Source organism: Esox lucius, chromosome 16 (assembly GCF_011004845.1).
Source record: "Esox lucius isolate fEsoLuc1 chromosome 16, fEsoLuc1.pri, whole genome shotgun sequence".
Classification (NCBI taxonomy): Eukaryota; Metazoa; Chordata; class Actinopteri; order Esociformes; family Esocidae; genus Esox; species Esox lucius.
This window is the reverse complement of record NC_047584.1, coordinates 24,667,978-24,812,156: the sequence shown is the minus strand read 5'-3', so window position 1 is coordinate 24,812,156 and position 144,179 is coordinate 24,667,978. Positions and strand designations below refer to the sequence as shown.

Genomic DNA, 144,179 nt, shown 5'->3' with positions numbered 1-144,179 from the left:
GGTTTTTCTGCTTGTAACAGGCAAACAGAAGTTTGCTTCAGAGCTGTCTCTGGCCACTGCTGAAAAACTCTATGTGTGCATTTGTGTGTGTGTGCGGGTGTAAAGTGAAGGGGCAGGAATTGTGTTTTTGAGTTATGCTCCAGCTTGATGGGAGAGGTACATCAGTAAAGCCTGCTTAAGGAACCTCTAAACCCTGTAAGCCTGGTTCAGCTCTTCACAGTGGAAACACACACCAGCTATTGCACACGTGCTGCCTCTCTCTCTCTCTCACACACACACACACACACACACACACACACACATACACATAGACACACAAAAACACTCTTACACACAAACACAACACACACGCAGTCTGGTGTAGTCCCATTGGTATTAACACCATCAGCCCAGTGCCTTTGGGGTGTTGATTAAGGACAGTGGGTGGTGTCTCACAGTGCATGTGTTTGTGTGTTCCTGTGTGTGTTCCTGTGTGTGAGCTTTGTGTGTGCTTAATCGTAGAGAAATGGGCGGTTGGGAATGTGTGTGTATGGGGTTAGATGAAGGGCTCGGCTGGTGTGTTTCAGAGGGTTAGGGAGTCCACTGACAAACACAAAGCAGATAGGATTGTTCCAGCTTGTGTGTTTGTGTGTTTGTATGTGTGTGTGTGTGTGTGTGTGTGTGTGTGTGTGTGTGTATGTGTGTTTGTGTGGGAGAGAGAGTGTGTAAGAGAGAGAGAGCGAGTGAGAGAGAGGGAGTGAGCATGCAAGTGGACTTTTGGTGTCTTTATTGTAAGACTCCAGTTCCCACTGTAGGCAGCCAGATCACTGCTCCACACTCTGCCTGCAGACAAACTGGAACAATCCTGTTCACACACACACACATCCAAACATACACACACACAAACACACACACACACACACCATCATCCCCCACAAAGAGCCAGTCAGGCAGCCAGGGGCATCAGACTAGCGGGTTAAATCGTATCACTTTGAACCCTCCTAAACAGGATTTACAGTTATTTTGATCAAGTCCTCTTTTCATTTCTATCTGTTCAACCTCCAGAATTCTGCTATTTTCTCTGTGAAAACAAAGCTCCGCTGCCAGAGATAAGATAGGAGATGATTGTTCTGTACGCGCCAGCTTCGGCATCACTGGGAACTCTAGGTGTCAAGACAGATGGCGTCCCAATAGAGAAAGGCATCTGCACTGCTTATTTAAAAGTAAAATGTGTTTATTTTAAGGTGAAAGTCCCCTTTATATGAAGAAGCAATTAACAACTTCTTTGTTGCTGTAGCAAATATAGGCAGTTGTCACTCCAGCATGAGAGCGTCTGGTACAGAGTGAACTTCCAGTCAGGAATTTAATAAAGGTCTCTGAGCGTCATCGGGGGGGACCACTCCACCCTGACATCCGCAGTCACACCAAGTGTTTTTACAGGGTTAGGTGACATTAAGAGTAGTACCGCATAACAAACAGCTTCATTACGAGGTGTTTACCCAGTCAGGGAGATCACTAGCATGCGTAATGATGGAAAAGTAGAATACGTACTCCCTGATATTCAACAACGACAAGGCGCGGGCCTTCGAAAGTGGCGTTGCTGTAGTAACTTCTGACTTCAGCGGCTGTTCCTGAGGGAGGAGGCTGTTCGCCCTGGGCTCTGTGGCTACACAACGGGGGGGAGAGGGAGGGAGAGGTTAGACCAACAAACACATCTCTGGGGGGAGCAGATCGAGAGGGAGACATGGACAGTGACAGAGGTGTTGATGATTAGCAGATTGTGTTTTCGGTCCGGGTCTCCGCCGTTGAGTGGAGGACCTGTTCTGCATACGAGGTAGTATTGTTGCCGTAATGGCCCGTTAGATTGGGGTTAAGCACCTCAATGGGGCTGAATGGAACTGGCCCTGGGCTACACAGCTACACAGCAGCCGCCAACGTCATTAGCATTAGCATAATGGCTGGACACGGAAGGGCCGTGAGAGGCATCTCATTGACCCTCCGACCAGCGTTTACTTCAGTCTCTATGCAGCTAATCTTCTGTTTTCAGATGCGGGGGACTTATTCTGAACTCTACAAGCCTGTGTTAAAGCAATATGGCCTCGGTGCTCCACAATAGCAGTGGCTGGGAGAAAACAGCGGTGCACTCAAAGACACAAAAGCGAGTAAACACACAGGCACACACATGGACACAGACACACACACACACACACATGGACACAGACACACACACACACACACACGGACACACAAATGCACGTCATTGGCTCACAATCACCTTGCACCAGTAACCGTGTTGGTTTAAGCCTAAACACCAGACCAGAGCAATAACTCAGTGGATTGGAGTGGAAGCAGCGGGACACACACAGCCCTACTGTTCATGGGCAGAACGGAGCGGCCGGACAGAACAGCAATCTGTGATCACCTGTTGCCCTCGACAACACAGAAAGAAAAGGGGAAGTAAAGTGTGAAAAGGAGAGAACAGTGGTGAACTGAACCGCAAGTCTACAGCGCTGTATTACTGCAACAGGTCTGATGTCTGAACACCACACACTGTATAAATCCCTTGGTAGCCACAGATGAAGGGAGAGATTGAAAGAGAGAAACACACAGAGAGAGAGAGAGAGGGAGACAGCCACACAGACTGAGAGGGTGGTAGAGAGTAGAAGTTCTCGGACTAAGTGCAATGGTTAGCCCAGTACAGCTTTCTTTCTATTCTTCTCTCTCCTCCTCTCTCCCTGACTCTAGAGACGGGTCCTATTTTAAATTTAATTGAAGACAAGAAAAACAGAGCGCTGAATGACGCTCCAATAGGCCCCTGGAGAGTGTGATATCAATTTGTGTGGGACAATAAAAAAATAAAAACTATGAATCTGTGAAGGTGGTATGGAGGGAGAATGTCACACCCGCTCACACAGAAACAGAGATGAGTGGAGGGAGATACATCATTCACTCCAAGAGGTTTCCGGAAGATACCCTCTGATTAATCTTTCAATCTACTATAAACTTTGACCTTGTTACCGTGGCGGCGCATGATCCTCTCCCCGCTGTCACCTCCTCCAGAGATGCCTGTCTCATTCAGCCTATCGCTAATGGCTTTGAAATCTATAGATATTTTCATGCAATTTCATGCAAGGATCAGGCGAAAAGGGTGTATTTTTCATAGTAAAATGTTTTTAGTAAAAAAGTTTTTCCTGCTCGAAAAGGGTGTATTTTTCATAGTAAAATTTTTTTAGTAAAAAAGTTTTTCCTGCTCAAATTGTCTTAACGGACCAACTCCTCACCCTGGTTGTAGGGTATAGCATAGTCACCGCAGCTAGAAAAACATCATACTAAAAGTGTTATACTAATCCTTCATTTTTGATAGACTAACATAAATTGATGAAGCACTGTTAGCAACTCAGTTTGTCTTGAAGCTAATATGTAATGAGTGTAGCATACACTTAGCGTACACATGAGTAAATTAACCCTTTGTTTGCACATGCTCATGAATTGTTGCATTATTCAGTAGTCTAATGTGGTTTGGTTCCATTATTCAAACGTATAATATGGTTAAGGTGAAAGGTCACTGGCAGACGCCATGGGTTTATATACTTTGTCAAATCATTGGCTATTGAGTCGTGGCTACTGTGATATTTACAATGCTTTACAGAGCTTTACAGAGCTGTGAGGAAAGAATGTCGACCGAACCTTATTGCTGCTAATGCGATGTCCATTGACCTGTGTGGTCTTGTTATGTAAATGTTGTGCAAATTAACATTTTGCGCCAAAATCTCTAGTACAACCTTTGGAAAAAAGGTGTGTGCAAAATGTTACCTTTAGAAAACTCCTATGATGTTAATGAAAACATACTGTAAACAATAGGTAAACGTATAGACAGCCATGCATCAATTATGAAGTGAGTGTCACTTGTGAATGTGAAAAAGGTAGACAGATGATGCATACATGTTCCTAAGAGTCATGCGATTAATTTAACAGCCTAATAGTTACATTTGTAGGAGTGAAATGGAAAGCACTATTTGTGCCAACAGGCAAATATGCCAACAGGCAAATATGCCAGCGTTTACATGTGTATCTCTGGTTCTATGAAGGATGGGTCAACTTGTGGGACTTATGAGGGCTATGCAATTGACTGGAAGGTATTCCACCACGGGCCGACACTCGTCCCTGCTCCTCGGTTTGAGGAGCTGCTCTAGTACATATGAAGACGGGGTAGTTGTACTGCAAAGAAACAAGTAAGATGCTCACTTCTTATCAGAGTTATAACAAAGGATATGGTTTCCCTGTGCAAAGCATGTTTCACAAGAGTCCCAGAAATAGGAAGAGTCATATCCGGAGGCGGACTTAACATAAGTTAGAACAGGCAACTGCCTGAGGCCTCACGATATCAGGGGCCTAGTGAACTTTGCATAATTAATCATTATCTTTTTTTTTGTTCTCCACTCGAAGCCTGAGGTGCCTCAGTTTGAGGGCCCTCCCCGTCGACCATAATATCTGTCATGGGTTGCTCAGTGCCACGCTCTTATTTTGTGTGGATTCAGCGCAGGTCATATCTCCAGGCAGTGAAGAGGCCCTTTCATAGCAGGCAAAACTCCCTCACATCAAACATTTTCCAACAAATGTAACTGCTATTTATGTTACTGTATTGCATTCACTGAAACTATTGTTAAATGTATTATGTGCAATACATATATTTGATTCACCTATCAAATCTAATTGACCAGTTTACATTTATTGTTTATTGTAGGGCAAAGATTATCCAAAGTGCTTACTTGTATTATTGCAATACACCACAAACCCCCCAAATGTCTTATTGCGCTTATTAACTTGTAACCAGTGTAATTAGAGCAGTGATGGGATGTTATGTCTTACCCATTGTATACAGCCTCATATACCACAGCTTTCAACTAACCAGCAGTGAGGATTTACACAACCCGGTTCATAAAGTTTCATATTGCACAGCCTTCAGACAGCTAGTGTTCGAACTACCCTGAGGATCAATAGTCAGGTCACAGTACTATTTAGGAGTATTATAAATATCCTCCCGGTCAGAGAACCAGTACTCACCCCTTTATGGTAAAACAGGGATGTGTTTTATATAGTGGATGTAAAAAAGAATGAGACAAAGATAAATCATGTCAGAAGATTTTCCACTTTTAATGTGACCTATAATGTGAACAATTCAATTGAAAAACTTATCTTCGGGGGGAAAAAATCTAAAATAAAAACCTTACAATAATCTGTTTGCATAAGTGTGCACACCCTCTTATAACTGGGTATGTGGCTGTGTTATTTAAGAATTAACCAATCACATTCGAACTCATGTTAAATAGAATTCATTACACACCTGCCATCATTTAAAGCAGGGGTGTCCAAACCATTCCACGGAGGGCCGTGTGTCTGCAGGTTTTTGGTTTTTCCTATAAATTTGTTCCCAGTTCACACTTAAACAACCAGGTGAGGGTAGAAACTAACCAATTAGTAACCTCATTAGTCAATCAAGTACAAGGAGAGAGCGAAAACCTGCAGACACATGGCCCTCCGTGGAATAGTTTGGACACCCCTGATTTAAAGTGACTCTGATTAATCACAAATAAAGTTCAGCTGTTCAAATAAAGTTCAGCTGACATTCTCTTAGTTGCATCTCAGAGCAAAAGCCATGGTCCGCAGACAGCTTCCAAAGCATCAGAGGATCTCATTGTTGATATCAGTCAGGAGAAGGGTACCAAGTAATTTCCAAAGCATTAGATATACCATGGAACACAGTAAATTTCCCGTATTCTTCATATGAATTGGGTAGGGTGGCAAGACGGAAGCCTTTTCCCACAAAGAAAAACATCTAAGCCTGTCTGAAGTTTGCAAAAACAAACATCAAGCCCCCAAAAGCACGTGGGAAAATGTGCTATGGTCTCATGAAACCAAGGTTGAACTTTTTGGCCATAATTCCAAAAGGTATGTTTGGTGCAAAAACAACACTGCACATCACCCAAAGAACACCATTCCCACAGTAAAGCATGGTGGTGGCAGCATCATGCTTTGGGGCTGTTTTTCTTCAGCTGGAACCGGGGCCTTAGTCAGGGTGGAGGGAATTATGAACAATTCCAAATACCAGGCAATTTTGGCTCAAAACCTTCAGGCGTCCGTTAGAAAGCTGAAGATGAGGAGGAAGTTCACCTTTCAGCACGACAATGACCCAAAGCACACATCCAAATACACAAAAGCATGGCTTCAACAGCAGAAGGTTAACGTTTTGGAATGGCCCAGCAAGAGCCCGAACCTGAATCCAATTTCTGTGGGGTGATCTGAAGAGGGCTGTGCACAGGAGATGTCCTCTCAATCTGACATATTTGGAGCACTTTTGCAAAGAAGAGTGGGCAAATATTGCCATGTCAAGATGTGCCATGCTAATAGATTTCTACCCAAAAAGACTGAGTTGTGTAATAAAATCAAAAGGTGCTTCAACAAAGTATTAGTTATAGGGTGTGCACACTTATGCAAAAAGGTTGTTGTGAGTTTTTTCCCCCTCAAAGATTTTAGTTTGTTTTTCAATTGAATTGTTCACGTTATAGGTCACATTAAAGGGGAAAAAAGTTCTAACATTATTTATCTTTGTCTCGTTCTTTTACATCACAAGAACCTGCCATTTTAACAGGGGTGTGTAGACTTTTATATCCACTGTACACTGTAAATGTATTGCTACATTTTCTTTTCACGTGTGTTGGGGGTTGTGTGTGGGCTCAGACTGGAATCTGCTTCAGGCCTCCAAATCCCTATGCCCACCCCTGGTGATTTGCTTAAAACTACCGAAATACCCGTACTGCTACGACTATTAATTTCCTTCACATACATGGAGTATCTGAGAAGAAATGTGAACTCATCAGTCATTCGCAAATTCTGATAGATCTGTGGTAGTGGGTCAGTTTAGAGCACTTGAAAATCAGCAAATGGCTCAAGTGTTTTCCAGTAAAAAAAGAAGTTTTCCATGTGTTTATCTGGCTCCAGCCATACATGCCATTATCCCCTCTCGAATTTTCATCCATTTGAACTTGATGCCTTGCTGGTGGTTGAATTCGAGGCCATGTGGTCGGTTGGAGGGAGGAGATTGGTCTAACAGCGTGAAGGACTGTGTGCCATTTATCTCCTCCTGGCTGGAACCTGCTGCTATGAGCCTGTGACATGCAGGTCTGCGGCCTGTGCATGGCCCCTGAGAGGGCTTTGAACAGAGACACGGCCGGGCCCTCCTCCGACCACAGGCTCCAGCACACCGAGCCATTCAGCTGTCCTCTGCCAGCTCACACATCCACTGGAATGACTACAGCTCCATTTAAGCCAACCCGGGTACCCTGCCTTAGAGCTCCAATGAACTGACTAGAGGCCAACTGAATCCCAGTCTACTAGCATAGAGAACCATTGAACTCTCCCTCACCCTCTAATCAGGCCTCTCCTCCATTCAGCGGCCACATAAAGCCTGTCTTGACCACCATTTTGTAGGTCACCCACTGGAGCTTGGTGTGTGTTTGTTACGGAAGAACCAAAGGAACCTCCTCCTATTGAGACGACGAGCGGGGTAGAGAAATGCAGAGTGTGGGGCCATCCGGTATATTAAGCTGTCACTGTGCATCTAAAGCCGGGACTATTCCTGTCTGTCTTCCTCACAACAGCTTTAGTGTGACATTGAGGTGGTATTCATCTGCCAAAAAAACACACACTCTCATACACACTAGCAAAATGAGATGCAAATCCTACAATTCAGTTCAAAATGGAGAGGTATTTGTGTGTGTGTGTGTGAGTGTGTGTGTGTGCGTGCGGCTTCTAATTCCTGCAGGTTCGAATCAATTCACAGCAGCATTGCCGTTGTGTTCAGACCAAAAGTAACACAGTTGTTTGTATGAGGCTATTGTGAGCCAGTGACAGGTGTGTTTGTGTGTCTGTTTGTGTGTGCGTGTGTGGTTTTGCGTTTGTGTCTGTGCGCGTGTGTTCGTGTCTCTCTGTGTGTGAGTGTGTGCTGCTGTAACTCTGTTGTTAGGGTCAGGGAATTGTCAGGATGTGGCAGGGAGGGAACTCTAAATGGCGAAAGGCAAAGCTTTGAAACGTAATGTGGAAAGAATGAAAGGAGGAGGACTGAAGAGGAGTGGAGGAAAGGGAGGTTTTCAGACAAATGGAGTAAAGAGTGGGAGAAGGTTAGGGAGTAGAGAGGAGTGAATAGGGGGTGAAGGTTTGGGACTAGAGTGGAGTGAATAAGGGGAAAGGTTTGGGACTAGAGTGGAGTGAATAAGGGGAAAGGTTTGGGACTAGAGTGGAGTGAATAAGGGGAAAGGTTTGGGACTAGAGTGGAGTGAATAAGGGGAAAGGTTTGGGACTAGAGTGGAGTGAATAAGGGGAAAGGTTTGGGACTAGAGTGGAGTGAATAAGGGGAAAGGTTTGGGACTAGAGTGGAGTGAATAAGGGGAAAGGTTTGGGACTAGAGTGGAGTGAATAAGGGGAAAGGTTTGGGACTAGAGTGGAGTGAATAAGGGGAAAGGTTTGGGACTAGAGTGGAGTGAATAAGGGGGAAGGTTTTGGGACTAGAGTGGAGTGAATAAGGGGAAAGGTTTGGGACTAGAGTGGAGTGAATAAGGGGAAAGGTTTGGGACTAGAGTGGAGTGAATAAGGGGAAAGGTTTGGGACTAGAGTGGAGTGAATAAGGGGAAAGGTTTGGGACTAGAGTGGAGTGAATAAGGGGAAAGGTTTGGGACTAGAGTGGAGTGAATAAGGGGAAAGGTTTGGGACTAGAGTGGAGTGAATAAGGGGAAAGGTTTGGGACTAGAGTGGAGTGAATAAGGGGGAAGGTTTTGGGACTAGAGTGGAGTGAATAAGGGGAAAGGTTTGGGACTAGAGTGGAGTGAATAAGGGGAAAGGTTTGGGACTAGAGTGGAGTGAATAAGGGGAAAGGTTTGGGACTAGAGTGGAGTGAATAAGGGGAAAGGTTTGGGACTAGAGTGGAGTGAATAAGGGGAAAGGTTTGGGACTAGAGTGGAGTGAATAAGGGGAAAGGTTTGGGACTAGAGTGGAGTGAATAAGGGGAAAGGTTTGGGACTAGAGTGGAGTGAATTAGGGGAAAGGTTTGGGACTAGAGTGGAGTGAATAAGGGGAAAGGTTTGGGACTAGAGTGGAGTGAATAAGGGGAAAGGTTTGGGACTAGAGTGGAGTGAATAAGGGGAAAGGTTTGGGACTAGAGTGGAGTGAATAAGGGGAAAGGTTAGGGACTAGAGTGGAGTGAATAGGGGCAGAATGCTAGGGACTAGAGAAGGGGAGAAGAGCTAGTTTCTGTATCTCATGTCACTTTAATTGGATTTGGACCTTTGCTAATGGGTGTGCAGGCTGTTGGGCGCCAGGGGCTTCGGCCGTGGCTGTAGGAACACACACAGAGATATACAGCCACGTGCCTACCCCAATACCAAGACCAACCCGATATCATATGAAGGCTCCATGAAGGATGGGTGTCCGGGGTGAAATTCCAGGCTCTGGGAGTCTGTCCCAGCCCCCCGAAGGGAAAATAACATGGGTGAAACCCTTAGCCGCTGGATCTGTTAACCAGTCCCAGTGTGTCATACACGGCCCAGGAGACATACACTGGCTACGACCTGGCCCCAGCACGCGTGTGAGTCTGTGGAAATGCTGGTCCGTTTTCTACGTTTCAACATGCTAAAACATAGAGAAGAGAGAAAATCCCCACGAGGCTGGTAAACATGGAAAATATCCTTGTGGTGACATTTTGCTGGATCACACCAAGAAAAGCCTAATATTTGGCTTAGATTTACGCAAAAGTTTATGGGTTAGGGTGAATGATGAGATTTCACCCTAACCCTACGAGGATCGAATTTCCTAAAATGTGTTTCTGTGCACATGCATGTGTGTGTGCCTTCATAGGTCCACCCAGAGGCCCAGTCTTTGGGGTCGGGACCTAGTCAGGGGTTCTTCATAGGTCCACCCAGAGGCCCAGTCTTTGGGGTCGGGACCTAGTCAGGGGTTCTTCATAGGTCCACCCAGAGTCCCAGTCTTTGGGGTCGGGACCTAGTCAGGGGTTCTTCATAGGTCCACCCAGAGTCCCAGTCTTTGGGGTCGGGACCTAGTCAGGGGTTCTTCATAGGTCCACCCAGAGGCCCAGTCTTTGGGGTCGGGACCTAGTCAGGGGTTCTTCATAGGTCCACCCAGAGGCCCAGTCTTTGGGGTCGGGACCTAGTCAAGGGTTCTTCATAGATCCACCCAGAGGCCCAGTCTTTGGGGTCGGGACCTAGTCAGTGGTTCTTCATAGGTCCACCCAGAGGCCCAGTCTTTGGGGTCGGGACCTAGTCAGGTCATAGGTCCACCCCTTTATCTGTCACAGTGGACCTGCTGTGGACCAGGCTGTATGCTCAGTCCTTCACTGCCCAAAGACACGCCCATCTCTCCTGAGTACAAAATGGACGCCTTATTCTGAGTTGTTAAAATACTGAAATATGAACCCATTAACAAGTGGGTCTGTTCTGTTATTATTTCTCCCAGAATTAATCTTATGGAAATTGGAGTCTAAGAATAAGATATGTTTTATTTCCCAGGACATAGGCCTGTAAAATGGGTTACACATGTAGTTGCTGAGTGGTGCTGCCCTCTCTGTAAAACACTCATTCTGCACTCTTTCTGCGTGTGTGTGCGTGTATGTGTGTGAGCAGGCGGTTGTGTGCCTGTTTCACTCTCACTCTCTCTTGACAATTAGCCCCAACTCAGTTCTCATGAGGACCCGTCCAGCTCAGCGCATGAATTCTGTCTTAAGCTAAACAAACAGTATCAAGTTGCTCCTTTCTATTTGTCATTGCGTCTGGTAATCATTTCAATGAGAGGACAGGGGAAATGGTGGCCTGAATGACTGCTACACATGGTATTAGCACATGAACATGGTATAATTACACTGTGCTTATAGTACTGGTTAAGTAAACCTATAGTCAGTCTCGTGTTGCCGTGAGGTTCTGTCCTGTGCAGCACAGAACTAGATGTAGTGCTGTTTTAGCTGCTTTGGATGACCTAGTCCACCTTCTCTTCAACAATCTCACAATCGAGGGATTTCAATGTCATAAAGGAAAACATTTGGACTACTTTGTTTTTACACCACTTCGTAGGCTACCAAAGTTTGTTTGTGTGTGTGTGTGTGTGTGTGTGTGTGCAAACTCATCCAGATTCACTCTAATTATCTGTGCTGTCGGAATTCAATTAAAACAAGCACATTTGTTAAAACGAGCTGACAAGTATGTTCTCTCATAACGTTGGACAGTCACCTCATTGCACTTTTTTTATTTGACACGGTACAATACAATACCGGGCAATATTTGAGTGTTTTCAGAAACACAGTGATTCTAATCCGCATCTGAGAAACAATCGCCTCTAATGCTCAATAGTTCTGCATTCAGAGTAATAGTTTTTCAGATTGCGGAAGACGGATGGCCACAATGAATCAGAGAGGAAGGCTAATGTAGAGGAAGTGAGGGCGAAACAGAAGCAAACAGCTCTGAGCTGCAAATACCAAACACATTATAGTCTGGAAGACTTCCAGGGAAATCTTTCAATTACAGAGAGTGAGTCCGACTTTGCTGTGTGTGCAGGATGGACCCCTCCCAGCCCACGCACTATACCAAACAATTAAACTAATCCATAGATTTAATTAATATAACACATGGGAATGTAAAGCATGTAGACAATGATGTGGAGAACAGACAAGCCGCCCACAGATGGAAATGTGCCGCACAATCACTCCTAAAAGCCTGTAGATAAATTACGTCAGAAAAGACGCGCGCACACGCACAAGTAAATACAAATGTGTAAACTATCCACACACACACACGCGCACACGCACACGCACACACAACGGCCGCTCACATTAGTTTGAAACATGTTGCCTCTTAGAGATGTCTTAGTTAAAGCTGTCAAATGAAAGCGTTACGGCTCTGGCTACGTTTCGTGCGGGCAGAATGGATGGATGTGGACACTCTGGGAACTCATGTATTCTAATGATTAAATGACTTGTCACATAAAGTCACTGCTTCTCTCCTTCATCTTCAGGCCAAAAAGAGCTGCTTGCGCTGGTCGACAAATCACACACACACACACACACACACACACACACAGAAAACACACACACAAGTGTTCATGCACACGCACTCTCTCATTCGCATGAACATGATGTTGGATCCTATCAAGTTACATGAAGAGTCTTAAAGGGGAGTGTAAGCACAAGATTAACCATGAACCCTATTTAGAAATAATCCAAATCCTTTCGCAGTGCCAAGGTGACCACCGTAGTGTAGAAGTGCGTGGCTGGGAAGCCCTCGGGATAATGTCGGTTGGCCAGTATCACCCAGGGAGCAGAGCGGCATCGCCAGCTGGGATTTCCTGATCTCATCACGCTCCGTCGACTTCCCCGGGCATTTCGGGGCGCCTGCGACGCTAACAGAGATCGTCAGGTATGTCAGAGTGCGTTCAAACACGCCAATCCACATTGCACCCAGGTTGGAAGAGGAGTTTGGAAAGAGTGCTGTGGAAAAACATCTGAATTGCTTTTGTGGCGGATGTCTCTGAGGAAGGCTTGCTGGGGTCTTTACATTTCTTGAAACCATTGGGGGTTGTTGCAGTTTGACAGGGTTGTAGCTACAACTGGGGATAGGAGCCATTTTAATTGTATTTTGATACATTTGAATAATATACATTTTATAAATAAAAATTTGATTCTAAAGTGAAATCCAACAATGATCCTATTTGGAGTTTAACCTGGGCCTACCTCAGCTTGTCTCTGTGTCTTTCAGTGGGTGTACTGTAGGACAAAATAAAGAGCAGCTGGTGTCAGTCCCCCTGCTTCGCTCTGGACATGTGGACCCTATTCAGCTTGCTGTTCTACCCGTGGAGGTTCAGACTGAAATAAAGACTGACTGTGGCTGTTCTCACATCCAGGCCCCTGCCCCCGGCTACAGGAAGTGAGGTAGAGGTGGGCAGGAGGGCTTCTGTGGATTACCTCATTTAGATTCTTTCAGATCCGTTTCCCTCACTAAGTGTACATCCCAGTGCACCCACACCAACATCTGAGCCATGGACACAGAGAACAGAGCGTGGAAAAGGTTCTAACACTGTTGTTACGACCCGCTGTGGTTGTTGTGTGTTCAACAATATCTAAACACATTTTGAAGGTCCTAATTAATTAATATGTATATCTGGTTCTCTTCAGCACATTGACCCACTCTGGAAACAGTCCAGACGTGCTGGAAAACTTTTGGAGTGTTTAAGCAGGTGAGGGTAATTTCTCTGCTATTTCCCTCCGGTCTGACCCGATGACCTCTGCGTTGGAATACACAGGCCAGGCAGTTAGTGATTTAGTTTGACTTTCTCCCTGCAGCAGTGGATGTGTTACTGTAGTAGGAGTCAAGTGATGGTCTACTAGTATTGGGTTTCTCTGGGCGTGATGTGTGAGTGTCAGTGAGTTAAAGGAATAACATGTATTACTATAACTGCTAAAACTGAGAAGATCTGCAGAGATTAACAATACCCCCGGTCATTGGTAATTTATGTGAGGAGCACCTCTTCTCACCTTCGCAGACATTAAAGACCAATCTGGCCCGTGTCAGCCTGAGGGGAGCTATTTCACCGTAACACTGTTCCTCTCTCACACACAAAGGCCTTCTGTCAGAGAAAAATTGATATAATTTAGTTGAGTTTGATTAAATCATAATGTGTTTGGTAATGAACCCCCCCCCCCCCACCCACCCCACCCCTGCTCCTCGCCGATTTCCATTACTCAAAAAGCGTTATCAACCCTAAATATAGCCTAATCATAAATTCAATTTCTGCCTGCTTCGTACTGCAGGAAGGTCTTTTGTGCCTGTGTCAGGTATATATTTAACTGCTTTGAGAGTCTGCTTCCTCCAGACTGTGTGTGTTCCTGTATAACCCTTTATCTCAATGACTTATAGCAACTATCTGAACGCCCTGGCTGCAGATAAAGGATGGTTTTGGAAATGGCAATAGCAAACGGATGAAAATAGTGTGAATCATGGGCTAATTTCATTTGCTTATCGCATTTGAAAACCATCTGATATAACACGCTCATTCACAGAAGCGGCCTGCTGTAAATCTATCTTAGAGAGATTTCTTTTTATGTTCCTCTTAAAATGTCCTCCCGTGTTAATTGCCAGTGTTTCAGAGCACAATATATTCTTTAATGCATTTCAAATCCCTATTATTCTAGCTGATTGCTCATTTTAGATGTTAGATCTTATTATCTTCTCTAGTCGTTTGTTAGCTCAGTGAAACGCAAAATCAGAGTAAATTTGCCAATAGGACAGCGCATAATGAACTTGACCTTTGAGGTCATGATGTAAGACCAATCAGAGCCAATGAGCTAATCTATCTGACAGAAAAGTCAAAGGTCAGGGATTAACCACTGATAAGAGACAGTCCTAATGAATAACAATGGCCAGATTAGCTGTGTGTGCGTGTGTTTGTGTGTGCGTGTGCGGGTCTGTGTTTTCATCTGATAGCGTGTTGATGGAAATTTGAGATGTCTGTTTTACATCCTATAATGAGAAAAGATGCTTGCTTCCATTTTAGTGACACTGTAGCCTACATAAGGACAATATATAAGGTGTTATTCATGGTAACTGGTTGCCTATGCGACTGCAAAGAGAGCAAATACTCTAACTGGGTCTGGGAGACAGGTTTTAGGACATAATTTGAATGGCTTGATTAAACAGTGATTATATTCAAGCACTACATTTTCCATGTAGTATATGGAAAATGCGCTGATGTTCCTCTGCCATATTGTCTTGGTTGAGTCTGTTGCTGTGTGCTCCTCTCTGGTCTCTCTGAGCAGTCCCAGGGGACGCCATCTTCCCGACCACATGGGCCCTCCGAGGGAGTCCCAGGTAAACAATCGATAGAGTAGATAACGTGTGTGAGCGTGTGTGCGTTTGTGTGCGATTGTTAGGGGACCAAAGATGTCTATGACAAGGCGACACCTGCTCAGTTGCCCGGGTTACAGCAGCTGTGCCGGGGGTTTGTAGACTGGGTCACGCTGGTCCCTCCCTCTCTATGTCTGTGGAGGTGTGAGACCCAGTGGGGGACTATGAGCGCTCTCACATCCTCGGCTCAGGACTGAAACTCCCAGAGGAGGCCTGCAGGCCGCTTACGCAGGCCTAAAGTGCAGGGTGACATTTGACATATTAACACACATAGTATTCCTGTCTCTCGGCAGCTGACATCCAGATTTTTGTTCAGTAAAGCCCAGCGAGAAAACCTACTGAATTACTCGTCTGTTTCACAGAACCAAGCTCTCATCTCCCCGGGGGCATCCTCTCTCCGGGCCGGTTGGAGGTCACTGTTACCTCTGTTTGATCTTTGGGTCATAGGAAGGCTGTAGGGGGAGATAGGGGTATTTGTGTGTGAGTGTGTGTGAGTGTGTGTGAGTGTGTGTGCTGTTCAGGCAAGAGTTATGACCTGGTCTCTGATGGTATCTCTGTCATCCCAGTGAGGATTCATAAAGCCTCCTGGCCAGAGATGAATCGTGATATTTACCAGGGATTGTGGAAGCAGGTAATTTTACATAGGAGAGTTGGGGAAAACGAACATCAATTTGGATTATTTCCAGAGTTTTGCTTCCGTTAAAAGTAATTCCTTCGTATGTTTACTGTCAGGGGAAATAAAGTATTATAAAAGATGTATTCATGGTGAATCGTCAACAAAATGTGCAATATAATAACAAAAACAAACGTGGAGTTTGCGGTTCTCTGCTCAAGCTTCTCTTAAAAGTTTCTGTGGGTGTGTGAACAAATGCTGGCCACTTTTACGCGTTACAAATTCATGCTCACAAAAAACACACACACACACACACAGAAACACACATACCAAGAAAGTTGATAGGAAGTTCCCTCTGTAAGATAGTCCAATTAGGAAGAGTGATACAGTGAGAAAGAGGTAAGGAAGGAACACGTTAAATATTCAGAGAGAGGTGGAGAGGACAGGAGGGAGAGTGGGAACCTAAAGTGAAAAGGGGAACCTGACAGTGTGCAAGGTGATGAGGTAGAAGATAAGAAGTGAGAGAGAGGGACTAGTAGATGGCGTGAAAGAGAGTGAACGACTGCGTGGGAGAGAGTGAGAAAGACAGACGGTTTGACGGATGAGGGCAGGGCAAAGCGTGTGGCACTGAGACAGGACGGATGAGGGCAGGGCAAAGCGTGTGGGAGGACTGAGTGATGTTAAAGGATAACAAAGAGACATCTCCCTCTCTCTCTGTTGTCTACCTTGGCTCTTGATCGCAGCTGCTTTGGCTGAGAGCACACTCCCGGCACACACACACAAACACACACACACACACTCCCGGCACACACACACAAACACACACACACACACTCCCGGCACACACACACAAACACACACATACACACTCCCGGCACACACACACACAAACACACCCCCACACACTCCCAGCACACACGCACTAATACACCTACACACACACACACACACACACACATACACCCAGACACAAACACACACACTGTTCCCTGGGTTTCCACAGTGTGCTGCATCACCGGGAGTCTTTTCTGTACCTCAGCGGTCGCTCCCTCTCTCCTTTGTTCTCTTGCTCCTAAAACATTCTTGCCCTCTTTATCCTCTCCAGTCTACACTTGTTCCCATTTGAGTTCACCATCCATCTCACATCCTGGGACTGTCCTCCAGTCTGTCATTAGTGATAATTCCTGTCTGTATACAGGGAGGGAGGTGGCCTAATGGACCATACCAGGAGTATAGCCCACCCTCATATTATTGCTGACTGGATTAGTGCTTCCTGACCTATGTTGATCCAGGGCACTCCTTGGTGGGATTGAGAATGCAGCGTCCTTGTTTATTTCATAGTCAAATGATCCAACACAATTCCTGTAATTATTTATTTTTACTGGAATCAACCCTAAAGAAACTTTTGTTCCTGTAGACTTAAAGGAGGTAATTCTACAGTATTCTTATTGGACTTTTCTCATTGCATTTTTAAAGCCGCCAATTCCATATGATTATTTTTGGGGCATTTGTTACAGGACTTATAAAACTGACTTGCACCTCTGCAAAATGTGTCAGTAATACTACCAATAATATTGAAAGGTGTATGTGGTATTTAAAAAAAAAAGAATACATTTAAGAAGAAAAGAATATTCATAAATGTTCAAATAAATAATTACTTTATTCTCAACATTTCAATGTCAAAACACTTTAACGAAGAGAAAGTCTACTGGAAGAGAGATAAGACAGAGAGAGTGAAATGCAGAGTTACGGGAAAATGAGAGAGAGTATGTGTTTGTCTTTGTATGTATATATGAGAGAAAGAGAGATTTGGCCACGGAGTAAACAAATATTAGCTAGCAGGCTAACTTAGTAATGAGTTACTTTCCCGTAGCGTGGGCAAGTGCGTTCACAAGTATACTGGGAAGTGACTATGTTAAACATCATTTAAGGGCTGAGGGCCTGTTAACGTTGTGTTTCAAACGCAAGCCAAAAAGTGAAACTTTTTCATTTTGGTCATCCTCTGCTTGAGACTTTCTGGATGTGTTTTGACAGAACCAAATTTAAAATATATATATTTTACAGTTGTGACTGAAATACAACAGAATATGTATGTTCAATAACACTACTGGACTTCTGGGTAATACGGCAAATGACATGTTTCTGTTGGCAAACTTCCTATTTTAGAATAAATAGTGTTTATAAAATAAATACACTAACTCACAATGATTAATCAGTTTACAAAACTTTAAGATTCCCATGAATCTGCATCATGAAAAAATGTGTCTCTGTAAAAATTTCGTTTTGAAATTTCTGCTTTGTAAAGGCACAATCACAGAGGCTGTGTATATGACAGAGACTGTGGTGTAGCGAAGCCTAGTCAGACTTTGCAAATCATTCTCTCAGGCCAAGTAGAATTATACAAATGCTTGTGATGCTCGCCTCTTAAATTATACAGACAGTCTTAACCCACAACACGGGTCATTTGAAAACAAACAACTTTTCGAAATGCTCTTTTTGATGATTGTTGGGAGGTGAATCATATGGGTTGAAAGAAGCTCTTCATATGGCTCCATGACATTATTTTGTTGTTGCTCAAAACAACGATTATCGGCAGATAAGTTGAAAACGTGTTGATTAAAATAGGTTTCCATCTGCCCTGCAGAGACAGCAAATAGTGGGGAGAGTGCATCATTCTTGTCCACACATGTTTCCAGTAGGGTAGTGTGAAATAAAAAATACATCCTCATCCAGAACCCGGGTTTCCAAGGCTGTAGCCTCATCAAGAACCCGGCTTTCCAAGGCTGTAGCCTCATCAAGAACCCGGCTTTCCAAGGCTGTAGCCTCATCAAGAACCCGGCTTTCCAAGGCTGTAGCCTCATCAAGAACCCGGCTTTCCAAGGCTGTAGCCTCATCAAGAACCCAGGTTTCCACGGCTGTAGCCTCATCAAGAACCCGGGTTTCCACGGCTGTAGCCTAATCAAGAACCTGGGTTCCCCCAAAACAGGAAAAAAACAACCACTACACGATACGGCTGTAGCCCCATCAAGAATCTGGGTTTCCCCCAAATAGGAAAAGGGGAGTGACAACTATGTTTTTGGAAGTACGGTTTGTGATAGTAATTCAGGTGTAATCATAGAAATTACAATGGATGCCACCAAGTGTTATTCAGATGTAGTGTATGACCACGCTGGGGTTCCCAAGTCATAACTGGACGTTTAGTGCACAGCTCATTGATTGGTTTAAAACATGTAGTAAGATTACCTAGGGTTTTTCAGGATATCTTTATGTTCCTCCAGTCACCCCACTAGTATGAAACAGCTTGGCAGGACTGCTAGAGAGAAGCTAAATATTCTAAACTGGTCAGGTTGAGTTTAAAAAATACATATTTTAGGGCCGTTTGGTATATCTGTCAAACAGCACAAGTCATTCTGTGCAATTTAGATGAATAGTTTTCTATTTCACCCTGGTAATCTGATGTAGGGGCCAATGATAGGCTTCTAACTTCTAAGTGAATGTGGCGTTTCTAAACAGAGGTGAATGCTGGCTCGGGTCAGAGTTGAGACACGGCCTCTAAGTGTGTGTGGCGTGTTTGGTGACCCTGAACAGCAGACACTTACTGCATGTCTCCTCTCATAACACTGCTCTTGTCTGGGTGACGTTCATCTGGCCAGCTCCTACTCTCCTCTCTCCTCAGCTGCTCCTCACTCTCCTCAGCTGTGAACAACTGTGGGTCCACAGCACCACTGTTACACGAGTCACAATACTGAGCCGGCACCTCCTCCTCCCCTGATTAACTGGCCAACACCACTGACCAAAAAACTGCGGAGCGAGCTGACGGTTCTTACCTCCATTGCACACAGAAATAAATGTCACACATCCATCCTCCCCTCCCGGAACGGTGTACCTCTGTGGCGCCAGACAATGTGCTGTGAACTGGTAATATAAATGGCTGCTGGTCTATCACTTCACAGCTAATGATCCCCTAATGTATTAGTAATGGCAGCAGGAGCTAAAATAGGAAAACCTGTGGCCATTCACAGACGTGCTCCTTTCACAGGAGCCCAGACACCATCCTTTCATTGCCATGCTGTATTCAGCAGAGACAGGGCAGTGGTATTTGCGGGCATCTTGGCGACAACACACTGAGGAATCAAATTAGAAGCAGCTGTTTATTGTGTTTCAATTATTTCCACATTGCTCATGAAGCAACCTCCTTTTTGTAGATGGTCTCATCACCACGGATGTCAGCCAAGAGTTTGGTATGAAGGTTTTGCTGATCTTCTATTTTCACCTCCTCCTGTGCAAGCCTTTATCCTTCCCTGGTTTTAGTATTGAACAGGGCTGGTTCTGGTGTTTTGTGCCAGCCTGTATCCATCCCTGGTTTAGTATTGAACAGGGCTGGTTCTGCTGTATCAACCAGTTTTCCTTCCAGCGCCGTGGGTCCAGTTTCAGCCCGTCCTGGGCCTCCGGGCCATCCTCCATTCAGAACACTAACGGGAGTAATTGCAGTATTGGAGCCGCGCTTGTTTGAGTGTTTCCCTCAAAAGTTAATCGGTTGGACGGAGAGGGTGACCTAATTATGTGGTCGATGTTTTCCCAGCCAAGGCCCGTAATTTAACAGCAATTGAACTCCTGGCTGGTGAAAACATGTAGGGCAGGTTGCTAACGAGGCAGGCTAACGACCCTGGGTCAGCTCCCCCTTTCAATCTGCCCCCCTCTTTCTGCTCTCTCCATCTCCTTCTTCCTGTCTTTCTCTGTTTCTGTCTCTCCCTCTCTCCATCTCCTTCTTCCTGTCTTTCTCTGTTTCTGTTTCTGTCTCTGTCTCGCCCTCTCTCAGTCTCTCTGTCTCTGGCTCTTTTTCTGTCTCCCTCTTTGTGTCTCAGACTTTTTCTTGTCTTCAGACACCCCTTTCGCATTTTGTTTGGTGTGGTCCCTCTTTCTGTGCTCTCTGAAATGTTACAGTTTTCAAATCTACAGGGGGGAGTTCATTTCCTAAGCGTGTGGTGTTAAGTCAACACTACAAGTTTTTGAGTAAATCAGTTGTGTGTGTGTGTGTGTGAGATTGCATGTGCTAGTAAATCAGCAACAGATATGTGGTTAATGGTTGTGAACGTCACACTGCTTTGTGACAAGCGCTATCGAACGCTGTACCCAGAACAGCACATCTGCCTACAACATGTATGGTGTGACTCACGGTGGCTTGATCTAATTTTCTAGGCCTCAGTTATTATAGCTTTGGAATGTCAGAGACCCCACCTCACAGCTCTGGGTTGTAGAGGACAACAGCCATGCTTCATTAGATTGTTATTAAGACGCTCAGCTTTTGCTCTTCTTTTTCCTTTAATTTCAAATTCTACGTGGTCATGGTTATGGAATTCTACATGTGGAATTGTTTCAAGATAGACATGCCATCTGCGTATTTAACTCTTTGATATGGAGCTTTAGGACCAAGTACACTGAAAAAAAAGCATTTTAGATTAAGGAATTTTAAAACATAAACAGAACTTTGCTAAACAACTAGTCCAATAAAATGTTTTGGGGACATTTGTTTTACAACAAATGTGTACAACTCCAGAAGACATTGCCACAGACGGCTTTACTGTTTTTAGATGTTATAGGATAGAGAATGGTGAAGGAGTAGCAATCTGTGCTAGATCGAACTTTATAATATCCCAAGGATTGAATGCTTTTGTACCTCAGCTTCTTGAGCTGTTAATTATTGATGTATCTATTGCTGAAAGGGCATGTTTTATGTACGCCCCCTCTGCTGCTTTGACTGGTGCTGTTGATACTATTTCTAAATGCCTGGTAACCTTTCTGAGATGGTTGTTTTAGACAATCTGAATCTTGATTGGCTAATGCCAGCCTATGATAAATTGAAGAGCTTATGTATGGATTTCAATTTGACACAGCTGATTTTAATATCTACCAAGATTAATGTACATTTTTTGTAACACCTCAACGATTAAACTAATTCTGACAAACAACCCCCACGAATATAGATCAACTGGTGTTTTGCAAACAATGTCAGTGATCATTGCCCAATAGTTTGTATTAGAAGTACTAAACAACAAAATGCTGACGCTCGCTTAATTAAGAAGATACATTTTAAGAATTTTTCACAGATCGATTTTTTGCAGGATGTATTTTATTCTGAGCCGATCTCTGTAATTTCATTCTCAGACCCAGATCTGGCACTGGAGCTCCTCTCATAAATTTTTATCCCTTTACTCGAAAGATACGCCCCTTTTAAAAATCACAGAGTGTAAGATCATTAAAATCCTTGGTTCTCAAAAAAGATCTCTGAAATCCTAAGGTAAACCCAGCAGACTAATAATTATCGGCCAGTTTCTAAACTCTCTTGCTTCATTAAAATCCCTGGTATAAGTCCCTGGTAAATAAGCATCTAAAAATATATATATTTTAAATACCCACCAGTCAGGATTCAGACACAGTCTCAACACTGTCTCTGCTACTTCTTTGGTTTTAAAAGATGTTATAGTCTAGATAACAGGAAACAGAGTGCAAAACATTTTATTGATCTCTCAAAACCCTTGGACGCCATTGATCACTCATTGCTCATTTGGAGGTTTACACCAATGGGTCTAGATCAGGCTTCTTGAAGTTGGTTCGAACATTTTCTTATGTATGGCAGATCTCAGTGGGTATTCACAGAAGGGGTTGAATAGATTTTTGTAATATTTTGAAGGGCATCCCAAAAGGAGTGATTCTTGGCCCCATTTTATGTTCCCTGTACATACATTATATTGGTTTTAACCTGCATCTCAATGCAGATGACCCTGCGCAACATACTATTGCTCCCATAGTTGACCAGGCTGTTTATGGGCTATGATCTGTATTCAATGCCTTGTAGAGATCTAGTTTTGATTTGAAGTTGGTGTTAAATTCCGAAAAAGAAAGACATTATATACATTACTAGATTTGAAAAGGTGCCTGTGAATTTGGGTTTGATGACTCTTGACAGTGCTCATACTGAACATATCCCTACATACAAATACCTGGGCAAAAGAATGGATGAAAATCTTTCCTTTAAAAAACGTGTAGATCAGGGCTGTTCAGTCTTGGTCCTGTAGATCTACCATCCGGCAGGTTCTCTCTCCAACCCCAGATGTGACTAACCTGACTTAGCTTTTCATCCAGCTCGTTATTAGTATTGGGTGTGTAAAATTAGGGTTGGAGAGAAAACCTACAGGGTGGTGGATCTCCAGGAACAGGACTGAGCAGCCTGACACAGATGAATTTGCCAAACATTATCTATCAGAATACTCACTGTTTTGCCAGAGCGCCATGGTACAGTGAAAGCAGAGGAAATGCTGGAGAGTCCAACATATATGAAATATCTGGCAGATTTAAAGCAATCAACACTGATTATTACATTTTTGTAATAATTGGCCACTGTAAACACACAGGGAGCTATGAAAAACACAATATGATGACATCATAACATCTTGTCCATGAGAAAACTGACTTGTGGGGCATGTTCAGCCCTGCTGATTAGGGTTATGGGCTGGTTTTTGCGGCTGGGGTGATTGTCAAACATAATACATCTGGCATTTGGACAAAGTGCAATGGCAGAGTTTGAAACATGAAGGTCCAGTTGAACAATCGATCAATACTAGTTCATTGTTCCAACTGCCAGACACCAAGTATTACTTAATGTCATAATTAATAAGTATTTTGTCTTACACAGACACTGGACTGGCCAGAGGAGAGCCACAGAACAAGAGTAGGCAATCAGGAAGGAGGGCCTTGGTCCGGCATGACACCATTTCACCCAGACCGTGAATGGCAACGTGAACGTTCAGCTGCACAGAAGAAGGTGAACGAGGCCAGAGAAAATGTTCAGTATGCTTTCTGCGCACCGGACACAATGCAACCATCTGTAGGCCAGGACGGCCCTCCCTCCTGCAGTGGAAACTCTCCTGTACGCGGAGCGTCTCGCAACCCAGCTGTACGGAGCTGTCATTCTTGATTAAGTCCGAGGGCTCTGTCTCTGCGGTGATCAATGAGAGACACACACACAACACACGCGAGTTGTACCAGATGCTTTAACACAGTGTAAGGTGGTGACCTTTTTAGGCTACCATCTGAGGAAAACCAACAGAGGCAATAGCGTGTGAGTGCGAGCTATCTACCCTGGCTTTCTGCCCAGCTCTACTCTATACACTCCAGCCTGGTCAAATGGAAAGAGAGGAGCGTCAGGACAAGCAAAAGTCACAATTTAGTTTAAAATGTATTTATTCATATAATAATTTACTGTTATTTTGAGTTTTGTCTTAGTGTGTGTGTATGTGCGTTTGTGTGTGCGCGTTTGTCTCTGTGTTTTGTCCTGGACAATCCAGCAGGATATAAAGCACTAACTGAGTATCATTGAAAGTCTTAAGCAGGCATTTCAAATGTCAGGTTTCCGTGTTGTATTGGTTACCTCAGGAGATCTGCCTGTTGGCTGGTGTCTTTTCTATGATTTATGACTGTAGTGAGGAGTAAAAGGATCTCTGATCTGAGGCCCACTGTTTGACCCCTGCTACAACAACTGGGGACTCCTGGCGGTGAGGGACAGAGAGATAGATGGAGAGATTTAGTGAGAGAGAAATGCAGTAAGAGACACTGAGTGAGAGAGATGGAGAGAAAGACGGAGATATAGTATCCTTGGCATGTCAGTAGAGGGGAACATTCCAAGAGAGAATGCTGTCAGAATGGGATGAGGGGAGTGATGGGAGGATGGCTTGGCATTGTGTGTGTGTGTGGTTAGGTCCCTGGCTCCTGGATCTCCGTGTCTGTTGAGTGATCTGCCCCTTGGCGCACTCTGTGGTGTGGATGGGATGATGGGATGAGGGGACGGCCGGCTTCTGCCCTGGCACTCTGTGGTGTGGATGGGATGATGGGATTGGATGGGATAGGGGGACGGCCTCTGCCCTGGCACTCTGTGGTGTGGATGGAGGAGAGGCAACGAGGGGCAGAGATGGGGCAGGGCGCCTGAGGCCCGATGAATTGGGACAGACAGGACAGGTGGGTGTGGTGAGGGGGAGACAGTGGTTTGGCATGGCTGGTTGAGGCAGTCTGATCCCAGGGCAGACGGCAGTCTAGGAAACACACCCAGACGGTCCTCTCATCTTTTCTGACTGGGCCAGACGGCACATGCCATGGTCACTCCTCCTAGCTGTACCGTCTTTCTCCCAGTCATGTGAAAGTTCTCTAGCTGGCAGAAGGTGAGACACGGTTTATAATGTGTAATTGTCTATAGTAGCTGAAGGGGCAAGACAGGTTTTATGATGTGTAGTTGTCTAGCTGGCAGGGGGTGAGACAGGTTTTATGAAGTGTAGTTGTCTAGCTGACAGGAGGTGAGACTGGGTTTATAATGTGTAGTTGTTTACAGTAGCTTTCAGGGGGTGAGACTGGGCTTGTGTAAGGGAGGTGTAATTTGATGTGGGCTGTGTGTGTGGCATTGTGTACTGCAAGCACTGTTTCTGGGTACATGCCTGTAAATGTGTGTATGTGTGTGTATGTTTCTGGGTACATGCCTGTATATGTGTGTATGTGTGTGTATGTTTCTGGGTACATGCCTGTATATGTGTGTATGTCTCTGGGTACATGCCTGTAAATGTGTGTATGTGTGTGTATGTTTCTGGGTACATGCCTGTATATGTGTGTATGTGTGTGTATGTTTCTGGGTACATGCCTGCATATGTGTGTATGTCTCTGGGTACATGCCTGTATATGTGTGTATATGTGTGTATGTTTCTGGGTACATGCCTGTATATGTGTGTATGTGTGTGTATGTTTCTGGGTACATGCCTGCATATGTGTGTATGTGTGTGTATGTCTCTGGGTACATGCCTGTATATGTGTGTATGTGTGTGTATGTTTCTGGGTACATGCCTGCATATGTGTGTATATGTGTGTATGTTTCTGGGTACATGCCTGTACATGTGTGTATGTGTGTGTATGTTTCTGGGTACATGCCTGCATATGTGTGTATATGTGTGTATGTTTCTGGGTACATGCCTGTATATGTGTGTATGTGTGTGTATGTTTCTGGGTACATGCCTGCATATGTGTGTATATGTGTGTATGTTTCTGGGTACATGCCTGTACATGTGTGTATGTGTGTGTATGTTTCTGGGTACATGCCTGCATATGTGTGTATATGTGTGTATGTTTCTGGGTACATGCCTGTATATGTGTGTATGTGTGTGTATGTTTCTGGGTACATGCCTGCATATGTGTGTATATGTGTGTATGTTTCTGGGTACATGCCTGTATATGTGTGTATGTGTGTGTATGTTTCTGGGTACATGCCTGCATATGTGTGTATATGTGTGTATGTTTCTGGGTACATGCCTGTATATGTGTGTATGTGTGTGTATGTTTCTGGGTACATGCCTGTATATGTGTGTATGTTTCTGGGTACATGCCTGTATATGTGTGTATGTTTCTGGGTACATGCCTGTAAATGTGTGTATATGTGTGTATTTCTCTGGGTACATGCCTGTATATGTGTGTATGTCTCTGGGTACATGCCTGTAAATGTGTGTTAGTAATCATGTTTGTTTGTGCCCATTCTGTCTGGACGCTGTATGACTGTTGCTTGTGTGTGTTTTTACTGTGTGTGTATTTGTAATGTTTGTGTGTTTGTACTGTGTGTGTGTTTATAGTGTGTGTGTGTGTGTTTGTACTATGTGTGTGTGTATGTATGGTGTCTGTGTGTTAGTTTGTACTGTGTGTGTTTGCACTGTGTGTGTGTTTGTACTGCGTGTGTGTATGTTTGTACTGTGTATTTATTCTCTATGTGTTTGTACTGTGCGTATATTTGTACTCTGTTTGTGTTTATAGTCTGTGTGTACTGTGTGTGTGTTTTTGTAGTTTGTGTGTGTTTTTGCACCCCAGAATCCCAAGAACTACGTTGAACTGCTTTGTAAAACGGTTTTAGTATCATCAAAAGACCGGAGCTGATAGCACTGTATCCTGGCCATCTATGCTATTGTGATGGTGGGTTAGCCCGCATGGTTGCAAGTTCGATTCCATAGAGAAGCAAACGTTTTTTGTTGTTGTTGGGGAATTTGTCTAGACAGGCGATTGTTGTGTTTTGGCCATTTCCTTTTTTCTTTTTTTTTACTTAGTCCTAACCCAAATCTCAGTACTGTGATGATAAACCATAACCTAACCATAGCCCTAAATGCAAAATTTGTAACTACACGATTTTAGTTGCAATTAAGTCACAATGGAATGTATGGTAACGCGTATTAGCGTTCGAACTACGTGTCCGTATCAACCAACATAAGAGTGAAATGTTAATGACTAACAAGATAGCAATGGAGATATGTTTATACCGAACAGAACTGACGTTTTACAGGTTGGTTGTATAGGAACACAATTCCAAGTGTTAAAGGTAGCTGGGTGTGTGTGTGTGTGGGGGGGATGTCCGTGTGTTTGCATGTGTTTGCAGGTGAGGCCTGTCTTAAGGTCCATATCCCCCCTCTCTCCTTTCCCTCCCTCTCTTTGTCTCCCTTTTCCACTTCTTTTGGTGCTCCCTCCCCCTATACCTCTCTTCCACCTCCCATTGCTTTTTTATACCCAGAAACCAGATAGACAACCCTCTGTGTAGCCTGCTATGATTAGGGTTCATATGCAGAGAACTGTCCTCAGCTAACCGGCGTGCTGCTTAACTGTCTTCCATTTTGCAAATTGTCTCCATCATGACAACTAATTGGATGCAGTTCACATTGCTTACACTGATCTTTGGCAGCCATCTTAATGAGGCTGTCTTTAGAAGACAGCCGACTGTAACTGGCCCAAATGAAGACTGTTCCAGATATATCACAACAGTCAGAACTCAAACCTGACTGATGTCTGATCTGTTATTTGGACAATGACAATGGTTGGGAGGTTCTTGCTTTAGCGTCAGAGGTGGTTCCATTTCCATTTCCAAAGAAAATGTTGGCTCCATGTTGAACTGCCAAGTAGTGGTTGATTTCTTCCATACATAGTTAGCATTTCAGAGAAAACACAAAGGCCTTTAGGGTTTAACCTCAATCATTTGAATTGCATACTGCTTCTGGAACGTATGTGTTTTTTATGAAATTCAGATTTTCAATAATTTGGCGATTATTTAGAGCAACTTAGCTTCTTTGAGGAATCTACAGTATGTGTCCAAATGTTTGACTGGTACAGTATATACAGAAAGTCCCCCCACTGTTAATAACCCTGACCAGGCCAGGGCCCTGTAAGGGGAGGTGGAAGCCCCTGTGTTGATAAATGAGAGAGATAGGACGTTTAACTAATCTCTTTCCTGTTGTCCTTGTCCACACTGGCTTCTCTGAGGAGACGAGTCAAGGTGAAGCTCTTCTTACCACACGCACCACACACTTACACGCACAGACACAAACATCCACACATTCACATACACACACACCACACACAATACACTCTCCATATGTTCCTTCAGTGGTTTACTCTGTGGCTATCTGTGCAATTACAGCGGGATCCCACGAGCCTCAACGAAGGGCCAGTAAGCTAATATGTAAATGAAGATAAATGGAAGTAATCTGCTTCCTGTCCAAGGGAGAGAAAGGAGAGAGAGGTGGGAGAAGGAGAGGAGAGAGAGGGGGAGAAAGAGGGGAGAGAGAGGGGTGGCGAAGGAGGAAGGGAGAAACGGGACAAAGAGAGAGGAGGTGAGAGATCATGTATCTCTCCTGATGAGATCCTGTGTAGGGGCGCTTTCCTCTTAAACACATACATCATACTTTCAATAGAAAAAGATGGACTTGATGAAAGCCAAACGAGGGCATTTGCATTTGTGTTATATATAGAAGTGTCCTCATGTCCTCGGGATGATCACAAAACACATCCTGCATGAAAGGGTTTCAGGGTTATAAGCGGGGCGGTGACCATGCTTTTGGGTCTGAACATTGACGTGAGACAAAATGTTTTTTTTGGATGCGGTAGAAACATCGTCTTATCACGCTGTCGTCATCTAATTGTCATGAGGGGGTCCTCCCTGTCAACAAGAGAGACGGATAATAGCCAACTGTTAATTGGACTCAGCCACGAAGGCAGTGACACGTGATGGAATCTAGTCATTTTACTGTAAAGTCCTGTATCACAGTTACACTAATGGTAAACATATGGACAAGCGCACAACAAGAACACGTTCACTTCTGTTTTGCAGGCTTTAATGAGCAAAATGAGGACTGACTCACCAGTTTTGTGACTGCAACTCATTTGTTAGAGAATAAGATAGGGATGGAGATTTAGTCATCTTTAAAAGCAAAAACTGTTGAGTGGCAATTTAATAAATAAAAAATTGTGGTTACCACGGGTGACTGACCTGACAGACAAGTCAAGGAAAGCATCCCAACACACAGTTAGATTCAGCAAGATAATGAGAAAAAGAGAACTACAGTATTTGAAACACCAGAAAGAATCAACCAACAAACAGAGCAAATCTGAATACAATCTTACCCCAAACAGAGAGTACAAAATGGCATAATAACTGACCACTGTAAATGATGCACAATAAATATAAACTGAATCTATGTACTGATCCTACCTACAGATGGAAACTGAGCTGGACTTCCTAATCTCTTTACAGTTATATGACCACAATAAAAACACATATATTATTTCTTTTTAAATAGTGACAAATTGCCATGTGAGAAAGACAACAAGTCAAACAAACAACATTCTAAACAAAACAGATACAGTATACAGTGGGGAGAACAAGTATTTGATACACTGCCGATTTTGCAGGTTTTCCTACTTACAAAGCATGTAGAGGTCTGTATTTTTATCATAGGTACACTTCAACTGTGAGAGACGGAATCTAAAACAAAAATCCAGAAAATCGCATTGTATGATTTTTAAATAATTAATTAGCATTTTATTGCATGACATAAGTATTTGAACACCTACCAACCAGTAAGAATTCCAGCTCTCACAAACCTGTTAGTTTTTCTTTAAGAAGCCCTCCTGTTCTCCACTCATTACCTGTATTAACTGCACCTGTTTGAACTCGTTACCTGTATAAAAGACACCTGTGCACACACTCAATCCAACAGACTCCAACCTCTCCACAATGGCCAAGACCAGAGAGCTGTGTAAGGACATCCGGGATAAAATCGTAGACCTGCACAAGGCTGTGATGGGCTACAGGACAATAGGCAAGCAGCTTGGTGAGAAGGCAACAACTGTTGGTGCAATTATTTGAAAATGGAAGAAGTTCAAGGTCACGGTCAATCTCCCTCGGTCTGGGGCTCCATGCAAGATCTCACCTCGTGGGGCATCATTGATCATGAGGAAGGTGAGGGATCAGCCCAGAACTACACGGCAGGACCTGGTCAATGACATGAAGAGAGCTGGGACCACAGTCTCAAAGAAAACCATTAGTAACACACTACGCCGTCATGGATTAAAATCCTGCAGCGCACGCAAGGCCCCCCTGCTCAATCAAGCGCATGTCCGGGCCCGTCTGAAGTTTGCCAATGACCATCTGGATGATCCAGAGGAGGAATGGGAGAAGGTCATGTGGTCTGATGAGACAAAAATTTAGCTTTTTGGTCTAAACTCCACATCCTAAAGAAGGATGAGTACAACCCAAAGAACACCATCCCAATCGTGAAGCATGGAGGTGGAAACATCATTCTTTGGGGATGCTTTTCTGCAAAGGGGACAGGACGACTGCACCGTATTGAGGGGAAGATGGATGGGGCCATGTTTCGTGAGATCTTGGCCAACAACCTCCTTCCCTCAGTAAGAGCATTGAAGATGGGTCGTGGCTGGGTCTTCCAGCATGACAACGACCCGAAACACACAGCCAGGGCAACTAAGGAGTGGATCCGTAAGAAGCATCTCAAAGTCCTGGAGTGGCCTAGCCAGTCTCCAGACCTGAACCCAATAGAAAATCTTTGGAGGGAGCTGAAAGTCCGTATTGCCCAGCGACAGCCCCGAAACCTGAAGGATCTGGAGAAGGTCTATATTGAGGAGTGGGCCAAAATCCCTGCTACAGTGTGTGCAAACCTGGTCAAGAACTACAGAAAACACATGATCTCTGTAATTGCAAACAAAGGTTTCTGTACCAAATATTAAGTTCTGCTTTTCTGCTGTATCAAATACTTATGTCATGCAATAAAATGCAAATTAATTTCTTAAAAATCATACAATCATACATGAAAATCTGAATCATGTGATTTTCTGGATTTTTGTTTTAGATTCCGTCACTCACAGTTGAAGAGTATATATGATAAAAATTACAGACTTCTACATGCTTTTTAAGTGGGGAAACCTGCAAAATCGGCAGTGTATCTAATACTTATTCTCCCCACTGTTTATCTCCGGTTCTATGGAACTTGGGAAATGGAGTGCTTCAGAAATTATTCCCCAAAGTGAATAAGTGGCTCTAAGAGAAATATGTAGAAGTAGCGGCTACAATCTCTTTATTTTCCCTTACCATCAATACTTCAAAACCTTCTAATGTAGGCTGCCTTGTAGGCAAGACAAGTGTCATCATTACATTCTGGGATCATAAAGTCGTTTTTTTTACAATTTGTCTTTTTGCACAATACCAATGAATGGACATTTCACTGTAATCTCGGAATACATGACAAATTAAATTGCTAAATAATCCATAGTGTTTCTATCTTAAAACAATTCCATATGATGGCTCATTACAAATCCCAATTTAAAGGGGAAAGAAGGACGAAGACGTATGCTTCATTTGCTCTTAGTTACAACACTGTACATAGCTCATGGTACAACATTTGATGTCATTTCAGTCTGTAAAGATCCCTTAGAATTTCAAATTGTTTTTTTTTTTTCTTTGAATGTTTTCCATGCTAATAAAATCCTTTAAATTTAAATGTAATTGAGAGAAAAAGCCAGGTAAAGACAATCCTGCCTTTCAGGAAAATATTGTTTTTGATTTTTCCAGCATGGAGGCAGAGTTAAGTTGTCATTGGATGTGGGAATTGTTTCTCGTGCTGACAGTTCTGCCCTCATGTGTGATTTTGTCTGATGAACTAGCAGTTTGAGCTGCGTAGTGTCAGAACCCTATAATCACACACCTGGCAGCTCATTAATATTGCTTGATAAGTATATTCTCAACAGTGCTTAAATTATTGTTCTGCAGAAGAATTGCATGTGATGAGAGCAAAGCTTATGTTCAGCAGCTTTAAAAACATTCTGAAGTTTTAGAAGGTTACCATGTGAAAAATGTCAGTGCGAGCAATAAACTTCATTGAAGCAGACCACTTCAAGCTGAATTCAATTTTAGTACTAAACATGTTGACCCACTGAGCTCAACCAAATGGATTTTCTCATGACTCTAACACCCTATTCATGCCTCCAGCATAGTTATTGATTGTATCTCACCACATGAGAATATTGTAATGTCCAATTAAATATCTGCTTCCCGAGTAACAATAACCTGCCATTATTGGTTTAATACAGTTGGTGTCACTTAAACACAACTATCCTCGAGGGTACAGTCATTTAATTCCTTGACCTCATGAAAGGAGCGGCTGTGAAAGAACACACGGTGTGTATTGTATGTGTTGTACGTATGTAAAGACTGGGGTGTAATGAGCATGTGTTGAAATGATCATGTTAATGTAATATAGTTAGAACACATCCTGCTGCAGGACTGGTTAGTGTCACTCTGCATGCTGGCCGCTTTCTGTTGCTCTCCCTCTCCTTCAGGTAACATTACTAGCGGCCATGATTAATGAAGGAGCAACGCATAATTTAGTGTGTCTGTCAGGGAGCAGGAACAGGTATGTGTGTGTGTGTGTGTTTGTGTCTGAACATGAAAATGTGTGTGAATGTGTATGTGTGTGAGTCACACCCTACTGCTTTAAGTCTAGACAACACAGATGTGTCCAATGAGAGTAGTTTTACAGAACGACTGACAATTAGATGCTATTACAGAGGCTGTGTGACACATGCATGCACGCACACATACACCAAGCCCCCCGTCCCCGCCCCCCAAACACACACACCATTAGACTGGGTCGAGGCCTGTACTCCATCAGCTGTATAATTAAGATGCTTTTCCCTGAATATTTCAGTTAAATGTCTCTGTATGCAGAGCGATCGGTAACAGACCAGAGACGGTATTTGATACGAAGATTGCTATTCACTGACTGTGGTAGGAGGAGTAAAGGGAAATGCTTCTTGGAAAGAATATCATACTTGGAATGACTGTAGGCCTGCCCAGTATAAAATTGAAATGCATCCAAAAAATTACAGATTTCCTTACAGCTTTCTTATCTCCCTCCATATGTTCGGTCATTTTGGCAAGCGGTGCTGTGGAGTTGTCCCAGACTGGTGTTTCCATATATGTGTGTGTCAGACTAATCTTATAGCAGATGGAGAGACAGTTGCATCCAAGACAACACTGGCACTAACACCAAAAGGTGAAGACGGAAGAAAGAGAGAGAAACAAAGAGAGAGTGAGAGAGAGAAAGTGAGAGAGGGAGACAAAGAAAGATGCAGCTTGTGCCCCACTCTTTTCAGTACTTACATCGGCGAATTGCTGAGGACACTAGTAAAGTCTGCTGTGCTCAGTCTAACCCTACTGGACTTGGAAAGATGATGTCTATTTTTTTCAGATGGTCTGTTGCTTTTGTTAACTACCAAGAAGGTTCCACAGCAGTGACTAGATCATCTGAAAAGATTATGTCACAATGATTCTCTGCAAGACTTAAGTAATCACTTCCAAAACCAAAAAAACATCAAAACCACATGTAACATAAACATGGCTGTCAATGAGCCAAGAGACTAAGTAAGAAGGGTCTTTTGCACCATAAGAAAATGACATAAATCTCAACATCCAAATTTGGACCTGTATTTTAATATTTCAAACAGCTGCATAACCCCAACGTTTACGGTTGTGTGGTCAGGGGTTGAGTTACCTATCCCAAAGGTAAAAAATGGGAAAAACAATGCAATAAAAAGCAACACCTCAAACATCTACATAGAAAATAGCTGTTAACTTTCTTAACCACCAAGGAAACTGATTCTCAAACCTTCCATAACAAAGCTTTCATCTACAGAGAGACCCGGAGAAGAGCTGTCTCAGGCGGTCAAGGGACTCTGTTCACAAACAGGCAAGACAGCGACGAAATTACACTCAACCAAACCATGATAACAAAAATGACACACTGGAAAAAAGAAGACCCAAAAAACTGAGCAAATGGGAATACTACCTTGCCCTGCACAGACAGCACTTAATCTCATCGTAGTCATTTTGTTGATACCCTTATCAAGAACGAATTACAGCAATTGCACATTTATGACCTGGTCCACCATGGGAATCAACCCCACACCCTCTGACATTGCTAGCGCCATCCTTGCTATCCAACAAGACAGCCATAGGCTTTCTGGTGTTCCTCATGGCTTGGTTTTGGGAAATAATTAATCTGGAAATAAAATGTCACTTTTGGTGTATTTTTATTTACCTATGGTTGTGTGTTTTAAATTCGTTTTTGTTTGTTATGCCCGTCTTGGTCAGGACAGTCCTGAAAAAGAGATTTGTAATCTCAGTGAGTCCTTCCTGGATAAATAAAGGTTAAATATAATAAATAAATAAAAACAGAATTTAACCGTTTGATGATGCAGTACATTTCAACGAAGCATGGTGTCACATGGTGGAATCCATTTTGGTCTCACCAATTGGAGGCAGGTGTAGATCGTTGCCTCCAATTGGGGAGCCTATTTATGGTCAGTGTTTGTCAACACCCGGTGTGGGTCATTGTGGTTTTGTGTTTGTGCTTGCTCCTCAACGTCATCGGTTGCTACTTTGTTTTGGTTTTGTCCACATTAAAATATGGATTACTACACACTCGTCTCTACGCCTGTGTCCTGCCACCACAACCATGACACATGGTGACACCCCAAAATGTCCTACCCTGGAATCCAATGTTTCAGACATAAGGAAGTGGATGACAGAACATGTTATACTTTTTAACAAAAAAAATGTAATGCTCATTTTAGGGCAGGTCTCACAATGAACCTCGATAGTTGTACAGTCACCTCCCAAGGAACAACGGTGTTAACCTCGACCCTGAACTGAAATGCGTTACAAGAGTGTCTTTTTCCATCTTCAGAAGAGTCCAAAAATAAGACACTTCTTGTTGAAAGATTATGCAGAAAGTTAATCCATGATTTTGTTACTAAAACTAACCGAAATAAGATAATTGCATTGCTTTTCTCTCTGGATTGCATGATTAGAGACTAAATATGAACATATTAGAGAGCTGCTAACATTTTAACTAGAATGAATGTATGTTATCACATTACTCCAGAACTAGCCTTTCTACAATGGCCTGTTAAGGTCAGGCCTGATTTCTTAAGCTATTAGTTTTATCCAAAAAAGAATTGCATGGACGTGGTCATAGTTGGTCCTTCCCTACATACCTATACATATGCTAGAGTCACAAGATGCAAGCCAAATGACTGAACCTAATTTCTCTAAACTAACAGCTGCAAGCAGGGCTTTCTCCCATAGAGCTTATGGGTTCCCGTTTTTGTAGAATGATTTGCCAATTCATGTGCAAGAAGCAGACTCAGCAACTTTAAGTGTTTACTGAAGACTGACCTCTTCGGTAGGGTCCATGATTAAGTGTAATCCAGCACAGGGATGTGAAGGTGGCGACAAGGCACTGGGGTTTACAAACCATCACTACTGTCTGGCGGGCCCCCTTCTCCACTGGGGGTATCCTCTCTCCACTGGGGTATCTTCTCTCCACTGGGGTATCTTCTCTTCACTGGGCATATCTTCTCTCCACTGGGGGTGTCCTCTCTCCACTGGGGTATCTTCTCTCCACTGGGCATATCTTCTCTCCACTGGGGGTATCCTCTCTCCACTGGGGTTGTCCTCTCTCCACTGGGTTATCCTCTATCCACTGGGGGTGACCTCTCTCCACTGGGGTATCTTCTCTCCATTGGGCATATCTTCTCTCCACTGGGGTATCTTCTCTCCACTGGGCATATCTTCTCTCCACTGGGCATATCTTCTCTTCACTGAGCATATCTTCTCCCCACTGTGGGTATCCTCTCTACTGGGGTATCCTCCATTTATCCTGATGACTCTTAGGGGGACCTGAGCCCTTGGGTCATGCCTCAGGACTACCTGGCCTGACACGTTTTGAAAATAACCTATGCATGTATACCCTTTCATACCACCAGGGTCAATAAAACATTAGGTTTGGTATGCACAGACAGCTCAGGATGTGTTCATGTCTTGACATTCCACTGTGCGTTTACCATCAGAAGGTTTCTCATGACACTTTCACATGCTATAATAAGCGGCACACATGGAGCTGCGGAGGGGAGCTCAACACCATCAAGACAACCAAATGTTGTTTCGCTCCTTTTAATTGTGCATACTCTGATGTTTGGCTTCCTTGTTCAGCCACTAATCTGCTCTGTGCGTATGAGCATGTGTGTGTGTGTGTGTGTGTGTTTGTGTGTGCGTGTGTGCATGTGTGCATGGGTGTGTGCATGTTTATGCGCTCAGCAGATTGTTCTGTTGAGGTCCCCTTCTTGGCAGTCCGGCTCTCTCTCTTTCCGTCCTTTTCACTTCTCTTTACTATCGCCTGACTCTATCGGTTTCTGCCTCTTCCGGCAATCAGATCAGGAATCTGATGGAATCGAGCAGCCAGGCTGGGTGTGGAGTGTGTGGTATGGGAATGTCCCTGTGGGGAATCTGGGCTCAGGCCCAGTCCTCCTGTCACAGAAATTCCCGTTCTGAAACCAACAGCCGAGACTGAGACTAACTCAGACAGAAGCCTTCTGGCTACTCTTAATACCACTAATACTGTTTAGAGGAAAACCGTCCAACTCTGTGCTCCTTTTACAACCAGAGATGGAACAAAACTGGTCCTAACCCTGCTTAAGGAACAACCTCAGTGTTCTGTTGCTTGAGTACTGTCACATAACGTCTTACATGATACAGTACCTTAAATCACCAACAGCACTATATCCATTATATACAGTATATAGAGTATTTATAAAAAGACTTCTCCTTTTACTGACACACAAATTAAGTTATTTTAAGGTTACAATATTGGTTTTAAGTCTGAAAATATTAGTGAGAAAAATTATAACTATGTTGGTCACATAAGTATTCAACCACAACTCGTAAATATTTGGTAGAGTCACATTATGCAGAAATAACCGCTATTAGCAAGTATTTTATTAAGTATATAAATGCATTCAAACAGTCTGAAGTTCCTTTACAGTACTCTATTTTTAAACTGCTGCTAGTGTAGAGTGTTATGTATATTGTTGCTTTATTTTATTATTATTTTCTGTCAGGCTATATTTTTGCTTATATATTCTTCTTCTTAAATCTCACTAAGTAGTTGCTGGGTGCCATGTCACAAGAATTTCATTGTGCAGAATGATGCTGTGTTGTTTGGTTCATCTGACAAATAAACCTTGAAACGTCTTCTTTTTTTTATCAAGCAGAATGGAATGTCAATGTATGGTTTGTAATCCAGCAAAATGTATTAATTGGTCAGGTGTTTGAATATATATATATGTATATATATATATATATACAGTGGATATAAAAAGTCTGCACACTCCAGTTAAAATGCCAGGTTCTTGTGATGTAAAAGAAGGAGACAAAGGTAAATCATGTCAGACCTTTTTTCACTTTTAATAAGACCTATAATGTGAACAATTCAATTGAAAAACAAACTGAAATCTTTGAGGGGGAAAAATAAAAAACTCACAAGAACCTGGTTGTATAAGTGTGCACACCCTTAAACTAATACTCTGTTGAAGCACCTTTTGATTTTATTGGAGCACTCAGTCATTTTGGGTAGGAGTCTATTAGCATGGCACATCTTGACGTGGCAATATTTGCAAAAGTGTTTCAAATCTGTCAGATTGCGAGGACATCTCCTGTGCACCGCCCTCTTCAGATCACATATGCTCAATTGGATTCAGGTCTGGGCTCTGGCTGGGCCATTACAAAATGTTAATCTTCTTCTGTTGAAGCCATGCTTTTGTGGATTTGGATGTGTGCTTTGGGTCATTGTCATGCTGAAAGGTGAACTTCCTCTTCATCTTTAGCTTTCTAACAGATGCCTGAAAGTTTTTGTGCCAAAATTGCCTGGTATTTGGAACTGTTCATAATTTCCTCCACCCTGACTAAGGCCCCAGTTCCAGCTGAAGAAAAACAGCCCCAAAGCATTATGCTGCCACCACCATGCTTCACTGTGGGTATGGTGCTCTTGGGGTGATGTGCAGTATTGTTTTTGCGCCAAATATATGGCCAAAAACATCAGACCATAACACATTTTCCCACATGCTTTTGGTGGACTTGAAGTTTGTTTTTGCAAACTTCAGCCGGGCTTGTTTTTCTTCCGTCTTGCCACCCTACCCCATAGCCCATTCATATGAAGAATATGGGAGATTGTTGTCACATGTAGCACACAGCCAGTACTTACCAGAAATTCCTTCTGTTCCTTTAATGTTGCTGTAGGCCTCTTGGAAGCCTCCCTGACCAGTTTTCTTCTCGTCTTTTCATCAATTTTGGAGGGACATCCAGTTCTTGGTAATGTCTCTGTTGTGTCATATTTTCTCCACTTGATGATGACTGTCTTCACTGTGTTCCATGATGTATCTTTTGCTTTGGAAATAATTTTGTACCCTTCTCCTGACTGATATCTTTCAACAATGAGATCCCTCTGATGCTTTGGAAGCTCTCTGCAGACCATGGCTTTTGTTCTGAGACGCAACTAAGAAAATGGCTGGAAAATCCTATAGAACATCTGAACTTTATTTGTGATTAATTAGGGTCACTTTAAATGATGGTAGGTGTGTAATGACTTCTATTTAACATGAGTTTGAATGTGATTGGTTAATTTTGAACACAGCCCCATCCCTAGTTATAAGAGGGTGTGCACACTTATGCAACCAGGTTATTGTAAGGTTTTTACTTTTCATTTTTCCCCCTTGAAGATTTCAGTTTGTTTTTCAATTGAATTGTTCATATTATAGGTCACATTAAAAGTGATTTAAGTGTGCCAGGCAAAAATGGGTGGCCAAAAGTAAAGCAGAGAATAGCAGCCTCTACCAGATGTGAAAATTGTCTGTAGAAAAAATAGGAGTAACATTGGCAAAGACACATTCTTCTTGGCATGATGAGTGTGAGGAGCATCGACCAAAGGGCTCAGTACCCAGCCTGCCTAAAAGCCTGCCCATTGATCTAAAGAATGCACAGCTGGTGGCCACAGAGATGCAGAGGGCACTAGAACTGTCGTAAACGTGGCATGTATTTGTTTACATTGGCATTACATGCAGCATATTTGCATGAATATCGTGTAAGTAGCTCACCGGCTTTCAAATCTGATATTAATACGCCACATCTGTTTTGTCCATTAGAAGCTTCAGCGCAGCACATCAGGCAACATCAGCGCTTATATTTGCTTCTCAGAATCAATATTCCCCTATAGCTGCTGCTTTCTTCCATTGGAGGGAGTTGAGGACAACCCGACATTCAGTGAAAAGAAAAACAGTTTTGGTTTATGATGATCAAGGGGAAGGCTAAACATAGGAATGATAGCTCTATCTCCTGCTGTCGCTAGTCCAACTCCAATAGAAATCAGATTGATTATGATTAGCAGGAGTTATACAGAGCTGTATTGACAGAATTGTAGAGGGAGTGAGCCTGTGACATTAATCACATACCATTAACCTCAGATATTTCATCCTCAGTCACACTTAAAATATAAGCCAAAATGTAATTTAATTCAATCCTTTGTAATGTCATATTATTATAATATATAATATAAATTATTTTAAGTAAATACAATTTCTGGAAAAATTCAATATATTGAAAAATAATTTATGGTTATTTTACTGGTTTTCAATTGATGTGTGTAGTCCATATTAAACTGGCCAGTCAATGCACCTAAACCATGTCAATGCACCTAAACCATAGAGAGAAAAAACATTTTGACAAGTACTGTTCACTGAAATTCCTAGATATACATTTCCATCGATTATTAATGTCTTACGCTTGTGTAAGTGAATTAGAGAGGTGTATGTAAAGGCTAATTTATGGTCAGTGGGGACATGTCTTAAACCTGCACTAAATCTTCAGGTCACACACTGTTAATACCCTGCCCAGAGCCAACCATTGAATTTATAGATATCTAGAGAGTTATAAATGAAATACTCACAGAAAGGGAAACTGCTCCAAATTGTTTTGGTACTGAACCATTAATTACTAAGCTAAAATCAATTTAGATAAATTGGTTAGTATGAAAACATTAATTAAATAAATTAGTGGTATATAAATCATGGATTTTCGATGTCAAAAGTATATACAACACAACAGAAATGTGTCAAAGCTAAAACATTAGGTAGTCTTCAGTTGTTGTTGCCCATACACACACACACACACACACACACACACTGCAGCTGTCCTGGGCTGGGATCTCAGGGTATGGGTGTGTGTGCGTGACGTCATGGCAGGCCAGTCCTGTCACTATGGATCAGAGAGTGCCAGAGGCCTCAGCACACAGGACATGCTACACCACGCCACCACAACCAGGCCCTCTAACCCGCTCCTGAAGACCCAAAGGCTTTGATGTTCTAGCTCAAGCAGCACTACCTGATTCAACTGATTGGGCTTAGTGAGTAATCAGATGTGTTGGGCTACATCAAAGACCTGAAGAGTAAAACCCCCAAAATATTGGAGGTATATTGAAAGCTTTAGACATATACTTATACATTTATTTAGCCGTTTCCCTGTTAATTCAAATGTATTCATACACCTTCACACATCAATCTGTTTTCATTTAAATTGTGGGGTCAGTACCAGTGGCGTCGTTGGGCCTGGGCGTCCGGGGCTATAGCCGCGGTTCTTTTATGAATAGCCCCGGATCTCAAATTACCAAAAAAATAAATAATAAAAGAATAGCCCCTGAAATATACATTTTTTATTCCGATCGCGCATTTTGACAATGTAGACATGTAGGCCGTTAGCATGTAAATCGAAATTTTCCTCAAGTACATTTAAAACCCAGTACTTTCAGGGCTAAGCCCTGAATGAATTGTGATCCTAGCAACGCCTCTGTTCAGTACTAAAAAACAGCGCTGTTTTGTTAGGGCTATGGCTTGGAGATGGAATGCTAGAAGACGGCTGCACTCTGATGATTATCTCTAGGAGAAAATTACCTCTTGTGAACTTGAGCGTCTCTTTACAAACAATTATGCTCTTTAGGACCCTGCGGAAAACGGAAGCCTCCCGCTCCAGCCAGTCTCCGTTCATTTCAGCGCGGATACAGACAGGGAGAGAGAGAGAGAGAGAGAGAGAGAGAGAGAGAGAGAGAGAACTGACTCCTCCTCATTCTCCGGTGTCAAAGTTGACATCAGCCCCGGAGCCGAGTTGAACCGGAGCCTCGTGCCTGAACGGGAGAGAGAGCTCACATCATTCAGTGGCGCATGCTTCATGGAGTTATGTACCTCGCGCTGCCTTGCCCTCTGAACTGCCTACCGTCATGGATTGCGAACCGCGCGCGAAAACATTACTACTTTTCATTTTACTGTTTATCTTGTCGTTTATTAGACCAGCACATCTCATCATCCACCCGTCCAATGAAGGTAAGAATGAGTGAGCTCAGTCGGAACTGAAGAGATATTGCGAGAGGGGAAAGCCTTGCGCTGCAGAAGCTCGTCTTGCAGTCTGGACCCCATAAATTTAAGGTGGTTTTGACAGCACTGATGCTGTGGATGGACTGGACAGGACATGTTCGATATATTGATAATGTGCAAAAAACAGTCATGGCTATTTGAGCAGATTTCTAAATACTCGTGTAATTACCCACTGATCTGTGTGGCTCGAAGCTGGATGTAATGCTATTTAGGGATTGATGTACGGAACTCGTGCTGAGCTACCCCCATTAAGAGTTATTGGCCGGCTGCTAAATCGGTGGAAACTGGTATTTGATGGTATCGGATCACGGTAATCTTCTTTAGACAGTTAACACTGGGGTGCCCTTGGGTCTGTGTTGGAATTAACGGTTACTACCCCAGAATTCTTCTCCCACATATAAAGAACAGCACATTTTAAAATACGGTTGCAGAAGTGGGGATTTTGATGTTTGGTATTACTACTCACAATCTGGAGTAGAGGCAGGCGGGCTGTCCGAGTGTTGTCGCGCGCCGTAAGGAACCAGGGGCAGGCGGTGGACATCGGCTCAGCTTTGCCTAAAAAAGTCACACTTTATATGTGTCTTAGAAAATGCATCCTCCCTTGCTAAAATAAAGGTTAAATAAAGGAATAATATCCTATTCATATGAACTAGTGGCCTATTCATTTGAATGGATAGTTTATTAGATCCCTTTATGGGGATGTGCTCGAACCACAGTTGGACTGATATATATCCCATAGTGCGCTGATTGCAGGCACTCATCCACTAGGATATTTCTATTGATTAACGGATTGGCTACTTTTCCTTGAATAGGACTATTTAGGCAGGTTGTTTATCACGCGCGAACATACGCGCGCAGGCACACTCGCACACACACACGCACACACACGGGAGCAATTGAGATGATTGGCCTACAGTACCACAAACAAGGCTCTTTTGTAGTTGCACTTTGATTATATGTAGGTCTACTTGTCCGCTCAATAGCCATACAGAGCCGAATAAAGTTCAGGTCCGTAAAATGAAATAATTTATTGACCTGTTATTATTATCTTGTTTTTGGGAAATAACAGACTTCGGATACGTTAATCTTCTGACCTTTACATCGAAGTAGGCAATTTAAAAAATAACAACTCAATAACGCTTTAATATGATGACAAAGTAACATAATTATTATACTGTGTGCATAGGCCCAGGCTTATAAACAATCGACGTGAGTAGCGTAGGTCTAAGACACTGAAGGCTGGCTACACAACTAAAAACATGTGAGGCACTAGACATTATTTGTTGTAACAACGTGGCGATAGTCAACAATGCACATTGCATTATCCAAATGTGACCACCATTAGCTTAAAGAGCCTATAAACATATCTGAAGATCGGGTATGTAATATGGTAATGGTCTCAAAATTAACAACGAATAGCCTAGTGCTCAAAGGTCAGATTTGGCTAGGCCCATCAGCCGTGTAGCACAAAAGGTCAAAGTTTAGGAGAAATCAAGCAATATCTGTTTTTGTGCATAGTGCATAGTTCAACCGATCTTACATGGTTAACGTATTGTAACTGGAACAAATTATTGCAGTAACGGGTTCATGCATTGGCCTGTGTTCGCCTATATCGCTGTATCTAATCTTTAAAGGCCATTACGCTAGGCTTTCACCGGTTAATAAGACAAACTCCGAGATTGCGAAGTCACCGCTTTTTTATTTTAAAGATGGGATTACATTAAAATGAATGGAGTTGTGGACAACATTGGCATTATTCCAAAACAATGAATCGTTTTTTGTTCAACGTTTTTCTACAAACGTTGAACATTTTAATGGCCGTTTAACTTTCGATTATAAAGGACGTTATTAAGCTATCGACGTCTCCTTTTACTTTCTGTGTTTGCTTCACTTTATTTCACTTTAATTAACTTTTTCGGTGTCTCACACAGCTATATTATGACAAAAAATGCAGTACCCGGCATGCACACTGCAGATATAATTTATGCCAAGTCATTCTGTTTTTATGTTACCCTTTTGTTTGGGAAGTTTTTAATATATGTTCATTGATGTTTTGTTCTGTTATCTGTTATGCAAACTTCCACGCAGAAGATATGTATTCCTTTGTAATATGCCTATTATAGAGGAACATTGTGTTCAGAAAATATTTTAACAATATACACGATGGCAATCACAGTATTTAGTATTTACATGTTTGCGATTTTCTATATGCCTTATAAAGCCAATAACTTATTTTAAGTCTTCTATCGTTCAGCGGTCCTCAACACCGAATTGTCTGCCAGAGAGTGTCAGTATCGAGCCGTTCTCTTCCTGAAGCCTCACGCGCACTCAATTCTTATCTGTTATAAGAGAAGCATCAAAAGAAAGCACTTCTGTCTGAAATAGAAACTCATGCTCCACGGAGGAGAGAAGAGAAGAAATGTCTCTCTGTTTGATACAGTTTTTATGCTTGAGGCACCGTCTCATCATCGCCTGGTTAAGTTAGGATCACCTCCCTTTCTTTCCGCTGGCAACTATATTAAATAGCTTTTCATAAAGAAAACTTTAAGCGTCAGGACAAATTGTCTCAATTTATTTTACATTTTTAAAAAGTAGCGACCACATGGTTTATGCCCTTTTATGAGTGTTGTAAAAACAATAGGTACTTGCCTTGGCTACATATGTTTTGATCGTTATAGGCCTCTTGCTTTGTCCGCAAAAGTAATTTAGGTTTATACTTATTTGTAGGGCCCATATATTTGATAATTCTGATTTCTAAAAAAATATTTGTGCAGGTTTGATATTACAGTTAGGCTATGTTTTTTTCTAAATCGACAGAGGCTGTGTTCTGGTGAATATAACAGAATAGATACGAAAAAGAGGCCTAGACTATAAATGTAGACATTTTACTACTGCAAGTAGGTCTTAGAATTGTTTATTTAGCCCAAATATTATATTTATATATTTATTTATTTGTGCTTTGTGGTTAGTTCAGGAAATGTCAAGCAGTGATTTAGACTACATATATTGTAAGTGTGACAAAATAATATGAAAGTACATTTTAAAAGATTATTTCATGAGGACTATGTACATTTTTATGCTTTCTCTCATGATGTTGAGGTTAATAATGTTAATTATAATGACGATAATTATGGTATTCATCATTATTGATATTTATTATACACGTAATTAATCTGATTACACACATAATTTATTAACATTTATTACACACACACACACATAATAGGCCTATATATATATATATATATATATATATATATATATATATATATATATATATATATATATATATATATATATATATATATATATATATATGGAATTGCTATAGTTAACTGTCATGTCCTATTGTGTGATGACAACGTCGTCATCTTCAACAATTTTAAAATGATTATAGATTTTTTCAGATTGTTGAGATCTCAAGTGTTGCTTATAAAACCTATGAATGTCCTTTTGTTTACTTAGGCTTATGTATATATTTTTTTGTGCATTATATTGTTTCTTTTTAAATCCTGGGCCTACTTTAACATTGGAAAATTTAAGCTATGTTGTTTTTCCACGTAATTATACATCCCCTGAAAACGTTGTTTCATCATGACCTCTGGTCTTCAGAATCCACCTAAAAATAACTTAGTTTTTTAATGATACATATATTGTTAAAGTTTAGCAAATATCCTGCCATTTTAAATTCCATATGACTGATTAATTGTCGAATGTGAGTTGTTAAATCTGCTTCTGTGTTTTTCCCCCATTTCTTCCATTTGGTTGTTTTGATAGAAAATATAAGTAAACGAATAGTAAATATGTAACTTTAAGTAAAAATATTGACCGTTCAGGAAAAATAAAATTCTATATAAATATTCTCAGTTATATTACTGATTGCCCTGGTTCAATACGACATTTATGAAACACACTCTAAATATATGCTGTGGTAAAATCAACGGAATTTGGGTTAATATGCAACCCAGACGGGTTATTGGACTGTAAACAATCTGAGTTATTTTTAAACACTGTTGTGTTTTTTGGACTACTAAAAATTGGGTTAACTTAACCATCTTTATTTTAACCATCAGATGGTTTGACTGAACAGTTTGGTCTTCATAATGTAATCCATAGGTTGTTTGACATAGTTGGGGCGTGGCCTTGAGGTTGATCCCATAGTCACAGATGAAAGTAAATGCCATTCCAGTTCATGCAGTTATTGCACTGCAAATATTGGCCTATTATATCTTTCAATATTGTTGCACATCACCAATTAAAATATGCAATTGATGACATTACTCCTTACTTATCCAAACACTGAGATACAATGTTGAGATGCGTATTACTTTTAGTTTCCAATTTCTCTGTGGCCAAAGTAGCCCAAAATAATGGTGAATCTGAAATCTGAATGCCAGAGCCATACAACGCCACACCTTAGTGTTCGGATTTCACTAGGACATATCTCAATAACCCAGCATCAATAACCCAGCACCAAGAGCCCAGCCGTTTTAACAGAAACCAACCCAACTGAGCCTCCAACCACGCAGTTTAGTCGTCCAAACAACCCAGCATTTTTTAGAGGTTGCGCAGGGCCCGGCCCACAAGCTACTCAGGTCAAGGTTAGTACAAATGGACAAACTCCTTCCCAGTAACATGTCCTTGTATTTAACAACACACACAGTTACTCTATATCTTCTCTACAATCTGGGCCTGCTGCCTAGTGCTACACATTCCTGTTTATAGAAGCAAATTCATTTTTCTGCCATTTAGCAGTGCTTGTGTAAAGCCATAATCCTTGGCAAACTATGGTGAGCCGTGTGTAACAGTGTTCCGATTTGCCCGTCCACCCAGGAGTCAAGCAGTAAGGTTGTGTTAAGGATTGTTCTTTTAAGGGTGGATAATTTGGCCTGAAGTTATTACTATATTGGCTGCTGGGGGGTTGTTTTGGCACCGAGCGGACCCTGTGTATTTTCTCAGCAGAAGCTAAGTTGTCTCTGAGCTGTGAGTGTGCGGCGTGAACGTCCTGGAAGGCCTGGAGGTATGTGTACGAGAGGGTGTGCCCGTGTAAGACGACATGACAGTGGTGAGTCTGGCTGCGCGATGCACAGTACGGTTCAACTCCCCGCCCGGCCCGGGTGCTGGCGGTATTTTTAGCCGGCGGCAGGGAGGCCTTGCCCGGGGAGGCCAAAGCAGTTACCCCGCTGGGAGGAGCAGAGGTTTGTGAGCGATGGTACCTTTCATGGGGCTTGGAAATGTGCTTACACATGCTCCCACTTTAAAAATAGTGCTCTGTCTGTGTGTGTGTGCGTGTCCTATGGATGGGAGACCTGTATTGTACGCTGTAGGTAACAGTGTGAAGAGGTGGAGGTGCTGTATGGTGGGGGGGGGGGGGGTTTCTAGTTTTTCTAATGTCTCACAATGCATGTGTGTATTACAGATTGCAAGAGCATGTGTGTGTGTGTGTGTGTAGCTGCGCTTTCAAGCTCTTGTGTGTATGAGTTGTGAGAGGAAAAGCACCAGCATCACACAGCGACACTCAGTTTAAATAATTCATGTTGGGAGGGGAACACTTCACCCTGAACACACAGACACAACCTGCAGACATGCTGGCTGCAGAGACAGCCTACTGCAGACCATAACACACTCCCCCTGCAGAGACAGCCTACTGCAGACCATAACACACTCACACCCCCTGCAGAGACAGCCTACTGCAGACCATAACACCCTCCCCCTGCAGAGACAGCCTACTGCAGACCATAACACCCTCCCCCTGCAGAGACAGCCTACTGCAGACCATAACACTCCCACTGCAGAGACAGCCTACTGCAGACCATAACACTCCCCCTGCAGAGACAGCCTACTGCAGACCATAACACACTCCCCCTGCAGAGACAGCCTACTGCAGACCATAACACACTCACACCCCCTGCAGAGACAGCCTACTGCAGACCATAACACACTCACACCCCCTGCAGACACACAAGTTATGTTCCAGATAGCCCACATGTATTCCGCCCCAGCCTCGGCAGATTGGATGACTACTGTGTCATTTTGATAGGTTCCTGCAGACACCTTGCACCCACTTGGCCCACTTCTAAACCTGTCTGCTTACCGCTCCGTGTCCAGCCTTATGCAGGATGGAAACCTTCCATTGTAATTCTGTAGGTCAGATGGAACCGTGTTCCACTCTTTGTCTTACATGGATTCACCTGGCTGTCTTCCTGATGTTTGCCTGGCGGGACCGCTGTTATGGAGAGCGTTCCTTGTCCTTAGAAGAGCCATGATTTCGGAGACTCTGTCACAGACGAGAGACACGGAGAAGAGTGCGGGAGGAGGAGGGATAGTACACCATTAGTTTGTGTGTAATGAGTGTGTGTGTGTGTGTACTGTCATGTGCATGCACGCATGTGGGAGTGTGTGATGTTCTAGGGGTGTGTGGTGCCCTGTGGGAGCGGGCAGGAGCATGTTTTGAATGGTGAGGGGGGTACGTGCGGAGCTTCACATTTGTGGAGTGGGCAAGGATCTACGGGTTAGTGAGGGAGTGTGTGGGAGTACGTGGAGGTAGGGGGGAATGGGTACAGTACAAGTGTAGGAGGAGTGTGTGGGAGTACGTGGAGGTAGGGGGGAATGGGTACAGTACAAGTGTAGGAGGAGTGTGTGGGAGTACGTGGAGGTAGGGGGGAATGGGTACAGTACAAGTGTAGGAGGAGTGTGTGGGAGTACGTGGAGGTAGGGGGGAATGGGTACAGTACAAGTGTAGGAGGAGTGTGTGGGAGTACGTGGAGGTAGGGGGGAATGGGTACAGTACAAGTGTAGGAGGAGTGTGTGGGAGTATGTGGAGGTAGGGGGGAATGGGTACAGTACAAGTGTAGGAGGAGTGTGTGGGAGTACGTGGAGGTAGGGGGGAATGGGTACAGTACAAGTGTAGGAGGAGTGTGTGGGAGTACGTGGAGGTAGGGGGGAATGGGTACAGTACAAGTGTAGGAGGAGTGTGTGGGAGTACGTGGAGGTAGGGTGGAAGGGTACAGTACAAGTGTAGGAGGAGTGTGTGGGGCTGTGTAGGAGTGTAAGGGGGTGTGGGGGGGGGGGGGGGGGCTGTGGGGGATTTTGGTGGTGATTTCCGCCCGGTGCAGCTGGAGAGGCAGTTTGAGATAGAGCCATCTAATTTTCTGCTCTCAAATTCCCCCGCTTGGCTCAATTTGAGACGGGGCCTGGCTCGTTGAGAAATGTAAATTGGAACCAATGGAGCTGGATGCTGCACTGCTAGAATCTGACAGGAGCAGATAGCTTTATTACCTCTAATAGGGGTCTGTCTCTGTGAGTGCGTGTGTGTGTGTGTGTGAGCGTAAGTGCGAGTGTGAGTGTGCACGTGAGAGAGACAGCTGCTTGGCTGGAACTCAGGTGAGCCTCAGTTTTGTGGGTTTCTGCCTGGAATGTGCTAATAGTCTTTATTTTCCTCTCCCTCGTGCTCGCTACACTACACTTCATATTCTCTCAGTGGAAAGTGGAAGTTAGTGATGTATATGATTGTCGTTCCCCATTGGGAACCTTTCAGAACCACCCATAGAGACAGTCACAGAGCTCTGCAAGCACTTCACACTCAGGCTGATCTCGACCTCTGCAGAAGATACCAGTACGGAAGAAAGATCTATAGAGATACTGTAATCTAATGTAATGTTCAGTGTTACAGGTACAAAAAGATACCATTATAATGTTCAGTGTTATAGGTACAAAGAGATTTCATTATAATGTTCAGAGTTACAGGTTCAAAGAGATACCATAAGAATTCTCAGAGTTACAGGTTCATGGAGATACAAGGAGATTGTTCAGAGTTACTGGTTCGAAGAGAAACAGTATGATTGTTCAGAGTTACAGGTTCATAGAGACACCATTGTAATGTTCAGAGTTACAGGTTCATAGAGACACCATTGTAATGTTCAGAGTTACAGGTTCATAGAGACACCACTGTAATGTTCAGAGTTACAGGTTCATAGAGACACCATTGTAATGTTCAGAGTTACAGGTTTAGAAGTGGTTTTGATCCTAAGATGTGTAACACTGTGTTCTTTCTTAACCTGATCCATGTGTATGGGGACGATCACACTCAGAGGAGGAACAGTTCACACAGCTGTAGCAGTGATTCAGCGGCCTCCCAGGTCACCCCAGAGCCAGGACATCTCCTGCTTTGATCCCCATCACGGAGGACAGAACAGCAGGCTGTTTCTGTTTGGTTAGCTGTCGGATGTCCAGAAAGGGGAGAAAGCAGTCCGCTTATTTGTATGTGTGTGCTGAGTATTGAGCAGCTGGGTAAATGCTATTCTGATCACGGTCCTTGACCAGAGGTCCTATGGCCAGGTTCGGATGGGAGTGGATGAGGCTCACTAATCACCAGAAGGATGATCTGTAAGAGAGTTAGTGGTGTCTGAGATCAGCGTTCCAATATGACCAATTGCCCATAGTCACCTTCAGACACTCATCCCATAGAGACTTCCAGACACTCATCCCTGCTGTTCTTCTCTCCTCCTTTCTCCAGTGAACCTGTTGGACTCCAAAGCCAGCCAGGGGGAGCTGGGATGGATATCCTATCCGTCACATGGGGTGAGTAGTACGTCCCAGATACATGAGATACAAACAGTTTAGCCAACAACCGCCATTTTATGAAGCATCTGCCAACTATCTGTATGACTGTTACATATTGTCCACGTCCCATGACACGCACATACATCTGTACATTCTATCCTGTTTGTCAGCATTCTGTTCTGTCTGCAGTTTGGAACCTCTGAATGTTCTCAGGACATTTTGAAACACACAGTATGAACACTGGTGACAGGGGACAGATATCCCACCGGATGTATAAATCAGAAGCATCAGGTTGTCATTTCCCCTCCCCATGGGAAGAAAACGAGAAGTGGACTGTCAGTAGAACCCTGATGGAACTGGGCTGACATTCTGCCGATTTCGTCATCGATGAAACATCTGATCTCAATATAATTCTGTTCCCAAAAGTAGAAGATGTTACAAACAGAAAGTTTTTTAGACTTTACCCACTGACAAATTTTCCAAAATACTTGTTGTTTGGAAGGAGGGGCAAACTGAGCCTGAATAAAGCCCTAACTAACCACACATGCTAACACAGCAATCAAAACAATCCAAAACAGCGTGACTATCTCCCTTTCTTTAATCAACCTACATCATCCCCAATCTGCCATGTTCTGTGTGTGTTTTGTTGACGTCCTTGCGTGTGTGTTCTGTGTGTGTTTTGTTGACGTCCTTGCGTGTGTGTTCTGTGTGTGTTTTGTTGAAGTCCTTGTTTGTGTATTCCGTGTGTGTTTTGTTGACGTCCTTGCGTGTGTGTTCTGTGTGTGTTTTGTTGACGTCCTTGTGTGTGTGTTCTGTGTGTGGCTCTGCTGTGTCTATCCGTTATGCTACTGGCCTCGCGGGCTGCAGCAGCCAATCCCTCCTGTGAACTTTATTAAGTGTTAGAGTTACTGGCTGGCTGGAGCTGAAGGTAATCCACTCATTTGTTCCATGGAGCTGCCAGCGCTGGTTTCCCCCAGCAGTATATTAACTACGGCCACTATAAAACTAAGAGGTTACTTCATAAACTGGAACCAAACACACTTACAGAACACTAACGTCTCATGCTTGTTTTGGATGGGCTCTGAGGCCAGCGTTGGGTTATTGACACGACCTTTGATAGTGGGAACTCCTGTAGGTGAAGTTAGATTCAGAACAGATTCAGAAGGCAGCAAATGGGTCCAATTATGTTTGGCACATAACATACACTACTGAATAATTATGTGGGAACCCATGTCTTTCTCAAAACACTGCCTGCTGGGATCTTAAGCGGAGACAGAGCGCAGAAGGACGAGGACAAGAAGGGGTGGAGGGAGTCTGAGGTGCCGATTATCAAATCCTCAAGGTGAATCATGGGTAATTATTTGCGTTGTTGACTGACAGCGACTGACAAGCATTCTATCCTGAGAGCCAGATACTATGAAAGTATTTGCCATAATAATGTGGCGTGGGGCCACACAAACACACACAAACACTCATTCACACACACACACACACACACACACACACACACACACTGACAGTTACAGATGGGCCCCTGGCTTTCCACTGCTGTAAGCAAAATCATACCCAGTGTTATAGCACACAGCTCTCAGAACCGAACCCATCCAACAGCCCAGTCTTCTGCTGACTCCCTGTCCAGTCCCTGGGTCATGGTCACTGTGATGTAGATTAGTAGTTGTGGATGACTGATTGTAGATTAGGATGTGGACGGCCCAAAACCAATGTTCAAATATTTCTCCTTCGATGGAGAAATCCAAAGCAGTTTACCCCGACCGATATACAGATATATTCCACGTTGTCAGAGGAACCAGAGAAGGAGCATGCACATTCAGCATGGAATAATGGGAAACTTTATATGGTGCTGGAAGCCTGAGGTCTGGGTCCATACACACATGAACACACTATGTAGTCTTGGCATGGCTTCATCCAATCCCAGAGAGACACTGCACATAACTGCTCTGCGATACATAGACTAATGGTGGAGCTCTTTTGGCCGTCGTCCACCGCTCCGCCAGCTCCACGTTTTTTAAGACCCAAACTCATTTAGTCACCATAGCACCATATTTCCCCCAAAATACAGGGGGACTGAGTGACGGAGTGTGAGGCCCCCAGCTGCACTTGGTGAGCAGAGAGAAGCTGGCCCATAAACGAGAGATTAGCACATGGTGGGGCCTGTCAAGGGGCCGCTATAGAGAGGGACCGTGGAGGGGGGCGGGGGGGATGGGGGGCTAGAATGTGTGTTATGGTTTCTATCTGGTCAAAGCTGCGATGAAAAGCTTCTGACTGATGTGGTGCAGTTGTCACGGTGACCCAGAGAAAAGCTCCTCTGCACTTGTTGTCCTCTCTCTCTCTGGTTACTACCAAACTGTGGGAAAGGAAGAGACAGACCGAAAGACAGACGGACAGATGGACGGACAAAGGCATAGATAGAGAGAGAGAGAGAGAGAAGAAAGTATACAGGCAGACAGATAGGGTGAAAGAAAGTTTGACCCCTCTCAATGAAGTGTGTCTCAGTGAAGCAGCTTAACCTGACTCCGTACTGGACACTAGTCAGATCAATAGAGCTTCAGGTTTCACCACTTTAACTTTCTGTTGTGGGCCTCTGCCATCCACAACACCTGACAGATTTATTTTACATTCAGCATTTAAGTCATTATAGCAGACAACCTCATCTAAAGTGACTTACAGTAGTAAAAGACAATTTTTTATTATTTTACTGCCCCCCTGTTTAAAACGCTGAAAGCGTGGATTAAATCTCTAAAAATACATATGCTTGCACACAAGGGCTTTGATGTCATTTCTTATAAAAGACAAGGAAATAACAAAATAATGTCAAGCACATAAACATGTCATCTAGATGTATAATTTGACTGTAAGCATCCCTTGGCCCTTTGAAGTGTCTTATGCTGACTACTGATTGGTCTGATGTGGTGGTTAGATCAGTGGCTCAGGTTGCTGTGGTTTTACTGCTCTACCTACAGCAAAGATCACAGAACCCTGCTCCTCCCCTTCACCCCATCCCCCCCCACAGCTGTGACCTGAGGACAGGACCAGAGGTCATAGGTCAGAGGTCTAAATGTTGTTGTATATCAGTTGGGTTGACAGAGTTTCTGGACATATAGAATAGTGGTGTTGCTTGTTTCAGTCACCTAACACTGCATAGAATGGGTGCTACTGCCCTAATGGAACACCTTCTATTTTCTTCTGATGCTTTGTCTCTGTTGCTGTGTCTGTCTGATGCTGTATCCCTCTCTCTGTTGCTGTGTCTCTCTGATGCTGTCTTTCTGTTGCTGTGTCCTCTCTGATGCTGCTGTTTTCTCTACTTTGATGTGTCTCTCTTTCTGTTCCTGTGTCTCTCTAGCACACCCACCCCCCCCTCCCTCCCCATTCAATAATGGAAACCCAGTAGCTGTCATTCTGACCTCAGGCATTTAAATGAAGAGGAAGAGTATGGAAATTGACAAAATTCAGTCTGTGTGTATGTTGTTAGTGCGTGTCTGTGTCTCTGCATTGTGTGAACATGTGTGTGTGTGTGTGTGTGTGGGCAGGGTAAATCACAGGGGTCATGTTAGGACCACAGACCTGCAGACATGTCTTGTCTCAGTAATGTAATTCCACTGTAACGTGATCAGGCAAAGGATTATAACGTTATTACACATCTCCCTCTCTGAAACACCAGCTCTCCACTCTCAATGCCCTGCTGCCAGAGTCAGCTAGCTGCCAGTGTATGTGTGTGTGTGTGTGTGTGTTTGTGTGTGTGTGTGTGTGTGAGTGTGTGCGCGCTCGTTGGCTTGCCTTCATAGCCAGTGCACACACGGGAGTAAGTCCGGGGCTTTGCCAAACACACCAAATGCTGGTTTCACTGTTTCATTTCCCCTCCCCCCTTATCCCACATATCTCCCCCATGCCCCTCATACAACCCTGCATACCCTGCCCCCCCCCCCCCCCCCCCCCCCCCCCCTTCTAGTTGGGACCAGTTCCGTAACGGCATGGTCATCCAGCCCACTGTCACCCTTAGAGATGGAGAGGAGGGGTAGGCCTTTGAGGAACCACGTCTCATGCTGTGTATGCGTGCTAAAGGCAGATGCAGAAATGGAGGAAAAGAGTGAGGGATGGATGAAGTGAGGGATGGATGAAGTGAGGGATGGAGGAAGTTTGGAATGGAGGAAGTGTGGAAGGGAGGGGCGGAGTCATGATGTCATGTATGGCCGGGGATGGTCTGTGTCATAAGCCATTCTCCAGTGTATGGTCTACACATCATATAACTTCCATTTGTTTTGGCAAGCAGTTTAATGCACAGTCATTCTCTGGAATAAGATAAAACACACACACACACACACACACATATATATATATATATATATATATATATATATATATATATATATATATGTATATAGTACGTTCACCTAAACACACACATACACACTGCCAGTCTCAGTTACTCTGCACCTGGATTTCATTTCTAACCTTCCACCGCCTCTCTCGAAGCATGCTGGCGAGCGTTCGTGTGCGTATGTGTGTGTCCGCGTCCCAGAGAGAACTCATACAAAGGCAGCTTTAGTGGAAGTAGCAATCACCCCAATTGGATCTGCTTCAATTAGCATCACATGGCTGTATATTAGGACACATACACTGGGCCTTCTGGTCAAACCTCGGCCCCAAAATCCCTCTGTGATTTCCTTTCGGAGAGGGACTCTTTCTCCCTAGCCTTGGCACCGCAGTTGACTTGCCGGTCCTCTCAGAAGTGAAAGCTAAAGGTCTGCGTAAGGAGAAGGAGAATAAATCCCCTCTAATACAATAAAGAGACTTCCATCTGTAGAAGACGTGAGTGTGAAATGAATACCTGACTTCCCCAGACGCAATCAGGGAGGGGGAGGGTGGGAGGGTGGGAGGGGATGGATGATGATCGAGAGGGAGAAACGGGGGACGGTGAAAGGAAGAGACATTTGCTGTTGGTTGCTGAGTAAATCACTATTATTGCAGTTTAAAAGACAGAGTCTCTATTCATCATTACGCTGATGTCTTACCCAGAGTTGGCCTCCGTATGTAGGAGAGACTCATTCATTCATTTATTCAGCCGCTCACCCTGACTGATGGATAATAACATCGTTTACGGCCATACATTATAAGAAGTGTCACTTTCACCACAATAATGATCATCGTTCAAGCGTTTCCCTATTCATTTCAGCTTTGAAAAAAAAAAAAAAGGTCGACCCGTTTGGACAGTGGGACCAGACTAGGTGATAAATGAGGATCCTTGTGTGTTCACAACAAAGGAGTGGAATGACTTCATTCTCTTTCCTGTCTCCCCCTCCCTCCCTCTCTCCATCCCTTTTCTCAGTGGGAGGAGATCAGCGGTGTGGACGAGCACTACACGCCCATCAGAACCTTCCAGGTGTGTAATGTGATGGAGTACAGTCAGAACAACTGGCTTCGGACAAACTGGATCCCTCGGCGGTCGGCACAGAAGATCTACGTGGAGCTCAAGTTCACGCTGAGGGACTGTAACTCCATCCCCTTGGTCCTGGGGACCTGCAAGGAGACCTTCAACCTCCTGTACCTGGAGACGGACGAGGACCAGGGCAGCCGCTTCCGAGAGCATCAGTTCTCCAAGATCGACACCATCGCCGCGGACGAGAGCTTCACGCAGATGGACCTGGGAGACCGCATCCTGAAGCTGAACACGGAGGTCCGGGAGGTGGGGCCGGTTTCCCAGAAGGGTTTCTACCTGGCGTTCCAGGACGTCGGGGCGTGCGTGGCGCTGGTGTCTGTTAGGGTGTACTTTAAGAAGTGCCCATTTATAGTGAGGAACTTGGCCTCATTCCCTGACACCGTGCCCATGGACTCCCAGTCATTGGTGGAGGTGAAGGGCTCATGCGTCAATCACTCCAAGGAGGAGGAGCCGCCGCGTATGTACTGTAGTACAGAGGGGGAGTGGCTTGTGCCCATAGGGAAGTGCCTGTGTAACGTGGGCTATGAGGAGAGAGGGAGCTCTTGTCAAGGTAAGACACAGAAATAAAAAATTTTTTTTAATGAATTTGGTTCATCCATTTTCTACTATGCCTCCACCCCCGTCTGTCTCTATATCCCTCCCTCCCTTTTTTATTTTCTCTCGCTATAGGAAATCCATAGTTCATACTGAACGTAGGCTCTGACTGTATACTGTTGCATACAGTGTATTTGAAACCATGGCGTCAGCTGTCTTATCTATTACTTACAAACCTCTTATATCATATATCTGTTACTGACAAACCTCTTATTTCAGCAACAGGATGTGTGTATGAGGACTAAACCCCAGTTTGGGACTTCTATTTGTTAATGGTGGGGGACCATCTTGAAGTATTTTTAACAATAAGCTCCTCTTCAGGACAGAGGAATGACCTTAGTTGATTTTAGGTCAGTCAATCTGCTGTTTGTTTCATGGTGTCTGTCTGCTGAGGCCAGACATGGGGGTGTAACAGGTCAGGGTATGTTCTTCTGAGGACTGAAAGGCCTACTTGGCTGGTGTTTTGATGTGGGTGTGGGGCTGGAGAAAAGAATGGGTTATGATAGATGTGTGATTGATGAGAGCATGGTGATGTACAATGAGTAGGATGAGTAACAATTGGGACTGTGTCCAGTGAAATGACACCTAAGTATGCAAAGGAAAGCTACTTCTCTCTGTGTTTAGATGGGAACTTGTTGAGTTTATTCGAAAATACAGCTGCTACATTTCCTTGTGTCCACATAAAACATCAAATACATGACAGAGTGCTGTTATATTAAAGATAACTTCTAGGTAGAAAAAACAGATATTTTTTTATTTGATGATTGAAAATACATAAAAATATACTAAGAGTAATAACGTGAAGAAACCAATAAAGGCAGATATTATTTGGACATTATTCATGTCAGACTTTTAGGAAGAGCTAAAGCTAAACTTGCTTCCTGCCTGAGTGAGCGCTTGAGGCAGAGTATCCCATGGCGACATGGCCGACAACCCAGGGTACAGTGAAGAACCAGTCGCGGCGTGTCTGGTACGCCTGTTTAAATTGCTGTGTGTAGCACTATGTAGAGATATTGATCTACTGTCTCTGCATTCAGCAGTTTGTGGATGAATGACATATTCTAAGTTAATATTACAAATATCTAAGCTAATCTCCTAGGCCAAGTTGTGGCGTCCATGTAACCGAGAGAACCTCTTGCCATAATTGATCCCTCTCTGGAGAGACTCAGGTAAAGGGAGACAAATATTAGTGAGGCCCCTCCTTGTTTTCTCCTTTTCAACCCTGTCCCTTTCTCCCTCTGTCCTTCTCTCTCTCTATTCCTCCGTCCCACTCTTTCTTCCTCTCTCCATCTTCCTCCCACTCCCCCCACTATCTCCCTCCTACTCAATTTCAATTTGAAGACTTTATTGGCATTCAAAGCATTTGTTTGCACTGCCAAAACAGGTGGACAATAAGCAATTTATAATACAATATAACATAACATACTTGAAATTCTAAATTAATTACACACACAAAAGAAAGTTCAAATGCATATTAGTAGATCTGCACTGTGTCATAACAGTGTTGCGGATTAAAGATTAATGACAAGGAAATCATTTGTGTTTGTTTACAGTGTTGTTTGTGTGGCCCTTGTCATGGCAACTGGTAAACAATCACATTGCAGTGATTGCACATGCCATTATTTTGCCAATAGATATACAAACGTTTATTACTATTTAATTTGATTTAAAATGTGTGGGTCTGTATGATCCAAAGCAAATATGTGTAGAGAGGTTGGCAGGAGGTTAGGACGGGCAGCTCTGTTTTCACGGGACACATTTTCTGTCTTCTCTTCAGAGCCAGGTCTGCCTGTGGCTTTCTCTTTGGATAGGAAGTCCCTGTTCACTGAGTCCGTACATAGTCATGGTTTTTCATCCTTTTGGGCCAGTCGTGCTGATCGTGCATTTTGCCATTGTGTACTCTGCTTAGGGGAATCATTCTAATATCCATCTCCCTCTCCATCTCTCCGTCTCCCTCGCTCTTCTCTATCTCTCTGTCTCCCTCGCTCTTCTCTATCTCTCCGTCTCCCTCGCTCTTCTCCATCTCTCTTTCTCTCTTCTCTCTTGCTACATCTCCCTCTCAGTCTCTCTTCTCACTCTGTCTCTCTCTCTGACTCCCTCTCTCTCTTCTCTCTCTGTCTCTCTCTCTCTCTGAATGTTTTTATCTTCTTCCCTCCTGTCACTGTGAGTAGTGTGAATGTTTGGGTGTATTTGACAATCTCTTATTAGTTTCACTGACGGCTAATGGAGTCTAATAAGGGCTTATGTTACGCTGGTCTGTGACAGCTGCACTGTGACACGTACACACACACAGACACACACAGAAACGCACACACGCACCCACAACCTCCGTGAGCAGCAACAGCGAGGGCCCCACTGCGCAGCTCGTCCACCAGGCCCCAGTGTTAACAGACTGGGAGTGTTTGGGGGGCAGTTTGGCAGAGCGGCATTGCTAACACGGGGATGTGTTGAGGTGTCCACACCTAGCTGTGTGTTGCTGTACCTCTGAGTGCCATGTAGAGAAAGGCTTTACTGTTACTTCACTGAATATTTCATGCGGTTTGTTTTTTCTTCGAGAAGTGATGCAAGATCATCCATTTGTCTTTGCCCTGTCTCTGTGTGTGTGTGTCTGCGTGCCAGCGTTTGTTTATATAGGCCTCAAAGTGTGTTTGAAGGCTTAAGTAGAGTGTGAGGGAGTATTGAATGTTACTGTCTTAATGATCGTGTCAAAGCGCCGGTCCGAGATGTGTGTGGAGGCAAGGGATGTTTTCATTGTGAGGCTTTAGTAAAACATAACAGCATCACAAATTCCAACTACGAGGGCTGCCGCTAGGGCTGCGCAAAATGTTGTTTCAGCAACGACATTGCGATGTACGCATCTGCAATAGTCAAATCGCAGAACGTGCGATTTAGTAAGGTAGGCATATATCAGTCTACAGTATATATATATGTTTTCAAATGGAAAACGTGATATAAGGTAATTTACTATGATTTATAGGTTATTGGATACACAGTTTAATTACAGAAGGGATGATGTTGACCAAAAACAGATACCTTGTCCAGAGAGCCTTGCAATAGCTGGCACAACACAAGGCGACACGACCAATTTGTTCGAATATATAAGGCGGCACCACAAATCTTCGTATGACGAGTGCAAAGCATCTCAACGCCCTCCAAAGCAAAAATCTATTTTGGATGCATTTGACAGTATTACACCATACGAGAAAGGTTCCAAACGGCAGAGAGAAATCACAAAATCAATAACATTTCACGTCGCCAAAGACATGGTACCAATTAACACGGTCACCAAAGAGGGTTTAGAAAACATGATCCAGTCACTTGACATGCAGTATGTAATGTCATCACACTATTTTTCTCAAGTTGCCATCCCAGAGCTGTACGAGAAATGCAAGACACAAGTTGTAAAAGAGCTGTCACAAGTGGAATATTATACAGCAACAACGGACTTGTGGTCCAGCCGGCCAACGGAGCCCTACATAAGTCTGACTGTACACTTTATTAATGAGGACTTCCACCTGAAAAGTCGCTGTTTGCAAACTGCATTTTCCCAGAGGATCATGCAAGTGAGAACATCGCAACAGGGATGAGAGAAGCTTTAGTTGATTGGGGCCTAGATGAAATTCGTCTAGTCTGAATAACGATGGCGCCAACATGGTGAAGGCTGCTGCCCTGAACAAGTGGACCAGATTGCAGTGCTTTGGCCAGAGTGCATCTTGCAGTTGGTAAGTTATGCCCAATTGCGCATTCTATTTTACTACTGTCGCTATTGCTATACTGTTACTGTTACATATTATTACCTAGCAACCTGTTCTGAAAGATAATTTTCATAAGTTTCATACATTTTAATTGTCGAGGATGGTGCTGGGGAAGAATGAAGGATACAGACTGTCAGGTTGATGGCCAAAGCTCTTTCTGAAGACATCCTGTATTTTTTCATATCGCAATATATATCGCAGTAAAACAAAACATTGCAATGTCAGTTATTTCCAATATCGTGCAACCCTAGCTGTCGCTGGGGGGGGTGTGTGTGTGTGGATGGGAATATGTGTGTGTGTGACTGTGTGTATGTGACTGTGTGTATGTGTGTGCAGATGTGCATGCATGTGCATTCAAGTGTGTGACCGTGCATTCATGAATGTCGGTTAGCATTAAAAGCAAAGTAGCATTGGCTAAAAAGTCTGAATTTCAGGAAAACCTTAAGAGAGCATAACATATATAATATTTTGGCAGAGAGCCCAATTCTGATCTTATTCTTTCCCCAAATTAATGAGATTCTTTTCACAGTCAATAAGATTGTTAAACACTAGAAAGGCATCTCTGACTTTTGTTATAGTATAGACATTTTGCTTCCATTTTTTCTCCATCATATGCCACTTGACTTGTTCTAAAGAAGTCTAACACAGAAGTGGACTAATGCTGAAATGGGGTAAAAACTAACTTTTGGTGAAAATAGACTTCAATAATCTAGACCGTATCTGCCTGGTTAGCCTGGGAGAGATGGCCAGAGGCCACACTAGGAATTTCATCTTATGTCATGTCTTATCAAGTGACTCTAAGCGACCCTTTTTTGCTTTGCCTTGTTCAGACACTGTAATATTATGGACATTCACCACAGTGGAGTTTTGTGAACAGAGAGAGGGGCCCACTGATAGCCAGACTCTTTCCTCTGGTGCTACAATGGACTGAAGCAGGTGATGAAGTTGATATCTTCCAACAGTGTGAAATTCCTCCAACCTTAATTTGAGCTTAAAACAGCAAACAGGGGGCGCTCAGCAGCCAGCCGGTTGTGTTTCCCAGCTTGTGGGTGTGTGTGTTTGTGTGTGTGTGTGTGTGTATGCCATAGCAGCTGTTCGCTAGTTCCTGTGAGAGAGATGAGGGTTGACATTCCTATTGGATTTACCAAGACACACAATCCCCACACACACTAAACCTTATTACTTATCACACACGCACACACACCACTTGCCAGTCCTGATTACTTATCACATCTTATTAAAGCCAAAGTGCAGTGGGGTATGTTAACAGGCCTCCAGTAAAGCTGAAGAGTAGGTTTAACTCTTCTTGACACAGGCACACACACCCGGACACACACAGACAACCACACACACACACACACACACACTCACATTTGAACAAACACACAGTGTTTGCAATTCTGAGCAATATCTTGGGGATGATCTTTCGGCACATTTGATGTTAGCTCTTGTTTCTGCAGCTGTGAATGCTCTGTATTTGTCACTGTGTGTTTGTGTGTGTGTGAAAGAGCACTCTACATTTCTCCGGAGGTACACATCGATTCCCCCTCCTGGCTGTCACTGGCTTTGACAGTGGTTAAGACCAGTGCAGAGAGACAGACCGGTGAGTCATTAGGCTGATCACAGCCCTAACACCATGACAACACTGGGGCTCTTACCTCTGTGGTCACTACGGAGTCGCAACTCGTCTCTTCTTGAGTGTAGAAATGTCAGCGTGTTTTGGGTCTTATCTGAGGCTTCAGTCGTTTCGGGAGTAGCGCTTTATCTAATGATGTAGTGTTGTGTTATGCTGAGTTGAGTCTTGGATGCGAAGGGGGCTGGGGATAGCCCGGGTGTGAGCAGGGAGGGGGGGGTCTGGGTTTGTTGATAGGTCTGGCAGTGGAAGAAAACAGCAGAACTACTCATTACTGCTTGTGCCCTGTATAAGTGTGAGTCTGTGTGTATGCGTGTGCATTAAGCGGTTTGTGTCTCTTAAAATGCCAGCTCCGGCGAGTTCATGCCAACAACGGCGGACAGAAAATACACACGGAGGTCAGCCTGGACTGTCACCGACACGTGGCCTTTAGTTAGAGGGATATAGGTTCTGGCATGTTTGTGTGGCACTGGAGGTGCAAACACTCAGACACAAAGGGCTGCTGATTGCCTCTGAGCAAAGGAACGTAAACACACCCACGCACACACGCAAACACACACACGCTCCCACATGATATCGCAGTCTCTCGACTTTATTTTACGCATGTGTAGGAGAGATAAATATCAAAATGCGAAGTGAAAGAGATAAACATCAACATGGAGTTAAACCAAACGTCTCCATGTGAATTGAAGGAATGAACTAATTCAGTGAAGATTAGCTTGGCCTCTGAACACCACCTCCCCACCGCCCACACACACACACACGCACACACACACACACACACAAACACAGCCAAAAGGAGGAGGACTGAGATGGACTGGAGCGGCTTCTGAATTAGTTTAAAGTGTTCAGAAATAGTTTGCAGAGGACTCAAAGTAAATGCTTTGTGGTGATCTTTGGTGGGCTGTTCTGGACCAAATGGTCTGGTCAGAATGACGCAGACCAGGCCTTGGTCCTTGCTATGGAATCAAAGCCTAACTGGCCTGTCTGAATGAATGTGTGTGCGTGCGTGTGTGTGAAAGAGCAGCGGGGAAAATGATTATTGAATGGGTGCCGAGTGATATAAAAGCGTGGCATTGAATAGACAATCACGCACACACACACACACACACACAGTCCTATACTGTACTCCCTCTGTCTCCATGGTGCTTATATGAGTGTCACCTTCTACAGTTAGTGCTACAGTTGCTCCACTGCTTCAGCCCAGTTTGTGTGTGTACTGTGGTTCTTGCTAGTGCCTCTAACCTTTTCTGTCACCCAGGCTCAGCGTTGTGTCTTGTCCCCACAACCCTCCCTTGTTGTGTAAGTGTGTGTGTGTGTGTGTGTGTGTGTGACCTCCACTGCTGTATGCTCTGTGTTGGTTGGTATTCGGCCAGCCTTTCAGGGCCAGAGCCGGAAGGGGCATTGTGCCGTCCGAAGGCAGAATTCCTAGGGGCTGTGAGGTTACAGTCTCACAGTAAGACTTTTCACTAAGTCTTTTCTAGTGAGGAGCAGAGTGGACGTTTGTCCTTGGGATTTGTCGGCCTGCACGTGATTTGAGCGCGGCTGGTTACGGTTGGACAGCTTAGCAAGGGACGAATGTCACCGTGACCTACAATAACACAAGCTCACGCACACCTTCCCTTTTCCCTTGGGACTGCCGTCATACCCTGGTTTACCAAAGACCTTTCATCCTGGAATTATATTGTTCCTAAAGCAAGGTCAGCTCCCACATGGAAGCTATCAAGAGAGCCTATGACTCACCGTGTGTGTGCGTGTATGCATGCATGCATTGCAGGTTGTGTATGTGTGTCGCTGGTTTCTCTATCAGCAGGGCTACTCTGGTTGTGGTCCAGGTACATACCTGACCCAGGGCTGTTTTTCTCATCACCCCCAGCTTGACTATTTCCATAGAATAGATGACTCCAGCATGAACCTTATCACACAGAGAATATACCTATATATGGAGGTGTAAAAAGTACAACGTAAAAGTACTCGGCTGTGTCCACCAGTTTTGGGAACGTCCAGAGGAAGAGCTAAATGACCAGGTAAACAGAGTTACTAACTAACCAGTGAGCTTAATTGATAATTTAAACTCTTCCTTTTTATTTAATTGATTACTGGTTAGTTTTTAAATCTCTTTACCTGGTTGCTTGGATCTTAATTAGTTACTTTCCACGGATGTGCTATCTGTCGCGCATTTCCATCACCGTTTGGGCTTTGCCCTGTAAACTGCTAAATACTCCAGCGCTGCCCGGAAACGTGAAAGTTGTAGTTGTATATTTTCCGCAATTTGCGCTACCTACATCCTTCATTCGCGTCAATTTGCTCCCTTCGCTGAGTCAAGCTGCCGGAGCTAGGCAGGTGAAAAGACATGCTCATCTTCACCCCCGCTTGGCAAACAGCTCAATGCGTTGAGGTAGGCCTACCTCTATCCACACAGGATCCATCTCTCTCGCGCGTCCCAATGTGTTCCCGGATCTCCCTTTTTACGAATGAAGCGCTGCCTAAATTACTCCCCCATGTGCCTTATCACATAGATAATATAGATGACACCACCTTGTGTCAGAGAAGCAACTTACAGCTCAAGGTTCCACAAGGACAAGCCTTGGGTCAAAAGCTCTCTCACCGTCAACGTTTGTGTGAGTGTGTCCTTTGGCTAGAGCATGGAGCAATATAAACTCTTATTTCACTATCATCCAGGAATGCTTTTTCCGTCGTGTCTTCGTCATAGATTGCGTATTTACAAACCAAAAAATAGCATCGATAACAAAAAGCGAAAACATTTAATGAGCAAACGTGGAGCGTCGGATTACGCACGTGCGTGTGGTGCGTTCTTTTTTAAGCAGAGTGAAAAGCTGTGGCGAATATCTGGAAGGCATTATTTTTCCCATTGATACTGGCGCAATTCTTTAGCGGAGCCGGAAAGCAGAATTGGTAAAGATCTAACTGTTGCGGTGCCTTCCACATAGCGCTCAAACGCGTGAACCCAGTACTGGCGATGGAGTCGCTCCTCTCCCTCTCTTGAATGCGAGAGAGGGGGTAAAGCTAACCGCTTCAGGGTCCTTGATCTTTATAAGCTCTTGATAATATCGGCTATGAATTCCGGATTAGGATGTAAAAGCCTACCATTCTGCTCACATGACCATTCATGTTGTGGCAGTTGGGTCGTGCTGATAGAACACATATATCTCTGACTCCGTTGAACGAGGTTTTGGGCTTGTAACAAAGACAGCCTTTTCAAGGCAATTTGGGTTAATGCTTAGAATGATGGCACCTGAATACAGATTGTGTGAGCAGAGTGGAGATTGAAAACACCACTTTCACAAACCTTTATTCATGCATCATCTGGATAGGCACAGAAAATGTTCAACAGTCACCCATTGCTACCGTTTCTGCCAATCACTGAGCATTTACCTCAAAATATGTTTCAATCAAGACATGAGCCAACAAAGTATTTTCCCTTGTCATTTCAATTTGCTGACATGTTGGACAAAATCACTGAAAATTAGCATTAGCAAAATGGCATAATTGCCCTAGGAAAATCAAGCGTAAAGAATCACTGCAAAATCCTGCAAGGACAGATTATTTCATCTCAACATCTTCAGCTATTGTCAGTGCCCCATACTGCTAGACTGCCTTGATCCTAACATATCTGCGGCCCCAGGGGAACTCTCCATAACATAAGTAAAGGAGATTGATTGATAGTGATCTATGTTGGATCCATAACTCTCCCCCAGCCATTTGTAGAGTCAGACTGTTGTGTTGAGACACAGGTCAGATAAATTCCTCTTGGTTACTGCAGACTGAATCTGAGTGGGTTCTGTTGTGTGTGCTTGTTCATTTGTTTGTGTGTTTGTGTTTGTGTGTGCACGTGCTTGCGTGCATGGTTTTGTGTGTGTGTATTTTGGCAGATGGCACCAAGCCCAATAATACAGAAAATAAACAACAACAGACACAGAGGAATAGAAAAGGCCTCCAGTGAGATTTGACTTTTGGAGAATCCTCTCAACCCCATTCTACTAAAGCAAACTAATTAAAGTGTTTGCAGCCCACAGCAATAACACAGTCTCCAGACTGCCGTGGCCGGGGGCTCTCGTGGGGATGAGAAGCTGTCTGCAGCACTTAACAGATCCACAGTACACCTTCTAGGGGGCCTGTATAACAGAGTTCAGATCCTCACCAAGGTCTGCTGTTCTGCTGTTCTCCCTCTCTGCCTCTCTGGTCCTTTGCCTATCCAGTCTTCTCTGGTCCTCTGGTCCATAGCGCCTTTGGTCCTCTCTGGTCCTCTGGTCCTTACCCTCTCCGGTCCTCTCTGGTCCTCTCTGGTCTTTGGTCCTTAGCCTCTGGTCCTCTCTGGTCTGTAGCCTCTCCGGTCCTCTCTGGTCCTCTGGTCCTTAGCCTCTCCGGTCCTCTCTGGTCTTCTCTTGTCCTCTTGGTCCTTAGCCTCTCCTGTCCTCTCCGGTCCTGCCAGGTCCTATCTAGTTCTATCCGGTCCTCTCGGGTCCTCTCCGGTCCTATCTGGTCCTCTCCGGTCCTATCTGGTCCTCTCCGGTCCTATCTGATCCTCTCTGGTCCTCTCCGGTCCTATCTGGTCCTCTCTGGTCCTCTCTGGTGCTCTCCGGTCCTGTCTGGTCCTGTCTGGTACAAACCACAAGTCAGGAATGCAGCTACAGCAGCACAAGAGAGGGTAGGTGGAGGAGAATGAGGAAGTGTAGAGGGGAGAAGCAGGGGTTTTCTGGGGTTTAAGATGGGGTGTCGAGATTGACAGAGACATATGAAAGTGGTGTAGCCATGACAGCAGGATATCAGGCTCACCTAGTACATGGGAGACAGGCTCTTTTTAACAGACACAGGGGAGGTGGGAGAGGTAAGGAGAGATGGGAGAGGTATGGGGGAGAATGGAGGTGTGGGGAAGATTAGGGAGAGGGAAGAGAAGACAGGGGGTATGGGGGAGACAGGAGAGGTACAGTATGGGGGAGATACAGGGAGGTAAGGCCTAGCAGAAGGGTGTTAGGGGGAGGTAATGGGATATAAGGGGGAGATATGAGGGAGGTATGCGGTGGAAAAAGGAGATGGAGATGGAGCCGATATGGGGGGGAGTAAGGGGGAGATGCAGGAGTTGTAGAGTGAGATGGGGTAGCCCTTGTTGCTTATTGTCTGAAGTGTGATTTGAACTGTTATTGAGTGATTCGTAGAGGCTCCCGGCATTGTGAATCTGATGCTGCCAGTGGAACTGCTCTGAGGCCTGATTCTATGGCTGCTGCCTATCACCTGTCTATTGCTTTCCCATGTTTCTGGAACGAGTTGTGGATGTCTGTCTGTGGTTATGGAGAAATGTTTAAGTAAGCAACAAGCAGGAAATGTTTCAGAGCCGTGTCAGTTTTAGGTTGACGTCTCAACGTTCATCCATCAGAACATGGAGCAGCAGGCGTGCAGATGGGGAGATTAAAACAGAAATAGCGTTTTACAGTAACAGCCTCTCTCTCTGCTTTTACAGTAAACAGCCTCTCTCCGCTTTTACAGTAAACAGCCTCTCGCCGGTTTTACAGTAAACAGCCTCTCTCCGCTTTTTCAGTAAACAGCCTCTCGCCGGTTTTACAGTAAACAGCCTCTCTCCGTTTTTACAGTAACAGCCTCTCTCTGCTTTTACTGTAACAGCCTCTCTCCACTGACCAACTGAAGCCTCACTTCCACCTCATTGTGTGTTGGTTTTGTGTTTTGTGTGTGTCTTAATGACGTCAGTAGATCATGCACCAAGTTGATGGGCGGTGTGGACAGAGGCAGTGAGGTTGAGCCAGGGGACAGAGAGAGAAATACTGACCTCTGCATGCTTATTGGACACGTCTCTATGACAGCGTGTTGGTCCAATCAGCAGAGGGGAGGAAATGTCACCGTCATGCCGAATCGTGGACCAACGGACGGATCACAGAACAAACCAGAAACGAGACCTTTCCTCCCAACTCCACTAGCCGGAAAACGAGTCCGACCCAAGGATGCAGTTAGTTCCTCAGTCCATGAATCACCCGGGAGAGAGCTGTGTGTGTGTTTGTGTGTGTGTGTGTGTGTGTGTGCGCGCATAGTGTTCATATGCGCGTGTCCTCAGCTGATTAAAGCCAGTCAAGCCTCAGTGATCAGGCATTTAGCCGTCTCTCCAGTCTGAATGCCAAACACAACAGAGCATGCCCAGACCAGCCATGTGTGGAGCGACCTGGGGAAGAGGAGATGGAGGGATCGAGATCTGGGCTAGAGGAGCACCACTCTCCCTCTCTCTTTCTCTCTGTCTTTCTCTCTGTGTGTTACTCAAAGCATGGCTGTTTTCACTTAGAATAAAGAATAAAATAAAACAGAATGTTCTGGATAAGGTCAGCGGTGGACTAGTGATCTCATAAGGATTGATTTAGTGGTTATCTACTTATTGGTAGTGCTTTAAAATGGAGCTGTTCCGTCTCTGTTTCCCCTCCCTCCTCATCTCCCCATCTCCATGGCTACCTCCCACCTAACCTCCTTCCCTACCTCCCACATTACCTACCTCCCTACATACCTCCATACCTGTAGCTCTCCTGTGCATTGAGTATAAAGCTGTGTCATAAGTAGGTCTTTGCAGCAGCTGAGTCTCTGTGACCCCATGACTGACCCTGAAATATATCCTCTCTATATGGTGGTCTCTCTCTGCTGCTATTCAGGCTGTGCAGTGTCTCCTCTCTATATGGTGGTCTCTCTCCACTGCTATCCGTGCTATGAAATGTCTCCTCTCTACAGTGGTCTCTCTCCACTGCTATCTAGGCTGTGAAGTGTCTCCTCTCTATATGGTGGTCTCTCTCTGTTGCTATCCAGGTTGTGCCGTGTCTCCTCTCTATACAGTGGTCTCTCTCCACTGCTATCTAGGCTGTGAAGTGTCTCCTCTCTATACAGTGGTCTCTCTCTTTCTGCCATCCAGGCTGTGAAGTGCCTCCCACTTAAAGAGGGACAAAGTAGCCAACCTTTAAAGGTTGAGATGCTCCACAGATGAGCACTGACCTTTTACCGCAGAAAAATGTGAGATGGGTCAGTACCACACACACACACACACACACACACCACCCACACATACAAGAAAGCTTACATGCAGAAACACACATACACACACCATGTTCTCTGTTACTTCAGATGGCAATGATTGGAAGGGTAGGGGGCAGACAGGGAAAACTAAATGCCAAGGAGGAATGTCCAACACCATTCATTTTTCCAGCACCTAGATGCGTTTGAACCTCCAGCGTAGCTTTTTAATCTTTCTTTTCTCTGCCTGTTTAAGTCCAGGGTGGGAGGCATTTGTCAAGAGGAGAGAAGCGTAGCCCACACAGGTCTAACAGTTTCACTGTTCCCCACTTCACTAGTCTTTTCATATGGACTGGGGGGCCTCTTCATTCCTGCCGTGCCCTGGGTCCCCTGGTGTGTGTCTTGTCGTGCGGTTGTGTGTGTGTGTGTGTGCGTATTACAAAGTGTGTTTGTGTGCTTTCCTTTTGAGTACTTTTTTGTGTGTGTGTGTGTGCATATGTGTACGTGTGTGTGAAAATGCCTCTTTTTTTTTTTACTATTGGACTGCATTCACTGAACATGGTTACAGGTTTTCCTGTAGGGTTTAAGTGGAAAGCCTAAAATTGGAGAGAAAAAAAAGACTTTTGCATATAGAAACGTTGCATTAGAAATCATGCATTTTACAAAACAGAGAGTGTCCACTACCATAAGCTACCGCTCAAGTGATAATCAGTGCCACAGCAATGGCTTGTGCCTATAACACCCACCTGTTGCTCTTGGATTCGGGGCTTGTAGTGCACATTTCAAAGATGATGTTCATGAAAACTAAGTTAAAGGCCTATGGGATGCTAATAGAGGTGAAGACTCTTTACCTGAAGCCAGCCTGTATCTTTGGCTTTTCACGCTACAGTGGTGGAAATCCAGACCGACCGACAGGCAGTACAAGTAGCGATAGGATTCGTTAAACCTGGTTAAAGTTAGGTCTAAAGTTAGGGTTAGCGATGATGAGTGACTGTAACGAAAATATCACTTTTTTCTGTGTTTTAGTCTTGTAGTGAAGCATCAGTTCTGGTCGTTATTGGGACTGTTTGTTGTATGTATTGGCCTCCTTGGTAAAGACCCTAAAAATGTCCCCCTAATGGTTCAGCTGTGCTGTACAGTCGAGGCTACACTCACCTAAAGGATTATTAGGAACACCATACTAATACTGTGTTTAACCCCCTTTCGCCTTAATTCTACATGGCATTGATTCAACAAGGTGCTGAAAGCATTCTCTAGAAATGTTGGCCCATATTGATAGGATAGCGTCTTGCAGTTGGAGATTTGTGGGATGCACATCCAGGGCATGAAGCTCCCGTTCCACCACATCCCAAAGATGCTCTATTGGATTGAGATCTGGTGACTGTGGGGGCCATTTCAGTACAGTGAACTAATTGTCATGTTCAAGAAACCAATTTGAAATGATTCGAGCTTTGTGACATGGTGCATTATCCTGCTGGAAGTAGCCATCAGAGGATGGGTACATGGTGGTCATGAAGGGATGGACATGGTCAGAAACAATGCTCAGGTAGGCCGTGGCATTTAAATGATGCCCAATTGGCACCAAGGGGCCTAAAGTGTGCCAAGAAAACATCCCCCACACCATTACACCACCACCACCAGCCTGCACAGTGGTAACAAGGCATGATGGATCCATGTTCTCATTCTGTTTACGCCAAATTCTGACTCTACCATCTGAATGTCTCAACAGAAATCGAGACTCATCTGACCAGGCAACATTCTTCCAGTCTTCAACTGTCCAATTTTGGTGAGCTTGTGCAAATTGTAGCCTCTTTTTCCTATTTGTAGTGGAGATGAGTGGTACCCGGTGGGGTCTTCTGCTGTTGTAGCCCATCCGCCTCAAGGTTGTGCGTGTTGTGGCTTCACAAATGCTTTGCTGCATACCTCGGTTGTAACAAGTGGTTATTTCAGTCAAAGTTGCTCTTCTATCAGCTTGAATCAGTCGACCCATTCTCCTCTGACCTCCAGCATCAACAAGGCATTTTCGCCCACAGGACTGCCGCATACTGGATGTTTTTCCCTTTTCACACCATTCTTTGTAAACCCTAGAAATGGTTGTGCGTGAAAATCCCAGTAACTGAGCAGATTGTGAAATACTCAGACAGGCCCGTCTGGCACCAACAACCGTGCCACACTCAAAAATGCTTAAATCACCTTTCTTTCCCATTCTGACATTCAGTTTGGAGTTCAGGAGATTGTCTTGACCAAGAGCACACCCCAAAATGCATTGAAGCAACTGCCATGTGATTGGTTGATTAGATAATTGCATTAATGAGAAATTGAACAGGTGTTCCTAATAATCCTTTAGGTGAGTGTATGTGCTACATGAGAATCTCAAGGGAGAAGTACAGGCAACAGCATGATGTGGTTCTTTTACTCCTTCTATTGGCACAAATTAATGTTGATCCTTGTCGCAGCGAAAAACATTTTCAGCCTCCAAAATTTACTTTCCACACCCACTTTCCGCAAAAGTGCATTTTCCCCGTGTAGCTCACTTGATGAGAGGATTGTGCTCATAAGTGGGTTTGATTCCCGTTGAGGGAGAGTAAGGAGATAAACGCACACACCATGGTTGGTGCTCTTGATAAGATTACTGAATTAACACAACAGCATGTCTGAGGGGCGATGCGATGACTGCATTTGTGTTTGAGTTTTAAAACGCTTCAAAACAAACCACTTTTCTGTTACCTGTGCAGGAGTTGTTTATGGTAATGGCTGACTGGAGGGCGAATCTGCCTGCATTCCTGTGTGCAGTGCGTGTGTTTCTTTCTTTGTGTGTGTGTGTGTTTGCTTGCTTTTCTATCCTTGTGGGGACAAAATGTCCCCGTAAGTATAGTAAAACCTGAAAAAACATGCCTCGTGGGGAAATTTCGGAGGGCCCCATGAGGCAAAAGTTCCTGCTCAGGGTTTAGGTTTAGGATCAAACTTACAATTCATTTTAGAGTTAGAATGGGGGGTTGTATAAGGTCCAGGTGTTGTTGGTTAAGTTTAGGGTTAAGGTTAGGCATAAGATCTAGGTAAAGTTTAGGCATAAATGTTACTTTATTGAGGTTAAGGTCAGGGTTAGGATTAGGTTTAGATTAGGGTTAGGTTGAGGTTAGGGTTAGGTTTAGGGTTAAGTTTAAGGCAATCGAGCATGTGTGTGTGTGTGTGTGTGTTCTCATATTGCGTTGTGATGGTGACAGTTTGTTGACAGGGTAATTGGTGTAGGTGGTATTGACAACTCTGCAGTCTTAATGAGAGAACACCAATTAATTCATTGATTTACATTTAAATAGGACCTGAAAGGTTACAGCCTGCTAACTGTCATCTGCATGTATTTAATGACTGACACACACACACACACACACACACACAGATTCCTCTATATAATGATATGAAAAATAAGGTGTTAATTACAGTGTCATAAATTAATCATGGTTGCTTGGCTCTTATGAGTTCTGATGTTTAATTTTGGAATGAATATAATCTCATCTGTCATTTAGAGCTTGCCTCTCCTACCGGCTAAATGCCAGGACTGTTCTGTGTTTCTCCCCAGCTTACGCACAACTTTCTAAGAACCACATGTTTCTTAGTGTAGCAAGAGCATGGTTGTCCTTTGGCTAAATTGTAAACAACTTTCTCACAGCATTCTGTGTACGGTGAAGGAACATCTCTGTACTTTGGAACATTCTCAGCATATTTAGGGTAATGGAAAACACAATTTTTAGTGATTCCAGTGTGTTTCCTGAATGTTTAAATGTGTTTTTGTTTGATTTGATTTAATTTATATTTGGATAATGCTCTCTAACTGGTTTTACACTAGGAATTAGGTTATTTCAGTACTTCAGCATAACGTTTGCTACCGGTTCCCTTATGGTTTATGTCATAGTTAAGCAACTTGTAGGATAGGGGCAGCAGGCTATGCAGGATGTTGCTTAAATAATATGGAAGACGAGGGGTGTTCGGTTTATTCAATCGCTGAACTGATCAGTGGTCTCAGATGATCAGCTCAGCGATTGACCAAATTGAACACATTTGGTTTTCCATGTTGGCTAAAGCTACATACTTCCTACCATGTGTTTCTTCACGACCCGGGTTGCCTACCCATGATCCATTTAAAGTAATGTTCTCAAATCGTTCAGAGAACATTTAGGAACTACAGCTTAAGGTTTTCTACAGGTTTTTCTGTGGTTTTATGGGAAGTCACATTCCACAAGCGTTAAGAAATCAGTAACATTTAAACTTTATTAAGATTCTGAGAATGTTCTAAGGGACGTGTTAATACTAAAACATAAATTTTTTCTCAGCATCAACAAAAGTCCTCAATCTTGTAAAAGTCTTAAAGAGTTCTTGTTTCCTTTCAAACTGGGTCTGCTTGAATTGATTAACATGGACAGCTTTGTATGTGTGAAAAATAGAACATTTCATGATTGCCCCATCCTGGTGGCTCAGTGGAGTAGTTTCATTGATAATGAATTGAAGATCATAGGTTTTCAATCTCATTGATCTCATGTCATAATTAAAAAGAAAATGTTTGCATATTTAATGCCTCAGGAAATTAATTAAAATGGGTCTTATCTATGCTTGATGTTCACAAAATAATCTGGCAGCATCATTAAAGCATTCCGTTGAAGTGTCATTTCTATTCTCAGAGTGTAAATAAACCTCCCAGGAAACGTTTGAGGAACCAGACGTTCTCAGAACCTTCCTGCAACTTACCAAACGCATTAGCTGGCTATCCACGGCCGTGTGTGCTTAAACATGCGTGTATGTGTGTGCACAGTTGCGTGTGTCTGCGCTCTCTGCGTACTTATAGCCCATGCAAGCAGTTTCAGGTTGCATTTTACACATTGGCAGAATTGTTCATCGTTAAGAGCTGATACACGTCCACGGGCCTTTCCAGGTCTTCTCCACGCACTAAAAACAATGGAGCTGTGATGCTTCGGTTCAGGCATGAAACTGGGCTTCAGTGGTGATTATCATTGTCTCTTCCCACTGACACACTGCAATTAATCGTCTGCAGGTGTAGGGCCAATGACACTGGGTAATTATGCAACCCCTCTGTGAGTGTGGTTAAGGTTAGGAATTCGTTAGTAGGGAAGCCAGAGATGCTTCATTGTAAAGGCAGCAAAGTGTTTCGCAGCCAATTGCCGTGGTTAGGGAGATTTGGTGTTTTGCGGTGATGTCATCAAAGACTCGTCTCCTCCTCGGTCAGGCCCCCTGGACCCATACATTTTGTAGGCTATTAAGGGGCCTGTTAATAAAAACACTTAAGAAGAGGAATACAACCTCCCCAACATGACAACAGAACTTGGAGTATGAAGGCCGGAAGGAACATACCACGCTCTTGTTTCCCCTCTTTCTGTGGAGCAGTTGAAGCATGGAGCTGTTCCGACAGCCGGGCCTACATTACATCATGAAAGACGTAGCTAAATCCATGGTCCTCGGCCTGTGCTCACTCCGTAGTCCTGCCATTGGCCTGTCGAAGCTGTCCTAGTTGGGTTCTCCTGGGTTCACCAGGCACAATGTTCTCTGACACGGTTCTCTAGTTCTGTGGTACCCCACCAAATGGAGGGCCCCTCTGTCTCGATGTCCAGCTCTGAGTCCAGAGTTTGTGTGTCATCGCGTGTGTGTGTTTATGTCCAAGTATATAAGTGCGTTTTTTGGTATGTGACTTTCTGTGGAACTATATATGTGAGTGTGATTTCATGCTTGTGTTTAGGGGTGCTTATTCGTGTAGGTGGGTTTGTGTGTGTGTGTTGTGTCGCGTTGCGCACGGAGCATTCAAGTGTGCATGCGTGTGCGTGTGTGTGTGCGTGCCGGGGCCAGAGTGAAACACCATGTGTGGAACCAGTAGGGGACATTCCATTTACCCCATGGTCCCCTCAGCCCATTCATCCCGTGTTCAGCCGGACTGTACGGCTATTGTCCTCCGCTACAGTCTCCCGCCTGCTAGCCCCTAACCCCACAGACCACAGCCCATCAACCCGCCAGCCTCCCGCTAACCCAGCCGTCAGCTGCATGTCACCTCCCAGGGCTGGGGCTGTGGTCTGGGAGGGAGGGAGGGAGAGGATGGGGATCGAGGGGCCAGGGAGGACCAGGACCGACTCTCTCCCGGGGCCTTGCTGCTTGTGAGGCTACAGCCGCAAGCAATCTGAGGGGTAGGGGAACCCTCCGTTGTAGGTCGGGGTGTTGGGGCCGGGGTGTTAAGTCTGTGGTGTTGGGGCCGGGGTGTTAAGTCTGTGGTGTTGGGGCCGGGGTGTTAAGTCTGTGGTGTTGGGGCCGGGGTGTTAAGTCTGTGGTGTTGGGGCTGGGGTGTTAAGTCTGTGGTGTTGAGGCCGGGGTGTTAAGTCTGTGGTGTTGGGGCCGGGGTGTTAAGTCTGTGGTGTTGAGGCCGGGGTGTTAAGTCTGTGGTGTTGAGGCCGGGGTGTTATGTCTTTGGTGGTGGGGCCTGGGTGTTAAGTCTGTGGTGTTGAGGCCGGGGTGTTATGTCTTTGGTGGTGGGGCCTGGGTGTTAAGTCTGTGGTGTTGAGGCCAGGCCGTTAAGTCTGTGGTGGTGGGGCCGGGGTGTTAAGTCTGTGGTGTTGAGGCCGGGGTGTTAAGTTGTGCCGATGTGTTCCTCTGACCAATCACGTGTAATTAGTTATACGTTGAATAGTTTGCTTGCAATGCAGAGGGTCCAGTCTGCCTCCGGATGAAATTGAGTCCAGTTTTACCCGTCTACTGTCTTTATAAACTCCCTCCCCTGGTTCCTTTCTCTCTCTGTGAAAGGGCTGTTCATCACTATTCCAAGACGTAGCTGATTAAATGTGATTAAGGCGAGTCCATCCATCAGACAGCCTTTCACTCTGTCACCTCACTTAGTCATTACAGAGGGCTGCCAGGGGGCCTGCAGGCAGGGTGTGTGTGTGTTGTGTATATAATGTGTGTGTGTGTGTTTGTGTGATGTTCGCTCCCTTCGGCTGTCTTTAAGCCTGAGATGGATGTTTCTTGATCATAGCTGTACTAATGAAGAGGTCCTGTCCCCTGCCTGTAAAGACTACCCCTCTAGGACCTCTGCCTCTCTGTTCTCCCTACCTGTCAGCTTTTGGCCATAGTGATGGTCATAATGAATGACGGAAGACTGAGCCTCATTCTTTATGAGCCCCTGTCTCATTGACATCTGAGGGAGACAGAGGGAGCAAGGGAGTGAGGGAGAGCCAGACAGAGAGTCTAATCGTACCAGAGGTCCCAGTCAAACCCACACAGACTCTCTAAAGAGAAACAAACATACAGCCAGGCCGACACCCATAGACGTCAGCTGGCTGAACGCTCAGCCTTTTGTCTACTCATGAGCTGCTCTTCTTGACTGCAGGAGTGTTTCTTTGAAGAGCATACAGTATGAGCTGATACTCAGAAAGACCAATTCTATTATCCACAGCCAGGAGACAAACACACACACACACACACACACGTCCTAACTCACATGATGTATTGCTTTGCGGAGTGAGTCCACCATTCAGCCACCTCTCTCTCAACCCCCACAGGTACACAGCCAACCTGCTGCATTGAAATCTACAGTACATGACAACACACCGCACGAAAAACACTCTCTCTCTCTGATCTGATATGGCCTCCTCCCGGAAATTCCCGGCGCTCGCCGTGTTTGTGTTTTTGTCATCAGAACATCTCGAGGGGCACAATTTGTAAAGCGCGCAGACATCAGCGTATTCTCAGCGAGCTCCCGGGTGAGCGTCCGTGTTTCATCCGTGTTCCATACACGTGTGAAGATGAGTGTGGAAGCAGCTGTAAATGTGTGTTGGGGGGGGGGTGGGTGAGGAGGGTGAGGCCAGGGTAAGGTGAGAGGCTTCATGCGTTTCAGGGCCGTGCCACAACGTCTGGGCTATCTGCAGTCTCTTCCTGTACTTCACCTGCGCTGCTCAGTCTCCCTGACAGCACACCCGCGCACGCACGCACACCCCACACACACACACACACACGCATGCACATACACAACAACAACCCACGGGGCGGGAGATGGATCCTGCAGAACACATGGAGCGACACCCTGCGGAGAGTGTGTCAAAACCAAGTGATTTAGGAGGTTAGGCAAGGACCACTGCTGGGACACCTGCCTGAGGAATCCATCTCACGCATACACACCTCCTGTTACCACTCTGCTACGGCCTCCGACCCATGACCCCGTAACCTCAAAACCCAGCCCATGCCTGTGTCAAGAGGGGAGGGGACCCCGTTCTGCAGTCCGCCGTGTTGCCGTCGTCGGCGTCGGGCCTGGCTGTAGGTTCTAGTGACCTATACGAACCCGGGATAGCTGACGCTATTGGCTTGGCCAGTACGTGCCTTTGAAGCCACTGAGGCCATCTTATTCATTCTGCTGTTTGTGGGACTTCATGCTTTGGGAGTGGACGAGGGAAATAGGATACCCCCACATTAAACAGCACATTTGTCAGCATTGTCATGATCGGCAGCATGTGCATGCAGCCGGCACCAGTTTAAGGGATGTGGGAAGACCATTTCATACGCATGTCTGTAAATTATTAGCGTAGGCATTCATTTTGAGGGATACCCTGACAACCCGCGGAACCATGGACATTAGCAACACATGCCAGCAAGGGTCCGTTGATCATAAATTCACTTCTCCCGTTTTGTATTGGATAAACATTGTGTGGCTTTGTAGTGCAAATAGGAGAGAGGTTTATATATCGGCATCTTTTTTTATTACTACTGTATTTTCGTTTTTGCAATGAATAGTATGAAATTAACTGAACAGTATCCAAATGATTTGTCATCAAAACTCTTATGTTACTGTGCCGATAAAAACAATTTTTGCCCATGAAAAATTACAATAAAATACCGTGAATGCCCATTCATTACTATTGAGGCTTTTTGTTAATACTGAGAACAGCACCCCCTTTCAGTCACTCAGTGAAACATACGGATCCCATCGGTGGGACCCAGCATCTGCCAGGAAAGGTGTGTGCAATGCCTAGTGGTCTTGAATAGGTGTGTATTTATATGTGTGTGTGTGATACTCCCAAGTCCTGCCCCCGGTGACATTAGTGAAGCACGCGGAGGCCTCGGCTGCACATATAAAACCCTAACGTCATCTAATGTCAGCTTCCATGTGGATTTCTATTAATCACATTCACTATTCGTGAGACTCAGAGAGTTTACCCCCGCTCTGAATAGAGACATTATAGAGTCCATGGTGTTCAGCTGGTTTCATAGAGAGAGGGTAGAGTCCATGGTGTTCAGCTGGTTTCATAGAGAGAGGGTAGAGTCCATGGTGTTCAGCTGGTTTCATAGAGAGAGGGTAGAGTCCATGGTGTTCAGCTGGTTTCATAGAGAGAGGGTAGAGTCCATGGTGTTCAGCTGGTTTCATAGAGAGAGAGTAGAGTCCATGGTGTTCAGCTGGTTTCATAGAGAGAGAGTAGAGTCCATGGTGTTCAGCTGGTTTCATATAGAGAGAGTAGAGTCCATGGTGTTCAGCTGGTTTCATAGAGAGAGAGTAGAGTCCATGGTGTTTAGCTGGTTGCATAGAGACAGGATAGAATCCATGCTGTTTGCAGGTTTAATAGAGACCGGAGTACATACTGGTGTAACTATTTTATAAAGACGGAGTACAGGGCAGTGGAAATGGGCCATCCGCGCTGTGAGTGGGTGTGTGTGTGTGGGTGTGTTGTTCTAACTGACCTATTTTTGCCCACTCTTAAAGAGGCCACATCCCTCTCTTCCACTGGCACTGGTCACCAAGACTATGTAGGGTTTCCTGCACACATATTCCACATTCACGTCCGACCCCATGGTCTGTTGAACGCAGAAAAAAACAAATAACCAATCTCTCTCTGTCTGCCTGTCCTGGGCCACATAAACACAATGGACTACAGTGGACCACAGGCCGGTCTGTCTGCCTGTCCTGGGCCACATAAACACACTGGACTACAGTGGACCACTGGCCGGTCTGTCTGCCTGTCCTGGGGCAGATAAACACACTGGACTACAGTGGACCACTGGCCGGTCTGTCTGCCTGTCCTGGGGCAGATAAACACACTGGACTACAGTGGACCACTGGCCGGTCTGTCTGCTTGTCCTGGGGCAGATAAACACATTGGACTACAGTGGACCACTGGCCGGTCTGTCTGCTTGTCCTGGGGCAGATAAACACACTGGACTACAGTGGACCACTGGCCGGTCTGTCTGCCTGTCCTGGGGCAGATAAACACACTGGACTACGGTGGACCACTGGCCGGTCTGTCTGCTTGTCCTGGGGCAGATAAACACACTGGACTACAGTGGACCACTGGCCGTTCTGTCTGCTTGTCCTGGGGCAGATAAACACACTGGACTACAGTGGACCACTGGCCGGGGTCCTCTCCGTGTTGCTGAGATCTTTATGTTCCGGTGTAGTCGTGGAAACGACCATATGGCCACCAATGGCCTGTGTTCCCACACAGGAACACAAAGACTGGCACTAAATCAACTGGGTCCAGGATCTGTCGCTCCACCCCTCCCCTTCATTTCTCTCTGGCTCTCTCGGGGCCCCCCTCCCTCTGGCTCTCTCGGGGCCCCCCTCCCTCTGGCTCTCTCGGGGCCCCCCTCCCTCTGTCTCTCTCTATCTCTCACTCTGTCCCTGTGAAGGGGTGTAGTTATCGTCACCATATCTCGGACACAGGCATTCAGCTCTGTTCAATAGTAGAGGTGAATGTTGCCGAGGGGGGGTTATGGCTGGTGTGCATTTTGGTGGGATACTACGCCCCCCCCATCTGTCCAATACACAGATTTATCAGCGTTAGACTGCGCTGGGTTTGCCGGTGACCAGGACTAGACAACCACGTGGGCCGAGGCTGGTGGAAAGGAAGAAGAGAGAGGGAAGAGACAAGAGAGAGAAGTAGACAAAAATGTATTTGACCGACGAATAGACAGACTGACCGACAGACTGAAGATCAGGCTCACTGACAGGCAGACCGACACACACACAGACCGACGCACAGACAGACAGACAGACATATCTCATGGGAATCACATTCCAACAGGCTTTAGACTTTATGTTAATAGGGTTAGCTGTCTGCATGCACATCATCCCCCTTCTCTTGTTTAATGTTCCCTTGGTCTCATTTCATTCTGTCTCTCTGGGTGGCTGGAGGCAGCAGGCTGGAGGCTTATTGAAGGATTGAGAGTGCCAATGTCCTGGATTGTCTCAGTGACCCACTGTGTGTGTGTGTGTGTGTGTGTGTTGTGACAAGTGGTTGGTCCATGCCAGTAAGTGTGTGTGTGTGTGTGTGTGTGTATGAAAGCATGTGTGCATGCAAGTGTATGTATTGTTGGTGTGTGTGCATTGATTTGTGTGTGCGTACATGTGTGTGTTTGTGTGTATAAGAGAGAGAGAGGTTGGCATATTTACCCTGTCTCAGTTTTATAGCTTTCCACAAAGAGCCAGCTGTGGCTATTGAGCAGAGCAGAAAGACTGCTGCCCTGTTCTGAGGCAAGCCTTCCGTAATAGGGCTCGACAAGCTTTATTTTGTAAGTTTCACCAATGCAGGAAACAGTTTTACACTCCCTCACATCCTCTCCATTAACCCCTTGAACCAAAATCCTCTTGCCTTCCCCACACCCCGCAATCTCTCCTAACCTGGGGGATGTTTTCATCTCCGGGTCCTGCGACTGAGCACATATTATAATGAGCCTTTGATGAGTTGATCGAAGGCATTTCTCTTTTCTTCGCTCTGGAAATGAGGGGTGAGGGAGGTAGCCCTGGGGGTACGTGTGAGGTGCTGCTCTGATGTATGTTTGTGTGTGCGTGCGCGCGTGCGTACGTGCGTGTGTGTGTGTGTCTGCATGTGTGTGTGTGTGTGTGTGAGAGACGATGCCTGTCTTGATTGTTGAATCTCAGCCTGCCTACAATACTTATCATAATAACTTTTTGTAGTGAGAGATGGAAAGTGAGTTCTTCATCTCAGAGCTTCCACCCAGTTCTCTGTCAGCCACTAACGGAGTACAACACCATGTCGGTCAGAAGAGATGAGCCAAGTGTAGCTTGGATGCTGCGCTAGCTCAAAGAGACAGGGTAAACTGTCAAGAGACGATCTGTGTTAGATGTCCAGTAATTTAACGTAGCAGGCGTAAAAGGAGAGCGTGATGGGAGTCTCCACAGTGGATTTTCAGGGTAACAGGAAACTAGGTTGGAGAGGCTGTATACCAGAACACCAGACTCATCCTGTGTTTTTGCCCTGGTGTAAGGGTTTCAAAAGCAATGTCAAAGAGAACACTTGGCCCTTAAGCCCCTCATCAAGAGGCCACTTGCTGTGTTCGATTGCGATCACTCAAATCTGCAGATATTTTTACCAAAATGAGCATTGAAACGATGTGAGCTCCCAACTGCAATTTACCAATATTTCAAAATTCAACGTCAATTAGCAAAGCATTCTCCTGCAATCATCTTGGTCCATGACTCACTATGAACCATGGGCGGTGCTCTCAGATAGAGACATGCTAAGATAGACAAGGACAAGATTGTAAAAATGAAATTCTCTTATGATGCCCACCCACTTTGCCAGGAATGGGTGAGGCTCACTTGGGTGATGCTACTTCCTCTTGTTGTAAAATATATGTTACCTGGACCAATATGAGTTCTCATGTTCTGTGGGGAAAACAGTGTGTCTTTCTCCAACATAAAATTTACACTGTATACCACAATTTTGTAACCTAGAACATCTGATGATAAGCACTGAGTGCTGTTGAAAGAGCTGTCTTGGTTTCTCACAGAAACTTTAGGGCGTTTTACTTATCTGGTTGTAGTCCTCCACATTTCTGTCAGTAGATCGTAAAAGGCTAAATCAGCATGACACTGAATTAAATGTAAAAGTCTTTGAAATAAAAGTATTGTTATGCGGTCATTGGTCTGTTGACATTTCACGGGGGTTAGCTTGTTTTTGTTCAAAATCTTTGAACTAATATGAAAGCATATAGTAAAATATGAAAACACTAAATGTCATGTCTCAGAATTGATATCTATCTTACCTTTATAGCGTATCATCTCCTCCGGATATGAGAAGAAACATAACGAATCCAACAGGAAAGTGAGCCTGTGGGTTAAGTATCCGGTCAGAGCCGTGTGCTAGCTGACACAATGCTATAGACAACAGTTACATAGTAAGGCTAATATTCAAATTTTCCCCCCAGGTGTAACTCATTTCTTTTGCGGTCTGTCCTAAAATAGGCAAATTATGCTACTTCACACAGCAGGCCTTTGGAATTTGCAATTTTAATGATTTTCAAACACCTTTTCTTTCTCTTTTTTCAGGTCAACCTAATGTGATCTATTTTGGAGTTCTAAAAACTCCAACAACATTTTAACAGATCATGAAGTTTGGGGTTTTCTTTGAGTGGTTGTATCATTAATCAGTTATATTTTACCGTTGGTCATAAGATGCGTGTCTGATTGGACCCACTACTCCACTGTTGTAGCTCGTAATTAGGTGGTTGCACAGGTTAATATAATATACTCAATTAAAATGAACACGCAGGCTAGTGTCAGCATACACATTCATTATTTCACTAAATTAATTGACAGTTGACCGTAAGGCAGTGGACAGGTTTGGTCACTAGTGTCACTGATCTTACAGTATGAATGTTGGTTTCACTTTTATTTACTATTGCAGCTGGTGGTTTTAAGGTGGTTGTGCGTCTCTGAATACGACTACCTGTCCATTCAGAAAGTTGCTTAAAATAAGTCAAGCTTGTCTGGACTTCATCGTTTTAATCAGATAGGTTTCAGTCATCGTCATGGTGATGGTCAGCATATGTGCAAAGAATGATGTCAGGTGCCAGTTTAGTTTCTTCTCTTATTAAATGGGATACACGATGCCACTGAATGAAACTTCCTGTCAATTACTCATCATTCTTCTGAGTCCACTCTGGTCACTTTGATCATATTGCCACTGAGAATGCCACAGAAGTGTGGTCACATTGTGCTAATATTTAGAAAAGTAAAGGACTGAACACATTAGATTACATAAGAAAAAGCCTATGAGTTGGCAATCATTGTTTGTTATCAAACATCGAAAACATTAAAATAATTTGCTAGATGCAGAAATGTGCAACTTCCACCTTCTCAGCGAAAACGACAACATTTATTACGTAATGTAATTGGACACTATTTGAGGGCAAACTCGTTTTTGCTACGTTGTTGCTAGGTTACAGATAGTCGTGATAGTCAGATAGTCTTGGGAATAATTTTCTGTTCAGGGCACAGAGTCTGCATAGGATGAACACTACAAAGGGAGGCTCCCTAAGGTCTTTTTGGAGCCCTCAATTACTGGAAACTAGCATTTCAGATTTACAAGTGTGAAGACAATTGTGTCGTAACTGTTTCAGGTTTCTGTGCATTGTGCACGTATATTGACGCACTTGATTTCCCTGCGACCGACGGCCACAATCCTGTGTGGTATGTCGTAACATGCCGGTGTGTTTATTCAGTCACTATGGAAATCATTAGGCCAACCAAGATAAACCTATCTGGCGTTTTATTTTCTCTTTCATAATGTAAACAAGCCCTTAGAGAGATGGGGAGTTTAGAGAGACAGGTGTGTAGAGAGACAGGCTGTGCAGAGAGACAGGTGTGCAGAGAGACAGGTGTGCAGAGAGACAGGTGTGTAGAGAGACAGGTGTGTAGAGAGACAGGCTGTGCAGAGAGACAGGTGTGTAGAGAGACAGGTGTGCAGAGAGACATGCTGTGTTTGGTGTAGAGAGAGGGGCTGTTGTGAGCTGTATGGAAGCAGTTTGCAGTTTGTGTTGTTAACCACAGGGTAATGGCACTGGAGAGGCCCTCAATCCATCTCTATTCATCCCTTACCGCTTTCAAAGAGCCTCTTCAAATGCACCGCAGCGCAGTTGGAGTGTGTGTGTGTGTGTGTGTGACTCTGGCACTCCACAGACTAATTAAGCGATCTGATCCAGAGCTTATTTGAATAATAAAGACCCTGATGAGAGAGGAGGCGATGGAGAAGGAGGGTAAAGGAAAGTAGAAAAGATGGGTCTGAGAGCAGAGAAGAGGAGAGGAGCGGTGAGGGGGAGGATTGGAGAGAAGGTGGAGAAGAGGAGAGAGTTTGGGTTGTACAGTAGTGTCATTGTAGCAGGCAGGAAACACACGTATGATAGAGTAAACAGTCCCCAGTGTTCAGCAGACATGGCCATGCCAATATAGCCACCACGCTTCAAGGACCACCCCACCAACCCCCTTTCCCTCATTCAGAAGCTTCTGCCACCCCCCTTTCAGGAATACAGATACAATCTGTCTATACCGAGGGTACGGTTGGAGGGAGGCGTGTGTGTGTGTGGGGGGGGGGGGGTGACCTGGTTGAGGTCTATGAAGCAGGAAATAGTTTGTTTGGTCCAACATTTTATTTCTGTTTTGTTTACTAGAAAACCCTATTTGTGTCTTGTGTGTTTGTGTGTGTGTGTGTACCACAGATGAAAGCAAACAATCTCAAGACTAGTTAATAATAGATTAGGAATTGGGTGACCTGGGCCTTTATGGATTCGGCTAATTGCTGTCCCGTATCTCACTGGAGCTCTGTTTGGTCAAATACAGCAGGACGATACAGCTTTCCTCATTCTCTGTCTGACGTGTGGCTGACACTACGGCATGGGGACAGGGGCGAAGACTGTGGTGTCTCTGTGTGTGCATGTTTAGCATCTCCCAGGGACCAGCTACGCCATCCCTGGCAAGTCCTGAGAGCAGCAGAGATAGTGTTATTGATGTAATTAGTGCTAACAGGCCTGCTGAATGGATGCTCTTGTCCACAACTACCTCTCTGTCTCACTCTCTGCCTGCTCTGTCTCTCTCTGCCTGCTCTCTCTCTCTCTCTCTCTCTGTCTGCTCTGTCTCTCTCTGTCTGCTCTGTCTCTCTCTCTGTCTGATCTGTCTCTCTCTCTGTCTGCTCTGTCTCTCTCTCTCTCTGTCTGCTCTGTCTCTCTCTCTCTCTCTGTCTGCTCTCTCTCTCTCTCTCTCTCTCTCTCTCTCTCTCTCTCTCCGTCTGCTCTCTCTCTCTCTCTGCCTGCTCTGTCTCTCTCTGCCTGCTCTGTCTCTCTCTCTCTCTCTGTCTGCTCTGTCTCTCTCTCTATCACTGTCTCTGACTAGCTCTCACCCCACCCTCTCTGTCTTTATCTCTCCCTCCTTCTCCATCTCTTTCATTTCTATGTATATCTCTCCCCCCATTACCCCCTCCACCCACCCCTATATTTTCCTCTCACTCCCTGTTCATCTTTCTTTTTGGTCCCTGTCTCCCATATCCTCTCTCTGATGGATCAGAGTGCTGTTATTAAAAGGAGCCGAGCGGATATGAGACAAGTGTCCCACATAGCTGGGGTGAAGAGGTGTTTGGTGGGAGGCCTTAGAGGCCTGGATACACACGCAGTACATGACAAACACACACACACGCACACACACACTACATGCCTATAATCAATAACACAGGTTAGCTCACACGTGCTGTCATCTGAAGAGGTTTGCTTCTCAATTGAGGTCACACGCATTCAGGCTCATTCTTTTACAACACACACACACACACACACACACAGACACAAATAAGTGTCTCACACCCCCACACACACACACAAATATAAAAACACATACACATAGACTCAGACACATACAAGTCTCTCACACACACACACACGCACCCACACATAAAAATACACACACACACTCCCTTTCTCTCTCATTTCCATCTTGCAACACCTGGATGAGTTGGCCGGGGCTCCTGTGGATGTGAGGGATTTGAAGGTCTGTGATGTATGAGATGAGGAGAGGAAGTATGGGCCCTTAGCCAGCCTCTGCTTTGTCTCCAGAACATAACACATGCTCAACACCAGGCTAAATGAGGAGATATTATACCCGTAGTCGGATCTGATTTTATCATCATCATCATCTCATGTCTGCCACAGTCTTCACAGTGTTTGTAAAAAAATATCTATGCAGAGATCAGAGCTTGCAGTAGTTGGTCTAATTTTAGTGTATGAAATGTGACCAACTACTTAAAGCTCATGGAGTGACGCCACCGATTGACATTTTTCCTGAATGACGTGCACCACTAACTGGCTAGCCATTTCAAACCAGAACTTATACTTTCTAAACGTCCACAAAAACTGGCTGTGATTTCAGCTAACTTTAGCTAGCTTTTAATGCCGAAGAAATGTCTCCAGCACTAGTGAAGCTAGCGGCTCACTGACACTGGCCTTCTACAGTAGCAATGTGACATCAGTTCAAATTTCTGGAGGGCAAATGGAAACGCTGTTCAAGCTAGCCCAACAAGACGTACCCAGCCCGTGTCTCTCAGAGTGACAAAGTGCTAATGGAAATGAGGCCACCAATGACGATGTGATTGTGTTAGCCAACATTGTTCCAAACAATCTTCACTGCCAGGCTGCCACCTGGTGCAGCACAACGTCATGGGCTGGATGCTAAGCTAGCTGAAGTTACTAACATCTTTATTTTATGGTATATTGTGGCTGTTGAAACAACCTAGCTTTAAGCTGCTGCTTACTAGACCAAGTCTTCTGACCAGTGGTTCTCCATTCCAAAGACATTTATATGATATTTACAGAGATGAAAAGATAAAAAAATGTATTGACAGGACAGTAGTGAATCCTGTAGCAAACACACCTTAGTAAACCTACTGTAGTAAACCTCCAGTAGGGAACACACTTTAGTAAACCCGCTTTAGTAAACCTCCTGTAGCAAACACACCTTAGTAAACCCACTTTAGTAAACCTCCTGTAGCAAACACACCTTAGTAAACCTCCTGTAGCAAACACACCTTAGTAAACCTCCTGTAGCAAACACACCTTAGTAAACCCACTTTAGTAAACCTCCTGTAGCAAACACACCTTAGTAAACCTGCTTTAGTAAACCTCCTGTAGCAAACACACCTTAGTAAACCCACTTTAGTAAACCTCCTGTAGCAAACACACCTTAGTAAACCAACTTTAGTAAACCTCCTGTAGCAAACACACCTTAGTAAACCTCCTGTAGCAAACACACCTTAGTAAACCTCCTGTAGCAAACACCCCTTTAATAAACCCGCTTTAGTAAACCTCCTGTAGCAAACACACTTTAGTAAATCTACTTACGTAAACCTACTACTCTAAACCTAGTGTGCCAAGCATAATGTGTGGTTATGCCGTTAGGGAACATTGTCAGATTGTCAATGGAAACTTGTTGACTTCAACTTCCTTTAGCATCCACCAATCAGAGTGGGCCATGCTGTCTCTGGCTGTTGCTGCTGAGGTCCCCTGGGAATTTAAACCACATCACACACACCACACAAGGCCATTGCTGATAGCACAGACAGTGGAACCATTCATAGGTGACAGTGGAGAATAGGACTCTGTCATGAAGAGACCTTGAGAAGCTGGAAGTGATAATCATAACTGCTGCTGACAGGTTTTAATGAGGTTGTCCACCGGTAATGACAGTCAGGGCTCTAGAATGCTGACTGGGTATTTCTCCAGCATTCTGTCTTTGTGTCCTGTGTTTCTGCTCTGTTAGGTTTCCGAGACAGCTACTACCACTGAGCTGACGGGGGACTACTTGGTGCTTCAGGAACACATACGCAATACTGTTACAACTGTTAACACACACGCACGTAAACATACACACAAACACACACAGACAAACCCAAACCTTACCCGTGCAGTACCCCATGGTATAGATGTGGTCTTCTATCAGATTTCCTCCTGGTTTAGATGTGGTCTTCTATCAGATTTCCTCCTGGTTTAGATGTGGTCTTCTATCAGATTTCCTTCGGGTATAGATGTGGTCTTCTATCAGATTTCCCCCTGGTATAGATGTTACCTTCTATCAGATTTCCTCCTGGTTTAGATGTGGTCTTCTATCAGATTTCCCCCTGGTATAGATGTGGTCTTCTATCAGATTTCCTCCTGGTTTAGATGTGGTCTTCTATCAGATTTCCTCCTGGTTTAGATGTGGTCTTCGATCAGATGTCCTCCTGGTATAGATGTGATCTTCTATCAGATTTCCTCCTGGTATAGATGTGATCTTCTATCAGATTTCCTCCTGGTATAGATGTGATCTTCTATCAGATTTCCTCCTGGTTTAGATGTGGTCTTCTATCAGATTTCCTCCTGGTTTAGATGTGGTCTTCGATCAGATGTCCTCCTGGTATAGATGTGATCTTCTATCTGATTTCCTCCTGGTATAGATGTGATCTTCTATCTGATTTCCTCCTGGTATAGATGTGATCTTCTATCAGATTTCCTCCTGGTATACACATATGCGTGTTTGACTGTGCATTCATACTTATGGTCATAAGAAAAAACTAACTTCAAATAATTTATCTAACATTCACAATGATAAAAGGAAGAAAAATAGAGTAATCAGAAATAATGACACCCCCCCTTCAGCTGTCCTCTGTTTGCCTTTTTCACTCATTAGGTGTTTGTTTTCTACTTTATTCTACTTGTAGGGATTCAGTGTATTTTCATTACCATTTATCTATGAGATGTAAATGTTACTGTTCACATCTCACTCTCTCCCTTTCTCCCTCTGCCCCTCCTTCCTTCCTTCCCTCCCTCGCTGCCCTCCTGCTCTCCCTGCCTCTCCTTCTCCTCCTGTAGCATGCCAGGCGGGGTTCTACAAGTCCCTTCTGGATAAGGCCCAGTGTTCCAAGTGTCCACCTCACAGCTTCACCAACCACGAGGGAGCGCTTCACTGTGGCTGCGAGAATAACTACTTCCGCGCTGAAGGAGACCTGCCATCTATGGCCTGCACACGTAAGTCTGTGTGTCAGCGCGCGTGTGTGTGCGAGGGAGAGAAAGAGAGTCAAAAAGCATTTTCTCTTTCACTTGTTTATTCTCTAAACTATTTCAGCTGTTTCCCTGAGGACAGCATCTCATTCTCATCATCTCACCGTCTTTGTCTCTCGTTGAGCTTTATCCTGATGGTCAACGGAACGCAATAACCACGTGTGTTCTGGCTTTGGACCAACCTATTGGTTTCTGGGACCGATCACAAGAAACCCATCAGTTTCTGCTTCCAATAATATGGTTGTTTTGCGACTTTGATTGGTTCAGATCTGTACTCCTTGCAGGAAAGCAAGAAACTAACATCTGTGGGCGTGGAGTGGTGTTTGGTGGATCAAGGGGTTTGAGTAACCGGGCAAGACGGCTGATGCAAAATATTCAAAAATACACCACCCGTCCATCAGTGCCATGGCAGCCCTGCGGCCGTATTTAACCAGCAGCAGTAGCTGTGTCTGCCGTCTCTGGTAGTAGTTTAAGCCAACCAGGGCACACCTTTACTTCCTGTATCCCGTAACTGGCTGAGTCCCAGAGATATCCCAGAGATTTCCCAGAACATTTATAGACTACAGTAATGATCGGGAGTCTGGGGAGAAACACAGAGATCAGAGATTTCCACATGTATGATCCCCACACGGTGTTCATATCACATCTGGTAATCTAGACATGTCAGATGTCAGGTTAGCGTGATGTGAATCCCAGACCTCATTAGTATCACAGCCAGGCAGCTAAAAGAGCACATTAGAGTGGAGGGCAGATTTAGAACAGTAGAGTACTATTGAGTTCACTCTATCTTTTATCTGAACCTCAGCAGCAAAGATAAACAAGCAAACAAACAAACCACCAAATGTTCTTCACTTGGTCTCTTCCTTCTTTCTGATTCTTTACGGTGGACCTCTACTGTAGTTCTGGCTGGTTCTTTGTTTAATTACAGTACTCCTGTAGATCCAGAAGTTAAGATAATAAATATATTTCTTTTGGGGCCTGACAAACGTTCTCATAACAGTCTGGTGGAAACATTGTACAGTAAGGGACATAAAAAATAAATAATAAATGCTAAAACATGATGGGAACTTTCAATAACCAAAAAAAAAAATGTCTGGGTATGTAAAGTATTTTGCTCGCTAAAATGTATTATAATCCGCAATTCTGGTTTTGTGTTATGTTAACGTTTGTCGCCACCTAACAAATGTTATAGGAATTATAATTTTCTGGATGATCTGAGTCCCTCTCCTCTGTGACTGGTGACTGAATGCACTGTCACACAAATGACATATTTCTGTCTGTCTCTCTCTCTCCTGTCTGTCTCTCTCTCCTGTCTGTCTCTCTCTCCTGTCTCTCTCTCTCCTGTCTGTCTCTCTCTCCCGTGTCTCGCTCCAGGTCCTCCCTCCGCACCCCGGAATGTCATCTCGGTCATCAACGAGACCTCCGTGATCCTGGACTGGTCTTGGCCAGAGGACACAGGGGGACGCAAAGACGTCACCTTCACGGTTCTGTGCAAGCGCTGCCGGCCGGGCCAGAGGGTGTGCGAAGCGTGTCGCAGCAATGTGCGCTTCCTCCCACGGGCTGTAGGCCTGCAGAACACCACGGTCGCCGTGGGAGACCTGCTAGCTCACACCAACTACACGTTTGAGATCGAGGCTCAGAACGGGGTGTCCCAGTTGGCTCCTAGCATGAGGCAGTATACGGCTGTGACCATCACTACCAACCAAGCAGGTGAGGCTGGGGACACACACGCGCGCGCATACACACACCCACGCGCGCATAAATGTACATGCATTCCGACTATCAACTCTGGACGTTTACAAGGAGATCCTAGGCCGTGTTCTTCAGTGGTTTATCGCCAGTATCAAATGTCTCCCTCCTCGCAATACACCCTGTATAAAACACTGTTTTTCCCTTTTTACAGACTGTCATTATAATAGAACCAGTTCACATCAACTCTCTTATGAATGTGTGCACGCATGCAGTACCCCCCCCCCCCCCCCCACACACACACACACATATACACACATACACACAGTTGTTACACAAGGATGGGCTGGTCACGTTGTTCTCATACATTCTCTACACATCCCAACTCAGTCAAGGGAGAGTGAGTGGTCTGTTGAAAAGCCCTCCCGGAGACAAATCACATCTCTCTGAAGCGCTGTGAAACAAACCTCAGCATTCCAATATCAGACTTGGAATGCATGCATGATGTCTAGAGTTCACTACAGCCTCTCTATCTTCTTACATCAATCTTTGCTTCTGTCTCTCTTCCTTTCTACCTCACTTTCTTTCCCTTTGTCCCTCTGTTCCATACGTACACGTCTATGTCACTCTGTTCTGTCTCTATTCCATATGTACACGTCTATGTCACTCTGTTCTGTCTCTATTCCATACGTACACGTCTATGTCACTCTGTTCTGTCTCTATTCCATACGTACACGTCTATGTCACTCTGTTCTGTCTCTATTCCATACGTACACGTCTATGTCACTCTGTTCTGTCTCTATTCCATACGTACACGTCTATGTCACTCTGTTCTGTCTCTATTCCATACGTACACATCTATGTCACTCTGTTCTGTCTCTATACCATACATAAACATCTATGTCACTCTGTTCTGTCTCTATACCATACATACACATCTATGTCACTCTGTTCTGTCTCTATACCATACATAAACATCTATGTCACTCTGTTCTGTCTCTATACCATACATACATGTCTATGTCACTCTGTTCTGTCTCTATACCATACCTACACATCTATGTCACTCTGTTCTGTCTCTATACCATACATACATGTCTATGTCTCTCTGTTCTGTCTCTTTTCCATACATACACATCTATGTGCCTCTTTCATCAGGATTACCTGGGTGTAGGACTTAAGTGTCAGACCCCTCTCTTTCCAGTCAATGGTCCACATGTGTTTCTCATTGAGCTAGGGTTTCCTGTCTGATATGGCTCTGTCTTTCTGTCTTTCCATGTGTCCACTGGGACATTGTGTCCTGTCTTTCCCTGTGGTTATTCTGCTAGCCTAAGGGAAAGCCTCACTGTGTGTGTGAGTGTGTGTGTGAGTGTGTGTGTGTGTGGAGCCATCGTGAATGATATCAGAGACGATTTCTGTTAGTACTGGAGCCAGGAGACCAGATCGTACTCATTCTGCTACATAGAGAATGCTGATGTGTTCTCAATGCACAGACTCACTACCAATAGAACGACACAGACTCACCACACACACACACACACACACACATACACTGCTGTGGAGAATGAGGTGTCTGCAGACTGTCCTGGGTGATATTCCAGCTGGGTTTTATAAAGGACACTTAGAAAAGACAGCAGACAGATGAGCAGTAAATACAGATTTAATATAGGTGTGTGTTTGTGTGTGTGTTCGTGTGTGTGTGTTTGTGTATCTGTTTGTGTGGGTGTTTGTGTTTGTGTGTGTGTGGGATGGCATACATATATTATATTATCGTGGGATAATGAGGGACTAATGGAGTGGGAGTAGACTAAAGGAGTTGGGAAGAGAGTAAATGACTGGTAGTAGAATAAAGGAGTAAGGAGACTAAAACTATAGATCCCCTGATGATGTAGTGATAGAGTAAGTTCCGGTAGGTCCGTCCTTAACATGTGTCATGTGTTAACCCAAAGATCTTCTAACATTTCGATGTTAACGAAGAGACCAAGGATTGTAGTGTGTGAAAGGTTTCCCCTTTAGTTTGTCCCTCGTTCGGTACAAACAACACAGTAAACACTACATCCCCATTCTGCAGCTGCGCTACCCGTCAGACTGTGTTTACATGGATTAGGGTTGTCAGAGAACAACCCTGTACACACACATACACACACACACACACACACATACACACACACGCACACAAACTACATCAATACACGTATGTTTAAACCTGCCAAAGCTGTTAAAAGCTGGATTAACTGGCCTTCTCAGAAGGGAGGAAAGCATTGGGATATTGTGACAGGGTGTCGTCAGACGAGTCTCAGCCTTTCACCCACACACACACACACGCCCACAAATTCACTGGAAGCAGGCTGCAGCTCTGAGGACAGTAGGAACTGTGGAGCTAAGCGTTTGAGGACCATCTTAGAACTGTTTGGTCTGATCTCCTCGAATGAGTTGCAATTGATACATGCTGGAATCTCTATGGTGGCATTTTTGGGAGCCAGCGAAAGAGAGTGAGCAAGGGTGAGGAAAGTCTCTCCTGAGGCCAGGGAGAACCCTAGAGCTGTTCACAGAGAGAGGGGGAAAGCAGGAGATAGATTCCCAGCTCCAGTCCAGCCTCCAGCCCAAACACGATAAATCATTACACCCATAAACTACAGAACCAATAAAATGACAACTATATCAGAAACAGAGCGAATAAGAGAAAGAAGGAGTGAGGGAGGAGAGTGGAAACAGACTGGCTCCATATGGATTCATTAAGCCCGAGAAAATAACCACCAGCAGGCAGGAAAGTCAGAATCAAGAGAGGCTCGAACATTTCAAAGACAAACATGTTGTTTCCTGCGGTCTAATAAAATTAAAAGTCAGTCTTCACATGCCTGCCTGGCCTCTCAGCTGCAGCTAGCAATTAGACAACTGGAGAAATGGAAAGGGGCGGGACGGAGTGAGGGACCAAGTCCTGTGTTGAATTAAAGTGCCTAGATTGAGAACATGTGAAGTCCCAAGGCGAGGCGACATGAGAGAGCGTGATATTCTGTTGACTGGGCGGGTAAAACACTGGGGGGCGTGGATGAAGGCATACAGTTAAAACTTCCTGGGGTGTCCTCCTGTGTTAGCCAGGACACTGGGATGATATCATGTCCTCCTGTGTTAGCCAGGACACTGGGATGATATCATGTCCTCCTGTGTTAGCCAGGACACTGGGATGATATCATGTCCTCCTGTGTTAGCCAGGACACTGGGATGATATCATGTCCTCCTGTGTTAGCCAGGACACTGGGATGATATCATGTCCTCCTGTGTTAGCCAGGACACTGGGATGATATCATGTCCTCCTGTGTTAGCCAGGACACTGGGATGATATCATGTCCTCCTGTGTTAGCCCAGGAACCAATTAAATCACAACTATTAACAGGATGCAATCTGTGGGTGGAACATGCTGAACTTCCTGTCAACTGTTTCAGTTCTCCGTTGTGAATGGTCGGTAAGCACCCCTTTCTCTCTCCCCTCTCCAGCCCCCTCTCCAGTGACTGTAATCCGGAAGGATCGTACGTCTCGTAACAGCATCTCTCTGTCCTGGCTGGAACCAGAGAGACCCAATGGCATCATTTTGGACTACGAGGTCAAATACTACGAAAAGGTTTGTTTTCGAAACACTGTAAATGCTTTAGTACTGTTCTCCGCTTGACCTGTTATCTGGTCACTGCCTCCAGGGACTGAAGAGAAGAGGCACCTTTTGGGCACCTTCTACCCCTCTCCCTGCCCACCATTCCATTCTGCTCCTCTTACCCCCCCGACCTCCCTCCCCACCATTCCATTCTGCTCCTCTTACCCCCCCCTCCCTCCCCACCATTCCATTCTGCTCCTTCTACCCCCCTCTCCCTCCCTCCCCACCATTCCATTCTGCTCCTTCTACCCCCCCCCCCCTCCCTCCCCACCATTCCATTCTGCTGGTTCTGAGCTCTGCCATCTCCCTGGGGTTGTATTCATGCTCCTTTCTGGCATTTGGGCCCCTGGTTGGGATTGAGGGAAAATGATCAAGGTTTGTTACGTCACTGGACCCCTGGTTGGGCTGGAGTGAAGAGGGTCAGGATTTGGCACCTCACTGGGCCCTGACACAATACCTCTTACACTGGCAGTGGATCAGAGACAGAGCTAGAAATGGGGGGGGGTGGGGAGGAGGGGGGGGTGAGAAAGGAGGTGTAGAGATGGAGGGTTGAAGGGGAGAGACAGAGAGAGAGGAGGTAGAGAGATGGAGAGAGAAATGTGGACAGGGGAAAGACCCATTCCACTATCTGGTGGCTGAAGGAGGTTGAGCTCAGTAGATGGTTTAGCAGTGATGCCTGTCCAGGTGGATCACACTTACATTTCACGAAGGGCATCAACCCTTACCTAAATACCTCCCCTTAACTTACCTAATACCTAATCCTAACTATGCCTGCGAAGGTGATACACCGTCACACACACATATACACCGTCACACACACATATACACCGTCACACACACATATACACCGTCACACACACATATACACCGTCACACACACATATACACAGTCACACACATATATACACCGTCACACACACATATATACACCGTCACACACACATATACACCGTCACACACACATATACACCGTCACACACACATATATACACCGTCACACACACGTGTACACCGTCACACACACATATACACCGTCACACACACATATACACCGTCACACACACATATACATCGTCACACATGCAAACACAATGACACAGTAAGCCCCCTCCTCTCCCGGCCCGTCTTAATGGACTGTAGTTTTATAGCTAACTGTAAATGTGTCCGCGGGGTCTCCATGAGGAACATAGTGTGGAACGAATGGCCGGTCTTCAGCGGAGCCCGAGACAGCTATGGGAGAGAGCGACAGTATGTGTGACATTTGATAGTGAAATCAGGCATGGTGACAGGGTTCGTTGTCACTAGAGAAATGTGCCTGTCTATGATGCTCAGAGATGTGGCTGATTCTAATGTATGAGTCTGTGTGTGTGAGCATGTGCAATACGGCTCACCTGCTATTATTGTTATTATTAAACCTTTATTTCAACAAGGAACACAGGCTGAGACTTTCTTTTTTAGCTGTGCCTTGCGTAACACAGAAAATTGACAAAACAAGACTGCTTTGGTAGCAGAAGACAAAGCGCATTGAATTAAACACTGGTGCTATTGGGCCTGGCGAGGTCTGCGATGTCACTTAGGTGTGGTGATCTAAACAAATGCAGCGCACGTCTTCACACAGTGGAAACAGTATACGAAGTATGCATATATATCTCTCCCAAATACACGTCACGTCTCTGAAAATACAAATCATGCTCTATTAACATCCAAGTCATGTACAATCAGAGCATGTCTGACGTACCATTCAGGAGGATTACGCACATCAGATGCCTAGATTCGTAATAGTCACACACTTTCTCCCACAAATGATGTGCATAGATGTTTCTGTAAAAGCACTTTGTGACAACTGCTGTTGGAAAAAGGGCTTTATAAATACATTTGATTGATTGATTGACGTGCATGTTGTTATAATGAAATGTACACTGTTCAGTGCATGGCGGTTGTGACCGTTTAACCTAGGGACCTACAGACCAGGCACAATGCATACAGGTTCAACGCACCAATGCATGTGGCTTCTTTTAGGTCTTGTACCTTTGTCGGTGCACAGAATAAAAAACCTTACAAAAACAGTTACATGCAACACAAACATAAAAATCAGTTTGGGTAAAATGATCACAGTTAACACAAAGACACCCCCCACCCCCCCACCCCCCCACCCCCCAGGCCCAGATCTCAGCCCCCAGGGGCCTCTAATCCCCTGATTAGCAGCCAGAACACTCCCCCCTCTCCCCCGTCTCTCTGGAGCAGACACAGGTCTAGGAGCACGTCACCTTTCCCCGCGTCGCCACCTCACCCATCACATTATGTTTCCTTCCATTGTCCTGCGAGACCCAGCCGGGCGCAGGAGTAGCTAACGCCGTCGGCAACGTCATCGGAGGGGCCACTAGCTCCTGAACGCTCCAAAAGGCTCCCGAAGGATCCCGAAGGCTCCCGGAGGCTCCTGAAGGCATGACCGGAGCTGCCTCACATCTGAGAACAATAGGCTCTTCCAAGTCTAGATACACAGAGACACAGGGACAACCAGAGACAGGGAGGCAGGTCGGATCCATACCCAGGCCCAGGACCCGTTAATCAGGCTTGGCCGAGGGTGACGGAGGCCTCTATACCCAGCAGTGGGGCCCCGATCTGAAAAGACTCCCAGGGACCACAGGCAAAGTGATTCATTCAATGACTCGACACAAACTGAGACCTGCCGGACGAGGACTAAAGGGGCCTTAAGGGGCCCCTGGCAAAGTCTCTTACCGGCAGCTCGGTCCAGTTGATGGTTTACTGATGCGTTTATTTAAAGTTAGTTATTGAAAGTGAAACAAACAGCAAATACAGCCCCAGCCAGCTAGGTAGAATAGCCATGCTGCTTCGCTTAACGTAGCTATATGTTTGTATTGGTTTGCAGACATGTTTAGAGTGCTAGCCCAGGCTGTGTTGCTGGTGTGTAGTATACAAATAAGGTATATGTGTACATGAAAGGTTAACTGCTGAAACCTAAATGGTGCTAGAAAGGTAAACTGCATCATTGTAGCATGTCTGGGAAACCGGGAATTTCCATCCGTAGTATTCCATCTCTCCTCGTGCCTCTCTGTCACCCTCTCCCCCCTTTCAATCCCTCTCACCTCTCCCCTCTCTTGCTTCCTTTTCCCCTCTATCCCTCTCTCCACCCCCCCCATCCTCTCTCCCCTTCCCAATCTGTTCCCACTCCCTTCTTTTCCCACCATACCTCTGTCTTAGTGCTAGCCTTGATGCTGAACACCTAAATGACAGTGAAGAAGGCTTCATCAGGGCACTTCAGGAAAATATAACTGGTGGGAAAAGAATGGCATTTGTTTTTTATCTCATTCATCTGGAAAAGAGGGAGAAACGTTCAGATCCGCTTTAATTTGACTGTTTATTTATGCTGGGCTTGAGATGGAATGGAATGCCTCTGAAATGCATTTTCTATTTACACCAGTATTACATGAGTTATATTCCTACTCCCGCTCTCACGCACAGTATTTACAAGGCATCTCCTGGGCTGCGACTGTAATTCCAGACTGCACTATATTTGATAGCCAGAGTGGAACATGAAGGACCAGTAATGCTAACAGCACGACGTGTCACACACAGAATGCAGCGTAGAGACACACACACACACACACACACTCCCCCTGCTCAAAGGGCCTGAGAACACCTGTGTGTGATTTTAGGGGATCGCATAGTGTTGAGAGCAGTGAATAGTGACACGCTGGTAAAGGTTCTGACTGGCTAGCGTGATTCACGACAGAACAACAGGGTATCACAGAGACTCACCCTCAGAGGGGCGACCAGGGCTCTCTCCTTTCAGGCAAAAGACTCGACATATTTTCATGGGCTTCTTGCACTGTAAATCCCTGTTGCACTCCATTAGTGTTGCCCTGAACTGTGTGTGTGTGTGTGTGTTTGTGTGCTTGTGTGCACATGTGAATGTGTGCACGCGTGTTTTATGGTGTGTGTGAGTGGTGCGTGTAAAACCTGATCTGTTACGCTTTGTCAGTCTGTAATTGGGTCTGTAAATGGAGAGATGGAATCAGCTCATTGGACATGATGTTTGGTTTGGAAAAGGCTCAGCAGTGGAGAGCTCGTCTCTTGGTATGAGGGTATGGGAGTTCTCCAGGTAAAAGGACATGATGAGGTGTGAGGCCTTGGTTGCACGTCGCTGTATACACCATCCCCTTCCCAGAAACTGTGCTATAGCCTGGGGACGGGGTTAGGTGTACTGGATCAAAGAAACCAGGCACTAATCAGGGAACAGGACTCAGCCCATCATCACACGTCTCTTAACTGAACTATGGCATACATACTTTTAGAGGCCAAAATGCTGGGAAAAACGATGTTTTCAATGAACCAAGAGAAGCCAAGAAATGTCAGATGAAATGTTTCAAAACCCTGGCTCTGTTTGTTGATACGTATATTTGTGTAAGATCAACTCCATCAACCATATGTTCCCTGCTTAGATGATCTGCTCAGCCTTTACATACATTAGCTTGTTATTCTTTATTTACTTCTGATTAGTAGAAGAGAAAACATTTTGTTTAATCAATCAAATGTAACCATAGCCCGTCTCTCATCTGGTAACGCTTGAAGATGATGGACCATAACATTGTACGCACGCACGCACCCACACACACACACACACACACACACACACACACACACACACACACACACACACCGGTTCAGCATTAATCAACAGGCTAATTATTGTGGATAGATTGTCTAGACATGAAACATAATAGAGTTGCTCTGTCATGTGTCTCTCAACCCACAATCCTATTCTCTCTGCCCACAATCCCATTCTCACTTCCTATTTATTTCTACTGCACGGGGAACTGAATCACTACTTAGTGGGGGAGAGTGTGTGTGTGTGTGTGTATGTGTTTTTGCATGTGCTGGGGGGTTAATAAAAGGTCAAAGTCTTTTTCTGGTGCTCCCATCATGGTCTCTCCTCTCCAGGCTTAAAGCTCCCTCCATCCCTGGCTCTGGTTCAGTAGGACAGGGATGGTATGAGCTAGCATAAGCTGTAGGGCTCTAACTCTCAGGGATCCCTAGACATCTCGGTGGATCCTCCCTCCCCCTATATTGTTCTCCACATCTGGAAACAATGGGCTGAAAGTAGACCCAACCATAGATGCCTTTATATGTTTTCTGCACATAGTATCGACTGTAATGACTGATGGTAACCTCTCCATCTCTGTCTTCATCCCTTTGGCTCTCTCTTCCCCTGTCAACCTCTCTGGGTTTGACTCCCTTTCTCTCTTTCCTCCCCTGTCTGATGCTCTGTAGCAGGAGCAGGAGACCAGCTACACCATCCTGCGCTCTAAGGGTTGTAACGTGACCCTGAACGGTCTGAAAGCAGACACGTCCTACCTGCTCCAGATCAGAGCCAGGACGGCTGCAGGCTACGGAGCCAGCAGCAAAAGCTTTGAGTTTGAGACGAGCCCTGATGGTAGGTGCTCTGAACAACACTGTATCCAACACAATCAGCTATACCGTATGTCATGTAACAAATGTGATTCGGTGGTTACATTTGACCCCTCCTTCTCTCTCCTTCCCCCTCTCTCTCCCTCTCTCTGTTTTTGTCTCTCTCCCGCTCTCCCTCTGTCTCTCCCTTTGCCTCTACTCTTTCACTGTCTTCTTCTCTGTCGTTCCCGCCTCCCTCCCTCCCTCACATCCATTTGTCTCTTTCCTTACCTCCCTCCCCCTCCCAGCTTTCTCTATCTCCAGTGAGAGTAGTCAAGTGGTGTTGATAGCTATCTCCTCTGCTGTGGCCATTATCCTGCTCACCGTCCTCCTCTACGTGGTGATTAGCAGGTCTGTACACACACTGCACCGCACAACACGGACAACGCTCCAGTGACATGTCTCTGTCTACCTGGAGGTCTGCCTTTAAAGGCACTGGCATTCATTGACATCCAGTGACATGTCTCTGTCTACCTGGAGGTCTGCCTTTAAAGGCACTGGCATTCATTGACATCCAGTGACATGTCTCTGTCTACCTGGAGGTCTGCCTTTAAAGGCACTGGCATTCATTGACATCCAGTGACATGTCTCTGTCTACCTGGAGGTCTGCCTTTAAAGGCACTGCCATTCATTGACATCCAGTGACATGTCTCTGTCTACCCGGAGGTCCGCCTCTGAAGGCATGCGGTGCAGTTGAAAGATACCGTTGTGCAGTTGTAAGAATGTATCCTACCCATTCATTATGCTTCTGGAATTGTTGTTATGATACTATTTAGTGTATCTATTTCAAAGGGGTATGTGTGTTTGTTTCTAACCTAACTATAGCCTCTGACTGGGTTAAATAAGAAACATTTGTCTAATGGAGACTTTTTTCCTGTCCCCATTTTGAAAAAAGCTTTTTTTTTTGGTGTTAGGTTTAGGGCAGAAGTTATAATAAATATATAAGTATCGCTGCTGCCCTCTACACACACACACACACACATACTTGCACACCCACACACACACACGCACTGTGCTGTAGTGAGAGAGAGAGTGAAGATGTGAGGTTAATCTATATCATTCTGACTCCCAGGTTCTGTGGCTGCCACAAGTCTAAACACCCAGACGAGAAGAGACTGCCCTTTGGGAACGGCCACTGTAAGTACTGCTCCCTGCCTGTCTCCCGGTCTCCCTGGCTGTCTCTCTCTGTCTCTCTGTCTGTCTACCTTTCTTCTAGGAGAGCCTGATCTGTTGTATCATCTGAAATCGGGTTTACATTTCTCAGCGGTGAAAAGAGGGGCTCGGGGACGACTACATCTACGCCGGCGCTGTGACAAGACAATGTCTGTTTTTGTCACTCGGAACGTCTCTGTGTGTCTCCTCAGTGCGCCTGCCAGGGATAAGGACCTACGTAGACCCTCACACCTATGAAGACCCCAGTCAGGCTGTGCATGAGTTCGCCAAGGAGCTGGACGCTTCCTGTATTGCCATTGATAAGGTGGTGGGAGCAGGTGAGACAAGAGACTACACACACACACACACACACACACACACGGACACGTGCACGCTCTCAGACACACACACACACACACTCACACACGCAAACTCAGACACGTACACAAGTCAATAGCACACAGGCAGAGCTATCGAAGTTATCTAAAAACAAACTGTTTCACATTAACATTCACAAGGATTCCTCAAACACACACATTCCTACTCATTGGTATTCCGAGGCGGCAACATAAGCTATTTGAGAGGGAGGCGTGTTTGTTCTAAATGTAGCGGTGACAATGAGATTCATTTAACACCTCCACTGGAAATTGGTTCCGTTTACTCCACTCTGGTATGGGGGGGTTGCATAAGGATGGATTCAGAGATGGCTGGAAAGGGATTGGAGGAATTTGGATGGATGGATGGATGGAGAAAGGGAATGTAGAGAGGGAGGCAGAAGAAGTACAAAGGGAGGTAAAAGGGGGATTGAGAGAAGATGAAGTGTGAAGTCCTCACTGCCTCACTGCTTTTAATAGAGTACTGCTGGAGCAGAGGAGTATGGGTTACGGAACCACACCTGGGATAGGGTTTTAAAGTTCTCTCCTGGCTCCTCATATGATTCTCTTATCGTGTGTCTTTCCTCTCTCTTCTCACGTCTCTCTCCTCTCTCCTTTTGTCTCTCTCTTCACCCTCATCCCTCTTCCTCTGTCTCCGCTTGTCTCTCTCCTCTCTCCTTTTGTCTCTCTCTTCACCCTCATCCCTCCTCCTCTGTCTCCGCTTGTCTCTCTCCTCTCTCCTTTTGTCTCTCTCTTCACCCTCATCCCTCCTCCTCTGTCTCCACTTGTCTCTCTCCTCTCTCCTTTTGTCTCTCTTCACCCTCATCCCTCCTCCTCTGTCTCCACTTGTCTCTCTCCTCTCTCCTTTTGTCTCTCTTCACCCTCATTCCTCCTCCTCTGTCTCCACTTGTCTCTCTCCTCTTGTCTGACTCCTGTCCTCTCTCTATTCGTGTCTCTTCTGTCTCCTCTCTTTCCATTCCTCTCCTCAGCTCTGAACTCTCTCTCTCTTTCTCCTTTCTTCTCTCTCCTGTCTCCTTTTCCTTCACCCTGTCCTTTTTCCCATTCTCCTGTTTCCTCTCTCCCTGATGTCTTCAGCAGGAAAGTAGACATCAGGTTATGCATTGTGATTCATGGGAATTGCAGATAGTGGGAGAGAACACACACACACACACTCAGCAGCAGCAAGTTTGTGTCCTCTCTCTGTAAAGCCGTCACCCAGACATCCCTCTATAGTCCCTGCACTTACAGTTTATCATACAATAATGTACGCCCAGTAATATTAGAATACACTCCCTCTAAGGGGGCTGTTCCTGTAGCACTTAAAGACTCTCTCCTCTTGCCAAAGATGGCTGTAGTAAAACACAAGTCAGATGCATCCCCTCCCCAGATGACCTACAGGCCCATGGGCCTCAGAATGCTGAGGGAGAGTTTGTGTCATTAATCACAGCCCTACCCTGCTGACTGGAGGACTGGCTGTAGGCTGGAGGGTTGGTTAATACTGACCCTAGTGTTGGTCATCTGGTCCCGTGGCCAGCCGCAGCCCAGCAGGCCTCTCACAGCCCTGTTTAGACAGCTTCCAATTATTCTGCTAAGTTCTTCCAGACCAAATCTCAAGCCACAACTGACCCTATGAGCGTGTGGGTGTGTGGTTGTAGGGGGGTGTGTGTGTGCGTGCGTGCGCGCTGTGTGCATGCGGGCATGCGTGCTTTGTGAGGGTGTGTGTTTCCGACTCCGTAGCGAGCCCGTGTCTTTGATCCAACACGGCTATGGGAAATTATCCTACAGAGCGGGGCACAGACTCTGTCCACATGGCGAAGTTGTGACATCATTGTCCTACACACACACACACACACACACACGTACACACTCCCCTCTCTGGCCGAGTCTCTGTAACCGGTGGACCTCCTCGCCACCACAGCGTCCTGCCCCGGGAGCCTGGTCACCAGAGGCTGCACCCTCCAGAGAGATCCAGCTGCCCCACACTTTACATGCCCTCACCGGGCTGGAATGATAATGGGTCAGCTCTGATCTCCATTCATTCCACTTTTACGCAATATGGAAAGTAGATGGGGCATTTCCATACAGATGACAATGATTCCAGCCTGAATTGGTCATTGTTATCTTAGTAAGGGAGTAAGAACTACTGCTTTTATTGGCTTGCTTATATACCGTGGTTATGAAACCCGGCATGTATTTCTCACTGGTCAGGTTGAACACAGATAAACAGTTGTTAATCCTGACCATTATTCTTGTGGGAAGTAATCGGTGGCAGTTTGTCTCCTAAGGTGCTGCGTGTGTCATCCTTATCTAGGTGAGTTTGGGGAGGTGTGCAGCGGCCGTCTTCGTCTGCCCAGTAAGAAGGAAATCTGTGTGGCCATCAAGACGCTAAAGGCAGGATACAGTGACAAACAGAGGCGGGACTTCCTCTCTGAAGCCTCTATCATGGGACAGTTTGACCATCCAAACATCATTAGGCTGGAGGGAGTGGTCACCAGGAGTAAGTATTAGACAGTATCTACAGTCAAAATTTAGAGAGAAAAAAATACACATCTACAGTAAACCATGACAGGACATTATATATTTATGTTTGTGTATGTGTTTTGTGGGCTATTCCTGACCAAAGGTCATTCACCAAAGTTGACATATCTTGCCTCTAATTTTAGTTTTAAGCGTTTGTGTCGTTATCGCACAAATCAAAGCATGCGCAAACATAATGGTTTTCTCCACTTTCGACTTATTGAAAAGTGCCCATGAGAAACCATAAACAGAGTGTGTTGTTTGTTAAACACAGAGCAATGTTAAGAAAAGCTGACAAACACCTTAATTATGGCCTATGTCTATTTAGACCGAGGCCACCTGATCCAACATTCACCGTCTTTGAGTCCTTATCCCCACCTCTCCCTCTGGAGTCTCCTTAACACAGTTAGTATCACACTCTCACACATTCTCAGCTCTCTTAACGGAAATGGCTCGAAAAACAGGGAAATAATTGCTTTGACCTCTGACCTGCAATCAGGGTCGTTGTTCACCTCGCCTGGTAACTCACAGATGCCGACACATACGTGGACATTATAGTGCAGATCTGGCCATGTCGTTATACTGAGCAGTTCAACTATAAAATATTTCCTTTTAATGGCTGTATGACTAAAGAACTGATCATTCCACAGGAACAGGCATGCTTTTAAAACTCCCAGTAAAGCTTTACAGAGGTTGGCCAGCTCTGGTCAACTTGACCAGAAGGCCAGAAAAGATCTCTTTTAATGATGTTTAAAATCCACTTGATGCCCAGCCATGGATTTTTGAAACATCAAGATATAGATGAACAGAGTTATATGATATATATAATGATGTGTTAAAAAATATATTTCTTCTTTTAAAGGGCCACTGTGTAGAATCCCGCCTCTAACGTTTACAAGACTGAACATTGATCTGACTTGTCTCCTCCTGCCATTCCTTTACAGAATGTGACCGGAATAATGTGAGCCGGTCCACAGGGGAAATGGGCAGGTTTAGGGTGGGGTGATAACACTGCGACTGACCAAAGGGAGCATGAAGAAACTACTAGTCAATGCAGACTGATACACAAGACGGCGAGAAGGTTTTAATACGGAACCTCTCAGGCACTTGGAACAGTTGAAAAAATAAATATTGAAACTTGAAGTTAAATCATTCGCTGCAGATGTCTTCTGGTCATTTATGCAATAGTTCAGTAAAGACATCTTATAAATGGCCCCATTAACTTAGTTGGCTACAAAAAGGTTTATTAAAGTTCTGAATATCCGTCATGATTTTGGTATGGTTCTCAAACCATTTTCCACAATATTGTTTGTGCCTATGGAAGCCAAGTTTAAAAAACAGTCTGAAACCTAGAAAAGGAAATGCTGTGCATTACAGACATTTAAGATAAAGCCAATGTGCTGTGAGAAGACTGTTGTCTCTCAACAGCAGGACTCTCCAAAGTCAGTATAAAACAGGGATGTGATTTTTCCGGATTAATCCGGAATTCCGGATTTTCCGACCTGAAAATGTGACTTACGTGAATCATGCAGATCTGTAAAAAAAAAGGGAGGGGGACCTCACAGCCGTCACCGCAATCTTCATCTTTCTTTAACCGGCAACGTCGCTGAGCAGAGGGGGTGTGTGTGTGCGTGCGTGCGTGCGTGCGTGTGTGTGTGTTCATCTGAGCCTAATTGGTGTGTCACTGCCGGAATATTTGCGATGACCACGTATTTGCGTACAGCTTGTTCTTTTGTTCAATTTCTCTGCTGCGTAGTAATTTACCTCAGTCGCTCTCGCTCGACTACAGTGACAAGAACATCGCTGGATCGGATGATCTGGGTATTGTGTCTTAATATAACCTATAGTTACTAATTTAACTTTGTTGTCGGTTGATTAGATGTCGAACATCGATTTTGATTGATTTTCCACTATGGCAGGATGTTTTATTCACGTAGGTTAAGCTTCGTTAACATTATTTGTATTTGCTAGCTTTTGTATTTGCTAGCTAAATTATATAATAATAAGATAACGTTAGCTAAGTTAGCTACTAACGTTAACTAGCCACCCTTAAAACTTAATGTAAATCTGTGCAGAAATGTAAAACTATCAAGCCAAAGGTACAGAGCTCTGCTCAGAAATAAAGAAGAACTGAACAAAAGGCCTTATCACTCTGCAAAGCCAACGGCCAGCAAGAAAATGTCAAAAGATGCCATTGTGGCAGCAGCTGTGAGTGCCAGGCGCAAATTCCTAAAGAAACGTGTAGAGGCTCTAAAAAAGCTTGCTACAAAGGCTAAAGAGTTGGGTAAAAATGTAAAACAAAAATAAGTTAAAATATATATATATTTTTTGTCATGGTTGTTGTTATAGAGAGAGGTGGTGATGGAACAGTGTTAATAATAAGTTGGATGTTGCTGTAAAATAAAAATGTATTTATTTTTGTTCAAATAAGTTGTTATGGGTCATTCATTACTATCCATGTAGATCCGCCACCAGTTTGATCGGCGTGTGTGTGTGTGCGGGGGGGGTGTGTGTGTGCAGGGGGGGGGGGGCCTCTGTATATTTTCCTGCTTTTTTGTCCTTAGCCAATCACATGCCTGATAAAACCACTCAATTTCCCATCCATCTGGCTGTAAATAGAATGTGGAGAGGAATGCAAAATGGCCCTTTTATTTGTCCAAGTTCTCATCATATAGGGATTGTATTTGTCTAATAAATCTTATGGCACCATCACTATTAAATCTGTGACAGTGAATAATGCCAGGGTTAATTGCAGATGACTGCGGTTTGGTTCAGGGGAGAGCATAGTGGCGTGTGTATGTGCGTTTGACGTATCTATGTGGGTATGGGAATTTTGGCGTGTGTCTGCGTGTGTGTCTTTGCCTGTGTGTCGGAGTAGTCCATGATAGAGAGCAGGCTCTTAGGGGCTTGGTGGGCATGCGAGAACGGACACACACACACACACACACACGGTCGCGGTCACTGTCTGCGCCGTAGGGTGATTTATTAACCCAGTCCAGTTAATTCTTAATAATCTAGAGACTTTCACACCTCATTAACCCGGCTGCTGCTTTTGGCTGCATCGCTGAGGGCGACGTACAGTACATACACACACACGCACACACACACACACACACACACACACACAGATACGTACAGTACACAGACGTGCGCAAATTCGGGCACGCTAGTACACACATACAGACACGTGCAAACACTGAAGGAGTGGAGTGAAGAGGAAAAGAGGAGAAGAGGAGGGAGAATATGACAAAAGAAAGACAAACCTATCATGGGAAAGACTTCAAGACGCGGGCCGCCCGGTTCCAGTCCTGGTTTGCAGTCGTAGGAGTCAATTGCACTCATCTACATGCGTTACATTTTGGACCATCAGTTAGTTAGTTAAGCCTCATACATACCACAGTGTCACATCTAACCCTGGTACCTGATACAGGACGGTCTCTGCATTGACTTTACGTTTTTCATCCCACGGTTGGTCGTGTGTGTGTGTTCTAATAGATGTGCAGGGGTCAAAGGTGGACAATGAACTGTGCTTGTTGTGAAGTTCAACCACCGCCCGACACCAAATCATCTTGTTTTAGTGCACTGTTAAAAACAAGCACATTTTTTCTTTAGAGCTGGTTTTATTAATTGCAGTTTATTTTTCCAACAACAGTTATAAATGTGTTTCTTTTTACGGAGGGTTCCATCACCCTCTCCCTCTGACAGATCTGGAAATGAGTTCTGCGTTGCCAGATGTGGAGTTTCACTTTGATACATTTACAACGCGCATGACGGAGAGAGCGGGACGGGTGGGGGGGGGGGGGGGAGCGGGACTGGTGGGGGGGGGGATGTGTGTGGAAGAACAGACAGATGACAAGATAGAGAGATGGAGAGAAGAGATATGGAGAAGGGGGAGAGATGGAAAGAGAAGTACATAGAGATAGACAGTGAGAGAGAGAAGTCAAGAGAGATGGAGAGATAAAGGCAGAGTGAAACATAGAGGTAGAGAGAGATGGAAAGAGAGACATATTAAAAAATGTTGAGATAGGGAGATAGATACTGAGAAAGATAAACAGAGATGAAGAGCGAGAGAGAGAGAGATAGTCCAGAGGGAGAGAAAGAGAGAGAGACAGACAGAAGAATGGGAGGGGAAAGAGGGTGTGATGGAAACCTGTGATGACATTCGTGCTGTTCATTTCACTATGGCTAATTTAAAGTCATTTTCCTCATCATTTCAATCTGTTCTTAGCCTGCCGGTCGGGTCCGGTCCGGTCTGGTCCAGACCGTTCTGGTCTGGTGTAGTGAATCAGGAACAGATGATAATACACCAGATTTATACTAACTGTCTCTGCTGCTGCTGAAATAAAGATGTCACACTCTGACAGGTGACCCAGAGGACCTGTTCACTCAGCTCTGCATGGTCCCTTTCATCCTGCCTGGAGGAAGCACTGCTGAACCCTGTGTGTGTGTGTGTGTGTGTTTGTGTGTGTGTGTGAGCGTGTGTCCTGCCAAAAAGGTATACTTGTCTTACCTGGTAGTTTGTCTCCTCTCTCCAGGTAAACCTGTGATGATTGTAACTGAATACATGGAGAATGGATCCTTGGACAGCTTTCTGAGAGTAAGTTTACTTAGCTAAACTAGAATTAGCATCACACACCCTTCTTGCTTTCTACGCCGGTCTGCGGAGTTATGCCAAACATATGACTTCAGCTAACCAGAGACTCTGGCTTACTGAAATTAGCTGAAGTAAAACATCAAACCAACGTCAGAACAACATTAAATCAAACCATGTCCAGACAGGAGTGTGTGTGAAGCGGTTTGTGTGACTGTATGTAGGTCCTGTTTTAGCAGTTTTCCACATGTGCCTATGTGTCTGCACAGTGTCCCTTCAGATAGAAAAGGGAGTAGCTGCAACCTTCTCCAGCTATTTCCTCTGGTTATAGAGGAGCCTGGCTTTTGTCATACCACCCCCACCCCCCCCCCCACACACACACATAGACACACACACACACACACATAGACACACAGAAAACCATCTCCCTCTGCACCACATGACAGTGTCTCAGGACTGTGTTATGACTGTTCGACTGCAGCAGCTTTGATCAGCCTCAGTCTGTCTCCACCAGGGGCTCTGGGCTGTGTAAAGCACATCTAGATGGTCAAAGACCTGCTTTGTATTGTCAGGCCTGGAAATCACCATCTAGCTTGTCAAAGACTCTGGATTCTATTGTCGGGCCTGGAAAACACCATCTAGCTGGTCAGAGACTCTGGCTTCTGTTGTCATGCCACTTTGGTTGTGGAGATGAGGAGTGTACCTTGAAATTCACCTTGAAATCAACCGGTTAATGTCAGAGGTGTATTTAAAGGTTAATGTAATTGCTTTGGTTGTTAGTGTATGAATGTTCCACTGTATTCAGGAACAGAAAGGTCATATTAAATCTCTTTCTAAGACAGTCTCAGCTGTTTTAATGGCTGTGACATCCTGTGAGCGATTTGACCTCTTTCTGTCTTCCTGTCTTCTCTCCCCTGTCCCTCTTCCTCCCTTCCAGAAACACGACGCCCAGTTCACTGGTATCCAGCTGGTGGGCATGCTGCGTGGCATCGCGTCGGGCATGAAGTACCTGTCTGACATGGGCTACGTCCACAGAGACCTGGCCGCTCGCAACATCCTGGTCAACAGCAACCTGGTGTGTAAGGTGTCTGACTTCGGCCTGTCCAGAGTCCTGGAGGACGACCCCGAGGCTGCCTACACCACCAGGGTGAGACTCCGGGCTCCGCTTTATTCCTTCCAGCTGATCATACAAACACCCTCCATCCATGTCTCCACTTTGGCTTGGTTATTGGGTGGGTTTCTGCCGACAGAGGCTGTCATAAACAACGGTGCAGGCTGACCTCTGTCTTAGTTTACACAGAAGGACACTGTCCCTCTCTATCTCTGGCTTCCTTCTGGTTGCTTCCTCCATCTCCCTCTCACCAGCCCACTTAGTGAATACATGCTGTCTATGAGACAAATCACCTCATCTGTCAGACACACGCGTGCACACGCATGCATGTGTCTGGCCTTGCAGAGGAGCGGAGCGAGATAACCAGAACATAAATAAAATCTGGGAGAGATAACGCCAACATAAATTCACAACTGGCCTGTTTGTGTTCTCCTGAAGGATCATGGGAGAGGAATAACAAACACAGGAGATAAGCAACATGAAGAGGCTTTTGTCTGAGCTCAATGTAACCCAACTTATCTCCTCCTATATAACATATTGGGTGTTAGTGTGTGCGCGCATGCGTGTGCGTGTGCGTGGTCAGCTTTTTGCCTGGCATTAGCATGGAGGAGTTCTAAACTCAGTAGACGTAACTGCTTCAGACACCCGTGTCAAATAAACACTCACACAGCTATTATTTCACTCCCACAAACTCATGACCTTAAATATGCTAATGGGCTTCCCCTAGTGGGCCACTTGTAATGGAGCTGAGTTTCCCTCCCTCCACTCCGCTAGTTATGAATGCATATGACCCAGTCATCCTGTCTGTCAGCACCCCCTCTTTGTCTCTCCATCTGGGTGTCTTCCTGTCAGCACCCTGTATGTCTCTCTCTGTCTGTGTCTGTTAGCTCTCTTTGTCTGTCTGCCTCTCTCTTTCTGTCTGTCTGTCTGTGTCTTAGTGGTGCCAACGTCTCCCTTCATTAAAGTTGTAATCATTCTTCTCATGAGGCAGGCTACGTTTAGGTACTGTACCCTCACATGGAACACTGGGGACAAATGTGTGTGTGTGTATGTGTGTATGTGTGTGGATCAGAGTGTGTGTGTGGATCAGAGTGTGTGTGTGTGTGTGTGTGTGTGTGTGTGCAGGCACGCGCATATGCCTTAAAGCACTTGGTTACGCATGCACACGTCTGTCTGTGAATGGGCATGAATGTGTGTCTGTGTGTGTGTCTGTGTGTGTGTGTGTGTTTGTGTGTGTATTTGAGGGCAAAAGTGGTTTGTTTTCTGAGGGCTGTGTGTTTACAGAGAGCTGGCCAGGAGTTGTGTGACTTGGCTGGCCGGTCCGTTAGCTTTGGCTCCTCTTCTCTTCTCTTCTCTCCGATTTTGGCTTTTCCTCTCCTGCATTGGCATGGCTCAGGGTAAGCCTTGAGTAAGTCCAGCAGTCGTCAGTGTAGGCACAGAGCAGGAGAATCACTGGGTCAACCTACCTCTTCCCCTGCAGGGTTGGAACAAACCTAACAAACCCTTACAGAACTGGCGGCTGACAAATTCTTTACCTCAGACCAAAAACTTACTACTTTTGAGGCATCCTGTGGCCTGTGTTGGGGGAGCAGCCCTCCTGAACAGAGCCACCGGGACGAGAACATCACTGCGTCACTCTGGACCCATGAAAAACTGCCAACAGATGACACCCACTTTATCCACAAACAGCCTGTACTAGCTTCAGTGTGTCCGCCCAGAGCGTTTGGTTCAGTGAGGAGCTGTTCTCAACCAGGACTTCTATTCAACAGCGGTTCCACATGTAACAGTCACATTTATTACCCTCAGTCATTACCGTTGAAGCGCTGTTGCTACGACATTGTTTAACCTAACATTTTAGTTGAGGATCTACACACACATTGGCACCGTACTGTGGCTACACATCCATAACGTACTGGTGTTGTTATTCTGTCAGAGGCTATGGGTTTGGGATCTGGCCCAACAGCCCATTCAAGTCGGTTCAGTACAAAATCAAATGAAAAACCTAAATACAGTATGTTTTAATAAGTGTCCTTCTGTAGCCCATAGACATGTTGACAAATGAAATACATTAAAAGAAGGAGTACATTAGGAAATGGGTGGCAACTGGTAAGTTTGTAGGGACACATCTTAAATCTCTAACAGCTTTTCTTTACAGCAATAAAGAATAATGACAGTTTGGCCCTGAAATATGGTTAATCAACAGTGAGGCAAGCTAACAACATTATTATTAAATTAGCAGTTGATTTAGCTAGCTTTATTATTTGTTGCTGGGTTTCACAAAATTAGTCTACTACAGTCATCCTACTGCAGCAGTATATTACTGTGATAGTTACGTTGATATCTGTATAGTACTGTGCTAGTTACTGTGTTATTAGTATATTGCTGTGATAGTTACTGTTATATCAGTATATTACTGTGATAGTTACTGTGATATCAGTATATTACTGTGACAGTTACGTTGATATCTGTATAGTACTCTGCTAGTTACTGTGATATCAGTATATTACTGTGATAGTTACTGTGATATAGGTATATTACTGTGAGCATAATAAATTGCTCGCTGTCTCTCTCTCTTTTTTCTCTCTCTCTCCCACACTCTCTTTCCCTCCCTCCCTCCCTCCCTCCGTTCCTCTTTCAATCTCTTTCTCACGCCTCTCCCCCATTCTCTCCCTGTCTTTTTCTCAGGGGGGTAAGATACCCATCAGGTGGACAGCCCCCGAGGCCATCGCCTACAGGAAGTTCACTTCGGCCAGCGATGCCTGGAGCTACGGCATTGTGCTCTGGGAAGTGATGTCATACGGGGAGCGGCCTTATTGGGAGATGTCCAATCAGGACGTGAGTATGCTGCTGTCGCCAAGGAGACTTAATTAACTTCGTGCTGCGAGAGAAAATGATGCGTATAGCTGCCAGGTTGCAGTCTGAGTCTGAAGCCTGTTGGTCTCTACCAGAAACACACACACACACATAAATGCTGCATTGTTGTCTGAGAGCTTATCACACAGAGAGGGAGAATGTGTAAGATAATGGTGTAAACCTTCCTTATGTAGACCAAACCTCCCACTCATTTCCATTTACTGGATTTTTTTAGACATAATTTAAGGGTGTCATATAAACATGACCTAATTCTTTTCATAGGAAAAATACTGCAAAATTAATACAGCATCTTCCTTCCAGCTCTCCAGACTCCTCTGGGCAGTTATAACACCTCCATCTCTTCATATCTGCTACCCATTGACATTCTGGGATGGGCTGACTTTTCCTGTGAACTGTCCTGGTGCACAACTAATTATCCCTCCCTCCCTCCCTCTGTCCCTACTTCCAGGTCATCAAAGCGGTTGATGAAGGCTACAGACTGCCTCCCCCTATGGACAGCCCGGCTGCCTTGTACCAGTTGATGTTGGACTGCTGGCAGAAGGAGAGGAACAACAGACCCAAGTTTGAACAGATAGTCAGCATTCTGGATAAACTTATACGCAATCCTGGAAGCCTGAAGATCACAGCCAACACTACATCCAGGTAAAAACCCTGACCATGACCCCTTAACCTGAAGATAACAGCCAACACTAGATCCAGGTGAAAACCCTGACCATGACCCCTTAACCTGAAGATAACAGCCAACACTAGATCCAGGTGAAAACCCTGACCATGACCCCTTAACCTGAAGATCACAGCCAACACTACATTCAGTTAAAAACCCTGATCATTACCCCTTAACCTCTGAACCCTAATTGTACACCCTGGGAGCCTAAATGTCGCAACTAACACCTCATCCAAGTCCTGGACACATCTTTTATCTGTTAACCTCTGACCCCTGAGGCCTAACCCCAGCAGCTTACAGGGCCAGGTACGATACAGATCTAAATGTAAAAACAAGCCGTACTCAGCTGTTATTAACGTGGCAGACATCTTTCTCATCCGCTCAACTCTCGACCGCCTCCTCCCTGACGCCCACCTGCTCCTCTCCTCTCCCACGCACCTGGGCTCCTTCCCCCCCCGTTAGCTCCTAATGACTGCACCTGACTCATTAACCCCCTCCCACGCACCTGGCTCAGTACGGACAGTCACAGGACATATCCCTTCCCCACACGTCTCCCGAGTTATTATGGGTCACAGCACATCCTGCTCATTAGTGACAGCAACGACAGGAAATGTATACTCCACCCGGGGACTCGTTTATCCCTCCCTCGCTTTTAGTTTCTCCTCTCTCGGTCACACGCTTCCCCCTCGGCTGATGCTGCCTCTACCTCGCCAACCAACCGAACCTTGCCGCTAAGATAGCAGCCACGCTGGATCAGTCAGAAATGTTAGCCAGTATTAAATAAGAGGCCTCACTGAAGGCCTTTCGGTTTTGTGTTTGTCCGTGACAGTGGTGTGTAGGCCTGTATGTGTTGCTTGCTGAGTTGACAGCCTTTGTTTAGTATGGCAGACCTCTATGGGCAGGGCGGTATTATCTCCACACTGTTGTCAGTGTCGGCTGGAACATATTTGTGTATAGACCCAGTTGGTAGTCACATTGGCCACACAGAGACCAATAAACAAGGACTTCCTGTTTCCTGTGTGCGCAGGATGTTATGTTCTCAATCCAACTCCGACTGACCCTGTGTCGCCACTGGCTTGGTCTCAGACTAGTGTCAACAACCTCTTTCTCTCAGTAAACAGACACACGTCCAGATATGTCTCTGTTCTCTCGCTCTCCAAACAGTACATACAGTAATAATACAACAAAATACTAATCCCTTTTCATTCTGTTTTCCCATCTCTTTATTGACCACTCTGGGGGCCCAGGGGACTGCGGCTCTGAGTGGCCCTGGGCAGGCACGGGATGAGCGGGCGGGGGGGTGCGGGGGGGTGGAGGTAGCTGAGATTAGGATGTAGAGACGTTGTGGGGGTCGGTTGGTGTAACAGACGGTCCTGGTATTGTGCAGACATCTGAGCTCATAACGTTGACTAATGGTTTGTTAAGAAAGTGAAAATGGGTCCCTGGGAGTTTGCATGTAATTTTCCTGATTGGCTTTTAACACTGGGCTGAGCGCTGGGCGAGAGAGGCGGGCTGCGGAAAAGGGAGAGAGACAGGGGACAAGGTGATTTATGGGAGTGTGTGTGTCTGTGTGCGCTCAGATGTGTGTGTGCGAATGTGTGTGTGTGTAGTGCTGCACCGCAGGAGCAGCTGTTTTCGGCCTCACACACCTCATCTGTCTCTGGGCCACCCTGGCTAATGGGAGATCCCAAGCCCCACATGCAGCGGATCAAAGCCTAAGAGGAGGACACTATCTGAGGATAGGGGGAGGTGAGGGTCTCCAGGGTGAAGGGAGGGCAGATGTACCCTAACAGGCTTAGGGCGAGTGTCAAGAGAATGAATAATTGTATTCACCAGTTTGACACAATCAAGGTAAAATCCAATGTAATTTCTTTTAATAGAATATGTACCATAGTGTTGTGAGCAGCGGATGAAGATTGACCATAGGGTTGATGAGCAGCGGATGAAGATTGACCATAGGGTTGATGAGCAGGGGATGAAGATAGACCATAGGGTTGTGAGCAGGGGATGAATATTGACCATAGGGTTGATGAGCAGGGGATGAAGATAGACCATAGGGTTGTGAGCAGGGGATGAAGATTGACCATAGGGTTGATGAGCAGGGGATGAAGATAGACCATGGGTTTGATGACTACGAGGTTAGCAGGAGACAGTACATATAGAGGGTGGCAACAGGGAAAGGAACGTGCATGAAAAAGGATTGAGTGAAGAAAGGAATAGTATGAGAGACAGTTGGCCAAATGGAGGGGTGGAGGGTGAGATGGAGGGAGAGATGGAGGGGTGGTGGGAGAGATGGAGGGGTGGAGGGAGAGATGGAGGGGTGGTGGGAGAGATGGAGGGGTGGAGGGAGAGATGGAGGGGTGGAGGGAGAGATGGAGGGGTGGTGGGAGAGATGGAGGGGTGGAGGGAGAGATGGAGGGGTGGTGGGAGAGATGGAGGGGTGGAGGGTGAGGTGGAGGGTGAGATGGAGGGGTGGTGGGTGAGATGGAGGGGTGGAGGGAGAGATGGAAGGGTGGTGGGAGAGATGGAGGGGTGGAGGGTGAGATGGAGGGGTGGTGGGTGAAATGGAGGGGTGGAGGGTGAGATGGAGGGGTGGAGAGTGAGATGGAGGGTTGGAGGGTGAGATGGAGGGGTGGTGGGTGAAATGGAGGGGTGGAGGGTGAGATGGAGGGGTGGAGAGTGAGATGGAGGGTTGGAGGGAGAGATGGAGGGGTGGAGGGGTGGAGGGTGAGATGGAGGGGTGGAGGGAGAGATGGAGGGGTGGAGGGAGAGTTGGAGGGGTGGAGAGTGAGATGGAGGGTTGGAGGGAGAGATGGAGGGGTGAGATGGAGGGGTGGAGGGAGAGATGGAGGGGTGGAGGGTGAGATGGAGGGGGGCACAGTAGAAAGGGGAGAGCCCCGGCAGAGCCATTCCTGTTCCCCTCACAGTGCATTCCTCCCTCACCCTCTCTCCTCTCCTTCACCAAGCAGTCCAGATGTCAACCTATCTGCTTCCCCCTCGCCGCCATGTCCTCATCTCCTCTTCGTTTGATCACTCTCCTCCGCTCCCCTAAGAGCCCTAAAAACATGATACTACACAGCGCAGGTCTTTCACAGGTCACGGTCAGAGTGGAAAAAAAGATAGAAAAAGAGTCACTGGAAAGAAAATGAGGAAGAAGAAGACAGATGCTGGAAGTTTCCATCAATCTCCTGTCCTGAATCCTTCCATCTGTAAGATGTGATGATGCGTACACCGGGGATTGAAATACCAACTTCTCTCTCTGATAACTGACATGTTCTTTTCACCCCCGGCATCCCGTCTCCTCCCTTGGTCTCCTCCCTTGGTCTCCTCCCTTGGTCTCTTCCCCTCTGCCTTTCTGTCTGTTGGTCTGCCATGAGACTTCACCAAGCGCAGTTAAAAATAAAGACCAAAGCGAACCAACCAACTCACACTGAGGAAGGACAAGGTCATGTGGAGTTTATCTCAGTGCTCAGCCACAGAGGTGTTCTAGAGGCAGGGGAACCACTTTACAGATCAATAGTCTCCTGATACATTGCTGGCTGTGTAATCAGGATGTGTTTGTGTGTTTTTTGTGTTTTTCTCTTCCCCTCTCTATCCCTCTCTCCTCTCCTCTCTCATCTCCTCCTCCTGGCTGTCTGTCAGCTGCCAGACAGTCCTCTGGTGATCAGGAGAAGACTCAATCACACACTGCCTCTTAGCTCTTTCCCTTTCATTTGGCTCCTATTCCTCCATCTTCTTCTGTTCTTTCTTGTTCTTGCCCAGACATGCCCTCGCCATCCCTGTGGTGAGCAATCTGTCTGCCTGTCTGTCTGTCTGACTGTCTGTCTATCCGTATGTCCGTCTGACTGTCTGTCTGTCTGTCTGACTGTCTTTCCATTCTGTCTGCTTTGCTGGTTGGGTTATTGTGTTCCAGACAGAAATGATTTACATTATATTGTTTACTGCCTTGTAACTACTGCTGACTTGTAGTGGAACAAGCATATCAGTGGGTGGAGTCAGAACCTTATGCCTTACCTGTCGTAGCTTCCTAGAGGCAGGCTGTGGTGTCTCCCAGTCAGAGATAACACAGAAACATCCAAAGCAACAGTGTCACTTGCTGTAAAGTGAATGTCATGTAAATGGTTTTAAACCTCTCCACCCTTGTAAAAACTCAGCTTGAGGGTGTACTGGACTTCCTGCTATTATGCTAGTTATGATTAGTTTATTTACACCACTATAAATATCTGTCTCTGTGGGAGTACCAGGCTGGTTTCCTGTGCTGTTTTGGCCTGTATTCCCTGGTCTGTGTGTGATCAGGTGTTATGGTGCCAGTGTATGGAGGTTTTCTGACTCACCCCCTTGTGTGCACGCACACAAACACACACACACATTATGTAATTACAATGAATGGCTCTGACACACTCGCACACACACACACACACCCATCATTGTCGATCATGAGTCAGACTTGTTGTCGACGTGACCTGAGTGTTGCGGACGTGGACTTTGGATGTTGATTGGATATGCCTGTTGTCCACAGTAAACACCATCCTAAACAACATGATACTGTTGAGACGGCCGATCTGGAGACAGGCTCCTGCCCTTGTTGTTGACTGGTTTGTCCGGCGGACGTCTGTCTGGCGTCCCGTTTTGCCCAATCACAGAACCGTTAGTGTGTCCAGATAGTGAACTGTGAACCAAGACATTGATGAATGGAAACAGACAGGTGATACAACAAACAGAGTAATGACATTTATAGACTGTCGCTAAATGGACACTAAACGTAGTGGATATTTCCAGTGGTGTATGCAGCATCTCAGCTACTTGGCACCTGGTTCCTCTGTCTCTGTCAAATGGTACTGTTCTCCTGAAACCAAAATTTGAAAGGCATGCTGGCTTTCACATTTTTCATTCACAAATGTTGAATAATGGTCTAATAACCGACCATTATCTTTGTCGGACCGCGTAAGTGGAGCCCCCAAGAAGAGCGAATGTCTCTTACTGACTGACTGACTGACTGACTACACCTTGTTAAATAGCGTAGTGGTTTGAGAAGTGGACATGCGAACTATAGGTCAAAAGCTAACAGTTCATAGACGCTATTTGTGGTGGAGGTAAACTTAATAAGAAACGTTAGTCAGTTCAATAGTGCTCAATAGTGTTTAGCAACTAGTGAAATGCGAAATGCCGTGGCGTTGTGGTTAAAGACAGTGCCTCTCATGTGGAAGACACAAGTTTGAATCTATTGTGATCAACGCCATTTATTTATTTTATTTCCATGATTATTTTATCATCTCACTTGATAAGAAAGTGAGTTCTCGTTGCCTTTATTGATAATTATTGTATCAATGTCATTCACGAATGAAAGAAAAAGTACATTGTTATGCCATTAAAAACAATATATGTTCTTATGCCATGAAATGAAATAGCTTGCTAGCAACTGTTCAATTCTTATGACTATTTCAGTAAGTTAGTAGGTACTGGTAAAGCCTATTACTGGCTAATAAGCTGTTCAAACAGCCAGTGGCAAAAGCTAACAGTTCATAGACGCTATTTGTGGTGTAGGTAAACTAAGTAAGAAACATTAGTCAGTTTAACTGTATCAAAATCAAACAACAAATTGCCAATTAGCTGTTAAAACGGATTCTTTCAGGATAGACACAAAAGGCTATACTGACACCTAGCAGAAGTACTGCTCAGTGGTGTAGTGGTTAACGACACTGCCTTACACACGACACTGCGCCCCGTGTTCAAATCTTGAGATTGCAACTCTTTCTATTCCAGGCCGGCTGAACTAGGTGTGCCTGGTTTCTTGTTCTGGTATTCTGTTAACATTATTCTACTGGTATGGCTCTGGTATAGTTCCTCTATGGCTCTGGAATTGTTCTGGGATGTCTTTCTTCCTGTTTATTTTGTTGATACGGTGTACCTAACAGTTCCAACTTTCTCCCTGCTTCACCCTCTCCTTTCGTCATCACATCTTTTCAGAACCGGCCCCTGGCCCCTGGCCTTATATGCTTATTTTACTGAGAAGTATTGCTCATGGTACATCATTAATTTGGTTTTAATCGGATTAAAGCTGCAATAAGATAAGTGTTGAAATTGTAATATTTTATTTAAGAAAGTAATATAATTATGCAAGAAATACATGTTGGATGCTTGCTTTGTTAATAATCATGACAACAAAAGGTTTCTTCAGTGTTTCTTTTCGTTGTACATCATCTGTCTTTCATAAGGTGACATCTTGTACTTAACACACTGTCACAAAAAACCTTTCCCTTATAGGGAGACCTGTGCGCGTGCATGTCTTTGTGTGTGTTTTGTTATGTGTTTGTGTCTGTGTGTGTGTGTGTGTGTGTGTGTGTGTGTGTGTGTGTGTGTGTGAGGGAGGGAGTTCACTGCCTTTTGTGCTCTTTCTGCGTGGCGCGATATTTTATGTGCTTCTGGAAAATAACCGTTTCGGTCCCTAATGTGACAATCCTGTGTGTGTGTGTTGCATGGTTTGAGATGGAGGTATATCTCTCGGGTCAGGCAGACAGAGTTGTGTAGGGACTAAGGGCTGGGGGGGCGGGGGGGGGCTCTCTGTGGGGTCTGTATTGTCCTCTCATCACGAGAGGTTTCAGGCATGGTCAGTGTTCCAGTGACTAACCTTCCTGTCCCTCCCGCCCCCCCCCCCCCGTCTCCCGCTCCCCTGTCTCGCTCTCTCTCTCTCAGGCCGGCCAACCTGCTCCTGGACAGGAGTAGCTCTGAGGTGGTTTCCTCGTTGGGCACCATGGGGGACTGGCTGGACGGCGTCAGGACTCTGCCCTGTAAAGAGGCCTTCTCTGGGGTCAGCTACAGCTCCTGCGACACCCTGCCCAAGACCTCTGCAGAGTAAGAATGCTTCCTCTGATGCCACTGTGATGCGTTCAAACTCACAGTTACCGAACTCACAGTTACCGAACTCACAGTTACTGAACTCACAGTTACTGAACTCACTGGAGGAAATAGCTTAATTAGGCATCAAAATGCACGCTGTTGTAACATGGATCAACTTGGTTTATGGACATAACATGTGACTAAACATGGAAATGCCCTACCTTTTATATGTGTTGTAGTGCCACAGGGGGCCAGTCCCTGACATTTAAAGACCTCAGAGAATCCACTTAAAACAGGCCCTTTCTGAGAATGTCTCTCATGCCACAGCAACACAGAGTTAATACAGCACCCACCCACCCAGACTGAGACCCCGACCTGTTTACAATCTGCCTCCATACTCAGAGGCAGTGCTGTGGGTCTAATCTGTTAACCATGGACAGCAGCGCTTGACTGTAATCTGTAATGACAGAGCTTTAGCCACGCTCAATGGTACACAAAGACCAGCAACACACAGGGAGACAGACAGAGGCAGAGAGTGGGAGAGAGAGAGGTGGACAGAGCAAGAATGTACGAGGAGATGGAGAGAGAGATGGGAAGATGGAGAGAAACAAGAGGGAGAGTTGGATGGAAAGGAAGAAAAAGCACGTAAATGCTAGCTCCAGTTATGACAGGATCCACGGGCTGTGAACAGCATTAGTGGAGTAGATCCTGGCACCATCTACAATCACAACCCCCATGAACGTCCCTGCCCAACGCAGAAAAACCTCTCTCACTAAAATAATAGACCTGCACTTGGGCTCCCGGCTCCACTTAGATGTTCACAAGTCCATCATGTGAATTACTGTGCTTTGACCCTCTAGATCATTTCTCCCCTCAACCTTGCCCTGCCCTCTTCTTCTCCATCGCCCTCTTCTTCTCCTCTCTCCCTCTTCTTCTCCTCTCTCCGCCTCCCTCCTACTTAGCGGAGGATATGACCTGTGGGAACCTTCTGTTGGCTTAATTGATGAGGTATTTGACAGTAATCAAAACGGAGGTCCGGAGGCCGTGCTCTGGTCCTCCTAACCCTGTGGATTCGACAGACACGACACACGGTGACACACAGCCTGACAAAAGGTCCCACTGTAATTACCACGTTGCCTTTTGTTCTCATGTCAATATAAATAATGAAATGCAAATAGCGTATTAAATTCCCTCCTCACCCCTAGCCTAGTCTAATTGTCTGAGAGAATCTGTTTGGTCCGAGAGAACAATACCTTATAAGGGCCCCTGCCCTACCTCTTTTTCTCTCTCTTCACTTTTCATGGCTTTTTCACTGTCTTTCTTTTTTGACATTGCGGTCTTTTGCTCTCCTTGACTTTGTCATTGTTTCAGGATCATCTCTTGATCTACGTTCTTACTGCACCAGCGGAAACATTCTCTTACAGGCAGAGAGTTTTTCTGAGGACATTTATTCAATTTCATCAGTAAAGGATTCTTTTGCAGCCGTCACCGCAGAGCGCAAAAAGGCTTGTTTTGCCGACTTTGTAGATAATCACGTACAGTATCGATCGAATGCATCACAAATCAACGGTATGGCCTTGGCATGGTTTCTGCTAACAAGATCATTCGACAGGATCACTGGCTCTTCTCTGATGGGTCATAATTCGATAAAACCCACAATGGGATCTTCTATGTGTTTTTTAATCTTCTGAGGGTATCACAGAGAGGCCAGTCCTGGACCCGAGGATACATCAGTCCATTGATTAGTAGTGTCTTAATCCAGTTCTTTCTATTCAGCAGGAGACTACCCACCCACACTTTGACTCTGACCTCTGTTTGTCTGCCAGACTAAACTAACCAAGCCTATGTACCGCTTTTCAACCCACTGACACAGCATATATCTTTGTATGGATGAACAGGCATCTGGGTTTCGAATGGATGGTGTGGATGTGCTAAGGCCAAAGTGATCCAGCTTAATGCATCAGACTTCTGCTCCTTGTGCTGTTTTCTCTGTCGCTCTCTCTCTCGGTCTCTCTCTCTTCTTCTCACTGTCTCTGTCTCACTGTCTCTCTCACTGTCCCTGTCTCTGTCTCACTGTCTCTCTCCCTGTCTCACTGTCCCTGTCTCTGCCTCATTTTCTCTCCCCCTGTCTCACTATTCCTGTCCCTGCCTCACTGTCTCTCTCTCTGCCTCACTGGCTCACTGTCCCTCTCTCTGCTTCACTGTCTCACTCTTTATCACTGTCTCACATTCTCTGTCTCACTGTCTTCCCGTCACAGTCTGTCTGTCTCTGTTTCATTGTCTCTCTTTTGTGTTATCTCCCTGTTTTAATCTCTGGGTCTCAGTGTCTCTGCCTCAGTGTCTCTGCCTCTGTCTCTCTGATTCTGAGAAGTCTGATGTCTAGTGACACAGAGTAGTGAGTGAAGAGCCACTCAAGCTTGTTAAGACTTTGGATGAGGCAGTCCTTCATGCCTGAGTGCCTGTCGTCATGGCCACTGTGTCATTTAATGATTCTCATTGGTCATCTGCGTGCCAGGGGGAGAATTAGGTTTTCAAGAGTTTGTGTCATTAGATGATTCTCTCCAGACACTACAGTGGAAAGAACCCAGCATAACCAGTCATTTGTTTGTATCCATTTTATTGCATGATCACTGCCTAGTTTTATATGTCAGCATCATACAGTGTCATTTATGTTCGTACTGATTTATGACATGTTTTCTGTTCATGGTGAACATAACCCCAGGCATATGTTTTCATACATTGTATTCAATTAGCAATTCACTGCATAGATTGTTTTATATTTCAGCATCAAACTTTGTGCTCACGTTTTTATTTGTATTACTTTATTTTCACACTGATTTGTAAAATGTTTTTGCTTCATAAATCTAAGCCAACCCTCTTAAAGGTCAGCTTAACTGTACGGCCTGTAAAACACCTGCAAAAAAACCTCATGTCTTCCCTGGCCACGCCTCCTGCCTGTGTCTGTCCTTTAGAATCTATCTGACGGAGGTCCAGCACCACGTCACACCGGCCACCTGCCCAGAATGGGAGCCTTCCATGGGGATCACCACCCTCTAACCCCCTCCTCCTTTCATCCTCCAGAGACAGTGGACGGTGGGTGGACCGCAGTGCCCCGTCTGGCTGCCCTCCGAGCTCTAACCCCCCCCCCCCCCCCACCCCCGCCACTTGCATCAAAATAACTTCATAAGGACCTTCTGTGTATCGTGTGGCATGCCCACCCTACAGACTAACAGACAGGCCTGTTGCACCTAAAACTGTAGCTCGATGTGAAACCAAAGCCATGTTAATTGAGGCCTCGGTTCAATCAGCAGGGCATAAGATTGCCAGTTATAGCCTGGTTGACATTCAGAGGCGTTCACCAGGAATGCAGTCTCCGCGGTAACTCTGCTTTCAAATGTCAATTGTGCCACCGAGCAGATACTTCCCTTCCCTGCAATGGATCAACTGGAGCCCTGAGTGACTTTGAGCTCTTGCTGTTTCTAACTCATATCTGCTTTACTAATACACTTCCTTAACCAGAGTCCCCTACAGGAGCCAGCATGAAGATGTCCTCCTTAGGCCGTAGCTCCTAATACTAAACAGCTATACAATCCGTTAGACACAATATAACACACTCATTTGAGTTTCTGTGTCATTATAAATGACTGTTTGTACACCCATGCTGTTTGCTTATGTTGTGATAAAGCTTGCTGTTACTATTAAAAATGTTTATGCCTATAATACATTTACATGTTCCATCCAAAGACATGCGTCACAGACACACACAGACACACCACTTCAGACTACGCATGACAATAGGCCAAAAACCCCTCAAGTCCACTCTCCCATCAACTGCCTAAAGTTGTACAGCCCATTGGCCTTCTGGGAAACGTGGTCCTGTGTGATTGACAGGGTCAGAACTGGTGGCATGTCATACTGAAGCACTAACACTCTCCCCTCCCCCACCCCCGTCATTTATTTCTACAGGGACCTAAAGAAGGTTGGTGTGACTATTGTCGGCCCCCAGAAGAACATTGTGAGCAGCATCAAAGCAATAGAGAGCTACAGTAAGAACGGCCCTGTCCCAGTCTAACCTGACCAAGCCATTAGAGACCCACAGGCAGACTGGCTGACTGGCTGACTGGCTGCCCTCTGGGCCCCGTTCCCGACTGAATGAAGCCCCGCTGGGCCCCGTTCCATTCTGAATTATAGCATCTCCCCTTCAGTTCCTCCCTTCACTCCACTGAGACCTTTGCGAACGCTTCAATGACGTCGGTTCCACGAGGGAGCCCTCCTGTGGCGTGGGGTAGTGGTGAGGAGGGAATGAGGGGGAGGAGGGGCTCGGCACTCTGGATTAGAACAGCTCTCTGATCTCTCTAGCGTACAGAAAGTCCCAAACTAAAGGAGGAACCGAAAAGAAGAGCTGCTGAGGAGGGCGACCACGCTGGAGAGACAGATGATGGTCACCACGATGTCCGAGCCACCCTCTGAACCCAGGGCAACCAGTCACATGACAGACCCAACCCTGGACACTCCACACCAACGCTGCAATGGCCTTACTGAGAGCACAGGAGATAAGGGGCAGACAATCTGGCCTTGGAACCTGTGGGCACGGAGCGGGTTCCGGACAACCCGGGACGGCAGGGCCCGGTGGGCAACCTCGAGAGGAAAGGGGCTCGCTCCAAACTGACCCAATCTGATCCTGTGGATTTGACTGACAGACCTTAATCTCTGGTCGAGGAGGGCGTTTTATGCCTTCAGCAGGATAACCCGGATGGCAGCAACACACTCACATCCACCTGGGGCCGGAAGAGCCCCCCCCCACTACCCCCCACCCCACCCACCCAGAGACCTCTGAGACGCTGGACTCCGCCCACTGAAGTTTCCGCTCTGTCTCCCAGAGGACTGATGCCCCTCTGTGTCTGTGAGTGTGTCTGTGAGCGTGCACCTGTGTTCCTGCATGTGAGTACGAAGGCGTACTCAAGAGAACGGGAGCTTGAGGGAGAAGCCGGCGATTGGATAGGCACCCAGACTAGAAGAAGCCATGTATCCACACACGTGTCCACATAAAGTAGATGTCAAACATAAAGCAATAATCATAACCGCCAGTTATTACTCTAATCAACCAGAAGCCAGGTGTCTCATACACACACACACACACACACAGCTCGCTGTGCACAGGACATCAGAACACATCCTGAGCCAACTGTTTACCACACATCAGCTCGTTCATAGGGCAGCTGATTCGTCACTCCAAGCTTCCTGCCCCCAGTGTCATTTCTCAGGATGAGGGTTATTCATTCAAACTGAAGCAGAGTGGAGAGAGAAGGAGAGGGGAAGAGAGAGAAACGAATGTGGAGAGATAGAGAGTTATCGAGAGTATGTGTGTGTGTGTGTGTGATAACACCTCTGTCCGCGCCCTGCCCCCCCTATAGCCCTTAGCTGCTGTTGCTTGTTCTATTAGCATGTACATATGTAAAACAACCGTGTAACCATAGTTACTGTATTAGCGGTACAGTACCCTTTCATGGCCATCCCTTTGTACAAATGTTTCTATGTATAAAAGAATGACAAAAAAAAAATATCTGTGCAACATTTACAATTATTTGTATTATATTTGTTTTTTACATTTAAAAAAAGCAATTATAATGAGGTATTATTTATTTCTTAACATATACGGTGCAACAGTTGAATGTTTTGTTCCTACCCTGCAGTAAGTTATGCCATAGTTGTGCGACAGCTTCCACACTGTTTTCTATTTGCTTTAGAAACATTTGGAAGAGCAAGAGCAATACCGTTTAGCACCCCAGCCCTACTCTTTCCGCTTTCTTTAGACTTATGTGTGAACGTGTGTGAGTGTGGCCATGCGTGTGTATGCGTACGACATGCTAGCGTGCATGTCTGCGTGTGTGTGTGTGTGTGTGTGTGTGCAAATGTAGAAGGCCTTGTCTACTAATGTAAAATGATTTGTAGTGGAAACATTTATATTTTTATAATAAACATTCTCAACAAAAGTCTATAATGTGGATAAAATTGTCCCTGTGGTTCTTTCTGGTGTTCTGCAATCACGGGACAAAGGAACAAAGGCCGCAACATTGCCGATAAAGCATCTTCCTGTCCTGTTCCCCATCTCTAGCAGACATCTGGACTCCAGCTTGTCTTGCTCGACTCCCCGCACAGCTTCTGTTCTCAGTGCCTGCTCCTCTGCTCTGAATCAGAATCCATGTTCAGGGCCACTTCCAATAAGGCCTTCCATACACTGAACTGCTGTAGTTAGCAGGTAGATTTATAGTGCTGCTGTAATGCTGATCCTACAGGGTTCCAGAGCAGGCCAGCATCTGGGGGGATGTCTGAGGAGCTGACGGAACGTGTGTTTGTGTGTGTGTGTGTGTGTGTGTGCGCGCGCGTGCACGCCTAAGCTGGTGACTAATGGTCTCTCTGCTTTGGACTGACACACTCCAGATGTGAGGAGAAGAGGGAATGGGATGAAGAAGAAAGAATTGGGGAGCAGGACACTGCCCCCCCAGTCAGGGAACCAGGAACTCAGTATGTAACACGTTGCTCCTCCAATTTGTTCTTTATAGTGATCTAAAGCCCCTGAACTCCTGGGAGCAAGATCTGACAGGGGAGAGATGGTGGAGAGGACTTTGGAGAAGAATGAAGAGAGGGAGATTAACCAGAGGCAGGGGGACAGGAGACAGGTGAGAGGGAGGTGAAGACACAGAGAAATAAAGAGGCAGGGAGAGAGCGAGGCAGCTGGACAGACATACAGACTGGCAGACAGACTGGCAGACAGACAGGCAGACAGACAGGCAGACAGGCATGGTGTCTGTGTCAGTCCTGTTGTGAAAGTGAGAGCCCAGTAGAGCACAGTGTTAAGCTAACACAGTCAGGCAGGGAGGTTAACAGGACCCATTTATCACCCGCTCTGTGGCCTGTCTAACTCTGCTCCCATGGCAGCAACTGGCCCAGAAAGCCTGGTTCCACTTGTGGAACGGTGATGATGAGAAATCATGTTGGTGCTGTAAAATGCCTCTTCCAATCACAACACCGCTTCTATCATGTTTGTTTTATTATTGAGAAGCCCAAACCAGTCTCCTGTCAAACTCCCCCTTATCAACCCTCCCACATTTCTTTCCATCATCCACCCGCCCCCATAACTGCATGCAGCAACTGTAGTACTTCCACCATGGAACAATTCACCCTCCTGTACTTTCACCATGGAACCATTCACCCTCCTGTACTTTCACCATGGAACCATTCACCCTCCTGTACTTTCACTGTGGAACCATTCACCCTCCTGTTCTTTCACCGTGGAACCAATCGCCCTCCTGTTCTTTCACTGTGGAACCATTCACCCTCCTGTACTTTCACTGTGGAACCAATCGCCCTCCTGTACTTTCACTGTGGAACCTATCACCCTCCTGTTCTTTCACTGTGGAACCATTCACCCTCCTGTTCTTTCACTGTGTTTAACCATTCACCCTCCTGTTCTTTCACTATGGAACCATTCACCCTCCTGTTCTTTCACTGTGGAACCATTCACCCTCCTGTTCTTTGACTGTGGAACCATTGACCTTCCTTCATGTCATGGACACCACCCTCAGTTGATGCCCTCAGTTGATGCCCCCCCCCCCCCCCCCCCCCCCCCGCCCCTAGCTGTCTCAATAAAACATCTCCAGCTGTGTGCAGCTGCAGAGTGCAGGGCGTGACGCCATGTTGGAAAGACATTGGCGCTGCCTCATCCTGGGCAAAGGAGGATGTCATACGCACACACACACACAAACATTCTCAGAGACACCCTGCTACACACAACAGCACGGCCGCTGGGAGTTCAGGCATCAGCCACGCAGTAAAGCCCAGGATGTCAGATATGAATCATCAGACGATGGCAGTCTTGTTTCTCAGTTTGTTTCCGCTGCTAATGGGGAATGAGAATGACTGTATCTTCAAAAGGGATGTCGACAGACATCACATGTATTCAACGACAATGACAGACCACAACAGGGACAGACTGGCTGTAGGAATTATCATGAAATCATCACCATGCTCCTCCATGATACCTCTACTCCGCTAGTTGTAAACATATAAAACATCAGTACTGCTGTGGTCACGGAATTCATCCATCCAAGTGCTTAAAATGTCGATATGTCATGTAAAAACCTGTAAATAGTGGCCGTTGAATGCTCTGACACAATCGTAGGCTGGTGGCTTGCTGTGTTGGGACCGGGGCAGATAGGAGAATAAACTGCATTTAAAATATACATTTCTGGATGCAATTATACAATATAAAATGTGCTTTTTGAATGCTGTTATGAGTGACAGATTTGTAAATGTATTTTTTTAAAGAGCTTTATTTCTTTTTAACTATATTTTTGAGTAAAAAAAATAAAATAATTGCCGCCATCTCGATCACGATCACATTTCACAAATCAAAGTAAAACATTTGTCATTTTTTTTGTCGTGTTGCTCTTAGTCCAAATTCACAGGCCTGAGTCCAGCCCTGCCGTCCTGGGTGTAATGCAGGAGTGTGTGGCGTTGAGCTGTCCAACATCATGACAGTGTAACCCATCTAGTCATTACAGTGTAACCCTAAACTAAATCACACCAATCTGTCACCAACAGGCTGTTGGCTGGGACTGACCGTACATGTAATGGGTTTTTGTCTGGACGGGAGAGAGATGACTCTAACAGTTACACTGAGGTCTAATCACTAACGAACGAAAGAACGCACACGCACGCTCGGACACACACACAAACCCACACACACACACAGCTGTCTATCTGATGTCTGTCATTAACACTGCTCTCTCTCTCTTTCCCTCTTTCACACTCCCTCTTTCACCCTGATAATTGATTTTAAATAAAAGATGAGTGATGTGAAGGGTCTGCTGGTGGAGTGATGTCACCCACCTCTCCTCTCTATGGGTTTGTTTTACTGGTAGAGAGCTGACTGTGTGATGACATCAGCAGACTAGACCCACAGCTAAAGCATTTCAGTTCTAATTTGAGATTCCGAATCCAAATAAATTCCATTCAGATCTGTAAGACATATGCAGTCACGAGACTATTCCTGTAATTTTTAGGATGGTTCTTCCCCAGTGTCTCCTCCAACTAACCCTGTTCTATGTCTCTCCCTGTTTTTATTTTCTCCCTGTTCTAAGTCTCTCCCTGTTTTTATTTTCTCCCTGTTCTAAGTCTCTCCCTGTTTTTATTTTCTCCCTGTTCTATGTCTCTCCCTGTTTTTATTTTCTCCCTGTTCTAAGTCTCTCCCTGTTTTTATTTTCTCCCTGTTCTAAGTCTCTCCCTGTTTTTATTTTCTCCCTGTTTTAAGTCTCTCCCTGTTTTTATTTTCTCCCTGTTCTAATTCTCTCCCTGTTTTAAGTCTCTCCCTGTCCTAACTCTTGGTTCTCTAGTTCCTGAGTGTTTCCATGTTGTCCTGACAAGATCAGTCCTTTCCGGCTCTCAGTTCCAACTTTCACCACACCAATACTGGATCAAGCCACACTGTAATACTAAGGCAACTACATAGGAATGATCCCCATTGGAGGCCAGTCAAGGCTGCTCAGACAGCTCAACATGAGGGTGGCCATTTTAATATACTGTAGCAGACAGGTTATTCATTTACATAATTATTCCGTACGGCCTATTCTAGTCTTAATGTGTAATTTGCAGACATAGTGTACACAGAAATGCATAGGATTCAAACACACACACACACTTATGAATGCACACACACACACACACACACATATACACTATGTTAGGGTTAAGAACTCTCACGCCCTTTTCATTTAGCCAGAGAGCCATCAGACCAAAGGGTTCCAAAGGAAGAAGTAGCCAGTCCATTCATACTCCTCACACACACAAACGTAAAGTAATTGTTTCCTGGACAAATTCCACTTGGCGTTTACAGTGCCTCATCGTTTGATTCTGGCAGAGCCTCTTTAACAAGGCTCTTGATTGTCAAACATTGTTAGAGCTTCTTTGATCTCCACACTGTGTGTGTGTGTGTGTGTGTGTGTGTGTGTGTGTGTGTGTGTGTGGTGTTCGTGTGTGTGTGTGTGTGTGCCTGTGTGGTTGTTAGTGTGCATGCATAGTGTGTGTATGTATGCAAGGGTCTGTCCCAGACAGGACAAAAACTAATTTCCTAATGGGAAATTATAAATTCTATCGATTCTCTATTAATGTCATAACCACACACAAATATACAAACACACGCACTACCTATTTTAATGTCAGGAGAACAGAATATGACATGAATTACTCAACTGGTTTCTGTAAGGCGTTTATATTCCAGCTCTAAAACTTTCTCAACCCCCCCATCCATACAGTTTATAGAGGGTAATCTGAACAAATTACCTCTGTGTGTGTGTGTGTGTGTGTGTGTGTGTCTTGTGCATTAAGACACAAGGCTGGGCATTAGTGGAATCGGTGTGTATTGATGGTGAAAGACAACACCATGAGTTAATGGATCCATCACGATGTTAACATGTCATGATACTGAGTCCCTAGACAACGGAGTAGGACACAATTACATTTGGTATTTGTGGGGGACAACCAAATCACGCGTGTTCTGCGCGCATGTGTGTGTGTGTGTGTGTATGTTAGAGAAAAAGTGTAAGAGAGAGAGTCAGAGACAGAGAAGGAGGGAGTAAGGGACAGAGATAAAGAGGAGAAAAGGAGATACTGTATATAGCTAGGGCCTTCTCAGTATCAGGTATCTACCCCCAAAGCACCTCCCTTTCATTCTTCTCTTTCTTGCTCCCCTTCTCCCCCCTCCTTCTCCCTCTCTCCTTTCTGACAGTGAGTCTATATTGGCAGGCCAGTTCAAACACACTGAGGGCACTGGGCCTATTTTCCCCTCTACCAGAGGTATGTATGACCATTATACATAGCTAACCGTGTGATGGTCTGCTAGCTCTTTAGCCGCTCCATGGAAATTCTGAAAGGTCAACCAGGTCCTCTCACATCTAGCATGGACACGTCAGATCGGACGCTGGAAAACCAACATCAGAGGATTGAAATGACAGATTCATCTAGCAGACTGGGAGATGGAGGCCTTTTCTTTTATAGTCCCATCAAATAAAATTCACCAGAGTGGAGTTTTTATTGCAATTTTATTTACTGATTACTTTGACCACATGTGCGTGACGCATTCATTGTGCATCTATTGGCCTTTCACAAACATGGTATTAACGTGTCACGTGTGGAGTTTTGCAGGACACCAAGCGCGGGCTTGAAGTACAACAAATGTGTTTTAATTAGGGAACTGAGGCAGGCAAAAACAAGAAAATGACAAGAAAACATCCAGGCAAAAACACAGACTGGTACATGCACAAAGAGACTCAATGACTCAACCAAGGGCTAACAGAAGAGGGCAAACTAAATAGGAAGCTAACGAAGACTAAACAAACAGGTGAAAACAATCAGAACAAAAAGGACAGGCTATGTTAAGGAATAACAGCAAAAACATAAGAGAACAAAACAGAACCTTACATAAAGTTTCATAAAATATATATAACATGTATTTAAATGTAATTTAGCTAGATGCATCATTACAATGACAGTGTAGGGGCAGGTCTCAAAAGTGCCAGGGCTTGTGAATATGCCAAAGTACTGAAGGCCTGAACTGCTTTTTTGAAAACAATGCAGTGTTATGAAGTACCCTGTACCAGCTCTGTTTTCACCACTGGATATTGTAGAGCCTTACCGTCTTCTGTCCACTGATGTCCATGATGTGTGAAGGCCCCCATTCAGTCACTCTGTACATGAGGTGACATGACAGAATAAATGATTATGTGATGTGAAAACAGGTGAGGTGAAGGAATACATGAAACAGGCTTGAGTAGTAAGAGTAAGGGTTAAGGCTATGATTTGTTAAAAATGGTAGGTGTTACGGTTAGGGTTTGTGTTAAGGTCAGTTATGTTTGTTTTTAATTCAGTATGGCGTGATTCAAAGGAAAAACATTAAACATTGTCTCTACGTGGATTTCATATCACAGCCATATCACAGATATTAACTACACAATTTGATACCTAAGATATACCTTGACGATTTGCCCCTCTGTTAATGCATAACTGCATAACTGACTTCAGTGAGGTGCAGAAGAACTGACCTCAGTAAGGAGTTGAAGAAGACAGTAAGTCTCAGACCAATACAGGCCAGTGGTGAACACGATATATACAGTATAAATACTGGGCAGTATAGTATACTAAATATAAAAAACACGAGGCAATGATGTGAAGGGAAATATCCTTAGACCTCCAAGACAGAATCGTGTTGATTCAGATCTGGGGAAGGTTATAAAGCAATTGTTGATGTATTGCAAGTTCCTAGAAGCACAATGGCCTCCATCATTGTGAAATGGAAGAAGTTTGCAACAACCAAGACTTCCTAGATCTGGCTGTCTGGCCAAACTAATCACCGAGCCAGAATGGCCCAATGGCAACTCAAAGATGGGAGATCCTGCCAGAAGGACAACCATCTCTGCAGCACTTCATCCATCAGAACTTTATGGTAGAGTTTCCAGGCTTAAGCCACTCCTGGATTAAAGGCACATGACATGTCGTGCGAGAGGAGGGAAAATATGTTCTGGTCAGATGAGGCCAACATTGAACTAATAAGCCCGAATGAAAAGCATCACCTGGTTAATTCCATTCCTGACGCGTGGTGGTTGGAGCATCATTCTATGGGAATGCTTCGGGAACAACTGAATCACTGATTCATGTGTGTATGTGGTTAGAGAGAGAAAGAGAGGGAGAGAGAGAGAGCGAAGGAGGATGAAAAGAAAATATATAGTCAGGGCATTTTCAGGAGAGGTATTTACCCACCCGGCCCGTCTCCCTTTCCTTCCTCGTCTCCTTTTCTCCCTCCCTCTTGTTCTTCCTCTTCCTCTCCATTTGCATGGTGGTGGGAGCATCAGGCTATGGGATGCTTCTTAGCAGCAGGGACTTGAAGACCAATCAGGAATGAGGTAAGGAGGAACATAACACAATACCGAGATGCCCTTAAAGAAAAACAAATCCAAAGCTGCGATCGCTGCCAAAGGCACTACTGCAAAGTACTGAATAAAGGGTCTGAATATCAGTTCATGAGAATTTACAATGTATATTTTCAATACATCGGCACACATTTCTAAAAATGTGCTTTTAATTCAGCGTTATTTGGTATTCTGTGTCATTTTTTTAATTTAATAAATGATAAATTACAGTGTACATAAGTTAATGAAATGCGGAGAAAGTGAATGATTCTGAAAACTTTCCAGAAGGCACTGTGCCTAATCTCTCTTATCATTACAGGAATACAATTTGGATATGCTGTGGATGTATTTGGGTTTCCTACAAGAATACCTAAACATGAGCTCTTGCATAGCATACATTAATGCACTACACGCAGATTTGCTACGGATATATTACATTAAATAATGCAGTTGGTATAATCTGTTCATGAAATGCTTTTAGATGTGCAGTGAATGTGTAAGTAAATAGTAGCCCCAGATTCAACAGCAGAACCCCAAAGAGTGGCGCTATGGTTCCCATGCAGTCCGTTCATCGGAGAGGTCACAGTGGACGTTCATCGGCCTCTAGCCTGACCAATGCAGCCCTGCTACCCCATATGGCTGTAAACTCAAAAAGACATACCACCCACGACGGCACAAATCGGATTATCAAAATACAGTCCCTGGGTGGAAACTCAAGCCAAGCTTTTTATTTACAGTGGGCATGTTTCAGTGCTTTTTCAGCGCCACGGTTTCGACACCGCACCTGACAGACTGAATCCCTATCTGAGTCTGATCACATGCTATTCATCAGCCGACGTGATCTACTTACACTGAGACTACACTCTGTGTGTGTATAATACAGAGAGGGCACACTGAGTCAGTCGCACATTCTTGCTTATTTCATTTGTAAAACTAAAAGTACTTTACCTCAAATTTGAAAGCAGTAATTTTTCTCTCAAGTCTGATGAGCAATGCTGGTAAAACTAACTGATGAGTTGTTCAAAACGTAGTATTATTTTGATAATCATGAACAATAACATGTTTGTTTTTTACATGTACAGTATGTAAGCTGACATTACTGTAGATGTGACGCTACCACTTCTGTGTGGCGAGAGATTAACAAGGTTTGGATATAACATGTAACATGCATCACAACACACACAGCCACCAAGTCAGTTCTAGACAGTTTCCAACAGCCATTGTGCATTGTCAAAACACTGAATTAGGTTTTACTGACAACGAAGAGACTTGGAGGGATGTCATCGGGCCATGTAATGATGCATTTTGAATTTGATTCAATCACAACTTACCTCAGAACCTCTGTGTTAATGTTTCAGTGATTATTAAAGCAATATGGCAGGTGAGATTGTGGTATATGACCAAAATACTTGCCTGGTGTCGTACATGTAAAGTGATGAGTATATGTTCTCCGTCAACGTACTGGGAAAAATAAACACATGTACTATAAACCCCTGAGGTACCTTTTTCCTATTAGAAACTGCTTGATCAGCATAGACCAGTAAAAATACATATATTGTCATACCCGTGATATACTTAAGCAATAAGGCACAAAGGGGTGTGGTATATCGCCAATATACTACAGCAAAGGGCTGGTCCTAGGCAAAACACATCACTTAACCACGGAACTGGCAGTATACCACAAACCCTGACATGTCTTATTGCTATTATAGATTAGGTACCAACACAATTAGAACAGTAAAAATGTGATGTCATACCCATGTTATGCGGTCTCATACCACGGCTATCAGCCAATAAGCTTTCCGGCTTTAAGCTACTCTATTTATAGCCTTTGTGAATGAATAGGAATATATGCAAACGGCACCTGAGTTCGGCTGGTTTGAGAGTTGACTTTCTTTCTACAGGCTCGTTTTGTGCAAAATATTTCCTTTACTCCTCCATCGCCCGTTTGATAGATCGATAATCTACCACTCTCACTTTGCTCACACTTACTAACCTAGAATTGAAAAAAGGATTAACCCATTATTAACCCAAACCCATTATTGGGATATACGTCTTTTAGTAAATTTCCATGGATAAGGTTGACAACAGTTGCTATCACACACAGAGTTTGTTCCCTGTTCTGAAAATACCGTACGTTGTTAATGGCCTAGGCTACGAATCAGAAACCTCGTTGCTAGTTCATAGGGCAGATAGACGGGTACTCAAACCTCTGGTCTCTTTGCATTGCGGAGATTAAGTTGTGATTGTGCTTGTATGCACCATAGTTGTAATAAGAATGAATGACAGTGTGATGAGGATGAGGTTAGGGTTAAGGTTAGGATTAGTGAAAGTAGGGACAGTGAACTTTGGTGTCCGCATTTGAAAAGTGCCTGTATGTGTGTGTGTGTGTGTGTGTGTTTGAACAGACTGTGATTCATCTAGGAAAATATGATTAATGGGGACATTTTCCCTGTCCTCATTTAAAAAAAGGAAACTTTTTGGCTTGCGTTTTTAGGGTTTTGTGCTTGGTTTCCGTAACCTCTCCTTGGGCCTCTCCAGATGTTTCAGATTTTTGGTTTTAACCCTAAACTGGCACACCCATTTTAATTAGTCTATTAATCATCAAGCATTTGACTAACTGAAGGTGTGACAGTTAAACGTTAAAATAAAAATCTAAATCATTTAAAGTGATCCAAGGACATGTTCGGGAAACCCTGGTTTTGGCTAAAAGTTACAATTGGGTGTTAGGGTTAGAATTAAATGAAATTAGGAGTTTGATTATGATGAGGGTTTGTGGGTTTGGAGTTAGGATCAGGGTTCAGGCTTAAGAGTAAGGGTACAGTTGTTGATGCAGCCGCGTCTGTGTACATGGCTGAACCCGGTTTACTGTAGATATTAGCGGCCACATCATCCCGTAATCCAAACCCACTTTTAAAAATAGCAAATTGCATTGTTTCCACTGCTCTTTTCATCTGTGTCAGGAATTGGTGATTAGGGGATTGCCGCTGTCCAGTGCTGGAATTGCGCAGAAATCGCTTTCATACAAACATGATCTTTCGAATTTAGCCAATTTAAAATGCTTTGAGGTGTGGTGTCAAATGGAACAGTATTTCTTATGTTTGATCATGTAAACAAGCACTTAAATTATTTTCCAGTCTAGTCTGAGCCAGTCTCTTTGTGATACAAAAGAGAAGCTAACCAGCAACTGGCTTGCAATGCTTAAAAAAAAAATTACAATCAAGCTAGCAGTGCCTTGTTATCCCCTGAGTGCATATCTTTCAATACAAATGTGCTAGATGATCTGTTGTCCCACATCAAAGTGCACCAGACATGTGGGAAAGTGTTCTGGGGGTTGATTGGCTTAATTAGCAAAGCCAATCAACAGCCTAGCTCCAACTTGCCCTCCAAATGACATTTATGTTAATGTCTTAAAAAACTGTGTTTAGCCATAAACTATGAACATGCTCCATAGAATTGAGTGTAACCGTTATCCGTTTGTAGCCCAAACCTGTACAATCCGGTTTGGTAAGAAGTTAAAACAAAGTGCAGGGCCTTGCTGAAATTAATTAAAATTACTGTATTTGGTCTAGAGATGGAGTGGGTTGCTTGTAGGAAAGGAATTTGGGGATTTACCCATGCAACATTAACATGAGAAATAAGCCTCATGTTAAGTACAACACGTGATGTTGTGGGCTATTGGGTTGTATACTGCAGGCTACATTAAAAAACAATTGTAGAGAGCCTGTGTTGATTTTGACCATGGCATTTAGTTTGCTAACACTGAGGTGTGACTACAAAGCAAATATATATATATATTTTTTAATGAATTGGCATACACTACGCAATAAGTGTGAAATTGTGCCTGTACATAAAGGTTGCGCTATTGACTGAATGCTCCCTTCTGATTTCAACTTCATGCTGGAATTCATTCAAATTGCTATAGCAAAGTTCAAGCAGAGTTTTTAATTACAATATTTATTCCATGTCTACACATATCCAATTCAGAAAATATGTCACAGTCACCTCTCAGTATTTTATGTTTGTTTCCAATTCTGAAAATATGTCACAGACTCCTCTGAGTATTTTATGTTTGTTTCCATTTCTGAAAATATGTCACAGTCTCCTCTCAGTATTTTATGTTTGTTTCCAATTCAGAAAATATGTCACAGTCTCCTCTCAGTATTTTATGTTGGTTTCCAATTCAGAAAATATGTCACAGTCACCTCTCACTATTTTATGCTTGTTTCCAATTCAGAAAATATGTCACAGTCTCCTCTCAGTATTTTATGTTGGTTTCCAATTCAGAAAATATGTCACAGTCACCTCTCAGTATTTTATGCTTGTTTCCAATTCAGAAAATATGTCACAGTCTCCTCTCAGTATTTTATGTTTGTTTCCAATTCAGAAAATATGTCACAGTCTCCTCTCAGTATTTTATGTTTGTTTCCAATTCTGAAAATATGTCACAGTCTCCTCTCAGTATTTTATGTTGGTTTCCAATTCAGAAAATATGTCACAGTCTCCTCTGAGTATTTTATGTTTGTTTCCAATTCTGAAAATATGTCACAGTCTCCTCTGAGTATTTTATGTTTGTTTCCATTTCTGAAAATATGTCACAGTCTCCTCTCAGTATTTTATGTTTGTTTCCAATTCTGAAAATATGTCACAGTCTCCTCTCAGTATTTTATGTTTGTTTCCATTTCTGAAAATATGTCACAGTCTCCTCTCAGTATTTTATGTTTGTTTCCAATTCTGAAAATATGTCACAGTCTCCTCTCAGTATTTTATGTTGGTTTCCAATTCAGAAAATATGTCACAGTCTCCTCTGAGTATTTTATGTTTGTTTCCAATTCTGAAAATATGTCACAGTCTCCTCTGAGTATTTTATGTTTGTTTCCATTTCAGAAAATATGTCACAGTCTCCTCTCAGTATTTTATGTTGGTTTCCAATTCAGAAAATATGTCACAGTCACCTCTCAGTATTTTATGCTTGTTTCCAATTCAGAAAATATGTCACAGTCTCCTCTCAGTATTTTATGTTTGTTTCCAATTCAGAAAAAATGTCACAGTCTCCTCTCAGTATTTTATGTTTGTTTCCAATTCAGAAAAAATGTCACAGTCTCCTCTCAGTATTTTATGTTTGTTTCCAATTCTGAAAATATGTCACAGACTCCTCTCAGTATTTTATGTTGGTTTCCAATTCAGAAAATATGTCACAGTCTCCTCTCAGTATTTTATGTTTGTTTCCAATTCTGAAAATATGTCACAGTCTCCTCTGAGTATTTTATGTTTGTTTCCATTTCTGAAAATATGTCACAGTCTCCTCTCAGTATTTTATGTTTGTTTCCAATTCAGAAAATATGTCACAGTCTCCTCTCAGTATTTTATGTTGGTTTCCAATTCAGAAAATATGTCACAGTCACCTCTCAGTATTTTATGCTTGTTTCCAATTCAGAAAATATGTCACAGTCTCCTCTCAGTATTTTATGTTGGTTTCCAATTCAGAAAATATGTCACAGTCACCTCTCAGTATTTTATGCTTGTTTCCAATTCAGAAAATATGTCACAGTCTCCTCTCAGTATTTTATGTTTGTTTCCAATTCAGAAAAAATGTCACGGTCTCCTCTCAGTATTTTATGTTTGTTTCCAATTCTGAAAATATGTCACAGTCTCCTCTCAGTATTTTATGTTGGTTTCCAATTCAGAAAATATGTCACAGTCTCCTCTGAGTATTTTATGTTTGTTTCCAATTCTGAAAATATGTCACAGTCTCCTCTGAGTGTTTTATGTTTGTTTCCATTTCTGAAAATATGTCACAGTCTCCTCTCAGTATTTTATGTTTGTTTCCAATTCTGAAAATATGTCACAGTCTCCTCTCAGTATTTTATGTTTGTTTCCATTTCTGAAAATATGTCACAGTCTCCTCTCAGTATTTTATGTTTGTTTCCAATTCAGAAAATATGTCACAGTCTCCTCTCAGTATTTTATGCTTGTTTCCAATTCAGAAAATATGTCACAGTCTCCTCTCAGTATTTTATGTTGGTTTCCAATTCAGAAAATATGTCACAGTCACCTCTCAGTATTTTATGCTTGTTTCCAATTCAGAAAAAATTTCACAGTCTCCTCTCAGTATTTTATGTTTGTTTCCAATTCAGAAAAAATGTCACAGTCTCCTCTCAGTATTTTATGTTTGTTTCCAATTCTGAAAATATGTCACAGTCTCCTCTCAGTATTTTATGTTGGTTTCCAATTCAGAAAATATGTCACAGTCTCCTCTGAGTATTTTATGTTTGTTTCCAATTCTGAAAATATGTCACAGTCTCCTCTGAGTATTTTATGTTTGTTTCCATTTCTGAAAATATGTCACAGTCTCCTCTCAGTATTTTATGTTTGTTTCCAATTCAGAAAATATGTCACAGTCACCTCTCAGTATTTTATGCTTGTTTCCAATTCAGAAAAAATTTCATAGTCTCCTCTCAGTATTTCATGTTTGTTTCCAATTCTGAAAATATGTCACAGTCTCCTCTCAGTATTTTATGTTGGTTTCCAATTCAGAAAATATGTCACAGTCTCCTCTCAGTATTTTATGTTTGTTTCCAATTCTGAAAATATGTCACAGTCTCCTCTGAGTATTTTATGTTTGTTTCCATTTCTGAAAATATGTCACAGTCTCCTCTCAGTATTTTATGTTGGTTTCAAATTCTGAAAATATGTCACAGTCTCCTCTCAGTATTTTATGTTTGTCCAGGAGAGAAACATTGGCTTTTCAAAGTATTCACTCGCCTTCCACTTTTCCATATGTAATGTGTGATAAATAAACTAGATAAATTGTTCTAAAATAATTGCAAGTACAAAACATAAAATAATCTAAACATAAGTGTTCACCCCCTCCATTCAATATTTGGTAGAAGCTCCTTTGGCAGCAATTACAGACTTTTCCTATTTGGAAAAGTCTCTGCCCATTCTTCTTTGCAAATTTTTTTACTCTGTCCACATATTCTAAAATGGATTGAGGTCTGGGCTTTGACTGGGCGACTCCAAGACATCAACCTTTTAGTTTTTTTGGCTTTCGCTGTATGTTTGGTTCAAGCTAGCTTAAGTAACAAAACAAAATAATTTAACATACAAATATCTGCCACTCAGGAGCTAAAAGTAAAGCAAGAAATTGTAAAAAGAAATATAACGTGTCCTTGCCGAACGAACGTATTTAGTAAAATAGTTTAAAGCAGACGCTTAGAGAATGTTGATATAGATGCGACGACACAAACAGCATGGTGGAATGAAATGAAAGGGGCGGAGAGATAGCGAGTATCAAGGGCCAACAGCATAAAGAGAGCCACTGGAGACCATCTCTGGTGAAGTGAAAGCAAACACCTGAATGTGACTCTTTGTAAAATATCTACTGTGTAAATACTACTGTGTAGATTTTTTTAATTGCACCCTCAATTTTGGTTTTCGTGGCTTCTTTGTATAGCGTTTAAGCCAGAAACCGTTAAATGGCCTGCAGAGCATAGGTACCCCTACGTAAAAGTATAGTGTTTCTGGATTGCATTGAGAATTTACAGTAACTAATTATAGTGTGTTGTCCTAAAGAGTTCTGAGACAGAAGTTCTTGTTTACAAAGTTAGACTGAGCCATTCTTGTGCAAGGACTTGAATTTCAGTCTGCAGCAAAACTTGAGATGCATTCCTGTATCACATTCGTCACGTGCCTGTAGAATTATGCCGAGAGATAGCTAGAGTGGCTCACCTGTTACGTGTCAGTGTTTGGACTGGGGCTGTGTCTCATAGTAGCACACTGATCCCTGCTGAATTTCTCGGGCTCTGTGTCTTTGCCATGCTGCTCCAGTTTCTCTGGGGGGAGTTCTGTAGTATGCGTTAGCTTCCATCCCATTACCATAACTGTTACTGAACCGAGAATGAGATGGGAGCTAAGGAGCACACATGCAACAGACCACCCTCAAGTGTGTTTGCATTTAAGTATGTGTTAGTTCAGATGTTCAGATGTATAAGCGTACCTGGGCCAAAACATTTACATTGCTATGATAAAATATTGAGTTTTAAATAGTTTGAATGTCTCCTATTCCCTAATGTGGTCATATTTTTTGCATGTATTCTTTGATTATTGAATATTTAGTCTATATCCATCAAGTGCCTGTTCACACATTCAGACTACAACAAACCTGTTGTTAAAGCGCTATACAAATAAATTTTGATTGATTGATTTGATCGACCCGATTTTTTAGTAGACTGTAAATAACAGACGGAAACAATAAAATAGCTGCCCGCATAAATTAACACTTGTTGTTTCTTTAAGTTTCTCTGATGAGCTAATGTTTTGGTTGCACCTCAACTTATGTTGATTAGATGCTCTCCCTAATTCTTTATAAATGAAAACCCTACAAAATATCCACTTACTCTAATCGAATGAAAGATTATAATTCCATGTCATTCTATAACCCTGTTTCCCTAGAAGTGGGGACGCTGCATAAAATACAAATGAAAACAAAATGCCATGATGTGATGATTGTACAATGTATCAAATGTTATTGTTTTTGGAAAAAATACAAGCCCATTTTGTATTTGATGCCAGCAATATGTTTCAAAACATTCGGGACAGGGGCATGTTTACCCCTGTGTTACATCACCTCTTAACAATTATCTAAGCATCTGGGAACTGAGGAGACCAATTGCTGTAGTTTTGAAAGTGAAATGATTTCCCATTCTTGCTTGATATAGGATTTCAGCTGCTCTACAGTTGGGGTCTCCTTTGTTGTTTAGCACCTGGACTCTTTTACCACGGAGCCATGCTTTTGTAATACATGCAGAATGTGATTTGGCATTGTCGTGCTGAAATATACAAGGCCTTCCCTGAAAAAGACATTGTCTGGATGACAGCATATGTTGCTCCAAAACCTGTATATAATGTTTAGCATTAATGGTGCCTTCACAGATGTGCAAGTCACCCATGCCATGTGCCTTAATGCACCCCCATACCATCACGGATGCTGGCTTTTGAACTGTGTGCTGTCAAGAAGCTGGATGGTCCCTCTCCTCTTTTGCCCGGAGGACGCGGCGTCTATGATTCCCAAAAATAATCTAAAATGTTGATTAGTCAGACCACTGGACAGATTTCCACTTTGCCATAGTCCATCTTAAATGAGCTCGGGCCCAGAGAAGGAGGCGGTGGTTCTGGATCTTGTTTATACATGGTTTTACTTTGCATGGTAGAGATTTAACTTGCATTTGTGGAATGTACTGTGTTCATATACAATGATTTTCGAAGGTGTTCCTGAGCCCATGCAGTGATTTCCACTACAGAATCATGTCTGTTTTTAATGCAGTGGCATCTGAGGGCCAGAAGATCACACTAATCCAATATTAGTTTTAAGCCTTTTCCCTTTTTTTTTTGTCTCCAGATTCTCTGAAATGTTTAATGATATAATGTACCATAGATGATGAGATCTCCAAATTCTTAGCAATTTTACATTGAGAAATGTTATTCTTAAATTGGTGCACTATATGCCTGCGCAGTTGTTCACAGTGGTGAACTCCTCCCCATTTTTACTTCTGAAAGACGCATCCTCTCTGGGATGCTCTTTTTATACCCAATCATTTCACTGACCTGTTGCCTTTTGCAGTCTTTTGTTGCCCCTGTCCCAACTTTTTTGAAACGTGTTGCTGGCATCAAATTCAAAGTGGGCATACATTTTTTCAAGAAACAATAACATTTTCTCAGTTTGATATGTTGTCTTTTTTCTATTGAATATAGGGTTTATCTGATTTGCACATCATTGCATTCTGTTTTTCTTAACATTTTACACAGAATCCCCTTTTTTCGTATAATAATTATATTCGGACGTTGGTTTTGTGTGTTTATTGAACTTCCCATATACTCAGGAGAATGAAACCTGGCACAGGTCTGAAAACACCTGGTTCACTTTCACTCTTTCTCTCTGGAACTAGTACACTCTGATGGAGAATTTCTGTTACCTCCAGACCTCTGTTTACTCTGAACTGCCAGACCGACTCCAGAACGGACAGATTACGATGGAAGAAATATTGCAACCCTGTTGTGAGTGAGGAGTGGAGAGAGAAGGAGAGACGAAAAAGTAGAAAAAGTAAGAGAAGAAAAGGGAGAAAAAGAAACAGAGAAAATGTGGACAGAGAGAGAGGGAGCGAGACAGAGAAAGAGAAAGAATGAGTTGGTTTCGGGGTTCATGTTAACTGTGTATTTACAGACAGCCCATCAAAACACAGCTCTCCCCTTCGAAACACTTACAGAATCATCAATCATGATCTCTGCACCTGTGTTTTGATGTGAACACTACATTCCAGAAACTGGGTATTTTTTGTTTACATTTCTTTTTGTCCTGTTTATATCCTTATGAGAATAACATAAGATACTGTATATGAAACCACACACCTGTCTTTGTAGACTATGTAATAGGTTCCATGCTCAGTTTTGTATTTGGCTGTATTGGAGATATTGGAGAACGTAACTGATGTTGCGCAGATTAGTTGAATGTGAATGTCATACATGGATATAGAGTTGAATTATATGTATTATTTTTATTATTAGTAGTAATATTAGTCTTATTCTAGTAGTAGTAGTAGTAGTGGTAGTAGTAGTAGTAGTGGTAGTAGCAGTAGTAGTAGTAGTGGTAGTAGTAGTAGTAGTGGTAGTAGTAGTAGTAGTAGTAGTAGTAGTAGTAGTAGTAGTAGTGGTAGTAGCAGTAGTAGTGGCAGTAGTAGTAGAAGAGGTAGTAGTAGTAGTAGTAGTGGTAGTATAGCAGTAGTAGTAGGAGTAGTAGTAGTCGCTATTAAAACTTTCACACATTTCGATATGTAAGTCTGTGAAAATGGGATCTCTTAATCTTTTGGAAATAATTATGAATGACAAATTGATTGGGCACATTGTTAAAAAATCATCCTTACTTCCCCATTACCATGACCTCAAACAAATGGGAACATTCAGTCTATCATGTGGATTGCCTGTGCCGTCTAATTAGAATCACATGCAGACCAGCGGATGACCAATCCCAAGGCGTATGTGGGCCTTCACTCTATATGAGCCTTGGTGGGAGGAGAGGGGCCTGGGTAAACATGATTAGTCATAATGCTGAGACGTATTGTATGGCTGAAAGGCCGCTGATCGGAGATGCAGAGAGGAGAAGGAACAACGGAGAACTGAGGTCTGCAGGGATCGCACTGGACTGTAACCCACGGAATCTCACAGAGAGCCTGTGTTACTGTGTGTGTGTGTGTGTGTGTGCAGTGTGTGTGTGGTGTGTGCAGTGTGTGTGTGTGCAGCGCAAAGGAAAACCCAAGTTCAAAGCGAGGCCTATCGGTGAGTTATTTGTTTGTTTGGTTTGTCAACTAATGAGTTGCTTATTTCCTCAGCCTCCACTGGGAAATTCTTAGTCAGAGCAGAACCTATAAAGCTTTTAGACAATGAGATAATATATTTTCTGATTAAAGGAGGGTCAATTGGCAGTAATTCTGATTGGGACGGGTTTTTATAGCCTTTCTAGTTGGTACTGACTATATAAATCCTATTACTCAAACACATACCGAATATGTACATATCTATTATACATAGGTCATGCATGTAATTTGTAGTTTTATTTCAGGGAGACATAGAATACACAACAGGTTCTGTGGAGTTCAGAGTTCTAACAGAACACTCACTCAGTGGAAGTGGGTGGGAGGGAGAGGCTGAGTTGGTGTTGGGTGGTTCTCAAAACATCTGAAAGTCGAGTTTACATCATCAGTTCTCTAGCACCGATCTGCAGTCTGTTCCTTATAAGACTTATTAACCAGCTTAGAGTTAAAAACATCACATCACAGGCTTTAGTTCAACAGAGAAACCACTGATCAAGGCAGGCTAATTCATGCGTCTAACTTGGAACAATCTGCGTCCATATGCTATGTCTTTATGTGTGCCTGACAGATACAGTGTGAGAGTTGCCTGAAGAGCCCAAAGCCTTAAAGATTAAGAATGAATACCGATACCAAGCTTAATATCTAAATGTAACTATACCGTTAACAATTCTGAATTCAAAATCAACCATAACCTTCACACAGCGACTAACATTAACCCTAACCTTCAGACCTGACCTTTACCTTAACCATAACCATTTGACCTAACCTTAACCCTAAACCTAACCTTAATACCTAACCATCACACTGTGACTAACCTTAACCCTAACATTCAAACCTGACCTTTACCTT

At 44.5% G+C, this 144,179-nt stretch overlaps 1 protein-coding gene across 2 annotated transcripts; it reads left to right on the top strand.

Moving 5' to 3' along the window:
- Window positions 1-40,943: 40,943 nt before the first annotated feature.
- epha3 (eph receptor A3) lies at window positions 40,944-124,563 on the top strand. Of its 2 annotated transcripts, XM_029113515.2 has the most exons (18): window positions 40,944-41,166; window positions 49,733-49,797; window positions 55,124-55,784; window positions 87,890-88,045; window positions 89,453-89,788; window positions 93,262-93,386; window positions 98,706-98,868; window positions 99,131-99,233; window positions 99,955-100,019; window positions 100,247-100,372; window positions 102,720-102,905; window positions 107,461-107,522; window positions 108,454-108,663; window positions 111,313-111,462; window positions 111,950-112,143; window positions 118,859-119,017; window positions 121,975-122,095; window positions 122,969-123,056. In XM_029113515.2, exons 1-17 carry the CDS (start codon window positions 41,064-41,066, stop codon window positions 122,057-122,059), a joined length of 2,949 nt encoding a protein of 982 aa, XP_028969348.2. In that variant the 5' UTR covers window positions 40,944-41,063; the 3' UTR covers window positions 122,060-122,095; window positions 122,969-123,056. The 2 variants fall into 2 exon arrangements, with proteins under 2 accessions (XP_028969348.2, XP_028969347.2); XM_029113514.2 differs by lacking the exon at window positions 121,975-122,095 and having other exon boundaries at window positions 122,969-124,563.
- The last annotated feature ends 19,616 nt before the right edge of the window (window positions 124,564-144,179 follow it).

Excerpts from the sequence above, each read along its gene's own strand:
- epha3 (XM_029113514.2), top strand. The coding sequence starts at position 41,064 with ATGGATTGCGAACCGCGCGCGAAAACATTACTACTTTTCATTTTACTG. Across the intron at positions 41,167-49,732 it reads CATCCACCCGTCCAATGAAG|TGAACCTGTTGGACTCCAAA; the intron begins GTAAGAATGAGT and ends TCCTTTCTCCAG. Across the intron at positions 93,387-98,705 it reads AGGTCAAATACTACGAAAAG|CAGGAGCAGGAGACCAGCTA; the intron begins GTTTGTTTTCGA and ends GATGCTCTGTAG.